The sequence below is a fragment of the Chrysemys picta genome, chromosome 7 (genome assembly GCF_011386835.1).
Source record: "Chrysemys picta bellii isolate R12L10 chromosome 7, ASM1138683v2, whole genome shotgun sequence".
Taxonomy (NCBI): Eukaryota; Metazoa; Chordata; order Testudines; family Emydidae; genus Chrysemys; species Chrysemys picta.
The window spans coordinates 108,624,005-108,768,183 of NC_088797.1; the positions used below are offsets into that span (position 1 = coordinate 108,624,005).

The following is a 144,179-nucleotide window of genomic DNA, read 5'->3' on the forward strand; positions in this document are numbered from 1 at the left end:
TTTTACCACAATAAAACGAAATGTTCCAACATTATTGAAATGAAATAAGAAAATGTTGTTGAAAATTGAGAAGTTCCCATGAAACGTTTCAATTTTGACAAAACTGCCATGTCCTGCCAGAAAACTGAGTTGAAAATTTTTCGACCTGCTCTATTATCGAGTATGGAGTGCGATTGCCATGGTACATATGGCCTTGAATGTGTCCGTTAGACTATTCTGATGACTATTTCAGCGAATGCTGTCGAACTAGCAGTCATGGGAAGTCCTTGGCTCACGATGTCCCATCTCAGCAGGGACAGTTTGATATGCTATCATGAAGTTGTCTGCTTGTGCTCCAACACTGTGTGATGTATGCAATATGAGCTACTTCATGCTGACTGACAACTCTGTGCTGCCTCATGGGAGCTTAGCAGATCCATCCCTTTAATCATCAGCATCTTCCGCCTGATTCGCACACACACACCAGTTCTGGGCATCTGGACTAAATCAGGGGTAGCAATCATGGGAAGTTTTAGGGAACAAAGTGTAGTATAGACATGGCCTTCATAGGTCCCTAGAAAGCACATTTTACTCTATCTTTCTAAAATGAAAAGCCTCACAAATTCATGATTTTTGACTGTTAGAAGTGTACGAAGTGCTCAGAAACAAGCTTAGGTGTAATGTTGTGTCTGTCAATATCGTGGCTGAGTTTAGATGTGATTGAGGGAAAATAATGTTTCCTTAGTAGCAGAAAATTACTTATTTTACAAGATGACATGGAGAGAGTTATCTATTTCAGATTTATGGGGCAGCAGTTTTAATAATACACTTCAGTGGCAAAGAGAGAGTTGTTTTACAGCACACTTCCTGGTGCTGGGCTTGTATTTACAGGTTGCACCTTGAAAATTAAAAATACAATATGGAAGGACCCATATATTTGCTACAGAAAGGTAACCAAAATAAGCTAGAAATACTTTCTTAAGAGCAACCCATCATGCTACCAGCTGGCCAGATTCAATCTACTGAAATGATATTGCTCTCAGTGGAGTTACATTAAGGATAAATTTGGCCCATGATCTGAAACTGTGGATAGAAGCACCTCTGTTTCCTGATGGGAATAAAATTATTACAAAAGTATACCTGAATATGCAAGAATACTTACACAAACCAATGTATAAAAGCAGCTTTCTCCTCCCCGCAAGTACTATGTGAGGTCAAAATCTGGTCTCAGTTTACATCTGTGTTAATCCATAGTTACTGCACTAGAGCCAATGGAGTTATTCTGGATTTACATGAATGTATCTCAGAACAACATCAGTCTCTTGATCTTTGAGACAATAACGATTTATTTCATGGACCAGCTTAGTTTGGGTTAGAAAACAAGAACACCCATAACTGTAGTTAAGTGCCACATTCTGATGCCCTTACTTACGTTGAATAGCACCTTGCTCCATCTGTAGTCCCATTAACTTCAGGGGTACTGTTTATACTGTAAGGTGCCATTCAACATGAATGAGGGGAAGGGATCTGAATCTGGACCCACTGATATATTTGGTAAAATCTGCAGCAAAGAGGTTTTATTTACAGTACATACTTCTAGAGTGAGGGATCGGCACATCCTTTAAAATCAAAATACATACACACAGGAAACATTCAGAGCTATGGAAAAATGATGCAAGTTCTTGGGCCAAATTCAGCCGTGACATAAATGGTGGTGTAGCTTATATGTTCAGTGGAAGATCATCAAAAAACAGGTGTAAATAATAAACTAATATAATTTACACCGATCCAGTATGCATTAGGTATGCAAGCTGAGTGGAACTTATATGCCATAGCAACTAATAGGCGGATAATATAAAGTAGGTAGAATGGTATCTGTTGCTTAAATTTGCCTAATGAAGAGCCACTTAGGGCTGAAAATTCACAGTCCTTCCATGGTTCAATTTTGTTTCAGTAAAGGATCAAGAAAATTGTCATCTAGATGCAGAGAAGTTTCAATGCACAGAGGAAGAAGCATCGACCTTGCAGACCTATGACATCAAAATACACTGGCAAAGAGAGAGCGAGAGAGTGAGAGAGCCAGATAAAGGTCAGTCAGGGCACAACATAGTGATGGTAATTAAATTACATCATGTCACTAATTAGACTCCTAAGTAGGGGCTGGGCACAGAAGAACATTTTTAGGGTGGAAAAAGACATAAAGAAAAAAAACCTGTCCACTGTCATAAAGGCACTTAAAATCTTCCTTCAGAACTTGGAATGCAGCACTCGGTGCAAACCTACAAGGGAAGCAGATTTTCTGGGATGATATCACAGCATCAGCCAGCCAGTGTTTCCCATTGTGCCGTATAATTCAGGAAGCACAATACTGCAAAACACACAGAATGGTCCCTAGAGAAATCTTTGTAAATGGATTCCAATCTATTGAGACCAACAGGTGTGTCAGTGCTGCCAAAGAGGCAGACAGTGCAGGGGCTGTTATTGAGTTAGGAGTCAGTGCAAACTGAGAGCCAACAAGGGTGGCAAGAATGGTGTTTTTGAGGAAATGGAAAAGAAAGGATACAGGCGGGTAAGTTGGATCGTCTTGTAAAGTGGCAGGGCAGGATAGGAAAAAAAGCCATCAGGAGCATTGTCAACAAAGAACAGAAGCTAAAAGCATTGACCTCATGGAATAATGAGCAATTAAAAGCAGCATAATAAAAAAGGGCACATATGTACCAGAATCATGGCTTGTGCACCCTTAATAGCGAACACAGACATTACCACCACACACTAAGGTTACATGATGGATGGGACATATATACCAGTCAGTGGTTGTACACTGAAGATGAAAAGAACTATATAAATGTCAAGTATTATTAGTATTATTAGTTCTTGTCTTTTAGAAGCTACTTTTGCATTTTTGAGAATGAGTTGGGGGTTCCACCTCAGGTTAGAAGATTTTTAGGAGAAAGACACTCAGCTCAGACACTATAGTAAAGGGGGCCATGTAAGTACCTAAGGTGATCATGATGAGATTAATAAATTCCAATCTTGCAGTCTCTTTTAATAATTATTTAAAGTGTGGTGACACCTATTGTTCTCAGATGGGGAGTAGGGTCCGTTGTGCTAGGCTCTGCACAAATAACAAAGACAGTCCCTGCCCCAGACAGCTCACTATCTAGGATTTAGACAATTTGCAACTAGTGAATAAACAGACAAATGAGGTGGAAGCCTGTGGCACAACAAATAACAGCAGGAACAGGAGCATTTCCATTAGTACATATTCTCAGAGGAGTGCATAGTGGCCACAGGTGGTAGCCATGACAAAGGGTCATCAGCCAAACTAAGTCCAGATGGTAGCAATTTCTAGGCATCGCAGCAAGTGTAGGTCTGAAAGGGAGATTTATGGCCCAGATCAGCAATCTATTTAAATGTGTGCCTAACTTTAAGTGTGTGAGAATGGTAATTGTGACTATTCCTTCTTTCATTTGGTACTACAGAAATAATGGGCCAGATCAAGGGAGCCCATAATTTACACCAGTTGAGGATCTGGCCCATAGAGTGTAATTATAATACATTCAGACCATGCATTTATAACCTGTTTGTGCATCAGCCAATGTCTTACTATATTAGGACAATGTAGTCATTGAGCCTATAAACCCTGATGCACCTTATCTGAAACTATCTCAACAAATCTTTGCAAGTAGAAGAGGAAAATTCAATTTTATGTGCAGATGGAAAGCCATATTTGTCATATCACAATATGTTTTGTAATATGTCTGTAGTTTCCAAAGGATCACACAAACATATTTAAGGAACTGGCTAGAGAATTTATAAGCCTGTTCAAGGAGCAAACATAATATGATGCAAAATGACTGATGCAGCTGTAAAGAAAATAGAATGACATGATTTTTCATCTCCCAGATATTTGAAGAAGGCTTCTGAAACTATGGTTTAGAAGTATCAAAATGCACAAGGGGAAAACTTGATAGCCTTGGCTTAGAGGAGTTATGCAGGCATAAAGATTGTGTCACTGAGTAGAGAATTGAGGCCAATATATCCATGGGCAGAACGTTTCATAGCAACTTGCTAGTATAAATGCATTGGTCTATTATTGCTACTGTTATGCTATTGGATTCTCTCTTGCTGGACTTCAGATATACATGCATGGAATATAGGTAATTTGTTATTCCCCAAAATCATAGAATCATAGAAATGTAGGGCCGGAAGGGACCTTGGGAGGTCATCAAACCCAGCCTGTCACAGACCAGGATGTGGGCGGTCATGCCTAGTGGTTGGGGCAGGAGTCAGCCGTCAGGAATCAGAACCAGGGTCAGATATGAAGTCTGAAGTGCGGAATTGGAGCCAAAGGTCAAAGCTGGGTTACCTGGAGTGAGACAAGGCAGGATCAGGGCTGGGAACAAGCAGGTTCAGAAGCTATTATAGCCATGGACAAATGCTATGAGCAGCCATCCAGAAGCTATTGCTTGTGGGCTTAGGAGCTGTTCTGCTGACTTTGCCCACCAGTCAGGAGCTGTATCCAATCAGGCAGTCTACTACACACCAGCTGTACTTATCTGGTGGCCCGGAGACTGGCTTTGCTGCAGGCCCTGATTCCTGACAGTACCCCCCAGTTGAGGGCATCTCCTAGGCCTCAGATCCCAGTTTCTCAGGATACTTCCAGTGGCACTCTTGCAATAGGTCTGGACTGTAGCCTTCCCAGTCCACAAAGTACTGGAGTCTTTCCTTAACTCATTAAGAGTTGAAGATTCTGTGGACCAAGTACCTCTCCTGTCCACAGATTGTTATGGGTAGTGCTTTGGGTATGTGTGCTCAGTGTAGTGATTTAAAAGAGAGATATGAAAGATGAGGTACATCAAGGATTCAGACAGCTGCAATCAGAAGGTCACCGGCTTTACACATTTTATAATCTTGAAGGGGCCCAGTATTGTTAGTCTAGCCTGGCAGTTGGGAGGCTTAATTTAAGGTTCTGGGCAGAGAGCCACACCTTATCCCCTATGGTCAAATTGTGGGCAGCCTGACAGTCTTGGTTCGCATGGTATTTATAGGTTTCTTTGATGGCCAGCAAGAGTTTCGTGAGCTCCCAGTGCATGTGGAAGGTTAAATTCTCAGCAGCTGGTGCTGCTGAATTTCCAGTAAATCTGAGTGGAGGCAGGGGTGAAAGCCATAGTTTGCAAAGAATGGACGATGGTGGGTTGAGGCGTGGATTGCATTGTTCTATGTTAATTTGGCATAGCACAGCAGGGAGAGGCAGTCATCCTGGCGGTAACTCAGAAAGCAGTGAAGATACTGCTCCAAGACTTGACTGCCTCTGTTTGCCTATTAGTCTGTGGGTGATAGGCAGACAAAGTGAGAGACTCAACACCAAGTAGTCTGAGAAATTCCCACCAGAATTGTGGTCCCCAGTCCAATACAATGCCTGTCAGTAAGCCATAGTAATGGAAGACATTTTTGTCAGGACCTTGCTATTGAACCCTGGCCTGCCAGGTCTCTAGGCAGTATCCTTTGCTGCTGCACCATGACTGTACGCTGACTCACTGTTCTTGACCAATAGCCTTAGGGCTAAAGGCCTACAGACACACAGCAGCCATGCCCAATGCAATGATGGGCAATGGGTGGTCAGGCCTAGTGGTCAGAGCAGAGGTCAAAACCAAAGCCAACATCAAGCACCACGCCGAAGGTGGGAGCTGGAGACAAAGTTGGTTGCCAGGTCAGGGGTCAGAGCTGGAGACAGCATCCAGGGTAAGGCAGAAGAGCAGGAGCCTGGAGGAAAGAAGGAACTGGGAGTAAATCACCTGCAGAAACTGGCAAACCCCAGTTTCTGAGGGGTGGGCATGCTCTTGGGTGTGGCCAAGTCAGATATTGCCACCGCCTTGTATGGATCAATGGGAAGTCCCTAAGGTGAGATGGTATATCCCAAGAATTGCACTTTGTCTTTATTGAGCTCACATTTCTCAAGTTTTGCATAGATGGTTTTGGCAGAGTGATGATTGTGGAGGGCCTGACTTTTGGAAAAAAATATGATATGATCCAGATAAAAGATGACAAATTAAGCCAGCATGTCCCTAAAGATGTAATTTATAAAATGTGTTGGAAGATCACCTGGGTGTTGCACAACCCAAATAGAATGACAAAATACATGACAAAATGTTTGCCTGAGCCACCATGGTGCCTCATGGAAATTGTAGTTCTGGGTACATTATAACCCATTCTGCCCTATGGGCTGTTCTCCTCAACAGGTCTCCATTTCCCATGAGGCACCATGATCTTCCCTGTTGCTGAGCTACTGTGGTGCATCATGAGTGTCCATGGAAATTCTGTTTTTCTATATGCTGTAGATGTGACCTGAGGAAGTAAGCAAATCATAGTGGCATGTAGCAGTTAGCTAAAGCCCTGTAGGTTGGGGGATAAGAGAAGGGACATTGTAGAAGTGAATCTCTGCAACATGAGATCTTGAAGGCAATGTACCTAATATAACCATAATACTTTCCAGTGTTGCATATGCTCTCCTCCACAGAGAGATGTGTGAGCAAATCTCCCTGCCTCCTACCTGCCTTCGTTGCAAAGATCTTGTGCTCACTGAGTGAAAAGGCTCCCATTTTGTCTTCTTCTGCACACATAGTGCAATATCCGGATGGTATCCTTGTACCCACATTTTACTTTACATATCTATACGGGGCTGGACATAGAACATCCCTGTGTAATAGTCACATGTACAACTGGTAGAAAATTTCCCAGTGAATCAGTTTGGTGTCAGAAAATGCTTATTCAACGAAGTTGAAATGTTTCACACTAATGTATCGATTTCACTGAGATTTTTGACAAGAAATGATTGAAACATTTTGTTTTAACTTGTTTATTTCAACTCTTATAATAGCTGAAACCAGCTTTTATATTATAACATAACAATAATATATACAAATGGTTATATTATATAATATAACATAAAAGACTAAAGATTTCAAACTTTTCAAAATGAAATGTGTTATAACCAAACATGCGGAAAAAAATGCAGAAATTGGGCTTGTTTTTGGCTTAATTGGCTTGTGAGTTGCTTGTTGGCTAGTTTTTGGTTCGTAGCTTGTTGCTTGTTATAGCTTGTTGCTTCTTTTGTTATTTTTTGATCGGCTCCTGGAAAGCAAAGGCAAGGGGGAAGCAGGGGAGTGAGTCAGGGGTGCACACCGGCCCACCACATGCTGGGGGGATCTAGTCACATAGTGTTGGGGTTTTTAGGGATTGGCTTGTTTTGAAATGGGATAAGCTTGATTTTTGGCTTATTGTGAAAGTCGGGGTGCTTATTTACCACGTGAAAGTTGGCAACTGTGGTTATAACATAATAGAATCTATAATATAAACTGTTATATAACATAAAAAGCCTAAACATTTCAACCTTATCCAAGCAAAATGTTTTCATAAGGTTGAAATGAAATATTTTGCAATATTTTGTTTTGTGAAAAATTCTGAGATTTCAATTTTTCATCCTGATTCAGGATGAACCAAATTTCAAAATCTAGGAATTTCTCACATGCCTCATTTATGGATCACTTTTGTTTAAGTAAAAACTGCAAAATACATACATAAGAGACCTGCCACTTGCAGTAAATGTGGACTGATTGTAAGATGAGGCATATCCAGTTTGTGACTGCATACTGGATAGATTATCCCATAAAATTAATTATTCAACTTTTTTCTGTTATTTGCAGGTAGTAATTGACAGTGTCATTTTTAATTAAACTAAACAGCTAGACAGTTTCTGGCTAAAAGGGCAGACAATTATCATCTCCTAGAAATGATTCCTCCAGGTCTCTCTCTGCATGCAGTATAAGCATTCAAAGCACTTGCAAATTCTGTTACATAAGTTCAACTCTTCATTGTTATCTTGCTTTTTCTTCTGTGAAGTTGTTGAAAAAAAGAACTAGAATTCTATATTATTTTTCTTAAGATGATCCATTGCATTGTATTTTTGCAATGCTGCATCATAGTACTGATTTTCACTGTACATGCTTTTAATAAACACTCATTGTTATATAGATAATAAGACTCTTATCACATTAATGACTTTTCAATAGTGTAAATGAAAATGAATACTGATAAAGTTAACAGTCACCTTGATATGATAGAAAGCTGGGAAGATTTTCATACTCTATTAGTACAGGAAACCCTTTTTCCCTGCCTATTTGCTGCCAGCATTGCAAGTGAAAATACAAGGGGAGAGGAATTTCTGCATTTGTGAAAAAGATACAGTGCATATTCACTGATAGATCACTTCAATCTTTTATTGGCCTTGGGCCAAATTCTTCCCTGGGGTAATTCCATTGCCTTTCAATATTGAATTTAATGGAGCTAACTGAGGATGAATTTATTCCAGTGTAGCTGTTTTAAAATGTAAATACTTGCCTTGTAATGGATCCATAACAATCTTGGTACATGGGTCATGCTAATATTTCTTTTTGATTCAGGAGTAAAAAGAATCTACATATGCTATCCATGCCTGAGCGACAATATGTACCGTTCTATGAAGTCCTGAGTTTTCTTATGTTAACAGCGTTTCTTCATGCAGAAATTTGCCTTGCAATTTATATGCTAACATACAGCTATAGGAGGTATAGTCCAAACATTGCAAGCCAGATTCACCACCGGCATAAGAAGGCACAAATCTGTTGACTTTACTGTTCCAGCTTACACTAGTAGTGAATTTGGTCCTAATTTTTATAAGAAAACAGAGTCAAAGATGATGAATCATGTACCTCTGCATGTATCTCACAGTATCACTGCATCTAACAGCAGCATTTCCCTTCTTGTATTGGGCCCTGTCACAGGCTGGTGGCCCTTTAAGGCTCAGCCTTGCCTGTGACCTAGAAGCTATCCCTCACCCTCACTGGTGAGGTGTTAATGGAATGATCATTAGTGATCCCCGCTGGGTGTGATGGAACTTAATTATAAGGAGAGATCCCAGCTGCCATGGATCAGAGTCAGGACTACTTAGATAGAGCTATGAACTTGATCTGGGTGAAAAAAATCAGGAGAAAGGAATAAGGAGAGCTCTCTATCTCTTGGGGAAAGACCTGGGGAAACCAGCCTCGAAGACCTGCAGGGATCTGTGTAGGTTTTTGTGGGGGATCCTTGAGCTAGGTCCTACAAGGAGCAGAGAAAGCCCTGAAGGGAAGCTGCTAGAGGCCTTGGGGAGGGGAGGCAGTGGGGAAAAACCTGCTGGGGTAAGTAGCATAGGGGAAGCTCTGCAGGGGCCAATAAGTGGAGAATTTCAGAGTAGCCCAAGAGGAGCTAAAACATTATTAATTGGATAATATTCCAATTTATGGTTGGATCTCTGTTACCATGGAAGGGGACTGAACTTTTATGTGACTTGGCCAAAGGACCAAGTCCTGGAGTACCCAGATAGATGGTTGGGAGAAGACAGAGAGAGACAGGCCATTGCAAAGCCAAAGTGGTGGCTGTGAGGGGGCACCAGCGATGAAGACCCCTTGCAATGCTGTGTCCAGGCATGGGGAAATGGGGCAGCCTTGTGGTAAGGGTGTGATATTAGAGACCCTGTGGTAGGGTGTTCACTCCACACTTGTCCTGAAGGAGTTAGGGGGGCTAATTAACTCAAAAGGTCACAGCTGAGAGGAATCAGGTGGCTAAGTAATCACCTGACTGAGGGGGCCCAGCTGAGGAGGAATGAGCTGGGCTGGACTTATAACGGCAGGAAATTAGCAGGTGAGGGGGCTATTGGGAAAGTACAGTCACATCCTGGGGGAGGGGAGGAGAGTTTAGAGGCTGCTGAGACAGGTACTCCCTAGGAGGAGGGAGAGTTAGAAAGCTGGCAAACCTGGAGGGGGGGAGTGACAGATGATAAGGAAAGGCGGTAAGGTCAAGGAGGGAACAGACCTTGACTACTGGCTAGAGGGTCCCTGGGCCAAAACCGGGAGTAGCGGGTGGACCTAGATTCCTCTGCTAGCCACTGGGGCAGTGAATGGGAAGACTGCTTAGGACTGCTGGAGGAAGACTTTAGTACCCCAGGAGGAGAAATGCATATAATGACCTGGCTGGAGGGCTGAGTTATGAAGAAGCAGTAGCAGCTTGTGGAGCGAGTGGGGCTGCAAACCAAGAGAGAAAGGCAGAGAGTCAGCATGCAACTTTGGGAGGGGGTGTTGACCTTACGATGCTAATCCCCATTGTAGCCAGCAGGAGGAGCCATCCTAGCGGTGAGTAGAAAGCCCTGTCACAGGCCCCTTCACACGTCTATTTTAAACAAAAGAGAATGTCACATCCAAATAAATACTTAAAATATTAAAGCATAAGGGAATTAAGCATATGTCCAAAATATTTACAGTATATTCATCTGAAGGCCAAATTCAGATTTATGAGTGTGTGAAATGGCATGCATGCTTTTTGCTTAGGTTTATTATAAACCCCATTGAGCTAAAATCTCTTACGTGAGCAATTACACTCAAGTAGTATGTTCCATAATCTATTATGACAGCATAATCCGTTATGAAAAAGAGCTATCAAAAATAGGCTACTCTATTAGCCTAATATGGAAGTTAAGCCATACTACTGAAAGTGCAATCAAAGGATATTTCCAGGTTTCTGTTGTCAAGCACAGATATTTTAAATGCAAAAACTTACAGTTAATCAAGGATAGGCACTGTTTCTTTTCAACATACAGAAGTCAGGTATTTTAAAGTTATTGTACCTACCACACTGAACTCTGTCACACTGCTCATATATTTTTTTATAGTTCAAAGACATTTTATATACTAATGCATAAATTTAACAGCATAAATGGTACTAGAAAATAATTTATACAGTATGTGCAAAAGCAGCCAAGCTACGGTTGTGGTGAGGATTTTTAAAATTTCCCCATTTAACACAGTGAGAAGCTCAGCCATGACATTGCATTACAGTATGTTTCTGCATTTCATTGTCCTAGGGCCATTGTGTTTGTAAAGAAAGAAGGAAGTGGGGGGGGGAAAGTGAGAAGCATTCAACATTTTAATATCTCCCAGCAACTTCCAGGGAAACACTGTGGGTCAAATTCCCTGAGATTCTATAGAAGATTATGCCACTGGATTATTCATACCTATTGAATGTGACAATAAGGGACTAAACAAATGATGAAATACATGAGCATGGTACTGTACTATCTAAGGGTAGCATGTTCAACACATTTGGGGTATGGATGTCACTAAAGGAAGCCAGATGGGTTTTACATTGGGAAAGGACAGTTTTCTTGAGGATGAAAGTTGAGAGCTCCTAAAGTTGGAAGAAGACTTGTCCATGGGGCTGGGAAGTTCTGACAGCTGCAAATAGTTATACATGTCTCTCTTTGGAGTGTTTATGTGGGAAGGATCAAGAGGATTTGAATGTGTTCTCACTAGATCGGTGACCTCAGTTGGATTGTCACATATGCCCTGAGGGCTTTTATGTAGCTCTCAGAATGGCCACTTGTCAACTTTGCTTTGCATCACTATTAGTATCTATTATTGCAATGATAAATAGATGCATTTTATATCCTATATGTATACATATGATGTGAGATAATAAATATTATTAAAGATATTTGTACTCTCAACTTTCTAGATGTGCTGTTGCAGCTTCATCAATCATTCTGATTTACACCAGTCCTTAAAATCAGATTATAGTGGGGTTTATGCTGGCAGCATTCTTTATTTTGTCCAGTTGCAACTTTTCCCAACAGACAGAAACAAGCAGCCAGTTTCTCAAGCACAAAAAGTGAGCTGAATAGATTAAAAACTTCCATGGGTTATCACAGCAACCAAAGTTGTGGAAAAAAAGGTAGTTAGGTTCCAAAACAGTGTGATCAAATATGGCACTGGGAAAACAACTGTGTCAAGCTACTAGAGTATTAAGTGTCCAGAACCAAAATCATAACTTTTGGTCTCCAGAAATATGCAATTAAAATAAATATATTATCTGATAATTGTCAGAAAACCTGAAATAGTAGCAAACACCTTGATGATGGAACCTGGAACTTATTGGGTCCATATATTTATGCATGCAGCACATTCATTTTCAGAGGGGGACACTAAAATCATCCTGAACATGGATTTATTCATATAATCATCACGAAGACTACCTGTAACATTGAATACCGTACATGAGATTTTTCTAGAACAGAGGCTCATTTTTATGAGTGGGGCAGGGATAGCTTAGTGTTTTGAGCATTGGCCTGCTAAACCCAGGGTTGTGAGTTCAATCCTTGAGGGGGCCATTTAGGGAACTGGGGTAAAAATCTGTCTGGGGATTAGTCCTGCTTTGAGCAGGGGGTTGGACTAGATAACCTCCTGAAGACCCTTCCAACCCTGATATTCTATGTCAACATTCTTTTGTAGTTAACATACAAATTCCACTTTTATTCTGCTTAAATACCCATTTGTGCAAACCAGTGTCCTGAAGTTCCTGCAGTGGCATAAAGAAGGTTTCCAAATGAAATGCAAAAGTGCATGGACCTTGACTCTCACTGTGAGAAATTCTGGCTCAGTATGTATCTCATTACTTAGTGGATGAAATTCACCCCTCTACAGAGGCCTAGTACAAAGCCCCACTATCAATGAAATGGTGCATAGGACTAGTGCTAACCCTTTGTACAGAAGTGAAATAACCTGTTTGTCTCTGTTGTATAATAATGTTTTGCATCTATATATCACCTTTCATACAAGGTTCTCAAAGCACTTTCCAAACATAATTAAACTTCTCATCACACAGAGGTAGGCACTTTAATAACAGGAAAAATGAGGCACAGAGAAATTAAATGACTTGTTCAGTATCAGTGTTGTAGTTTCGTTGGTCCCAGGATATTAGAGAGACAAGGTGGGTGGGGTAATATCTTTTATTGGACCAACTTCTGTTTCGTCAAAGAGAAAAGCTTTCAGGCTACACAGAGCTCTTATTCGTGGCTCAGAAGCAGGGATTCTGACTCATAGTTCCTTGATCTAACCACTAATAAATGACTAACAATATTAATAATTAATAACACTTGTATAGTGTTTTACACATTCAAAGCACTGTTCAAACACTAAATGACTAGTTCATCCTCACAAAAATCATTGGATGGGTGGTAAGGCCCTGATCCTGCAACCATTTACAGACCTGCTGAACTCTACACAAGTGAGTAGTCCCACTGGAATCAATGGGAGTATTTGAGTGTGAAGTCAGGGACTAAGTGCTTATTATGATGACTATTATTTATCACTCCCATTGTACAAATGGGTGAACTAGGAAGTTAAGAGAAGGTAAATGAGCTGCGTGAGGTTACTCACAGACACTACCTCTAAATTCCTTCCTGCCCTAAGACCACTAGTAGTGAGAATCAGAGAAGGAAAACATGTCTAAATTTTGGCCTCTGGATGACGCTGCTTGTCGGCGGCATTTCGGTGGATGCTCGTCCGCTGGCCAGTACACGGGTGCGCATAGATGCTCCGGTGGGCGCTATGGCTCCCGCGGGCACCGCGTTGGGGACCACTGTTATAAGTCACAGGCAAAGACCTATTCAACAATAGTAATTTCCAATGCAAAGCCACAGAAGTTGGAGAAATTGGCTCCACACCAAACCGTCTGAGTCAGCAAGAAATTAGCTTGTGTGAAGAAGCTCTTCTATTATACTCCTGTTTTTGAGGAACCAAGCTGCAGAAAGTTACTGGTAAGATGAGACTTCATGCAAATGCAAGTATGCCAATATTTTAACCATGTGAACAGAAACATACCAGGAAAAATATGTATTGATGATGGGGTAACAACAAAGATTTGTGCACTTAGCATGAAATTCACCCTTATACAGAATGCTGGCCCAAATGTTCTGCATTGATTAAGCTCTATTTTCCTGGCCTATTTCTCAATGGAGTGAATTTGGCCTAAAACTTTTATTGTGTCTACTTTCAATGTTTCTTTTAATATTCCTGAAGCCAGAATTTCATTGCAACTATGGTAGTAATTGAAAATAATAATGTTGATACATATTTTTAATCATTACCTTTAAAATGTATTTAAAACTGTTGTAAACTGAAGCAACTATGTGATGAAGGCTGAGTTAGCCATTCCCCTTGTCCCATCCCCCCCCCTTCAGTTTATTGGTTCAGGAAAGAGATGAGCTTGTATGTATCAGGGAGATTTTCATATATCTATATCTATCTATCTATATATAGATATCTATATCGATATAGATATCTATATATCTTTTTTTAATGAACAAGAGGTACTCCATAACCACATTTCCATATGGTGTCTGGTAAATCAAATGACTGTATTTTTATATCTTAAAAGTGAGCAACTCCCACCCCCCGGAATATAATACAGAGCTTGATCCGTTAAGTGCTCCAGAGAAAATTCACCCCATACAGAGGCACTGCGTAAGACTATTTAAGTCCCATTTTGAGCAGGCCTTAAGCTTGCTCTTTACATAGGGATGAATCTCACCCTTCATGTACAGAATTCCCAGTGAAGTCAATGTAAGTTCCATAAACTGTGCACTTATAGCAGCTGAATCAATATTAACCAAATGGTCTTGACAGTTGAAAATATCTTCAATTTATGGCTTAAGGAGACATAATTTTTTGTCCAGCAGCTTGAAAATATTTGTCCAGAATACAAATAATTCTTATGAGTCACTTGAAAAGATAGAGATTGTGTATGTGTATAAAGGGCCTGATCTGTGCTTCTTGAACATCCACAGCTCCCATTGAAGTAAATGGTGGCTTTGGGTGTGCAAGAAACACATGGTCAGGTTCTGAATGAGGAGTAACAGAGATAAGGGATAGAAAAGTACTGTATGAGGGGAATGCAGCTTGTAAAATAAACTTTATTCTGATTTCTCTTGAGATAATTAAGGTGAAAAGTGGGTTAAGGAAAGAGAAATAAGAAACCTGTATAATTCAAGGACGAGTTAGGATACATCACTGATCAAATTTTAAACACTGCATTTTGTAGTCAGGAGCTGGGGGAGGAATAATAAATGACATGAAAAGAAAAGCTATGCTGAGCACTGAAGTGCATACAAAATGGCCCAGTGACCTACAATTCCTTATCTGTGGCACAGCAATGAAATATATTAGCATATGTAATGTTTCTGGGAGGTGATATTCTTTGTGTGTATAACAGAGTGGAATTTGTAGTGTAGTTGTAGCCATGTCAGTCCCAGGATATTAGAGAGACAAGTGTGTGTGTGTGTATGAAGTAATATCTTTTATTGGACCAACTTCTGTTGATAGAAACAAGCTTTTGAGCCACACAGAACTCTTCTTCAGATCTGGGAAAGGTACTCCAAGGCTCACAGCTAAATGCAAAGTGGAACAGATTGCTTAGCGTAAGTATCAGAGGGGTAGCCATGTTCGTCTGTATCAGTAAAAACAATGAGGAGTCCTTGTGGCACCTTAGAGACTAACAAATTTATTTAGGCATAAGCTTTCATGGGCTAAAACCTACTTCATCAGATGCATGGAGTGGAAAATACAGTAAGCAGGTATAAATATAAAGCCCATGAAAATAAATGTGTTAGTCCCTAAGGTGCCACAAGGACTCTTCGTTGTTTTAGCATAAGTAGTTAGCACATATTCGAAGGGATCATTCAAGGTAGAGTGGAATAGATTATTCCATAACAGTTAACAAGAAACTATATGCCTCCAAGGAGGGGAAAAAAGCCCTTCCCTCCTTACTCATCTAAGTAGTAGAAGACAATGGGGCTACTCATGTGTGTAAGATGAAACCAGTAGTGCTATTACCATTTGACGTCAATGACAGCAGAAAGGGATTCTTGGTTCCTAATCAAGAATTAGACTCAAAATAATTGCAAAAGAATGCCAACCTAATATCCTATTATCAGAATATGAATGCAACATGGATAAGGGATCCACTCTATTCTTCAGCATCTAGCATGAGACCATAATTTCCTCCTTTAGACTATTTTCAAAGTGACTAGATCCAGCCATATTAAATACGTATGATATGTCATGCATTTAACAGGAGCTTTTCTGCAGACTTTTCTGCCATGTTAAAAAGTTCAATGCAAATAAGGGCTTGAGCCAATCAAATGTAACCCTTCTGGCTGCTGGCTCATAGAATATCTGCAAGCTTCTTGGTCTCACTGTTATGGGGGTTCCTCCTCATTAGGAAGATAAGTAGTTCTCTAATTCCCTTTAGCTCTCTTAGAATTCTGAGTTCCATGCTCACCCCTTACTTTGGCATCAGACTAACTGGGTACTGAGCAAACTGCACAGGGACTGCTCCCTCCGAGTGCTAGTCACCCCAAAAGGTTGGGCAGGAGATGAGGCAATGGCCTTGCTTGCCCCTACCCAGTTAGCCAGAGGTGCTTAGAGAGCGAGATCATGGGAGGCATGCTGTACCCTAGTATGGGCTGAGGCGTTGTGTGCACCCCTGCCTCCTGCACTCTTGGAAACTCTGCCATCCTGAGATACAGGTGCCCTTCTTCAGGTAGAGCAGCTCTGCACCAGTCCCAATGCAGGGCCTAGTTCCTAATAGACATAGTCTTGTCCTTCTACTCCAGCTGGTCTGTTATTCTGAGTCATCTTTGATTGTTCTGTCATATACCTGGGAATTATAGAATGTGCAGTAATGAAACCCTAAGGACATGTGCATGTGTGAGCTATTTGTAGTACTAATTTGAACCCTATTCATTTGTCTTCTAAATTGTGTCACTCTTTATTCATATTCCTTTAGAGAATCACATGGTTGTGCTTGAGTCAGGTTTTAATGCCTTAATTTCCCCAAGCATTTAAAATGTTGTACATTTGTGGTAGATTAGCATGCTAAACTTGGCTTGGCTTGATGTTTTTCTTGATGTAAGCAGTGCCACAAAAGCATTACAATATTTCTGAACCCTCTATCCATTTAAAGCTATTTGAATCAATTTCTTGCTCTCCATGATTCCAATAAGTTATTAAACTAGTGATAGCTAAAGGTAGCAGGGAGGTAATATCCCCTCTCTGTGCCGCTGTGGTGAGATCACATATACAATTCTGCATTCAGTTCTGGGCACCAGAGAACTATAGACAAATGGAAGAGAATTCATAGAACAGCAATAAAAATGATTAAGGGGCTGAAGAGATTGACTTATTAGGAAAGATTAAAGGAACGAAATATGTATAAGTTGCCTAAAACACGACTTAGACAAATGATACCCTAAATAATTCCTTTGCCTCATTGATGTTTATGTCCTTCAAGTATTTCTTGAAGGGTATTACAAGGATGTACCACTAGGAATAAAAAACTGAACCTGAACATTTAAAATCTGGGGGTGTATTTTCAGATAGGCCAAATGCCGACATGTTTACTCAATTTTCACTCCGTTTTTATTGAGGCAAAACTCCCATTATTTTCAATGAGAATTCAGACAAAGTAAAGGACTCCTGGTATGGTCCAGGAGTTTATGTGCCTATAAGCATCATTCCCAAGGGCAACTTTGTAAGGAAAACAGCAAAATATATTTTCAAGCTTTAAGAGATCATCTTCTTGTTCCCCAGAATTGAAGTGAGTGGTCTATCTGTCAGGAGTGTGCTTGTCACCATGGTACCATGGCAATAATAAAATCAACAGTTTATCCTCAGCAGCACACATCTCTCCCATTATTTTAAATGAGACTTATGCAATAGTACTAAGGGGAGAACAGACTATTAAGGAGACTATCCTTTCCCTTTCCACAGCACTAAATCCTGCCTCAGAGCCCAGCTTGATAACGCAGACTAAGGGCTGGAGTATCCTCTGTGGTTACTGGGCTGCTGGTGTTCCCAACCCCTGCTTGCCCACAAGAGATGCTATGTGCAGCAGCAGTGAGTGCCCCCATGAAGCTGAGCTTTGCTGGACACTGGGGGCATGCACACCTTCTGCTGGGGAGTATAGATCAGTGGTGTAGTGGGAATCTCAGGAGTGTAATTTAACTTACAGTACATTGCAGGTTTTGGATCCACCACATGAAAACTCCCATTCCCCATTCAGAGATCTCCACCTGTTGGAAGGAACTACTGTTTAGTGTTAACTTTATTTTGCCCCCAGTTATCTCTTTGCTTCCATGAGCTGTGACATGCTTGTTCAGGTAGATACTACTCAAGGACTCTCAGGAGGGAAAGTGCAGCCTCATTGACAATATACCCCTCCCCCAATTTTCCTCCATCCACAGAGGTGCTCCAAAGACAATGGGCTCTGTGTTGTGGGGAGGGGACAGGCCAGAGGACTCAGATGCTTTGGGGGCATTATGTCCCCTTCCTCTCTACACACACCATAAGGCTTCTTTGGTGTAAATAAGTGTTGCCTTTATCTGCGTTAACTTATGCTGGTCCTCCTATCCTACAGCAAAATCCCATGAGTAAGGTTTTGTGAGACAGTGGCCAGTACTACCATTGAGGCGGGTGAGATTGGGACGTGATGTATAAAGAAGCATAGGGTCACAGCATGGATGGGCCAGACCTTCAGTGGATCTCCTGAGTAGTGCACATTTGAGAGATTGAAATTGTCTCTCTGAAGCTCCATCTCCTGAAAAAAATGACAAGGCAGAAACTCCCAAATTTCTATCTGCATGTGTGGGAATAACAGGGAGACCCGAACAATATAATAGACACACAGAACAACAGACCTTCACTCCCACCCCCAAAATCAGAATCCCATTACAGTTGCGCACTAACACTGAGCTTAATTTTAAAATCGACAAATCAGTACTGCCGATTGCCTGGCCGAAGGGTCTATTTTCTTCTCCAGATGTGCACACTTAAGTCCAATTAATATAAATGGGAACTACACGTGTATAAAACCCCCTTTAGAACCCACACACTGATGCTGCCAGTTACATGCCTTCTTTTTACCAACATCACTAAAGATGTTGGTAAACATCACTTTTCTCAGCAGATAAACTTGCCCAGAGCCAAGCAATATGAACAAACTTGTTTGAAAAGTGACTTCATTCTTTGTGTGCTGGGGAAGGTGCACATGGGAACTACCGATGCATTATATTTACAGAGAGAGGAGCCAGGAGCTGATGTCTTATGAAAATCAATCTAGTTAGAGACCGTTTTACTGATACTCAGTATAAATCTCTTCTCTCTTCCTTCTTTTAATAACTAGATTCATTTGTGTGAAAACAGGATCTTGGTTTTAAAGAATTCATTTGCTCCTGGTGTTTATTTCCCTTCTGAAGCCCTAAGATTCTGTGACATCACAATTAGTTGCTACAGAGGTGATTTATTATGTCACAGAAGGTTTATATTTTTTCTCCTCTACCTGACTGGGGTATTGCAAACATAAATTCATTCACATTTGTGGAGTGATAAGACTACCATTATGGAGTACCTATTTGCTAGTACCATTAGAACCTAGGAACTTATCCAACTCCTATTGACTTCAGGGGGAACAGAATCAGGCCCCTACATAGATTACAGGACAGATCCTCAGTTAGTGTAAATTTGAAGTCAGTGGAGCTATGCTAATTTATACCAGGTGAGGATCTGCCCCTATGACTTTCGTGGGGAGTAAGCCATGTGAGCAGATGAATCCTGTTTTCATGGCAATGTCTTAGATATTAAAACACCAATAAAAAAGACAGAAAAAAGTCTGAAAATATAAGTATGCAAAATTCTTGCTAAGCAGAATGCTGTTCAGAGTCATTGAGACATAAGCAGGTCATATTTAACCCAGAATAGGAACATAGAATATGTAACTTTTTAAAATTACAGGCTTCATCATGTATCTACCCAGGTGTTTTACCCAGTTGTGGTAAAATCAGTTGTGGTAAACTGTGAATTGGAATCTGTTATTTAAACGTTTTTTTAATCCCAGGGTTAGGAGAAATTCACATCTGACATGGAATGAGCCTGTCTGATACAACCAGAGCCATATGTGCTGTGGCACAGGGATGGCCTTAAAGCTGAATTTGTAGGCAGCTATGGGTTTAAATCAGCCCTTTAGAGTTACTTAAATTTAGTCTTGTGGGTGAATAATCATTCTTTTGAAATACTTAAACTGCTTGGCTCCCAGTGATGATTCCATAATAATAAAATGCAAAGCAGAATGTTTCTCTTATTATACCAAAAATGATTTCACTTCAAAAGAAACCCCCACAAATTTAGATATCCCTAGGATGTATTATTCACCAGCTTTGCACTTAGCTAAAAGTAACATGTACATTGAAGCTAATCACTGAGCACATTCACTGTTGGGAAAGAAATGCAAAGGGCTACATGGTAACATGCAGCCTCTGCAAAGCACATGCAACTCACAGCAACACCACAACTTTTGGTGATCATCACTTTTTAAAGGTAACTCTACTGTCTACAACAGACAATGTGCCTGGTTACACTGCATGAATAATCCAGTAACAAGCCTCTCCTCCACTGTGATTTGTAAATCAAGGCAGGAGGCTTTGGACTGAGAGCTATTCTTGCCTTTATTGCTCAGCAGAATAAAAAAATGTTCTCAACATTTATTTTTCCCCTGGTGTATGTACCAGCAGTGCATATATATATATATTTTATATATATATATTACATACAATATAACCATCCCATCCTCATCCAGGCTGTCAATCTCTGGTCTACGTGCTATGAAATTTCTTTCCCTATAAAGCACAGCAGTATGGGCATAACTTCCTTTTCTTTTGCTGCTCAAATAAGACTGGCCCGGCATGTAGCCCACAGTAGAAGAGAAAAATGCACATGAACCGAAAGATGAGTGCCCCAATCTGAGTTTGAACATTCTAATCATGATGACTGAGAATAATTGGTTTTACTAAATTAGTGATGGCTGAGATTGTGCCGCACCTACAGAGCCCAAATCCTTCTATGTGGTGGGCCTTAATGGATAAATCTGGGATCTCCACAGAAGCTGGGAAGACATCTCCCTCTTCCTCACATCAGGCAGAATTTAAATTGGTTGCTAAACCTTTTTCTGGGGCCCCAATCCTAGGAGTGCAGGCAAATCTACCTGATTGGACTGGTGCTGCTGAAGGCATTCAGCTCTCATTCAGGCTGCTGTGAATCCTATCATGCAGTTCGTATTTTTCCTCTCCAACGTAAGCGTCATACTGCAGGTGCCTTAATGTTAGTTTTGCTCTTTCAGCTGGTCATGTTCCAAGAGAAAGTAAGTTTGGGGGTCTCAGAGTAGCAGCCATATTAGTCTGTATTCGCAAAAAGAACAGGAGTACTTGTGGCAGGATTTAGGAAAGGAGTAAAGTTGTCCATCCTCTGAACCTAAACATGTCTTAAAAGATGTTAATAAAGGTCATTCATCTATTCAAGAATGAGGGAAATGACCTTCTTCCCTCAAAAGGACATAACTGCAAAGAGTCTTTCTCTAAAATATTACAAATTATCTGATATAAGAACACGGGAATCTTCTTTTTAGGAAAGATTTGCCAGAAGGGATAGAATTATCTCTTGTTAGATGCACAAAGAGCCTTTTGTCATTTGAGTTGTCTCCATCTTCTGCTGCTGTGCTATATCTGTGTGTGGTTTGATGCCTTCAGGAATATGCAGGGAGATTAAGCTGCAGAAGTTTAGTTATTTTCTGTTTGCTGATGACACATAGCTTTGTCTCTTCACCTTGACTGATGAGCAAGAGCAACTGAGTTAGGGTTTGATGGAAACTGAAACATGGGTGAGAGCAAAATGATAAAAAAGAGGTGATGTTGGTGGGCTGGGAGAATAAAGTTGTGAAAGATTATATTGAATCCCATGATGGAAGGTGTGCCTGCCATTACTGACCAGTTCACAATCTAAGTGCCTGGCTGGATTAACAGCTAAATTTGGATGACTAAAGAGAAGCTATGGCCAAAATGGCTTCCCCCCACCCCATCTACACTTGACTGGAGGGATACAGCCTTTTAGTTTGGACACAGAGCTCGCTACCAGCATTTGTGCCTTTGTGACTTCAACATTAAACCATTGCAATGTTCCCTTTGGTGTGAGTCTGTTGTCAGTAGCTACCGGTGTGGTGCTCTGCTCTTGGTCGATGACGATAACAATCGGCTGCGTGCGTGTTCCCTCTGTGTGCTGCCCCAGCTCTGCGCAGATACCTGACACAGCAAACCCTGAGAGAACCCCCAAAGACCACAGACTCTAGTAAGGTACGAAGGAACCCGGGCCAGGTTTATTGTCAAATGAAGCACAGTAATAGTTTCCTATAGACTCTACAGGACATACTATGAATATGTGCCCTCTGGCAATGGACACAGCTCAGTCAGTGGCAGGACACTCCACTGCCCCCTAGACTGGACAAAGATGCGCACTCCAGGACCTACTTTTATACAGTTACAGGACAGATTACTCATCCCTACTGACTTATTGGGTGCTGTTTCCTCCTTTGATCATGTTGTTTCAAACAGATCTATCCATCAGGCTGTCCTTTTGACCCTGTCTTTAAGATGCACCTGCCTGTTCCTTGTTATGTCTGTGGAGTGTTCTGATGTCATCTTGGCACAAGTTCCTCTTATTAGCACTTATGTGTGGATGCACCTGCTTCAAACAACCCTCTTCTTGCCAACTTCTGTGAGTGGGGCCTGCCTCTGGCTCACAGTCCAGTTTCTGCTTGGCAATGCCTGGAAGTACTTTGGTTCAGGCTTCAGGCCTCAGACTGGGCCTCTGACACAAAAGGTCATCTTACTACTGAGTCTACATCCAACATCATTTGGAAGCAATTGCAAAAGGTGGTTCCTTGCTTGGGGAGTAGAGCCTCTTCTCAGGAGCATATCGCACCTGTGCTCCATAAATTACTCAGGCAGCTTTCTGCCCATTTTCTGGGAAAGGCCTATCTGTTTAAAAGGGCAATAGAGCCTTCCCCAGGGGCTGATGTTGCTGCTGGTTTGAAGGTCCTTCCTGGCCTATCCATCCCCTGGACTATGTGATTGGCCCGGTTCTGAGATACTGGCAACGAAAGCTGAGCTGACAATGAAAGCTGTGTTACCTCTCTGGTCTCTAGACCAGGCAGTGAGGTTGGGACCTTTCTAATCCTGGAGAGGAAGAGGACTGGTTGGATGAGCTACAGATACTGCCTTTTGCCTTCCCTGGACTTAAAGTGGGTGGCAGCAGCTAGGCTTCTGGTCCTCCCTAGCCCACCTGGGCCTGTGCAATGGAACTGGGGCCTTCCCAGCCCCACCTGAACAAGCACAGTGATGGGGATGGAAGCTGAGGGGGCAGCAGGGCTGAGGCTTTCCTCTCCCCAGAAAAAGATGGGCAAGGGGCCGGTTCTAGACCATTCTTCTCCTAACCTCACTCAGTCTGCCCCATGGAAGAGCACACAGTACAAACAGCTGGGCGGAGGGGCCCAGGTGGGAAAGCACATCCTGTTGGGTGTGGGTGCGTGTTGGGGGAGGGGAGAGGAGAGGAGAGGAGGTCCCCTGGAAGAGCCAGCAGCTGCAATGGGTGGGGCAGCCCCTCAGAGGCTGCTTTCCCACCTAGCTCTGTAGCAGACGCTTCTTGCAGGCGAGCTGCTACCTCTGGCTAGGCGCGGGGGTGCCTGCTCCTGAGCTCAGAGCTGGGAGTCCCATTGCGCCTGGCGCTGCACATGCAAGACGCCATGCCCAGGCCAAGGCGAGAGGTTCACGCGTGGGCTGCAACCCGCAGGCCGGGGCTTCGCAGCTCCTCTCCAAGCGCAAACTTCCGCCCCCTGCCCTAGCCCGGGCCGGGGGAAGGGGCACGGCGGGGGGAGCGCCCATTCCTCGTGGAACAGCGGCGGCAGCAGCACGCTTGGCAAGCCCCTGCCTGCCGCCGCCCGCAGCTGCACGTGGCCGCTCCTGCCTGGCTCCTCAGCGCCGGCTGGGCTCGCCGCCGCTGCTGGGGACTGACGGGCGGCGGCGGTGTCTGGCTGGCCGGAGCGGGCTGGCTCTGCAGACCAGTCGCTACGCCGAGCGGGGGCAGCTCGGACCCACCCCACTGCTCAGCGTGCAGCCTAGCGGCTGCGGGGCTGGAGGCAGAGCGGAGCCGGGCGGCGGAGCGGAGCGTCTTCGGCGCCGCCCTCTGGGGGGAAGTGTGGCGAGAGGCGGAGAAGCGGTGAGTGCCGCGTGCCGCGCTCTGCCCGCCGGAGCGGAGCGGAGCGGGGCGGGAGGCTGCAGCCCGGGGAGCTCGGAAAGGTGTAGCGGGCGGTAGGAGGGATGCGGCGGCAGCGGCTCAGGTCTCTGGCCGGCTCCGCTTGGAGAAGTTGCTGCCTCAGGGGTTGCGGGCAGGGCAGGGGGGAGGCAGGGACCCGACGTGCATTTCTCAGCGAACAGCAGAGGAGCGCCCCAAGTTTTGGCTAACGGGAGGCGCCGGGGAACTTCTGCAGAAGGGCTGCCGCTGTCCTCGCATCCGGCGTGCTAGAGCAGGCATCGCACTACCTGCACCACACACACACGGAGACGGAGTGCAGACCCAGCATCCTACCTGCACAACACACACACTGAGTGCAGACTCAGCATCCTACCCGCACAACACACACACTAACTGCAGAGCAGGTCTTTTACTTGCACAACACACAGAGTGCAGACCCAGCATCCTACCGGCACAACACACACACTGACTGCAGAGCAGGTATTGTGCCTGCATAACACACACACAGACACTGAGGAGCGCAGAGCAGGTATTTGTACCTGCACAACACACACTCAGAGGAGCGCAGAGCTGGCATTATACCTACACAACACACACACACTCTGAGGAGTGCAGAACAGGCATTGCAGCCTCACCACACACACACAGGACTCATGAGGGCTGAGCAGGAATTTTACTTATGGAACATACACAATAAGGTGTGTAAAGCAGGCATTTAACATAACCATCCACACGTTTCTGCACATCTGTTTCATTACTGCATTAGATCTGTGTTTCCTGTTTACTGCCCTAAGGACATGAAACCACACACAGCTGTGAGGTAGTAGGTTTTTTGCTTTGTTGCAGTAATGACTTGCTGATACTGTGATATTTCAACCTTTACATTAAGATCAGCTTGATAAGCTTAGCTATTACTTTATGTATTGTAATAAGATCTGCTGGGGGTGGGGTTAAAGGTGTGTATGCATAGGGGGGTTGAGAGAGTGTGCTCGTACAGGGGTGTGTATGTGAATGTGTGTTGCGATGTGTATATATACAGGAGTTAGGGAGGATCTCTATGGGCTATGTCTATAACAGAGAGGGCTATAGCGGTACTTGTAGGGGAGTTGGGTTTCTGTGTGCAGGTATGTAGATTTGTGTGATCAGATTTCTTGCTAGAAAGAGTTTGTGTGTTATTTGCTTTGAGAGACATCTGCAAATATCCATCCTTGTTGGTTTTGATGCCCTTTGTGTTGGTCACAGTCTCCATACAGAAGGAAAAAAAGAGATTTTGTCATGTGCTGGTGGTTCTTGCTGACAATTTTCAGTAGCAACTGCTGGTGATGGCAAGATGCTTTAACTTATCTCTCCCTCCCCCCCCATTGCAAAGTGAAGTATGACAGTAATTGCCCAGAATATCTTTCAATATCTATGTATCAAAGACAGGAGGACCAGCATCCTTGATTGAGCAGGTCTTAACAGTGAAGTGTTTAAACTCCCTCTGGACAAATACTAGGTAATGTGTTAAAGTGTGTTGTCTACTCTTCTTCATGTACATTCTTGGTTAGTCATTTCTTAATATGCATGCTCAGGGATTTAGCCTAGATGTTGAGCTATTCAGCATTTCCACCCTATAAACAGATCAGGGGTACTTGACTTTTTAAAAATGTGAAAATGTTAGCCAGCTGTAGCGAGGCCTTGGAAAAATGCATAATTACTACAATAATGCAATTTTTGCTGTCATTGTGCTGGGCTGCCTATTGGGTTGATGCCTGTCTGCCTGAGAACTGCCAATTGGCTAATTACAGTAGTTTTACAGTGATTTGTAAGAGAAGACATTTGTAAAACTGTTTTTATCTGGAGCATTTTCCTTCAGTTAACTCAGACAGTGTGCACGTACCTTGAATAAAATTGTGGATGGCTATTCTCATTCAGTGATGCATATTTTTAGATGATGAAAGATGTTTCTTAAGGGCAAGTGGTTGACAATTCAAAATAGCTTCATAGTATGCATTTATTGAGAATGTAATCAAGGTTTAGTGACTGCTTATTATGGTTGACTCTTTTATGCTATGAATCAGTCGGAACTTTGGAGACGTCACATGTGATCTTCCTTTTGTTGTACTCCTTGTTTTATCATAATACTACAGCCTTGCTCTGCAGGGATTCCAGTTTGAATATAACAGGACAGTATTTTAGGATGGTACCGTCTACATAGTTATGAAACCTTCAGATATAGATTTCATTCTGTAACCCTTGCTTTGGAGACAGTGCTTTAGTTTGCTTGTAAATGTGTAATTAAAATAGAATCAGTTGGAATGATTAGCCCTGGAAGATCTTTATCATCTGATGGCCGCTCAAACATACACCTTTTGTTTTGTGTCCAGAAAATGATCATCTACTTATAAAACCAGAGTAATCAAAAGAACAAGTTATAGGCTGAAATTCAAAGCCCTGTATTCATTGGAATTACTCATGAAGAGTAAATATTTTGAAGGAGTACCTGAAAAATGCCCTCGTTTAGACATTTGTTGACGCAAATGAGTAATTGAATAGTACTAGGTTAATGCTGACTATAGACTACTTTTGATTTTTGCCAAAAAGGGAACATCTCCTTGAACCACTAATCATAAAAATTGGTATTTTTCACCCTATACTATGGTATAACTGTCTTAACATGTTTTGTTCATGTTAGTGATGCAAATGGTATCACCTCTGATGCCATGATTGCTCCTTTTGTATTCTCTGCTGCTGGTGCCACTTCACACTCCTGGGCATTGAGTCAAAGTAGTCAATTAGCTCTTCACATGCCAAGAAAAAGAAAATTAATTTAAATGCTGAAAAGAAGGAACAACTTGTATGAAAGGTCAGTGAACTACCAGATTTTTGATGACACTGGAACCTGGGGGAGCCAGAACAACATACTTGTGTTTGTAAATCTAGTCAACATGGAGCCCAGTGCTATATTCTGAAGTCAACCACAAATTGATTTTATGGTTCAAGAATTGTGATAGAAAGTCCAGTTACAAATGCAAAATGTTTTACATGAGGGTTTATAATAGGAATGTGACTAACCAGTTGAAATTTGCATTACAAAATACTTATAATTGTGCTGTTATAACTGAAGATGCTATAATGGACTTAATTATCTTTACTAAGCTAAAACTACAATGGTTGGAAAGTGTACAAAGGAAAAGATAACTGAAATATGAACATTCTGCTTTTATTTCATGTACTTAGAATACAAGGATTGGTCTAGACAATCCATCACCAGTACTAACAAGACTCTTGTTATAGATGCATAGTCTAGTACTGTATATATGCATCATATATTATTGATACTTTTTTCAGTTCATTTAATCAATACAGGCAATTTGCTTAAACAGTTTAGTGCAGCCAAATTTTACTCTTGCTTTTCTTACCTGTTAATTTTTGACATGAGTTTTTCCTAAAATTACTGTCAAGATAGAAATTGGAAGCTGCTCAGATCTTAATTTCTTTGCTTGAGACAGGCTGGTAATTTTAAAATAAAACTACTGTTTCACATTTTCAGTTTTTATTTGTAAGAAAAAAAAATCTGGGATTTTTTCAGTGTTTACTTTCCAAACATTAAAACTGGGATGAAATCCAGTTAAAAATTAAAAAAATGGGAAAAATTAGGTGAAGGGAGGGGGCAAAGGAAAACAAAAACTTTTTAAATATACACATTTTACTACAGTATAATTGAAACTTTTTTTTAATGTACAAAGGTGTATTTTGTCTCTCTCAGAGCTGGTAGTTTTTCCAGAAATCCTAGTTTGCGTACGCTCACATAATTTTCTTCGAAGTATCCTTACTCGTGTTGAGCCTCTTGCTGCTTGAAGGTAGTCCAACTTCGAAAATAAGCACTCTGCATCCACAGATCCAGGGGGTACACTCAAAGCTTGCTGTGCTGCTTTGTTGAAGTTGAGAAGTGTGTCTTGATGATTGTTCCAGAAAACCAGCACATCCAGTTTTGTATTGTCAGGATTAGGCAAGTTCATGTATGTAGTAAATTCCCCTTTCAGATTTGAAATTTCTTTAGTGGCAATGGTTGAAACACTCTGGCATAAAGACCATAGTCTGCTGTAAATTTCACCTTGAGGAAGAGGTGGATGACATTCAAAAAAATATTTTGGATATTGGGGATTCAGATTATGGGCCATGGTTGTTTCCCATTTCTCACTGAGTTTTGTGTTTAAAGGTTTTGAACGCTTTTTTGGTTTTCACATGTTCCGGGGTGTGAAAGATTTCCAGAAACAGATGAGTTTGCTGTGTGTTTCTCCTTCAGCTTTTGTGCTTAGTTCAGCTGAGATTTTGGTTGTCAGGATCCGGTAAACATCTGTATTGGCAAACATGTGGGCAGTAGTGAGAGAAAACTCCAGTGTTTTCTGCATGTCATACAGTGATTCCAAGTTTTCAGCAATTAACATTACCTTGGTGCTTAGAATCTGGCAGTTATTTTGGATTTGCCAGTCCCTTTAGAGTTTCTGCTTTAGAACCAACAAACTCTGGATGATCTAGGAGACATATTTGCATAGTCCACACATTATTTACATGACAGGCAGTGAAGTACAAGCTCATCCACAGATGTGGCTCAACAGGGGTAGGTAATTGGCAGTTGGCTCTGCACTCATCTTGCACTGTGTTAAACAAAGCCTTCGACTTGTTCGCATGCTTGAAAATGGCCCCAAATCCAATGATAAAGATTTCATGTCTTTCATTTCTTCTTCAGTAGCAGTAGCTGCTGACAGTGCAGAGTTAGTTAAATGAGCAGGACAGGGAATACACAGCAGCACTGGTTTCTGATTGAGTTTAATCTCCTGGGAAAACTTAGCCTCGTAGGAAGCAGAATATGTGTTAGTTATGGCCACATTTTCCCAAGTTAGTTGGTACATCTCCAACATGTCAGTTATTGCTGTGTCGAGAAAATGTCTGTCAGCAGAGGGGATGACTGTCATATCAGCACAAAACAATGTGGGTTTATTCGCTTTGAAATAAAAAAAAATGAAAACAAAAGGCCAAGAATTGGATAGTCCAAAGCATCAGGAAACTCATAAAAAATCAGACTAGACACCACATTTCCATCAGTTCATTCCATCAGCTTAGATACTAAAGCATTGTCTTTTTCTTTCAGATACTTACGAGTGAGGTTGTCTGCATTAGGAAGGGTTTTTGCTGCTGGACATTATTGATGCACAAAGTCACCAATAGGTCCCTCTACTATTAACAGTGGTTGTCCGGTGAAACAAAGAGCATGCACAAATTCATTGATACAGTTGTGCTATGTCCTCTCTTTCATTAAAGCTCTGGTGAAAGCTCCTTATATTGACTGTTTATTCCGAAGCCCACTTTCTTCCTTAAGCTTCTTGTGTTGCTTGCTTTCAACATGCTCCTTTATTCGGTCAGTGCGAGCACTGACCTCCATGCTGCAGTATTTGCAGCACAATGCATCGCTCCTGTCTTTACTTTTCTTGAAAATTTCTAAACACTGATTTTCTTGATAGATTTGCGTTTTCGCCCCATGTTTATTGTTTTACCTTATCTATCTGTAACCCCAAGAAGCTTACCTGGGTTCCGGGGGCTCTGTGTGCTGGTAGTTCGTGAGAGGCACACAGTCCCAGGTAGGAATGGGGAGCCAAGGGCAGACTCAGTCTGCTAGGCAACCGAGAGGAAGAGAGGAGAGACACTGTGTAGAACAATGGGGCCTCTGTTGGTTTGGGGAAGGACTGCAGGTGTGCCAACTCAGACGAAGGGGCAGAGTCACATCTCTGACAAGGGAAAGCCCAGGAAGAAGAGCTAGCCTGATCAATAGGGAGTGAGAAGCCCTTCCCTGGGAGCCCTGGAGGTGGGAGAAGCCATTTTGGGAGAAATCTGGACCCAGCCAAAGAAAGGGCAGGACTAGCTGTGTGGGGATCCAGAAGAACCCATGCCCATTCATCCAAACCCGAAAGGAGATTGGCACCCATAAATACTGTAAAATATTGGGGATTTTTTTTTAATACTGATGCCACTGGGCAGCATATGGCAGAATCTGGGGGGAGCAGGGGGAGGAAGGGTAGGGTTACCATATTTAAAAAATAAAAAAAGAGAACACTCCACGGGCCCTGACCCCGCCCCTTTCCCGCCCCCGGCCCTGCCCCAACTCCGCCCTTTCCCTGCCCCTTCCCCAAAGTCCCCGCCCTAACTTCCCCTCCTCCCTTCCAGCCACGCGAAAAGGGCTGCCCGAGCGTTACCGGCTTTACAGTTTGCGGGCAGCTTCCAGACCCTGCGCCCCCGGCCGGCGCTTCCCCAGCGCAGCTGGAGCCCGGGAGGGGAAGCGCCCAGCCGGGGCCGCAGGGTCTGGAGGTTGCCCGGCACACCATGAAGCCGGTAGCACTCGGGCTTCGGGCAGCCCCTATGCCTCCAGACCCTGTGCCCCCGGCCGGGCACTTCTCCTCCCCGGCTCCAGCTGCTCTGCTCCGGCGGCGCAGGGTCCGGAGGCACGGGGGCTGCCCGAAGCCGGTAGCGCTGGCTTGGGCAGCTTAGCTCTTAAACAGAGCCGAAGTCTGAGTCAGGAGAGGAGCAGAGCAGCCGCGGGAGAGGAAGTGCCCGGCCGGTATTTTTCCTGGACATGTTCGGCTTTTTGGTAATTCCCCCCCGGACGGGGGTTTGATTGCCGAAAAGCCGGACATGTCCGGGAAAAACCGGACGTATGGTAACCCTAAGGAAGGGGGAGAAATGCACCTCTGTTTCTGAAAATGACATTTGCAGTATATATGCAAGTTTTTTTTTCCAATGATGATCGACGTTCCTAACAACACTCATACATTTCTGTAAGGATTGATTGATTGATTTGATTTATATCTAAGGCCTGTTTGTTAAGTGGATGGAGTGTTAGTCATTCCACATTGAAAAAATAATAATACACAAAAATTAAAAAATAACTGGAGATCTTACCAAAATTTCTCTGCTAAACAACAGGTGTAAACATAGCCCATTATGTCTTAAATAAACGATGCATTATTTAATGCTTCCTCACATTTGTGTATTAATCAAATAAAAAAACAAAGTTGTAGATCTTGTACTTAGCAATGGTTTCAGAGTAGCAGCCGTGTTAGTCTGTATCCACAAAAAGAAGAACAGGAGTACTTGTGGCACCTTAGAGACTAACAAATTTATTAGAGCATAAGCTTTCGTGGACTACAGCCCACTTCTTCGGATGCATATAGCTATATGCTATATGCATCCGAAGAAGTGGGCTGTAGTCCACGAAAGCTTATGCTCTAATAATATGCATCCGAAGAAGTGGGCTGTAGTCCACGAAAGCTTATGCTCTAATAAATTTGTTAGTCTCTAAGGTGCCACAAGTACTCCTGTTCTTCTTTGTACTTAGCAATGTATTTAGGTTTCCATTGCAATTACATTGTTAGCTTTAATAATGTCAGATGTGCTTTCTTTAGATTTAAACTAACACTAATGATCTGTACTTGTTTAATAATATATTGATTTAGGAAGTTAGAACATCCAAATGTTTTACTCCTTTTGTACAGATACTTCAACTCAGCAGAAAAGAACCAGACCTAAAATATGTGCCATTACATTCTCACACAAGAATTTCATTAACATTAAGGTTACTAGACTTTATAGCCTACAGATCAGAAACTGCAAGGAAATATGCAGTTAAGTGATTCAACACTCCCAGGGCAGATTCTTTGGTGTAATTTGTCATAAATACAACAATGTACACCAGCTGAGGGTTTGTCTCCCATTTATATGGCACTCATCGGTTCCCCTTCTCAGCCTTCAGTGCCTCCCTCCACCACCCACATAGTCCATCTATTTTCCTCTCATCCCGAACAGCTGACGAATGACTTTGAGTTCCATCATATTCCTTGATGGGGACTCTGGTTATTTAGCTAATGAAACCTAATGAAATATGGGGGGAAATGGGGAAATTTTCAAGAGGGAGCATTTAAAAATATATCTTGTCCAAATTTAGTTTATTTTACAAAAAATATACTAAATTTTATACTTTACTAAATAAAAACTAAAATTCCATTGTCGTCTGAAAGGTCATTGTGGCAAAACTGGAAATTAAATTCAACAATTAAAGTGTGAAACTGAGAGATTTTAATAGTGCTTTAAAGTGCAAATCTCCATGCAACCTGAAGTGTAGAGATTCCGCTGATGTGTCCATAAGATTGAACACTTATCAGTATTGCAGTTATGTACAGATTGTTAATTCAGTCTAGTGTATGTATGGCAGAATGTAATGTTTCTATTTAATTAAGGGTATGTTTTACAGTCACACTAGTTATTTGTCCTTCTGACCATTTCACTTGTGTGTTTTTGACCAAATAACTGAAAATATGATCATGATTCTGGACTGGTTGCTTGATCTGATTTTTACATAATGAGCAGGAGAGGCAGGCTATCTGGGAACTTGAGTGCAATGAGAGCACTGCAAGTCTTTGATTACACAGCCATTGTAGGCAATGAATAGCACTTTAGGGGCAAAGGGTTAATGTAGCTTTTGCATGGAATATTCATTTATATTATGCCTAGTTTCTAGCCACTGTTGAACACTGCTTATAAATGCTAGCTTTAAGGAACCCACCATCCTTCATGATAGTTTAGATAATGATCATAAAATGAAGAACTTCTAACACAGGGGTCGGCAACCTTTCAGAAGTGGTGTGCCGAGTCTTCATTTATTCACTGTAATTTAAGGTTTCGCATGCCGGTAATACATTTTAACGTTTTTTAGAAGGTCTCTCTCTATAAGTCTATATATAATATAATTAAACTACTGTTGTATGTAAAGTAAACAAGGGTTTCAAAATGTTTAAGAAGCTTCATTTAAAATTAAATTAAAATGCTGATCTTAAGCCGCTGGCCTGCTCAGCCCGCTGAGGGCCTGGGGTTCCATTCACCTAGGCCGGCAGCTGGAACCCGGCTGGCAAGGGGCTGGCAGCCAGAACCCCAGGTGGCAGCGGGATGAGCAGGGCCGGCGGCTGGGACCCCAGCTGGCAAGGGGCTGGCAGCCAGAATCCCAGACCGGCGGCGGGCTGAGCGGGGCCGGGACCCTAGACCGGCGGCGGGCTGAGCGGGTCAGCCCGCTGCCAGTCTGGGGTTCCATCCACTGGCTCCTGCCAGCCAGGTTCCCGGCTGCCAGCCCCGCTCAGCGCACTGCCGGTCTGGGGTTCTGGCTGCCGACCCCTTGCCAGCTGGGGTCCCAGCCGCCGGCCCTGCTCAGCTTGCTGCCAACCTGGTGCTCAGGGTTGGGGGTGGGGATGTGGGGGGTGCAAGAGTCAGGGCATGAGGGGGCTGGGTATGTGTGGGGAGTTGCAGGAGTCAGGGCAGGGAGTGTGGGGAGTGCAGGAGTCAGGGCAGAGGGGTGTGAGGGGGCTGGGTATGTGTGGAGGTGCAGGAGTCAGGGCAGAGGGCTGGGGGCATGTGAGGGGGTGCAGGAGTCAGGGCATGGGGTGTCGGGGGACTGGGTATATGTGGAGGGTGCAGGAGTCAGGAATGGGGTCATGGGGGGATGCAGGGAGCTGGGATGCAGGGGTCAGGGCAGAGGGCTAGGGGGGTGGGCTGGGTCAGAGGGATGCTCCTACCCCCCTTCCTCGCCTCCTTACCGGTCTGAGCAGCGAGGGCGCTGGGGCTGCTCTTCTCCCCTCCCTCGCAAGGGCCATCGGCGGCAGGGAGGGAGAGGAGGCGGGGCGCCACGCAGCACGCTGGGGGAAGAGGCGGGGGAGGGGGAAGCTTGGGTGCCGGCGGAGCCTGCCCTACAGCAGCAGCCGGCAGGAGCAAGCTTGCTTCTGGCCCCCGCCCCCGCCAGGGAGAGCGATAGGCAGGGGGCGGAGAAGAGCGGGCTGGGTCGGGCAGGATTTTTAATGGCACACTGCTGCCTGCTGGGGTCTGGCTCAGCCCACTGCCAGGGTTCGTGCCATAGGTTGCCGACCCCTGTTCTAACGCATGATTCTTAGTAAGAACAAACAGAATTAAGATGCCAAATCATAATGATTGCCGATGAGGAAAGAAACAGTGTAGTTGTGCTCATTCCACTGTAGCCAGAGGCCAGGGATCCAAGATATTATTGTGAATATTAATAAAAATGGTATTGTGAATGTTAATAAAAACGAACAATACATTATTGGGTCCCCCGCTCAGTGTTTCTCATACATAGTTGACGTATCCTCCTCTGAAGTTGTTGAGTGAAATTGATGTAAATTCCAAGTAGACTGTGTCTGTAAAACAACATAAGAACGGTCATATTGGGTCAGACCAATGGTCCATCTAGCCCAGTATCCTATTTTCCAACAATGGCCAGTGCCAGATGCTTAAGAGGGAATGAATAGAACATGGCAATTATTGAGTGAGCCATCCCCTGTCCTCCAGTCACAGCTTCTGGCAGTCATAGGTGTAAGGACATCCAGAGAATAGAGGTGTGTCCATGACTATCTTGGCTAAGAGCCTTTGATGGACCTATCCTCCACGAACTTATCTAATGCTTTTTTGAACCAAGTTATACTTTTGGCCTTCACAATATCCCCTGGCAATGAGTACTACAGGCTGACTGTGCATTGTGTGAAATAGTACTTCCTTTTGTTTGTTCTAAACCTGGTGCCTATTGATTTCATTGGGTGACCCTTGGTTCTTGTGTTATATGAAGGGGGAAATAACACTTCCATATTCACTTTCTCCATACCATTCATGATTTTATAGACCTCTATCATAGTCCCCTCCCCGTCATCTCTTTTCTAAGATGAACAGTCCCAGTCTTTTTAGTATCTCCTCCAAAGGAAGCTGTTCCATATACTTGCACACAATAATTTTTGGTTTCAGAGTAGCAGCCGTGTTAGTCTGTATCCGCAAAAAGAACAGGAGTGTTTGTGGCACCTTAGAGACTAACACATTTATTTGAGCATAAGTTTTCGTGGGCTACAGTCCACTTCTTCAGATGCATAGAATGGAACATATAATAATGAGATATATACGTACAGAACATGAAAAGGAGGAAGTAGCAATATCAACTCTAAGAGGCTAATTAATTAAGATGAGCAATTATCAGCAGGAGGAAAAAAAACTTCTGTAGTGATAATCAAGATGGCCCATTTCAGACCGTTGATGAGATGTGAGGATAGTTAACATGGGGAAATAGATTCAATCTGTGTAATGACTCAGCCATTTCCAGTCTCTATTCAAGCCTAAGTTAATGGCATCTAGTTTGCGTATTAATTCAAGTTCAGCAGTTTCTCCTTGGAGTCTGTTTTTGAACTGACTGAAGAAGTGGGCTGTACCCCATGAAAGCTTATGCTCAAATAAATTGGTTAGTTTCTAAGGTGCCACAAGTACTCCTGTTTTTTTAACAATGATTTTTGTTGCCCTTCTCTATACTTTTTTCATTTCTAATGTATATTTTTTGAGATGGGGTGACCAGAACTTCACAGAGTATGCAAAGTGTGGGCATATCATGGATTTATATAGTGGCATTATGCTATTGTAGCCTTATTACCTGTATCTTTCCTAATGGTTCCTAACATTGTTAGCTTTTTTGACTGCTGCTGCACATTGAGTAGATGTTGTAGAGAACGATCTATGATGACTTAAAGATCTTTTTCTTGTGTGGTAAGAACTAATTTAGAACCCATCATTTTGTATATATAGTTGGGATTATTTTTTCCAATGTGAATTACTTTGTACTTATCAACAGTGAATTTCATCTGCCATTTTGTTGCCTAGTCACCCAGTTTTGGGAGATCCCTTGGTAATTCTTTACAGTCAGTTTTGGACTTTACTATTTGCAAACTTTCCACCTCACTGTTTACCTCTTTTTTCCAGATAATTTATGAATATGTTGAACTGCACAGATCCCAGTGTAGATCCTTGGGGACCCCATTATTTACCTCTTTCCATTCTGAAAACTGACCGTTTATTCCTACCCTTTGTTTCCTATCTTTGAACCAGTTACTGATCAATGAGAGGATCTTCCCTCTTATTCCATGACTGCTTACTTTGCTTATGAGCCTTTTGTGTGGGACCTTGTCAAATGCTTTCTGAAAGTCCAGCTACACTATAGCAACTGGATTACCCTTGTCCTCATGCTTTTTGACACCCCGAAAGGATTCTAATAAACTGATGAGGCACTAAAAAACCATGTTGACAGTTCCCCAACATATTGTGTTCATCTATGTGTCTGATAATTCTGATAATTCAGGTTAGCTGTGACATTATCGGGGATACTGATAGGAACCTATCCTTGTAACAAAGCCCGATGCCAACTCTGTCCACATATCTATTCAAGTGACATCATCATAGGACCTAATCACATCAGCCATACCATCAGGGGCTCGTTCACCTGCACATCTACCAATGTGATATATGCCATCATGTGCCAGCAATGCCCCTCTGCCATGTACATTGGCCAAATCGGACAGTCTCTCTGCAAAAGAATTAATGGACACAAATCTGACATCAGGAATCATAATACTCAAAAACCAGTGGGAGAACACTTTAACCTGTCTGGTCATTCAATGACAGACCTGCGGGTGGCTATCTTACAACAGAAAAACTTCAAAAAGAGACTCCAACGAGAGACTGCTGAGCTGGAATTGATATGCAAACTAGATACAATCAACTCAGGATTGAATAAGGACTGGGAATGGCTGAGCCATTACAAACATTGAATCTATCTCCCCTTGTAAGTATTCTCACACTTCTTATCAAACTGTCCGTACTGGGCTATCTTGATTATCACTTCAAAAGTTTCTTTCTCTTACTTAATTGGCCTCTCAGAGTTGGTAAGACAACTCCCACCTGTTCATGCTCTCTGTATGTGTGTATACATATCTCCTCAATATATGTTTCACTCTATATGCATCCGAAGAAGTGGGCTGTAGTCCACGAAAGCTTATGCTCTAATAAATTTGTTAGTCTCTAAGGTGCCACAAGTACTCCTGTTCTTTTTGCGGATACAGACTAACACGGCTGCTACTCTGAAACCTGTCATCTGATCCTGGTGACATATTACTGTTTAATATATCAATTTGTTCCAAACCTACCTCAACTGACACCTTAGTCTGGGATGATTCCTCAGATCTGTCATCTAAAAAAGACTAGCTCAGATGTGGGAATCTCCCTCACATCCTCTGCAGTGAAGACTGATGCAAAGAATTAATTTAGCTTCTTTCCAATGGCCTTGTCTTCCTTGAGTGCTTCTTTAGCCCTTTGGTTGTGCAGTGACCCCAATGATTATTTGGCAGGCTTCCTGCTTCTGATGTACTTAAAAAAAATTGCTGTTAGTTTTTGTGGTAGTCAGTGATAATGAAGATGGTCAGCAATCAGGAGTTGATCAAGAATTCATTGACTGTAATTGCTCAGGGACCAGAATGTGCAAAATTAAACAGATGCAGGTGGGTCAAAAGCAAGCTGAAATACAAAAGCCTCAGTTACTGCATTATGGGCCCAATTCTGTAGCTTTAGTTAAGCAGAACTCCTATTCACTTCAAAATAACACCATTATGATGTTTCCAATTGGTGTTTTGGCTGACTAAGAATTGCAGAATGGGGCCCAATGATTTGAAACCACACAGCATTTGCAGTTACCGGATAATAGATGTTCTCCTATATTTGACACTGTGTAGTATATACAGAGTGTCTTTTATAAGCTAATTTACAAGCCTTTGGATTTATAATGCACATACTTAATTTTATAAATATTTGTATTTTGTTGTAGTGCCTGCATTTTAAGTATACTGTTTCTCTGTGACCTAGACAGTCTCCAACATATGTTTTTAACAGAAACTCATTAAAACTGACATTTTTACTCTGTACTAGTTTTCAGTATGAAGAAATATACATTTAACAAAGATTTCCATCTTCATCCTTTAGAAAATAATCATTTTAAATGTAACTTAAGCAGCAATCTTAGCACAAGGTAAACAAAGCTAATAAGATTGCAGAAGGCCTCATTAATATTGTTACTTATTACATGTATTTGATTAGCATCCCATTATGCTAGGTACTGTACAAATACATAGACGTGGTCCCTTACCAGAGGAGCATGCAGTCTAATTAAAGTCCTTTTGGTTAAATTTGGACAACTGTGATGACCCAATCTATCCCAAACTGGAAAGAGCTGTGAGACCAAAGAACTAATACATAGCGATACAGAGATAAGAAACATGAGCAGAAAATGCCAAAATAAGAGTTACCGTTGAAAAATGCAAGTTTCTATAAGACATCTGGGAGGAAAATAGCCAGAAACTTAAATAACAGGAGAATTATTTGAAACGCATACACCTAGGAGAAGGAAGTGATGGGGGAAACGGTAATACTGAAGGAGGTAGGAGAGATATTGGACAGCAAATTAAACATTAGGTATAATGGACAGCAAATTAAACATTAGGTATAATGTGATACGGCTTCAGAAAAAAAAAACTATTGCCATTTTATGCTGCATATTCCTTTCATGGAGCAAGCAGGAACAGTCTGTCTCAACATGATTGGACCAGGAATATTGTGTTTAATTTTTGCACTAAACTGGAACAGATTGTTTGGGTTATAGAAAATTTGAATGAGTGTATGAGGAAAGTTTGATTTTTATATTTAATATTAAACTCATCTGTGATTTAAGCAGGGCATGACAATGGTTTACAAATACCTGTATTTGAAGGTGTTAACACCAAGGAGTAGAGGAGTCTCTATTTTGTGTGGTACAGTATAGGTATTTCTAGAAATGGGATTACATTAAAAAAGGAACAATTTAGACTGAATATTAGGAAAATATGCCAGATGGTGAGATGTGCTTGGCTTTGGAGTAGCTGCCCAAAGGAACTGATGGAAGCTTCATTCCTTGGGAGTTCTTAAACTAGAAAATGTCCTATGAGGAATACTCTTTTGTATGAATATAAAAATGGATGATCTAATGATATTATCCATCTCTGACTTCTTTGATTCTAATATCTAATCAATTGTTACTTTTGTAAGCTTTATCATTCAACTGTTTTATACTTTAGATTGCATTACCCCAAGGAGTGTCAAATGTCTAAGGAGTTTGGTAGATATTCCTCACAGATTTTCCAGGAGAGCCCCTCAGCTCAAATCCCCTCATGCCAATAGTGACTTATGTTTGTAGGACTATAGATGACTGCACATCCCACAAGTAATCAAGCCTGGCTTGGTGGCTGAGGTATATGAGAGTTTTTTGGGGTCTTCTTTGGAACTACTAATCGTGCAGTTTCTTGGATGGATATCAATTTGTTAAACCAGAGGAGTAATAGGCCCTATTATTCTTCAAGAAGTGTCCCTGCGGGTGCTCCACTTTAGGTGAATCTGCGTCCCTGCACCTGCGATCAGAGAATTTCAGTAGGAGTGCCTGTTTGGGTCGCACCTGTGCTGTCCCCATCTCACACTGACTCTGGTGGTTATATAGCACGGTGTGACCACTCTCCCGCCCCACTTCCTTGTCTACCGCCCTTGGCTTGAGATGGAGCAATCAGCAGTGCCTCTGGGTTTGCCTTTATCTTAAAATGTAGTTTTAGAGTTAGTAATTTTAGAACCCAGTTAGTTAGCTTAGCTACTCTTCTCTTCCTCATTTATTTTTCTTTATTTAGAAGAATTTTTTAAATTAGATTAAGTATCATTTCTTATTATACTCTTTAGCAGAGTATAGATATCCTCCCTCATGGGAGAAACTTTATTCTAAGTGGCATGCCTGGATCCCTGGATTTTAAACATTGCTTAACTTGACAGGAGTCAATCCTGGTCTCTGACAGACAGTCGCAGTTTGTCCGCTGTCTCGGTGAGATACACATTCCGCAAAAGTGCTCTCATTGCCATAATCTTAAGACTTGCACCAGAAGAGCGAGGGAGCTTAAGATAAAACTTCTCTTGATGGAGAAGTCTCTGCACCCGGCTTCCAATCCAGGATCGCGGACCCCTCCTGGACACTGGTCTCCAGTGATGGCATCTGACAGACATTCCCCATCACCCTCACAGAGGAAAGATCACTCTTCCAAAAAGGTGGCAAAAAAATTGGCTACGACCTCTTCTTTCCGGGAATCAGCTAAAAAGAGATGACCCCCAACCTTCAGAGGCTCTTGGTACCGACCTCACTGAAGCCAACTACCTCTGAGGTGGCGGGACCCTCCAGTACCATAGGTACTGTGACAGCCAAAGACCCTAAGCGGGCAGGCTCAGAGAGAAGCAGCAAAGGGCAACTTATCCTCCATTCCTTGGCCCCTCCGGAGCTGCTCAAACATGTGACGCTGAGCAGTGCTACAGTCTGTGGCGCCACCTTCTGCCTTGATATTGCATAGCGCTCAATCATTGGCACCGACAATCGCTGTAATTCCATCGGCACCGCCAACAATGCCCTCCTAGATACCTATGCTCTTGGTACTGAAACACAAAGACCTTCTGGTCTCTTCAGCCCACCCTATCACTAAATGATTCTTCAAGGATATTCATAACCTATATCCTGAAATTTGAGTCTCTACTCCATCATCTCGTTTTTCCCAAAACCTCTTGTGAAGAAACGAGAAGCAATGTTCTATACCCTGGACATCAGAAGGGCACTAGCATTTTACATTGAAAGGACTAAACCCTTCAGAAAGCCGCTAAAGTATTTTTTTCTATTATGGAAAGATTTAAAAGAGCTGCCCTAACCAAGCAAAGGCTCTCAAAATGGATGTCTGGATGCACTGACCTTTATCATCACCAACAGCATCTACAGCCCTACCAGGTACCTACACACACTCCACCAGATCGTTTTCTACGCCGATAGCCTTCCTCAACAATGTACCCATCATGGACCTCTGTAAAGGAGCAACCTGGGCGTCAGCCCATACATTCACAGAGTACTATGCAATAGAGCAGCGCTTGACATCAGATGCTCTGCTGGGACTTATTGTCTTATCATCCTTCACAAATTCAATTCCCAAGTCCCTCCCATCCAATGAAGGGCACTGTTCTACAGTCACCTAAAGTGGAACACCCCCAGGCAGATCTCTTGAAGAAGAGAAGGTTACTCACCCTGTGCAGTAACTGAGGTTCTTTGGGATGGTTGTCTCTGTGGGTGTTCCACTACCCACCTTCCTCCCCTTTACTTCAGAAGTTTTTCTGCTAGGGACTCTGTGGTAGGAAAGGAATTGAGGGTTTTTTTTCGCACAGCGCTACGTAACCGACAGAGGTGGCACGAGATGGGGACAGCACATGTGTGACCAAAACAGGCACTGCTACTGAAATTCTCTGATTGCAGGCACGGGGATGCAGGTTCAACTAAAGTGGAGCACCCACAGGGACAACTGTCTTGAAGAACCTCAGTTACTGCATAGGGTAAGTAACCTTTTCTTTGTGCATTGGGATCAGCAGCTGGACCCTTGCATCGTTGATGTCAATTGGACTCTGCACAGGAGCATGGATCTATGCCAGCAGACCTTGCTTTGGCATTGGGGCTCTAGAAAGCCAATAAATCCTTGAGAGATTGTCTGAGATTACATGGTGATGTTTGTGTCGTGGCTTTCTATTTATTGCATATGTAATGATCGGTCACAATGACTCAACTTCACTGTGAAAGAACAGTAATACAAGGATCACTTCACAATTACTGTGTGATTTTTTTTTTATTATTATTATTATTTATTATTATTATTTTATTTTGCAACTCTCTTCCATATCAAAGCAGTTAGTCAAGGTTGAGTATTTCTGGTCCAGGTTGTGAGTGTCTCATTGGAGCCTTTCCTGAAGTTAAAAAAAATGAGAAATTTTATAAATAATAATGCTATAAAACAGTTCAGTATCTCAGATTGAGGATTGACCTGCCTAGGAGATATAGAAGAATAAATCAAGATGAAACCACAATCACTTTTGACATTTAGTGTTAGAATTACTTTGCAAGGCTATTTATACCAGCTTTAAAATAGTTTTAACAAGAAACTAGATGTGAGAAGGTGAACCTAGGTTAAATGAGTCCCATTATCAGAAAGGGAAAACATTCACTTGCACACTACCAGACTATTTTAAATACTTATGTTCTTTGCAGAATAGACTTTGTACTTTACTAAGTATAGCAGCAAAAACTGAGAATATTTAGTCTGAGAAATGGATATATATTGGCATCTTTTAAGTCAAGTTTGGATCTCTGTTGCACCTCGGTAAATCAGGTTTAGCTCAGCTGAAGTCACTAGAGTTACTCTGAATTTGCACTGGTGAAAATGAGACCGTATCCATCCTTTCTTTGGGTGGTATATAATTACTTTGCTCAGTATTGTTAGGCACCGAATGTCTGCGAGAGAGTAGTTTCCTGTTTTTTGGAGAAGAGCAGAAGACGTTGCTCTGCCAAGTAAAAAGCTAACCTAGCCTCTCCAAAAGTCACTTACACAGTAAGTGCCCTTCTGCATGAGGGTATGGCTAGTTGAGAACACACATCAAGGAGTTTGTCAGCAGGGCAGTTCTGAGGTTTTTATTTTGTACTTTCATTACAAGGCCAATTTCATCATATTCCTCCACACATCAATAAGTCCATCTCTTTGAGCATGACCTCACCCTACAGCTGGGGCAGCATCCCTGGCTGATTCCCCCCACTTTACAAAGGTTATCCTCTTACGCAGTCAGAGCTATATAACAGGAGGGCGATCAATTGTTCTTGTCCACCGAGGGAAGAAAATTTTCAAAATTTTCTTTGCTCTCATTGACTTTCATCGGAGTTGCCTGGCTAAACCTGTGTAGTGCTTTGAAAGTGTACCTGAAGCATATTTCCCCCCTGATGTGCATATTTCACTCCCATATCTATTGTATGCTTTAGATGGCACCATTCTCATAGATCATGGTACTTAATAATAAAATAAATATAAATATACAAATCTCTATTAAGAAGCAACAAATTAAAAATAACGAGAGAAAAAGATAGTTTCAAACCTAAACTTCAGACTATTTCGTTATTAGCAGTGTATTATTCATCCACTTGATGTTTCTGTGTGGTATATAGAACTCCATGCAGTGTGTGCCCTTGGTAAATAAAGGACTCAAAGTTGAAACTCAATTTGTGTGGCAACTTGTTAGTCTACAATTTGTAGTAGTTTTTGTTAAGATAAACTGTGATTACATATATTGATAGATTCTAGGGACAGAAGGGACCATTGTGATTATCTAATCTGACCTACTGTATAACACAGGCCATAGAACTTCCCCAAAATAATTCCTCAAGCATATCTTTTAGAAAATACATCCAATCTTGATTTGAAAATTGTCAGTGATGGTAAATTGTTCCAATGGTTAATTATGCTCACTGTTAAAAATGTATGTCTTATTTCCAGCCGCTGGCTCATGTTATACCTTTCTCTGCTAGACTGAAGAGCCTGTTATTAAATATTTGTTCCCCATGTAGACACTGATAGACTGTAATCAAGTCTCCCATAACCTTCTCTTTTGTTAAGCTAAATAGATTGAGCTCCTTGAATCTATCCCTATAAGGCATGTTTTCTAATTCTTTAATCATTCTTGTGGCTCTATTCTGAACCCTCTCCAATTTATCAACATCCTTCTTGAATTGTGGGCACCAGAAATAGACACAGTATTCCAGTATTGGTTCGCCAGTACCAAATACAGAGGTAAAATAACCTCTCTATTCCTACTGAAGATACCGTTGTTTATGCACATCAGGATTGTATTAGCTCTTTTGGCAACCGCTTCACAATGGGGACTCATGTTCTGCACATTATCAACCCTGACCCCCAAATATTTCTGAGTCATTGCTTTCCAGGATAGAGGTCACCATCCTGTAAGTATGACTTACCTTCTTTGTTCCCAGATGCATACATTTATGTTTAGCCATATTAAAACAGACATTGTTTGCTTGCACCCAGTTTACCAAGCAATCCAGATCAGGACACTGCTAATCTATTTTACTTTTTGAACATCTCTTTAATTTATCATGGGTCTTTCTAAGTAATCTGTTTCACAGTGTACTATAGAGTAGGGAAAATGGGGTTAATCTTGATAAATAAAATGACCAAATGGCCAAGATGGAGGCACTAGCAATATAGTAAATCAGAGTTTTGCATTCATACCAGAGTGTACACCACTTTTAATTCTCACAGATAAAAGAGATTGGGGGAGGGCTCCTTTGAGGGAGGGATAGCTCAGTGGTTTGAGCATTGGCCTGCTAAACCCAGGGTTATGAGCTCAATCCTTTGGGGCAAAAATCTGTTTGGGAATTGGTGTTGCTTTGTCCAATACAGATTTTCTTTGCTCTCTGTCTAGATCATAATTCGCATCACAGAGGGAATGATAGTAGTTTGCTATGGTGTTTGTGCAAACATATTTTAAAAAAAATATATTTATATCTATTATTTACAGAAAATAGAGGAAAAGAACTACCTCCTTGCCTCTGTAGGTAAAGGGAGCATGTTTGTGGAGACATCAACATCCCTGCAGCAATGGCTGCTATCCCTAAGAGCTTCAACAAGCTTGGTAAAAGAGACACTGTCAACTTCATTTGGCCTCAAAGTGAGCTACTTTACAAGTTGTTTGTTATCTTAAGCTCCTCATCTACCCAAATGCTTCTGTTTTTTTTTTTTTTTTAAGAAAATGTTCCTTACAGCCCTGAGAAATTTGTTTATGTAAAGTTGCAGGAAAAGTTTGTTTGTTTTAAAGTTTCTCAAGGGCTACAAGGATCAGTTTTATGAAGAAGCATGCCAGAGGCACTTGGGACTATAATTGGCTCAACAGCCATTAGCTTTGAAGGTATTCCATGTTGACCCCCTGTTGAAACTAACAGTTAAGTAAGGCTGCTATGAAAGTCATTGTGTTATGCAATAAAATACATAGTCAAAGGGACAAGAGCATTCCTGGGAAGGAAAGCAAAAAGTATAAAAAGAAGTTGAGCTTTTATCATGATGCGGGAAGAGATATTTCTGTGACTGTAAGGCTGCTCTTCATATCACATAAAAACATTGGCACATACATCATCGTGGTATTGCTTATGAAACAAATGAACATGGAATCCATTTTTCAAACCTGTCTACTCTTGTGAGGCACTTACCAAAATAACATATTTCTAACATCTCTATGTTAGGCCAAAAAAATATGGAGTACAGAACACTGTTTGGCCAGCTTAGCCAAAGTTAGGCTAACAGTAGTTGCTGGGCCATTCCTGTCTCTCTGTGAAACATGAGGACATGCTTGCTTGGGCTTCAAAGAATGAGATAAGGGGGGGTGTATTCTTGTACCAAATGTACTAGGAACGGTTTGTTTGGACATATGGAGACTTGCAGTCTCCACTCCCTGTTTCTGTTCTTAACTCCCTACTTTCTCTTAGTTTCTAGTGCATGACGAAAAAGCTGATAAGCTGCTGAGGCATCATGAACTGTTTGTACTGTCAAAGAACATAGATATGCATGAATATTAGAAGCTTTTAACTAGTAAAGGGGGGTGGATTGGGTTGCTTTAACTATGACGCGACAGAACTGTCTATATAATCTCACTAGTTATTGTAATCGTGGCTGGTTCTCTCTGGAGACGGGCCGCTCTCTATTGTTGTGTGCACTCTTCAATAAAGAGCTTGTATTGGACCTTGCTGGTGTTGCCTGTCTCTCACTCTGCGGTCAGACAACGAACCTTGCCGTCTGGGTTAAAAAGTCCCCGACAGATTTGGCGACTCCGCCGGGACTCGTCTGACTCTCCGGTGCGGGATCAGACTCCGAAGCAATGCAGCGCGCATCCTCTGGCTTCGAGGAGCCTTGCCCGGTAACCTGATCCCTGCATCGGCGATAAGGCGAGTTCTGTGAACCAGCTGAAGCCCGTAGAAACCCAGCAATGTCCACCTACCCGTTGAGTAGGATCCAGGTCTTCGGGGTTCGAGTCCCTGGGGAGGTCAGGTCTTCGGGGTTCGAGTCCCTGAATAAGGTAAGCGATCGCCGGCGAGGGGTTAGAGTCCCCGGGAAAGGGGTTAGAGTCCCCAGAGAGGGGTTAAAGTCCCCGGAGAGGGGTTAGAGTCCCCAGTGAGGGGTTAGAGTCCCCGGAGTAGGGTTAGAGTCCCTACAGGCTAAATGGGACAAGTCGGCAGTAAATGCCCGGGGGACGCCCCGTTGTCTCTGGTACTTAGAAATTGGAAGGAAATCTCTGGAACAACCGGTTTGACTAAATCTAAATGAGAAACTTATGCCAAATTCAATGGCCTTCCTTTACTACTCATTTGTCCCCGACTAAAGACTGGCCAAGGTGCGGAACCTTTTCTGTTGACAGGATGGATTCCCTCAGGAATATCCTGGTTGATCTTAGACCGGGACAAATGGATTATTTATTTGTATGGTATAACTATAAACCAAAAGAAAAACTGCTTTCGGCCCCAGCTGGCTGTGAAAAAAAATATAGACAGAGGCAAACCAAAGGCAGTACAAGTTACAGTGCTGAGATTACATTTGTAAAGCTTAACTATCCAGTGAGATCCAACAGTCTGCCTTTGAGACCCTGGAGCTGGCGTAGTTTGGGGACGCTGAAGAAGCCCCAGGCAGCCGGCCTGGACTAGAATCTCTGAAAGAGACGCCGCAGGAGACCCCAGGGTGTAAAAGAACAGCCCTCCCAAAAGTGAGAAGTTAACTCTATAGTTGCTAGAGAGAATTAAGCAGTGAAACTTAGTAAGAATTTCTGTAAGTAATCCAGGCAAGAAGTTATTTAAGTAGAATTATTCAACTATGAATACGTTAGTCTAATTTGCTGAAGAACACTCCTGCTGTGTATAATCTGTATTTTATAAGTTTAAGATGAATTGGTATTGTTTAAAGTTGCAAAACCGAGAATACTTTTGCCAGGCACAGGAAACTAGTGTTGTTTAAGGTATTTAGCATTTAATCCTTAAAGTGACTTAATGCTACAAGATTTAAAATGTTTTAAATAAAGACCAAAGGTTGTGGCTGCAGCAGGGTAGTCAAAGCCAGAAGAATAAAAGATTTAAATTTTGTTTTTGAGTAACAAAATAGCAGATAAAAGATCTGGTAAAGAGAGAGAAGGACAGTGCCCCTGGCTCTGTGTGGTCGAGCTGACACTTTGCTGTGGGGGCATGGAGATTTTGTAAGCATAAAAGAAACAGTTACACCTTGTGTAGAAATTGATGTGGCTAGTGTTGTGGAAATTGAATTGTGGAGAGGATGTGCATTTTCCCCAGAACATGTGCAGTGTATATTGTAGTAAAGGTAAAAGAAATGCAAACCTACCAATATAGGTTGTGTTGTCTTTTTCAGAACACTGTGCGTTTGAAAGCAGGAGTTAGAAGTAAAAGGCAATCAAAAGTCTGGGAAAGTTAATTGTGTCCTTTTTTAAAGTAAGAATCTTTAAGCTGTGGATAGCTTTGGATCTGGAAGCAAGCCAGAAAGTATTTGTATTAATGCAAATTATCTTACTAATAAGGTAGAAGCCACTGAAACCTGGGCTGCCTATGAAACAAATACAAGGAAATATGGGGTAATTCCTCTGTTTTGTCTAAAATCAACAAGAGTATGTGTATATAAAGGAAATATTTTAAGTAAATAATGTCTTTCAAGTCATCAGAGAAAACGGATGCCAGCTGAACAGCATTCAACGTACCATGCATTTACTGGTACAATAGGAATTATTTTTGTGTTCTATGTCCTGTCTTGTGGGGTTTGTCTTGTGGCCAGAATTGTTGTGTTTAATATTTTCATAAGACAGTCGAGTTCAAAATTAAATAAAAGGGTTAAATAAAAAAGCAGATACTTGTTTTATTCAACTTGGAATACAAAGTGTTTGAATAAATCAGGAAAAATGTAATATACTAAAGTCTAATACATTTGCTTAAGTAAAAAAAAAAAAAAGCTTAATTGGTCAGATCTTTTAATTGAAAAAAATGTTGTTAAAATTTGCATATCAACAGTCTTTGGAAGCAAGGACATGGAAGGTTAACCCACTCCCCATATTGCACATGGGATCCTTCTGGCTACCTCAGATTTCTAGCCAGAGGGCTGGGGAGGGAGGAAAGCTATTGGACACCAGAGGTTGCACTGAGTGGACTCCTCAAAGGTGGGTGTGCTTGTCCTGGTTTGTTGCTCCAAAGCTCTGTATAAAAGTTATTTTACTGGAAGGGTGTATATGGCATACATTGAATAATAAGACTAATGTACTGTATAATGGCAATGTGTATGTGTTCATTGTTGAGAAAAGGTGTATGAGTGAAAAGTGGAAGTTTCCTTTGTAGGTTAAAAGAAGCCAAAAAGGAAAGAAGGAAAAAGAACAGAACGAGTTAACTAGAAAAAAAAATAGCTAGCAAGCTCAGTCCAAAGATAAGATGCTGGCCCATCCAAGGGCACCGCCCACAGCTAAGACTTGGCTGACAGCCAAGAAAAGGGGGGCCTGAATGTGCCCAAGCAGCTGTAAAATCTGCAAAACACTGCCAGGCATTAATGAAATGTGTTAGGTTTTTCTCACAGGTAAAGAAGTGCTACCTAAAGACCCTAGCAGCCCTGCCATTTATTGAAACCAGGAGACTGAGTCTACATAAAGTCCATCAACGAAAAACTGCTTTGACCATGCTGGAAAGGCCCTTTCCAAGTCCTGTTAACCACCAACTCTGCTGTGAAGTGCCAAGGACTACCTGCCTAGACCCATGCTTCTCACTGTAAAAAGACCCCTCCACCTCGGGAGGACTCTCCGACTGATGATAAGCCTATTTCTCCTTCTAGCTCTGCTGTGTCTTCTGGACAGCAGGAAAAAGAAAGAAAAAAAAAAAAGAGACAAGGTGAAGTGCTAGTAACCTCTCCCTTGTCCACTGACAGACCTACTGTGCCTTTGGATTTTTTTCTAAAAAAAAGCAAAACCCATTACAGGGTGATGTGCTAGTAACCTCTCCCCTGTATGATGCTGAACCACACTGTTTCAGAAAAAGAGAAGAAGGAACACTTGCTCCATTGAAACCACCAAAGTCCAGGAATTCCTGACTACAAAAAAAAAAAAACCATTAAGAACTGACCCTGGTGAAGAAACAAAGAATTATACACTGGCAGGAAGAAACTTGTGGGACCCATGCTTGGGAATGTGGTTTGGATTGGATTTTGGGGTTTATTCTACAGGCTGCGCCCTGTGTTTTGAATGAGTCCTTCAGCATGTATTGCCCTCCCTAATTGGATTTTAAATGCAAAAGGGGCTGCTATTAGATTAGCACAACAGAGGGCTTGAGTTATTTCCTCTAGAAAGAAGAGAGACTTGACCAGATCCCTATGGGATAGGGCCAATAGTACAGCAGCAGTTTAAAATATTTTTAAAAACCAAAAACATAATAAGAAATTAGGGCAACTAAAGAAGGCCACAAGCCTTATTTGTGGAGCACAGCTAACCCAGGTACAGGCTGGAATTGGTGAGTTACATGTTATCTCCGCCCTTAGTACTATGACCCAAAAGTTGCTGATAGAGATGGTATTGAATATCACTGAGGCTGGGAAGGCATTGCAGTGGGATCTAGCATGTTCAGGCTTGGCCCACTGCCCTTACAGACACATCAGGAGTACCATCTGATCTGTGGCCATAAAGAAATACTTGGAGACTTTCCTGGTGGAAGTGCGGACATTCTCAATGCTCCTTCCAAGCATATGGACCGGTTAGGGAGGTGTGGGCTCCCACATACCGAATCCTGCCGGGTCCATGGGGAGGATGCATGTGGGATTGGGTAATTCACCGAGACATGTGGGAAATTAGACTAACGCCGATGCCCTGGTGGACTTGGTAACAGCACAGAGAAAACTAAGGCAGATGGTTCTCCAGAACCACTTGGCTCTAGATATTTTACTGGCCTCTCAGAGAGGAACATGTGCATTAATTGGACAAGAATGCTGTGTGTATGTCCCAGATGTTTATAATGCCACTTGGAAAAGAGCAAACCACCTTATAAAGGTAGCAGAGGACCACGGAGGGAAGCGAATTGAATCCTGGTGGAGTAACCTGTTCAATTGGATTCCAGATATAGGTGGTTCGCTCCATAATGTACTCCAAAGTGCCGTTGTAATTATATGTGGCCTGCTAGCTTTGTATGTTATGATAAAGGTTGGATGGGCACCAAGGTGTGTTCTGCCAAAAAGTAATCAACTCCCAAGCTTACCACTCATAGCTGTCTCATAGTAGTAGTTGTCCCAGGAGTCCCTCCAAGGTACTCCAGGGACAAAAGGGGGGACTGTTAGGCCAAAAAAATATGGAGTACAGAACACTGTTTGGCCAGCTTAGCCAAAGTTAGGCTAACAGTAGTTGCTGGGCCATTCCTGTCTCTCTGTGAAACATGAGGACATGCTTGCTTGGGCTTCAAAGAATGAGATAAGGGGGGGTGTATTCTTGTACCAAATGTACTAGGAACGGTTTGTTTGGACATATGGAGACTTGCAGTCTCCACTCCCTGTTTCTGTTCTTAACTCCCTACTTTCTCTTAGTTTCTAGTGCATGACGAAAAAGCTGATAAGCTGCTGAGGCATCATGAACTGTTTGTACTGTCAAAGAACATAGATATGCATGAATATTAGAAGCTTTTAACTAGTAAAGGGGGGTGGATTGGGTTGCTTTAACTATGACGCGACAGAACTGTCTATATAATCTCACTAGTTATTGTAATCGTGGCTGGTTCTCTCTGGAGACGGGCCGCTCTCTATTGTTGTGTGCACTCTTCAATAAAGAGCTTGTATTGGACCTTGCTGGTGTTGCCTGTCTCTCACTCTGCGGTCAGACAACGAACCTTGCCGTCTGGGTTAAAAAGTCCCCGACATCTAGAACTGCAATGTGACTAATTATCTGGACTCTTATTAGTACTGGTCAATATATCATGTTCATTTTTATAGCATTGTCTGCATGAAAAAACAGATATTTTATTCATAGCTGTTTTTGTCATCTTTATCTGGCTGTCATATACATTTTTTAAAAGAGAGGAATAAGCTTGCAATTAAGACGTTGAACTGAAATACAGGAGACCTGGCTTCAGTTTCTTGCTCTGCCGCAGGCTTTTTGTGACCTTTGACAAGACACTTAATCTCTCTGTATCTTAGTTCCCCATCTGTAAAATAGGATTAATAATACTTCCTTTCCCTCACCCTTTGTGTCATCAATTTAGAATATAAGCTCTTCGGGGCGGGGAGAGTCTCTTACTATGTATATGTGCAACGGTAGGGATTCTTCGGATAAATTATTTGGTGGCCTCAGAGTGCAACCACCCACTCATGCTGGTGGCTGCTCTCACACTTTTTCCTAAAGCTAATTAAGTGTTTTAGGAAAAACAAATAAAGATGCACATATACACGTCCAAATCATTGTAATTTATTTATTGCTAGCTAATAAGTCTGTTTTGAAAAGTGATATTAACAAACATACAAGTATCATGGGGGGAGGGATAGCTCAGTGGTTTGAGCAGTGGCCTGCTAAACCCAGGGTTGTGAGTTCAATCCTTGAGAGGGCCACTTAGGGATCTGGGGCAAAATCAGTACTTGGTCCTGCTAGTGAAGGCAGGGGGCTGGACTCAATGACCTTTCAGGGTCCCTTCCGTTTCTATGAGATAGGTATAGCTCCATATATTTATATCACTTTTCACTTATCCATCCTCTGGAGTGGAGTGGCTGGGTGCCTGGAGGCCCCCCAAACTGCGTTCTTGGGTGAGGAGGCTATGGAACTTGGAGGAGGGTAGGCGGTTATACAGTGGATGCAGCGGGGGTCTGTGCTCTTGTTGGCTTTCCTGCAGCTGCAACAGATACTTCGTCATGTCCGTTTGCTCTCCCAACAGACACTTCATCGTGTCCGTTTGCTCCTCCATTAGCCTCAGCATCCTGTCCTGTCTCTGCTCTTCGCACTCACTTAATTCTTTCCTGGCCTCTGCCACTGACTGCCTCCATGCATTAAGCTGTGCCCTATCAGTGCGGGAGAACTGCATGAGCTTGGAAATCATGTCATCACGAGTGTGGGTTTTTTCGCCTTCTAATCTGCGATAACCTCAGGGACGGAGATGATACGATTCTGGGGGGACTGCATGGTCACCTGTGCTGCTGAGTTCGCCACGCTGACCAAACAGGAAATGAAATTCAAAAGTTCCTGGGGCTTTTCCTGTGTATCTGGCTAGTGCATCGGAGTCAAAATGCTGTCCAGAGCGGTCACAATGGAGCACTCTGGGATAGCTCCCGGAGGCCAGTACCATTGATTTGTGTCCGCACTACCCCAAATTTGACCCAGCAAAGTCGATATTCGTGTTACTCCCCTTCCCGGGTACAGAAGTCGATTTTAAGAGCCCTTTAGGTCGATGGAACGGGGTTGGTTGTGTGGACGCATTCATTTTTAAATTGACCTAACGCAGCTAAATTCGACCTAACCCTGTAGTGTAGACCAGGCCTCAGAGACTTCTGATAAGGTTTTATTTTGGTGTCTTTCCTGTTACATGTGTAAATTAACGAATTCATAAAAAGTCTTCAAACTGCAACTTATTTTTCGCATTTTATTTCAAGAGTGATTCTCTCTGAATACTTTTGTATGCTCGTGGTGCATTCTACTCTCATGTGCTTCTAAGTGCCTAGAATGTGTTTGCAGCCAAAGCCAAGTTATTAAATTAAATTTAATGCAATTGAAGATTTAGGTCTTTGATTTGGGACATAATGAATAATATTGGCACATTGAAAAAGATGAGCTAGAGTCGGTAAATGTATTGCAATACTTAGGAATTCCTTTAAACAAAGATGGTTCTTGTATTAAACACTTTCACAAAACTAAAGTTTGGGTTTACAGAACCTTGAGTGGTTTTTGGAAGTTTGCTGGAGATTTTTATTTAGTTCTCTATAGAGCCTTTTAAGTCAAATGCTCTAACTCAATTACTCTGGCATCAGGGACTGAAGTTTTGGGGTTGTTTTGTTGGTTTCTCCTCTATTAAATATTTCATGAAAGGGTCCCATGTCTCCTTCAGTGAATGCTGAGGGAGTTGATTAGAAGTGAAACTATATTCTCCGAGGGGAAGTGCCTTGCATCTTTGAGAGTCCCTGATGATTTTCATAGAACTGTGATGACAGTGGGCCTTGATTGCTCATGCTGATTCCATAGGGTGAAGACTGAAATCATGGGTGGCTACAACAAACTAAACCCATTCCATATATTTTGGTGTTTTGCTGTTGAAGCAAAATCTCAGAAGAAAATGTAACAACTAAATTTAGGGATGTCTGGAAACAAGCTGCCCTTAACCGGGTAAATTGTTGTAGAATTGATCCTATATTTGTTTGTAATTGGAATCCTTTTCAACAGAACAACCCTAGCTTACTCAGTTCCTGAATGCTCACCAACAGACAGGTTTATGCCTGTGTTTGTGAGAGAGGCTAGCTGCCTACAGTAATTGATAGAATTTGGGTCATTTCATTAAATGTAAATGTTTAACTGCTCACAATATGATCATCTTTTTTTCTTTCCATTTTCCTTAAAACACATTTCCCCGTGAGAAACATTTCAGCAAATGATCTCTCTGTTAGTCGAACAAAAACACTCCGTATTATATGTGTCTGTCTGATTTCAATTGTGACCTCTGGGGGTAAGAGTCTATGTCTTCAAATGTTTGTACAGAGCTGAATGTCTACAGCTGATGATCAGTTAACTATTATATAAGAATAAGCACCTATGGCTGAGATCATTCCATTTCCTCTGCTCACTTTGGGCCATAGTGTGTACTGCTGCTCTGCAGGGCAGGTGGGGTTTGTAGAAGGCAGAAGGATTTGTGTCCTGTGCTTCTACGGGATACTGGGGGAAAATTGCAGTCCCCATTCCCACTGTGACTTCTTCCACCATGCATCCCCTGAGACACAAGACACACCCCAAAGGGAACAGGAAGCCGGCAGGGACACAGCCCCATTCCCTACTGCTCACCAGTTAGCATGTTGGAGGAGTAGACAAAACGCCCTGAAGAAGAGTAGTATCAGGCATGCTCCTTTGCACCCTATGGTGCTTCAGAAAGCATTCTGCTTCTTGGGGGGGGGAGATTCTCCGCCCCCTCAATACATGACTGGGCCTTAAAAGCACACCTGAGCCCTTTATAATTTAGATTGGATTTAGTTTGAGCCAGTCTCTATTTCTAATACAATAAGAATTAAGTAGTTAACACCTATGTTGAAAAATAACAATAATAAAAATCGACTGAAGCGCTTGCTTTGGCTTGGCTCTTGACTACAAATTAACACTGTCTGCTGTGCTTTGGCAAATGTTGCCTTTTCAGCAGAGAGAGTGAGAGAGAGTGCATGCCAAATTCTTCTTGGCTCATTAATCATTATGCAAAATTGGTGTTTTTTCCTGATTTCTTTCCATGTGAATTTTTGGTGGGGAAAGGTGTGAGGTTTTGATCTTATTTGTTTGATGTGCAGTCCACGTTATGTACATCATATTTTATGTTCAGATATCTTTGGTTGTATTCTTTCCACATGCAAAGTTAGGAGTTTGATACTAAGCACACACACAGTTATATTGAGGAGAGGACATGTCTGTACTAAACATACAGTTAAAGTCAAGGGTCTTAGTTTATCACACAGTTGTGGTATGGACTATCCTGTGCTTCTGAGTTTTACCCTATTTACTGGGGCCTGGTTAGGGCCCATGTATGCTAGAACATTTTGCTGTGTTATAAATGGGTCCCCTGACCAAGTTATAGGTATGATAGACCAGGTCTCATAGGGTATGTCTACATTGCAGCTGGGAGCAGTCCGGGTAGACACACTCATGCTAGCAAGGTTTGATATTACACTAAAAATAGCAGTGTGGATGCTGCGGCTTGGGCTTCTGCTTGGGCTCTTAAGTCTTGGGGGTTGAGTGCAGGGCCGGCTCCAGGCACCAGCAGAGCAAGCACGTGCCTGGGACGGCACATGCTAAGGGGCGGCAAAAATGGTAGAGCCGGCTGTGGTTGAGTGGGCTTGAGAACCTGAGCTGCAACCTGAGCCACAAAGGTCATACTGCTATTTTTAGCACGCTGCTTGAGCCCTGCTAATGCTAGTCTGTCTACCTGGCCTGGGAGGCTTGCTCCCAGCTACAGTGTAGACATATCCATAGTGATTTAAGTCCTATGTTGGAGAATCCCGAATGCTGACAGGCTAGTGAAAGGGTGAGTTGTATATTGTAGTGCATGTGTGTGTTGGTGGAAGTGGATGATGTAGGTAGTGATTAGTTTTTAAACTGTGATTTTGTTTTTATGAATGTGTCGTAGGTACTATATCAAGTGTGAGTGACACTTTGTTCTTGCATAAGCTGCATAGAAAACTACTAATTGTGACACGAATTAAGCATATCCATATGGAGACAGAGTAGTAGTATTTTATAAAGTTGTCAATAAAGTCATTACACTTGTTAAGGGATGGGTGAAAGAATAAGAGAAAAGTGGTAGAGTTCAAGCCTTAGATTCATTGGTGTGTAGTTGTTGAATGAGGAAGGAGACTTTGGAAATAAATGTCATATGACTGCTGGAATAGAAACACTTTGTCTGGACTTTGCAAGCCACATATTCCATAGGAAAGGTTTGCTTCTGGTTGTAGCCAGAAGTTATTTGCAGGCTGTTTGGGTTTCATCCAGTGATGCCACATTACTTTTACATTCCAAAATAGGAGCTTCCCTATTGTGATTTCTTATGAATATTTAGATCTTGCTTTAGTCCAATCCTTGGACTGTAATTTACTAATCAACTATCTATCTATGGAATGAGTGTGTTATCCTTTACTGTTTTAATTAGATGGATTTTTGTACCTTGTGTTAATATTTTAAAAACGTAAGTTGTTGAAAATTTGTAAAAGTTGTTGCTGAGCGTGGAACACTTTTTTAAATTATTAAAGCAAAAAATATAAAGTTGTCATTTGTTATCAATGATTAGTTTTGGTAGACTAATTTTTGTTTGAATTTACAAAAAACTTTAATGATAGACTCTAATAGTTTGTCTTTTCAGGATGCAGCTGTGTATGTTTCCTTTCACCCACTCAGCAGTAGATGAAAGATGAAGTGCCCTATTCATGAAAAAAATACTTACACAGTAGTCGTGTATAGTCTAGAGACATTTTTTCCACCCATTTTTAACGCATGTCTTTTGGAGAAGATACCATACTTGATTCATAAAGATAAATCTAATTTAGATGTGTGGTTTAGGCAAACAGAGATTTATTAAGAGAAATCAATTCAGGATGTGGAGAAAACCCCTTTTCTTGAGGTGTAATGATCAGGTAGGCAGCTGTTAAAATACATGTGGATTTAGAATTGTCACACACACATGCTACTGTGACTCATGACCAGAAAGTGTTAAGCATCCTGCAGGATAAATGACTCAAATTCAACCCTTAAAAACATATGGGGAGATAATGTTTGTGTTTTTGTGTATTTACATATATATTGGTAGAGGTCAACAATGTAATCAAACAGTCCCTGTCTATGCTGTATTCTGTTAATTCAGAGATCAACAGAACATCTTAACATTTAAATGAACTGTAAACATAGGATATTGCTGTATTCATCTTTCTTTGAAATGTATAGCAAATCACCTGCGAATGGTGGAAAAACAGGCAATTGCCTTATGTTGATCTGTGTGAATAATTACCGGTGATGCTTAGGAAATGTGTCTATTGTTTGCCAAGGGACTCCAACCTGTCAAAGAGAGCCTGAAACTATGTAAAAAATGGCTTGGGTCCTCCTCCTGTGTATCTCAGATCTGCTTGAGGCTTCATGCAGGGGAAGCCTAAACCACAAGGACTGAGGTCCCAGTTCTGACTGGACCACCCTGAATACAAACATTGGATTACAACCTATGAACTATTTCTGAAAGAACTCTTTGCATCTACAAAGCTCTCCATCTCTGCTATGAATCTGAATCTCAAGATTGACTCATGTCTGTATATACACTGATCTTTTAATCAATTCTCTCTCTCTCTCTTTTCTTTTGAAATAAATTTTAGTTTTCTTAATAAGAATTGGCTGTAAGTGTGTATTTGGGAAAGGTCTGGAATATTCATTAACCTGGGAGGTGATGTGTCCGATCCTTTGGGATTGGTAGAACCTTTTTAATATGACGAATAAGATTTTCAGTAAACCTCATCATTTTGACTGGGGTGTCTAGGTGGAGGCCTGATCTTGTGTTACTTTAAGGGAATTGTGTTGTTGACTTCTGAGTAACCAGTGAGGTATAACAGAAGCTGCTTTGTGCTGGCTTGGTAAATGTAAGTATTGGAATATCCACCAGCTTTGGGGATTGCCTGCCCCATTCTTTGCAGTGCACCCTAATTGAGTGACCTCAACTGGCTCCCCTGGAATTCCGGTCACAACTACATTATACCAATATTAAGAATCTACCTTAAAACAGCCCTCTACACCAAGAACACTGATTTATTGCAGAGTGGAAAGTATTATCAAATAAATTCTAGTAGATGGCATTTTGTTGCATTATTTCAGTGGAACGTGTGGCTGTATGAAAAAAACATGTTTTACCAAAGCACAGAATAAACAGGCAATGGCAATGTTATGTTGTTCACATTCCATTTATTCCTTTTACTCATAACTGTATTCATCCATCTAAAGAATCCTTAAGTTAGCAGCTGATGACTCAAAAACCTCTACAGTTAGCGATTAATGCTTTATGCCATTTAAAAGATGGCATAAAGCATTAGTTTTCAGATGGTGTAAAGAATTAGTTTCCAGCTCTAAATTTTCTTGAGATAGCAGCTGGTAAAATCATGTAAGACATGAAGTGGAAAAAGAGCAACATGGTAATCAAAATAATGTGATTTTTTTTAATGTCCATCATTTTGCAATAAGCCAAAGCTAGAAACGCTTGGCAAGGGCTGTGCAAATACCTTTAGGACAAAATTTTTCCAAGCACTGGCCCTATATTGATAGTCAATAGAAAGAAATAAATCCCTTTTTAAAGTGACTGAAGGATTGATTCATTTAGTGTTAACATTTTCTATAATCTCAGCTATGTTATGCTGCATTTTTATATCTCTGTAGAACAGAAGTGAATTAATATCTAAGATGAGTTGATGTCTCTTGTAATGAAGAGTAATGGAATGATTTTTGTCTTGCACAAACTAGGAACATTTACTGACTACTCAATTTTTAAGATTAAAGACACCTTCACCTTCTCATTGCTGAAATAGCAGGGCTGAATGGCAATCTGGCACTCAAAATAGTGCTAGACTGGGGGACCTGCCACTGTTCTTTGCCCTTACATATTGCAGCCAAAGGGAGTGAAATGTGACAGTCTGACCTTGAGTTCAGGCTGCGCATTGCTGAGAATAGGCTGAAGTTGGCAGTGTGCAATAAAGTGTGTGGGGGGGACAGAGGGAGGATACTACTCTTTCTTGGTACAATATCAAGGTGTGACTCATTGCTAGTTAGCTGCCGTAAGCCATGCTCTCCTGTCCCAGAAGACTGATTCCTGTACCTTTCTGAGGTCAGCATACTCCAATCCTCATTACTGTTATACACCTTCGGTAAACAGTAATTCAGCCTACATCTTTAATCCTGCAGACAGGATATCAGTCAGTGAGAGTTTTATTCTGTTTTACTAGCATGCTCATTAAACCTTACTATCACTGTATAATTGGCTTAACTTCCGTCTTGTGTCTATTGCAGATGTAACTGAAGTAGTCTTGGGGTCACATGTGGTTTAGAGCCATGTTTAACCTGGCATCTTCATGGATGTATTCCTGTACTCTTTTCATTACCCAGTTAATGAAGCACTGACAACAAGGTACAGGGTGTTCTCTCTTTCCTGTAAATGTATATTATTAAAGAAGCTACCTCTCCTGACATTTAACTGTTGCCAGTTTCTAAACAAGGTGCTGCCCCAGTAGTGCTAGTGCAATATTCTTACAATAATTTGGGTGAGAAATAGACAAGCAAAGATTATTCATGCCATGAAATTACAGCACTTTGATTCTAAACTATGGTGCTAAAGATAAACCTTTTATAAAACTCTTTAACATTTTCCCTTTACATTGCTTATTAATATAGTGGGCCAAACACTGCTGTGTTACACCTATGACAGCTTCTTATGACTTCAGTGGTTTTGCATGGATGTAACTGAGGCAGTATATATATATATATATATCAAAGGCAGTTTTTAATGGAAATTAAGTAGGTAAATCCAGTTATTCATGTCTGAATATCGGTGACATTGCAGCAGACTTTTCAGAAGCCCTCATGATCCATCGCTAACTTTGAGCACTCAGCAGCTGATCTACCAGTGATTGCCACACACCATCCATCCATCTCCTTGCTAGCCACACCTACAACAATGACGCACCACCATTCCTTCCATTATGACTATCTCTAGGTTATTTCCATCTCTACTCCTAATGTGACTAAAGTACATAAGCTTGTGTCGATTTCCAGCATCAGGGTCTGCTTCTGTCCAATAATATTTCTTACATAGACTCATAGACTTTAAGGTCAGAAGGGACCATTATGATCATCTGGTCTGACCCCCTGCATGCTGCAGGCCATAAAACCGTCCCTACCCCTTCCCTGGACTCTGCTGTTGAAGTCCCCAATCCTGTTTTTAGTGACTTCCATCGGCAGAGACCCTCCTGCTAGAGATCCCTGCCCCATGCTGTGGAGGAAGGTGAAAAACCTCCAGAGGCTCAGCCAATCTGCCCTGGAGGAAAATTCCTTCCCGACCCCAAATGTGGCGATCAGTAAGACCCCGAGCATATAGGCAAGAGTCTCCAGCCTGACCCCGTTAGCCATTATACTATTTACCCACCATTGCTAAGCATTCACCTTTTTGTCCATCCAGGAGATATGCAAAAGTCTTCACCAGCACCACATTTCAAAAACTTCAGTTTTTTTTTGTCAGCAGCGTTAACTTTCCAGAATTCACATCCATGAATGGAAAAAATTAGGCTTTTCACCAGTTGCACCTTTGTACATTTCCAGATACTACTTTTTTCACACTTTCTTAGGGGAGGCCATAGCTGAATGAGCCATTCCTAGTCGTCTTCTGATTTCTTTGGAACAGCCTCCTTGTTTGGATATATATGATTGCAGATAATTTAAATTAACCCACTGCCTCTAAGTTTGTCTATTTATCGTGATGTCTTCTTGCATTCTGTTTTGGTAGTCATGTCGACATACATGCATTTTGTTTTCTTCATGGTCAGGAATAGTCCGTGTTCCTCACTAACTGTTTTTACAGATTCCAATATATGTTGTATTGTATTGGTGGTTGTAATAAAGAATGTCATGTTATCAGCATGTCTGAGGTCGGTTAAGAGGTGTCCACCATAGAAATCCCAACTCCTTCCACTTTGTCAAAACCTTTCAAGGCTTGTCTCTCTCTTTAACACGTATGCGGAATTTACTGACTTGGTGACAAAGTATGCTCTTGTCTCACACCCTGACCAGTGGAAAACCACTTGCTGTCTCCAACTGCTGTTCTTACTGTGGTCTGTTGGTGGCGGCAGAGACTTGTCATGAGTTCACTGAGATGCTTTGGAAACTTCATGTCTGCCAGTATCCTCCCAAAATAGTCATATTGGACAATTATCAAATGTTTTTGAGTAGTCAATAAAGCACATGATCAGTGGGTGATTGTTCTCTCTGCGTTCTTCAGTCATGTGATGGGTATTCATGATTTGGTCATGCATGCCTTAGCGTCTTTGAAACCAGTTTGTTGCAGTGATAGTTCTGTTTGTATTTGACGTTTCTTGGGATCCTGAATTATGTAGAGCAGAACTTTGCTGACGTGATTACAAACCGTGGAATAAAATAAAAACTGTTGTTGTTGAAACCACCAAAGCACACTTTCTGAAAGGTCAGCATCAGACTGCATCATGGTTAACTGAGAAGCTGTTTGAACTGGCAAAAAAGTGACAGAGTGAAAGAGAATGCCTTGGAGATGGAAGAATGTAAGAAAGTGAACACACAGAGTCAGAGGCACTCTAGGTGAGATGAGCAAATATGAAGCGAAAATGTATGGAATTTGAGAATTTTAAAGTAGAATAATAATCCAAAAGGTATGTTCACAGTGGTAAGATTTCTTACCGTAAGGTTTTCCCTGTGATCAGATATAATAAGAGATCATGATGGCAGAATGCACGCTGATGATATTAAACTCAAGTGGAGTAATTATTGTGCCAATCTCTATGCCTTACCAGAGCCACTCATAATGCAGGATGACAGAAAAGAGCGCATGGGAGCCGGAGCCATCAATCCTCTGAGAGGAAGTGGTGTATGCTATTATGAAAATGAAGCCTGAGAAAGCATCAGGGATAGATAATGTGCCTGCAGAATTGTTAAAAAGTTCAGTAGTGATCTTATTTGGACAATTTGTAATTGTGTGTGGATAACTGGGAATTGGCTGGAGGACTGGATGAAGGGAATTTTTTTTGCCGTTAACAAAGAAGGGAGACAGAGTGTAGTGGAAATTATAGCTGTATTAGTGAATTAACTACAAGCACTTGAGGCCCACTGAAGTCAAGGGGGAGTCTTTCCATTAATTTCAACATTCACTGGTTCAGGTCCTTATTTTCTTTAAAGGCCAGATGCAGAAGCCCTTAATCCAACATAGCACCCGGGATGTAAATTCTTCAGTATTTTCCTGTTTCTCCCTTGTTTTTCACACTGAGATTTTAAAAGCTTTACTGGCATTGAATTCATGTGATTTTTTTGCTTGCAAAACAAGTTCCTGGAATGTGAGTTTTAATACCCTTATATCCAGTCAAAATATTACAAATATGTTGGATTGGATGTCAATCTAGTTTAGTTGAACAGATCCAAGAAATCTGAACACGTCTGGTTGAATAACTCTAGATTGATGCAGGCAGATACAAGAATATCAATTGAAAATTAGGCTACAGAAGCAACGTGCCACTTAAGAAGAATTGTAATTACTCTCCTGTTTGCAATTCAAAAAGTTAATTTGATAGAGATGCGGTTTCTATTACCCTTGCTACATTAATCATATTCTTGAGTTTAAGTGCAGTTTTAGTAGATCGTAGAAGATTACATTGCATCATGATCTGTGCTCGTGTACCTCTGTAGTTAAGGAGCCTTTGTTTTCTATAACATTTCGGCATTGAAAAGTTAAGGGTCGAATAGTTATGTTTTCACATCTGCTGTGAATTGAGAGGAAGGATGGATCTTCTAGTAAATTCATAAAAAGAAGTAGGAAAATATGTTCATTCATCTCAGGAGTGGTAATGACAGGGAAAATGGCATCTTTTCTTTTGTTTCGAGACTGTTTTTTTTTTTTTTTTTTTTTTAATCTCTACACATTGTAGGGACAGATTGTGTTTAGCCTCTGCAACATTCACTCAAGGGATGAACAAGAAGCCTGTCTAGGCTATTGCAACATGCTCATCAGCAGAGAATTAGGGGATCTGGACACAGTTTTAATTTGCACTCTCTTGATTTAAAAACAAAAAAAGATTCAAGGCCAAATTCTCCCTTGAGAACTCTTTCCATCTAACTTTGAGTGTTCTATCATGCTTATTATTGTAGTAACAAAGACCAGGTTGTGAGCCTGTTATTGGTCACTAGAACTATTCGTATGAGTAATTGCTTGCCACTGTAGGTAAGGGGCTCACAATCTGGCCCCAACCAGTTAAATATGTTCCCAGTACTACATCTGTCTCAAATGAGAATTGCATGTATACATTTGAAAGCAAAGTTAAATTCTCAGTTCCTTTTGCAGAGGAAGAGGTGCCAAACTTTTTGAAACTAAGGGGCTGGTATTGAGAGATATTGAGCACCTGGTGTTCCCATTGACTTCAGTTGTAGTTTTGGGTGCTCAGAACTTCTGAAAATTAGGCTCTAATTATTCAAGAAGACTTCATGTGTCTTAAAGAGAACATTTAGGAACATGAGTAGAACTTCCCAGCAGCAAACCAGTGTGGCACAAGGGGAGGGGAACACAGTTGCTATATCCTTTCCAGATTCCCATAGCAGGTATTGAATGCTGCAGTCAACTGCAAATATCAAGGACATTAATGTTGATTGGCATGTTGTTTTTCTGCAGACCTAAGCAATCCAGCCATGCAGAACAAATAAGGAAGGTGTATTTCCCTATATTCAGATAAAGGAATGGGAACAAATACATCATCTCTCCTACCAAACTAAGTTTTACATGGGGGGGTGGGGGTGGGAGGGAAGCTGCTCCTCTTTTGAAATAGGTGCTGCAGAAGAGCTACTTTAGATGATTACAAGCAATATCTGTCCAGAAACTCAGATGAGGAAGGAGACTTGGAAGCTTGAAAATAAAGTGGGACATTCAGCTGTCAGAAAGAAACGTATGATGAAAAACAGTCTGTATTTGATAAGGGAACTTCTGTTAATACTAGACCAATTCTTTGCCTTTGGAGTTTTCTCAGGATAAGTACTCATTATTCATTTTTGACTATAGCATGCCTGCAGGACATAGGGGAGCTGTATTTAGATACAATAGTCTTTCCTGCCTGCCAACCCCAAAACCCCATAGACTGTGATGGTAAAAATACCCTGAGTGGAAGAGCTCCATAACAGAATCAGTTTTCATGTTTACTGAGACTTTAAATCACCCCTTTATTGTATTCCTTTTAACATGGGATGATAGTGTGATTTATTCTTTAGAAAAGCATATTGATTATTAGACCCTTTTAAAAATAATTAAAATAAATTGCAGAGGGGTTGGACTTGTCACACTATTTCTCTTAGCCCCAACTGGACTTGCATTTTGGAGACTCCTTTTGTCCTTATCATGGGAAAAGCTGATTCTTTTCCTTTAGTAATATAACCAAAGAAAAATAAATATGGTAAACTTAACTTGAAAATTCCTTAATAGTAGTAATATGTCAGTGAATGTGCAAATTAAATTGATGTGAGTATAGTTTCTTTTTAGGTGGTCCCTTTACTCTAACTGGGAAATCTGGCTGTCATTCTGGATCATCAAGAGAATACTATATCCTTTCTGTTGATTAGGGATGAAACTTAATTACTATAAACAGTGGCATTTTGTAGCATTTGTGACATTTCTTGATTGGCCCTAATCCTCACTGCTAATGAGGAATTGTGGATGCATCATATACACTGCTTTGATTTCTAGTTTTATTCTGAATACCTGAGGTTTTAAATATGTTTCCAAGTTGCTTTTTTGAGAAAAGAATGACTGACTGGGATCCAAATGGAACGCATCCTTTAAACCATCTCTAGTTTTGTGGTATGACCTCAAGGACCATATAGGAAGGTTTGCTAAGAGTAGCTGTGAGAACGGAAAAGCTATATTAAGTTTTGACCACACATAACAATTTTGGCAACTTTGTACTAAGTGTGGCCATTTTTGTGCACCTCCTTCTGTGGAACCTTGTACTGGAGTAATTTATGTAAAGATGAAGTTTTACTACAGTGCAATTTGTTTCTTATTCAGTATAAATGTGAGTCAGTGTTTCTGGAGTGAAAATCTATGAGATGCATAGAAACTAAATTATATTAAAATATGAATGTCTGGAGATGTTACACATCGGGGGCCACAATGTTTTTTAAAAGTGTTTGAAAAGATGAGGGGTTACAGGCCAAATTCTGCTCTGTTACACCTCAGGTGTGAGTGGGAACAGAATTTCACCGTGTGTTTTTGAGGTAAAGGACTCAGGTATACTAGCTTGGCAATGGGCTCTGAATTGACGTATGTCAAAGCATTCTCGTCATCTGAGATATATTCATGGGCCAGGTAACTGTCAATGCCTTTTTTTTTTTCCCTTCCTCCCTTTCTTTGGAAATAGTCTATGGTCCAATTCACTTCAGGGCAGAGCCCTTGCCCAAGGCTCTGTTGCCCGACTTAAACCCTACTAAAATCTTTAATGTGAATATTAAATGGGATTCAGTTTTGGGAAAGGCTCTTGCGTGGGTCTTTTTTGTTGTTAGCCAAACACACAATCTATCTACCCCAAATACAGATCAATAACAATGTAGTCTAAATGCTAATGGTAGTTTAAGGAGCCGGTTCTACTGTAGCGTGGTGATGCTCTGATGTAGCACGGTGTTTACCTGTGTGGATAATCAATCAATTATCAATCATTTGTAAATCAAGAATTGATAGGCATTTTAACTGTGATTATACATTTAGTGAGAATGTTCTCTCCAGTTCAGCTTAGTTTAATAATAACAGAACACCGATAAGTTGATTGGATTTATTAATCAAACAGTTAGCAAAGACAGCACATAGAGAAGCATACAATTGCCAACAGCTATGGAAGACCTTCCCTGTAGTTTCTGACAGCTTGCATCCAAAGTCTGCTGATAATTTTAGTTCCCCTATAATTTAGGGGCTGTTGTGATCTTGTTACCCTTGTTATGTATCATTCTGATCCTTATCTATTTCCTCTTTCTGATGAATACTTAATTTATTTCCAAGGTTCCCTGTTCCATTGCAACTTTCCAATTGTCTTAGCACCTGATGGTTAGTCAGTGTTTGTCCTTTTTTGGATAATTTCATTGGTTATACATCTTGTGGTTAGCACATTATAAAAATATATGTCTTAAAACAGCTGTCAAAATAGGTTAAGGATTACTGTTCAGTAAAATTTCATTCTTTGTTAGACTTCTTTATCTAATTGCAAAGCATCAAGGGAGTCTTGCTCCCAGGCAAGCCTTAAAATCTTTCTTGGCCTATCTTCAGTGTCAATACCATAGAAGCCATTGGCCTGATTCCCATCAGTTCACAAGATTTCTACTGTATTTTCTGACTAGAAATAATTTTATTCTGAAAATAAAATATAGAAATGGACAGTCTACTTCTACATGGGAGTAAATTGGAGCAGCACAGGTGTAAAAAAACCTCTAGAGCTGGGCAACGTTTTTTGACCAGAAATATTTCCCACTTAAAAATGGAGGTTTTTTTTATTTTATTTTTTATTTATTTATTTTCATGTGAATGTCCTCTGTAACCATAATTTTCGATGGGAAATTTCAGAATAAAATATAATTGTGGGGATCCTTCCCCCACAGATTTTGACCAGCTCTAAAATCCAGTGTAAGTGAAAAGAGAACCAGGCTCAAAAATTGTCAAGGTTCTTTCAAGAAATAAATACAAAAAGTCTGGGTTCAATCCTCTGGTTTAAGTTGCTGTAGATCCATTACTTTACTTTATTTACACAAAATAAGGATGTGGCTCAGTGTGTGCACTTTTTATATAAGTATGCTGATGAGTAGGAATTAGAACATGTTTGGATTCAATCTGGTAGGGCAAATTTTAAGTGTTCGAGAACAATCCTAAGGTGACCAGACAGCAAATGTGAAAAATCCGGACAGGGGGTGGGGGGTAATAGGGTAATATATAAGAAAAAGACCCAAAAATCGGGACTGTCCCTATAAAATCAGGACATCTGGTCACCCTAAACAATCCTGAAGTCATTATTACTGTCAAAACTACTGACTTCAGTAGGAGTTTTCTGGCTTTATTAAAGACTTCAAGATTGGGGCCTAAAACAGTTATGGCAAGTTTAGATTTGAACAACTGTTATGCAAGCTGTGTATATAATCTTTTGACTGTTACCAAATGTTCTAGCTTTTGACAAAAGGAATATGTTAGTGCTTCCCTTAAGGAAATCATTTGACAAGCATTTTTTTACAGTATTTTTTTTCCTGTGGATTGAGTTTCGAGACTTTTTTAAGCAGGTGAGGAAATAAGCTTTCTGCAGAAGGTTGCTGACCTTCATAATGAGTTATGTTGGCTCTCAAAACCATTACAAGAAGTTTTTGTGGTGAAATTACAGATATCAACAATTTCTCATATCATTTAATTTTTTGCACCTGGGAGAGGAGCAGATAGTAGATTACTCAGAAGTAAATAGTTGTGAGTTCAGGCAAAGTTTTATTATCTAGGCTTACCATATTTGAACTTTCAAAAAAGAGGACACTCCATGGGGGGAGGGTAGCCATGCCCCCTATCCACTCCCTCCCACTTCCCGCCCCCTGACAGGCCCCCCCAGAACATCCAACCCCCCCCTGCTCCCTGTCCCCTGACTGCTTCATCCCCTCTCCACACACCCGCCCCCTGACAGCCCCCTCCAGGAACCCCTGACCCATCCAACCCTCCCTGCTCCCTGTCCCCTAACTGCCCCCCAGGACCCCTGCCCCCTTCTCCAACCCCCTTACCGTGACGCTCAGACCAACGTGACTGGCTCCACGCGGAGCCAGACACACTGCCACAGACACGCTTCCCCGCGTGGCGCGCTGAGGCTGCGGGGGACGGGGGAGCAGGGGAGGGGCTCTGGCTGCTGGAGGCTCCGATGAGAGTGGCACAATCTGGCCCGGCCGCTCTGTCAGTCACGCCACGCTCTGCATTGGGAGGGTAATCCCGGACCTTTTTAGATTTTTACAAAGTCCTCCCGGACAGCTATTTAAAACCCCAAAATCCGGACATGTCTGTGATAATCCAGACGTATGGTAACCCTATTATTATCAGAATGTTAACATGAGAAGCCAAAAATGTTCATCATCCAGCAGAAGGAGAATTAGTTCTCCTCTGTTCCCTCCCTTCCCCCATTTTTTCTCTTTAAAGTGATTTTTAATTGCTTATATGTTTATTCACTCAGCAAGTACAGCATGTGCAGCAGTAGCGTAAATTTCCCCACACTGCCCTGCCAAAATGACTTAACCTGTTCTAGAAAAAACATAATTCAGTGTCCACTCCCATTCAATCCTTTCCCTTTCTGCTGAAATCATTAACTAATAAGGGCCAGTGATGATGGTGTTCTGGATTTTCTTATTAACACTTGTCTTACTACACTTGTTAGCAGAACTGAGTCCATCAACTCATTTTAAAAATGCCACTGAATTATGACCAGACAACGACAAGGCAAGTTGCTACTAACCTGGACCTGGTTGCATGTAGTAAATTGGAAATGCAGTGCAGTGGGTGGAAGGTGGAATTATATTATTGTTATTGATGTTCTGCACGGATACTGAAATTCTTTATAACATTTTCAATTGTTTAAAAGATCTCAATTAAAAAAAACCAACTTACTTCCTTTTTTGCCTTCACACTAATAGAGAGTTTATCCTGATATAGCTGTAGATAGCTTTTTCACTTAGGGCTACCCACAGCTTTTTTATAAACTGCTTACAACATTGAATTCACAGTAGCTTGAGGGTAAAATATTAATAAAAAAGAGGTACATTTTTGAGTTGCTGTAGTGGAATATGTTAAGTCTGCTTTACTTTTAAGACTTTGACAAAACAAACGTTAACACTAGCCCAAGTTGAGAATTGCATAAATCTTCCTGATTTGTCATGGAAAGCAAGCAGGTATTGAAAACATTTGTCCAGATCGCTTAAAACAATTATGAAACTATTGATAAAACAACATATTTTAGGCCTGAAGAAGGGCATTAGGTTTATTATATTAGAGGCCATTTGTTCCCATAGAAACTACTGAGCAGACTGAAATAGGAATGTTACATCTCACACAGGATATACTAATGGCTAAGTATGGCTAAGGAGTAAGGGACCTAATCTAATTCCCACTGATGTCAGTCAGAATCTTTCTCTTGTCTTCAGTGACAGTTGGATCAGGCCTATCATGCCTAGAAAATGCAGCTGTGGAATAAAATGTAAACACTGGTTCTCGTAAAAAATTGTCCATCAAAAGTATTTTTTGATTCAAGGAAATTTTTCATGGAACTATCAGCTTTCTGTTGAAATGTTTTATTTTTTTTTTTCATCAGAAAACCAAAAGCCTGAAGATCTAAATATTTCTATTCATATACATGGCATGGTGCCACATGGAGGTGTAGTTTGGTTTCCCCATGTCCCCATTCTCTTCTATTGGCAGTACTCCCCAGCTGGACTACATCTTCTGCAATGTACCATGGCCAGGGACATCTCACCTTACCTTGAGCAGAGACCATGGAGCATCATGGGAGAAGTCTGGTGAGAGAGCCTGTCCCGTAGAGGAGAATGGGAGCATGAGGCACTGTGGCAGTATTTCCATATGGAAATATTTCAGTTTTCATTTTTTTCCCTGAAAAAAAATCAAAATTTTCCTTGGAAAAGAGCCCATTTTCCAAACAGCTTTAGTAACAATATCAAATGCCAAATCCTCAACCTCTAATGCACAAGCCCAGGATCCAGGGAGAAAGGACAAGGCATCATTTCCCCAAGTCCACAGAGCCCTTCCTCAACCATTCTTAAGCTCTGTGGCTGGAGTAGTCCTGTGAAGCCCCTAACTCTGTAGCAGGAGTCCACTGCAGTTGGGTTGCCCATTCTCTGTATATCCTCAATCCAAATCCAGGCCACTCCCTTACACAGCAGCACCACATTGTTTCCACTGCTGATGGGATCTCTGGCCACAGAGTTGAGGCTGGATTTTAAACCAGATCTGCTACATGGTGTTTGTAAGTGGAGTGCATCTACAATTCTGTCTTTCCTATTTAGATTTTAGCTTATTTTAAATTTGTGTGTTCTCTTCTCCATGACAGGTGAGTTTTTGGCCCTAAAATGCACAAAAAGAGATCCTTCTTATTAAAAGGTCTTGGGGCCAGATCATCATTTAGACTGACACTGAGGTGTCAAGTGAGGTAGCTCCAATGACATCAAAAGAGCTATCCTAATTTATGCCAGTTGATGATTGGCCAACTATATATTTGGTATATTTTAAATATGTTTAAAATAGGTTAAAAGCATGCTGCTCTTTCATGCGGTACTAATGTAGCGCCCCTCTCCACCTGGTTACCTCCTTTAATGGCAATCCGCTTACAGGTTTTGATGGACAGGTCTGGGTTCTTTTGGATCCCGCCACCCACTCAGCAGGGTGAATCTTTTTTCTTTTTTTTTTTCTATGAAATTATTTGGCGGTGCCTCCACCCTCCTCGCGCCTTCCTGGCAGGGTCACCAGGGAAGCTTGGGCGGAAAATTCTAACTACAGAGTAATCCCCACTTACTTGCCAGATAGTTGGAGACTTCCAAGAAATAACACAACACATAAAAATATATTCAACACAATAATTATATTAAACAGGCAACAAATACAACATAACAGGGTGAAACACTATTTTTAGGGTCATCGGTGCCCACACTGAAAATACCCGTGACTTGATGTAACAAGTGTAAAATGAGTGTCCTGTTGGTACGCGTACTTTGCTGGGGCCCTTGATGACCTATAAAATTCTCTGCAGTGGTTTGGCAGTGTGGCTGACTGGGTTCAGTACAACCCAAAGGATCCACAAGTGGGAGAAGGTGGTGAATCCCTCCACAGGTATAATAAGCAGCAGGTTATAAAATCCTCAAACCCTTACTCCCTGGCTTGAGGACACAGTTCAGGGAGTAGGGGGTCCCCAAAACAAATTCCCTGACTGACTAACTAAAAGACGTTGCACTCACGAACTCCATGAATGATCTTCAGGTTTGAAGATGACGCTGGACTCTTCAGTCACTGCAGAGGGGCTGCTGTCTGCTGTCAGGGATCCTCCTCAAGCAGGAATCTGGCTGCGTTGGTCCCAGGATTTCCCCTCACCACAAAGGGGTGCAAGGTGGAAGGTGTAAATTATACAACTACCCTAACATTCAGGTATTTAAAAGGGTGTCATAAGGAGGAGGGAGAAAACTTGTTCACCTTAGCCTCTAAGGATAGAACAAGAAGCAATGGGCTTAAACTGCAGCAAGGGAGGTCTAGGTTGGACATTAGGAAAAAGTTCCTAACTGCCAGGGTGGTTAAACACTGGAATAAATTGCCGAGGGAGGTTGTGGAATCTCCATCTCTGGAGATATTTAAGAGTAGGTTAGATAAATGTCTATCAGGAATAGTCTAGACAGTATTTGGTCCTGCCATGTGGGCAGAGGACTGGACTCGATGACCTCTTGAGGTCCCTTCCAGTCCTAAAATCTATGAATCCAAACTGTAGTCTCCTAGCCCAGCCTCCAGTCACACACTCAGCAGGCAGCTTCCCTGGACTAGCAGAGCTGACCATGTGGTGACTAGTCTCACCTAGGGGGCTGGAGGTGAACCCAGCCTGGCTGGGAAATTTCTCAGCAAACGCTGCCAATTGGGACTCATCTGTGGGGAAAGAAAACCCAGGTGAGGGATCGACTAGAGGCCAGTTCTCAGGGGGAACCCTGTTTGCAGGCCTGGGACTCACCAGCTCCCCACACAACCAGTCCTGCCCTTGCTCTGGCTGGCTCCAGCCTCTCCAAAATGGCTTCTCCCCTCTCCTGAACTCCCTGGGAGGGGCATCTCACCTCCTATTGGTGTATTTTACAGAGTTATATGAAAGAGATAAAACCAAATATTAAGACTAGAGAACTGAAAAATAAAAGAAATATATTATCATGTTTTGAAAAATGGGAACTACTCCATCTGTTTTTTATCTCCTGCCATTCTATAGATGAGGAGTGATTTAGTTATTAGCATATGGAAGCAATTTTTAGTAGCCATATATTTATTGTATTCTGCTTCCTTTACATTGATGGAAGAAGGGAAAAAAATGGGGGGGGGGGGGATTATTTGAGCTATTCTGATTTTTAATTAAAAAAAATAGAAACTTGTAATATCTTCCTTCTAAATATCAGAATACAAAAATATAGGAATTATAGAAGATCTCACTTGTTTTATATTAAATAGCTTTGGAGCAGAAGCTGGTGGATATTCCAGGATTATTACTATGTTTCTCTCAAAGTTCTTAGACACAGCAGATCTGCCATACATTGTTAGCTTCTTGCCTCAGATAAGTATTACCTGTCACATTTGTCTCTCTGGTATCTGCTACCTGTTCTGCCCAATTCATCCCTGGATGACAGGCCAGCGAAAGCAGTGTAAAAAGGGAAATTTGAGAAAGCTCTCCCATTACCAACAGATGTGTTCATGAGCATGATCCTTCTACTGAAATCAGTGGAGCAATTCCCATAGACTTCTGTGAGATTGGGTTGGGAGTCTTTAAAATACCTAGTTCTTTTTCCCCCCTTTCTGCTCCTCCGTATCATTCCTTATACCCAATCCATGCAGTGGTTCCCAAACTTGTTTCGCCGCTTGTGCAGGGAAAGCCCCTGGTGGGCCGGGCCGCATCCGCAGGTTCGGCCAATCGTGGCTCCCAGTGGCCGCGGTTCGCTGCTCCAGGCCAATGGGAGCTGCTGGAAGCGGCGTGGGCCGAGGGACGTACTGACCGCCGCTTCCAGCAGCTCCCATTGACCTGGAGCAGTGAACCGCGGCCATTGGGAGCAGCGAACCGTAGCCACTGGGAGCCATGATCGGCTGAACCTGCGGACGCGGCAGGTAAACGAACCGGTCCAGCCCGTCAGGGGCTTTCTCTGCACAAGTGACGGTACAAGTTTGGGAACCACTGCTCTAGAGTCTCAGCTCCTCCTTCATTTTATGAAGAGGACCATTTGCTGGCCAAGGGGACTGCAAAAGTTTGATGCTGAATCCCAAAGACTGGTGGACTAGGTTAAGACTGGTATACGTTTATGTACAGTTGTCAAACACTGTATGGGGGTGGCCATAAATAATGTACCATTAATTTCAACAGCAGGAAATTACATGCTATTATTCAAGAATATCCAAATAAACTGCTCCTTACATTAAAAAACAAAACAAAAAACCCCCACAAGATAGTTTTTTTTCTATGTCCCCAGTTCTAAAACTTCAGCCAGAATATTATTTGATTTAACTCCAGTGTTTCATGGTCTTTCTTCTGGTTAAAATTCACATCCTTCTTTGAGTCATATCCTACTTTCATTCCTGAAATATAGCAAACGTAAAAGATGAAAGTATATCTGTGATCAAGGCTGTGTACTGGAAGTGCTAAATGTTAGATCGCAGAATATAAGATACATATTGTGAAGGAAGGCATCCATATGTAGCAGGAAAACATAATGAAGTCACATAAGGAAAATAGTCCGAGGCTTATTGTATAACATGGAGCTGCTCGATTAGTTGTAACATTTGTTCTGACTTTTTTTTTTTTTTTCCTGTATTGGGTAGTGAAAGATTGTGGTATGAACTTAATTAAATTTGAGATCCTTGTTTGGCAAGGAAAGAGGAGACAATTATATTTAGGAATTACCTCCACCCTTTTATGTGTGCACTACAGATGGGTATTTCATTACATGAACATGACAAATGTGTAATAATATAAAATGCATCTAACAGTTACAAAAAAAAATCAGTTTATTTTTATTGTGTTTGCTGAGTAGTCTTTCCTGTTGCCCAGGGGTGGGTCTTCAAATTGATCATGTAATAAAAGGCTCTATTGTAATGCATATGCACAAATTGGCAATTATGGTTGATGATGGAACCTTCAACTCTCAATTTCATTACTTGTTTGATTAAATCTCAACCTTATAGTGGCATTAGCTTAGTTTTTTTGCATATCTCAACTTCCTATTAAAGCATTTTCCTCAGCCATCAAAGAAGCAGTATAGTTAGATGAGATCAAGTCTATTCAAGCCACTAAGACTATCTTTTTTCAAGTACACCACTGCTATCCCTTCAGTCACAATTTAGTAGTATTTTGATTCTTTATTCATCCCAAGGTACACTTTTTCATCTGTAACATCATTTTGAGTTTGGGGTTTTAAAGCTCCTGTTAATTATTGTTTTCATATGTTGCTCCTACACCTGAAACACCACCTCCTAACCCTACATAACATGCAGCATCAGAGTGTATGTCTACACTGCAATAAAAAACAGGTGGAAGTGAGTCTTATAGTCCAGATCAATTGATTCGGGCGCGCGGCTGCAGAGCTAAAACCAGCAGTCTAGATGTTCAGTCCCAGATGGATGCTGGGCTCTGAGACCCACTTCCCTCCCTGGGTTTCAGTGCCTGTGCTTCAGCCTGAGCCCAAACATCTTCACTGCTGTTTTTAGCCCCACAAGTCCAAGTTAGTTGACCCAGTCTCTGAGACTCGCTGCCATGGGTCTTTCATTGCAGTGTAGACATAACCCTCTTCAGAACTTACTTTCGTCACTGATCTTCACCTTAGACTTCATTTTGGACACGGCTTTGAGTTTCAATATGTATTGTTTAGGATAAATATATACAGTTTTTTAAAATCAGAAAAAAATAATTTTTTCAAGAACATACTTGAAAGCAAGTATATCTCAGCTCTTTCATCCTTGTCCTCTCTTATCCTTTTCTCCAACCTTTGTATATTGTCATTCCTTGCTGTTGAATATTTTTAGTTAAATTTCAAATTCCTCAAGGTAGGGACCTGTTATTTTTAAGTGCCAGGACTCGTAGATTATGACACTTCAGTAATAATAAATAAGACACTAGATCAGTGGTTCTCAAACTAGGGCCACTGCTTATTCAGGGAAAGCCCCTGGCGGGCCGGGCCAGTTTGTTTACCTGCCGCATATCCAGGTTCGGCCTGGAAGTGGCGCAGGCCGAGGGACATGCTGGCCACCCTTCCTGAAGCCCCCATTGGCCTGGAGTGGTGAACCATGGCCAGTGGGAGCCACGATCGGCCAAACCTGCAGACCCGGCAGGTAACAAACCAGCCCGGCCTGCCAGGGGCTTTCCCTGAGCAAGCAGCGGCCCTAGTTTGAGAACCACTACACTAGACTAGATGATCAGAAGGTAGGTTTATCTTAAAATAGTGCAAAATGTGCACTTTATAAATGCATGTGTACATATATATTTATGTAGATTTAAAATATAGCAATATTTTTTTTCTGTGACCTTTCTTTCCTTGCTGGATTAACCGTAATAAACTTTGTGGGAAAAGTGTATTATGCTGGGATTTGAAAGACATGGTGGTTCCTTGATGTGTCAGCAGAGGGAGTGATTCCTGGTCATAATGGTTAGCATGGAGGAAGGCAATAGTGAGAGAAGGAAACAAAAGAATTAGGCTGGAATCTTGGATGGAATGAAGGAAGCCAGAGGTATTAGGAGGAAGAAGAGAGAACAAAGATGTTTGGAAGTCAGGCAGAAAAAGTTGTACAGGGCCTTTAAAGTGAGGATGAGATCTTGGTAGTAAAAGAAACTAGAGAAGGGTAGTGATAGCAGCAGCAGGCAAGGAAGATGATCGTAGCAACAGCTTTTTGGATAGATGGATCATGGCAAGTCGGGAAGCAGGGAGGCCAGAGAGACCATCACAGTAGTTGAAGTCAGAGCTCACCAAGGCATGTCTGTATTGGGGACATTGTTTATAAATTGGACCTATTTGCAGATGACATGTTGCTCTTTATTGTAGCGATTCCTTAGTACATTTTCTGTGCCACACTGATATTATGGAATCATTTTTTCTTAAATATGAATAGCCAAACATGTATTTTATTTCATATTTTGATTAAGGCTCCTTGAAAAATGTATTTCCATATAAATAGTCAGAAGATGGTATTGAGCCTTTAGGGATACCATAAAAGCTGGCAGAAGGTTCTCTCTCTTAGTCAAGGCCTTAGATTAATTTCATTAAAACAATAATTTAATTACCTAGTGTTTCTCTCTCTCTCTGCTGGATTAAAGTTAATGTTCTCTTGAATTCTTCAGGCGCTCTCTTCTCTGCCATCTCAGCTTTTATCTGCAATAATTTGATATGATTCTTATGGGGAAACTGGATGCCCTTTATCGATCTTGCACGGAAGGGACATTCAATTATCTAACCTGCAGGGTTTCTCAATTACAATTTTTTTATAAATGGTTTGCTAATGATCCTTCTGTTGCTCCGGTTAATACTGAGGCTGCCCACACAGGGACTAGAAAATAGAATGCTCTTTTATTTCTGGGGAAGTTATCTCCTCTCCAACACAACCCACCATTGTGATTCAGCCTCCAGTTTCCATTTTCTCCTTGCAACTCCTATTTTGGAACGTAACTCCCTGATTTTGAAATAAAAACTATATATGACGGTTGCATGATGCTTGGCAATGCAGTGTGGCTTAGTGCTAGAGCAATGCAGAGTAAATGCCATCTTCTTTCATATGTGCAAAGAAGAAGGAAATAGAAAACAGGGACCAAGATAAGGATGTTTTGGCTTGTATTTCAGAACCATAAGGCATTCAGTACTTCCCATCTCATATGCCCCTTCCTCCTCATTTTACTTGCTTAGCTGAAGTTATTTTCATTGTGAGCATGTGTGTGTGTGTGTGTGTGTGTATTGAGAACTATAGTTTCCCAAGTCACATGGGGGGGGGGGGGGGCGTAGGTTGCACCCTCCTAAATAAGGACAACCCCTTGCCTCCCAAGCTCGCTATGGGACAGGATGGACCTCATTGCTCATTGTTTAGACCATTTGGCTCTTGATGTGTAATTCTTTTTGAGAATTCTGTATAGGAAATATGCTTTTTAAGCACTGTCACAGATTCAGTCAAATAGACTATTTCTTCTTCATCGATCACATTTTACCTACTTAAGCGTCCAACTTTTGATTTATGTGAGTCACGTTATTCCCCTGTCTGACAATGGAGACAGTGGCTCAAGGGAGAAATACTTCAGTAGCAGAGATTTGTAGAGAGGTATTAGGTCTTCAATTGTTACTTTGTATTCACCTTCATAGAGCACTTAGGTCAGACCAAGCATATTCATCCCCTGGAAGTAGGCATCTTTGTTCTTGCCCAGCATCGGATTACTTTGGAGTACTGTATCCAGGTTGTGCACATCCTTGTCATGGTATCACTTTGCAGGGAGACTGAGTATTTAAGTAGCCTTTAATCTTCAGCTCTTTAAGAAGTGGTGAAGCCATAATTGGCTTCATGCTGTATGTCAAAATATATTTAATCAAAGCAGTAATTTTGGTATTGTTTCATACTACAGAGTGATAACTCTTTCAGTGTCCACATCTCCACTGCATGGTGTCCTGATCCAAAGCCCATTGAAATCAACGGGGGTCTTGCCAATGTCTTCAGTAGGCTTTGCACTGAGCTCTAAATAAGAATCAAATACCAATAAGTATCTTTTTTCTGAAGTCTGTGGGAAAGGGATGGACTTCAGTAAGATCCCCTTCACTTTGTAAAGAGATGTTTACACAGTTTACTGGTATATTAAAAAACAAAATTAAACATTATCCATTGATAACGATGTATCCCAGCTGTTTTCCATCTTGGCTTCCTTCATCATTTTGCTATCCCTCTCACCTTACATTCACTGTTATGTTCGATTTTTTTCCAAATTATTTTAAAAGCTTTTCTGGCTTACTTTGCCCAAACCCAAAGGATTATTAGATGTTCAAGATACTGGAGGCTGGTATATTTTGTTTGTTACCCCAAAAGCTCTATGTTGGACACCTCTGCCCTCTGAACTTTGTCAAAAACAAAACAAATCAAATTAATTTTTTCCCCTGATTATGTGGAAGCTTAAAATAGGGTGACCAGATGTCCTGATTTTATAGGGACAGTCCCGATATTTGGGGCTTTTTCTTATATAGGCTCCTATTACCCACCCATCCCCTGTCCAGAGTTTTCATACTTGCTGTCTGGTCAGCCTAGCTTAAAAGAAGATATTAACTAAATGAATAAATAAAATAAAAACTTTGAAGCAAATCAGCATATCTGATTTTGAGTTAAGACACTAAAAATTTAAGTTTCTGACCTTAGTTCAAAGAATCTAACTCTTTTTGGGAAGCTAATGTTTGGATTTATCACTTCTGATTTCTCTGCTCTGAATTCTTCCTGTAATAGGGTAATTTCAAACAAAACTGGTTTTAAATAAAGAAGTTTATTAATGACTTTGCCTCATGGTTCTACATGAGCACCTGTGTGGTGAAGTATTTAATTGAGAATGATTTAGGCCCCAGTCTAGATAAACACTTAAGCACCTGTGTAAACTTAAGCTTGTGAGTAGTGTCATTGAAGTCTTCTCAGTGCTTGGAAGTCTTTGCATGAGATACTGTATCCAGCCTTTAACCCTGATCAAAGGAACTCAGTCTACCATGACTTCAGTGGGACTACTCCCATACTTAAAGATATGTACATGCTTAAGTGCTTTTGCTGGGGCCTTAGCTCTAAAATGACACTGCTAATATATATTTTTATTAAAGAAACACAACATTCCTAACCATTTCATTGCAAAAGTGCCCTTCCAAAATGTAAAATGACTGCTAATGGTAAGTTTCTCAGTGATTTTTCTGTATATCATGGGCCATCTGTAGCCCCCCACAACATCCCAGAGCTACCCAGTCCAACCATCAGAGCTCCTATCTTGAGTTCTTGCTCTCGACTGCCAGCACATCCACAACCTTCACTCAACTGGACACTTCACTCTGTCTTTAGAAGGCCCTGCAGCATTGAAAGAAACTGTCAGAAACACCCCTACCCAACCTTTTGAACCACTGCTTCTATTACCCCTCCCTCCCCAGTTAAATGGATGTGTAGCACTGGTAAGGGAATATCAGGGTTAGATTTACCTCTGCTCTGTTCCTTTAAGGATTGACAGTCTGCTGAGGAGGTCAAAGGGGACAGCTCTGGTCAGGGCCGGCTCTGGCTTTTTTGCCGCCCCAGGCAAAAAAGCCTCCCGCCGCCCCCTGGCCCCTGGTGGGGAGCGCGGCAGGGGAGGGCGGCGAGCCCGGCCGTGACCCCACTCTCCCCAGCCAGCCGGAGCGCCGGGGGAGGGCAGCGAGCCCGGCCGGGGCCCCGCTCTCCCGGGTGAGCGCCGCCCCCCTCCAGATTCCGCCCCAAGCACATGCTTGGAGGGCTGGTGCCTGGAGCCGGCCCTGGCTCTGGTTGCAGTGGGTGCCCTGTGAAAGGACTGAGCCGTACAAGGGCTTGTGCAAGTTGTGTGTGTTTGCTTTTTGTTTTATGCTGTCTCTGGTCTGGGAATATAACAGAGGCAGTTTCCATGAGCAGGAAGAGGGTTGGGTGTTCACATATTAGACTCTTGAGGACGGAACAGAATGGGTGGAATCCAGGATGCCACTTAGTGCCTAAACCCAGATTTAGGCAAATAAGTTCTGTTTTTTGGGTGCCTAAGTCCCGCATTATGATCCTGTTGAAGCTGTACCACTGTGAATAAATAAAGAGTGATTGGAACAGGGGGATTTGACCCAGGGTTTCCTGCCCCCCAGGTGGATGCCCTAACCTGTGTGTGTGTGTGTGTGTGTGTGTCCGTCCATCCATCCATCCCAGTGACTGTTTAAGTATTATTCTGCAGTGAAACAGATTCAACAGGACAGGTTGAGGGAACCCGCATGAGAATATCCCATAGTCTCAGATGTTAGAGCCTTCTCCTGAGAGGTGGGAGACCCATGTTCAAATCTTTTCTCCCCTCCGCCAGGCAAGGGGGAATTGAACCTGGGTTTCCCACTTCCCAGGTGAGTACTCTAACCCCTTGGCTAAAAGTTATTAGGTCATCATCACTGACATGATGGCACTGGTGTAAACCCTGCTGGAATACTGTTCCAGTTCTGGTGCTTACAATTCAAAAAGGATGTTGATAAATTGGAGAGGGCTCAGAGGAGAACCACAGAAAGATAAAAGGATTAGAAAATGTGCCTTATACTGATAAACTCAAGGAACTCTATCTGTGTATTTTAACAAAGAAAAGGTTAAGGTGTAACTGGATTAAGCCTATAGGTTCATACCTGGGAAACAAATATTTAATAAGGGGCTGTTCATTCTAGCAGAGAAAGGTATAGCATGATCCAATGGCAGAAAGTTGAAGCTAGCCAAATTCAGACTGGAGATAAGGCATACATTTTTACCAGAGAATAACCACTGGAACAATTTACCAAGGGTCATGGCGGATTCTCCATCACTGACATCCTGGAAATCAAGATTGAACGATTTTCAAAATGATATACTGTAGGAATTATTTTGGGGGAAGTTCTATGACCTGTGTTATATAAGAGGTCAATCTAGATGACCACAGTGGTCCCTTTTGTCCTTGGAATTTATGAAAAACCACTATCTGTGGCTCTGGCTGTTTCATATGGAGTGAGTCAGGCACCTAATTCGTTCCTACAAGAAATGATGTAGGCACCTAAGCCAGGAGAGGAGTTCCCATTCATGGATAGCTATTAGAGGTAGTCACCTCCCTGCAGCCTGGACTTAGGCACTTATCTCTGAGAAAGTGGTGGGCCCTAGCACATCAGCATCTCCTATTGGCTATTTTAGGTAGGGAGCCCTGTACCATGCTGTCTTTTGTGAATCATATTCTAAGGCACTTATCTCTTCCCATTCATCGTACAGGGAGCCTAGGTTTGTGGATCAGTGTTGTTCCTATGATTTTCTAGGTACCTTATGTGATTAATGTGCATAAGCCTTGTCAAGTAGTGTCAGACTAAGCAGTGGGCTGTAGTCCACGAAAGCTTATGCTCTAATAAATTTGTTAGTCTCTAAGGTGCCACAAGTACTCCTGTTCTTCTTTTTGCGGATACAGACTAACACGGCTGTTACTCTGAGACTAAGCAGTGTTAGGCCTAAAACTTCTGGAAGTTGTAAGAAGCGAGTACAGTTGAATCCTGCAAGCATAAGCATAATCTAGCTAGGAAGCTTTATAAACTAAAAAGGAAACTCTGTAAAGATAAATACAGACCTGTGGTTACTATGCTCTGCAACCAAATATCTCTTTAAGCTAACTCAAGCATTTTTGAGTCTAGCAAATTGACCACCATTAGCCGCATAGAGAAGAGATGAGCTGAGCACAGGTGCACAGTTCATAAGATCAAAACAACTGCAAATTCCACCCTAGAACATTTGGCCACCTTGATTGGTTGACCTGTTTTGAAACACGGCCAGCAAATACCGTATAAAATAGGTGTAAAGACGCAAGTGTGTGTGTGTGTGTGTGTGTGTGTGTGTGTGTGTGTGTGTGTTAGTTAACCTAAAGGAGATCGCTCTTTGTCAGGCTCACATACACCCCCTGAACCAAAGGGACTTGCGCCTCACTGACTATCTGTGCCTGGCCAGTGCAGAAAATGGTCAACTGAAGGTAATGTATCTTTGGAAGAATGCAGGGTAAGGTTTTGGAGTGAAGAGGTCTGGTTGTGCTCGAGCTAGTTAATCTTAAGTCTGTATTAATACTATAGTTTAATTATATTAGTAAATTGTTTAAGTTGTTTAGAGATAGTAGTAGTCAATAGTTAATCAATATATAATAACTGTATATGTTTTTGTGCCTTGCTGGAAACGGGTACAGCGCTGGTGAAGCTAGTAGTTTGTAAACAATAATAGCTTTGCATGTCGCTGTGCCCGTCTTCAGTATAAGTTACCATCAAGTTTATCATAAAAGTCTTTAAAAGTTTATAAATTGTTAAATAAGTTAATAGGTAGGTTAAAATTAGTAAACTATAGTTGATTAATGTATCAGTATTGCATATGAATTTGTGTTAGTTGGAAATGGTTACAGTACACGTGAAGTCGCTAGGCACATTCTGTCTGTGTTGCCTTTATAGTCATAAGTCATTAAAAACATTTCTTGAGAAATAATTCGTTGTTTAGTTTCTCTTTTGCGGACACTACTCAACCTCATTACATCTGTGGTGGGAAGTAGCGATCACCCAGAGCCTCATTAGGGTCCTGACGTGTGCCTCCTTCTTCCATTAATCTCCACACCTTAGATGCCCGAACACTTTGCTTTGCAATGCCTAAGGGCCTTCATGTATTCAGTCGAAGAAGTCACCGAAGAAAGGGCCAGTTTGCTCACCAATGTAAATAAACAGTTTGTAATTACTGAAGACAATTGTGCAACTTGTGCGCGAGTAACAGGTCAAGAGTGTGAGCAAAGGGCTCTCAATCTGAGTCTAATTATGGGTTAGAGAGCTTTTAGCTGAGTTTCCAAATTTTCAGTGTGTTTAAATTTTGTAACTATAATTTTTTTGTTTTTAAGTAGAAGATACCTTTCAATTAAGGTTGCTAAATTAACTAAGAATTTGTTTGCGAGTGATAGATCGTACTTGTATTGCAGCTGATTAATGTAATGGCTTATCCATTGGCATATACCCATAAATATTTTTTGTTTTTTATTTTTTTTAGGTTATGCACCACAGATCTTTGAAGCTACCTTTATGTAGATGAAACTTTCAGAAGCAGCACTCCATTTTGGAACCTACCTTTTTTTGAGAGCATATTGGACTTTCCAAGGCACCTTCTGTCTGGGCTACATATATTGCTTACTCCTAAATACATCAGAGGACAATGAGGTCTTTTTATTTTTTGTGTATTTTCACACTATATAGTGAAGTTTCTTCCATCGCATTTTGTTCAATGGGAAAAACTTGAGCAAGACTTGTGGTTGCTTTTTATTTTACTAGATTTCCCTTAAGGAGCCAAATCTTTATGAAACATGTCCACCATAGCTTTATTTGTATTTTTTTTCATTTGTGACTGACAGTATATTAATTTCAGCATATTTTAGCTGTTTTGGTGTGAACCTGGCTTTCTGAATTACAGCATATATCATAATACAAGGAATTAAATTATTTCAAGTTTTCAGAAAATAATTTGTATGTATCAGAAATATTTTATGGCTATTCATGGCTCATTAATATAGCAGTTTAACGGTACTAATATGAGGCATTGCATTAATTGTTGCATACAGTTATTACCAAATGACTTGCACAAACAGTGTTTCAGATGCCGTGGGTCTAATCATATTAACCAGAAGTGTCCTGTGTGCAAACAAGGAAATATAATTCCTTTGTATGTGGATAGTAAGCAGATGAACTTGCTAGCAGTTTTGGAAGTAAGGACTGATCATAATGAAAGCTGGAATGGATTTTTTTGCTTGAGGAAAGGGAAGCTATGCAGCTTGATATTTGGGTTGATAATAATGACTTTAGTGATGGCATCATACATACTGACTGGAGCCAAACATGGCCTATTACTAATACCTTCGCCATTCCATTATGGAGCTTTTACTGGCAACCCAAACTTAATGGACAATGAAAGCCTTAGTGAGACGAAAGACCATTACCAGTCTTCTAAAATTAATATTTCATATGTAAGGGATTATCCAAGCATTAAATTAATTATTGACACTATTACTTCAAAGATTGAGTTTATAAACAGACAACGTCCAGATTTAGAAGATCTGAAGAAACAAGAACTGCATGTAAGTATAAACTAAACTCCCCCTGAAACTGATGTATGCATGTATGTTTGTTTATTTCAAGTATTCTGGGCCGGATCCTCAGATGAGGTAAAACAGTATAGCTAATTGAAGTCGATATGGATCTGGAACACCAACTGCTGCAGTCTTTTCCCTACAGATAAATATATTTATCTGTATATGTATAATATGCAACTGTCGATCCACTGGACCATGGTGTATGCATAAGAGGTCTAATCAAGTGCCTGATGAATCCACTTATGGCTGACAAGCCCAAAACGAGAGTGACACAGCTTGTTACAAATTTCACAGTTCCATGTGTTGTCTGAGTTGTAGTCTAAGATTACTGCACGCTGCTTTCTTCTTTCTTGTTTTGCTTCCATCCACTAAATCAGGGGTTGGCAACCTTTGGCACACGGCTCACCAGGGTAAGCACCCTGGCGGTCTGGGCCGGTTTGATTACCTGCCGCGTCCGCAGGTTCGGCCGATCGCGGCTCCCACTGGCCGCAGTTCACAGTCCCAGGCCAATGGGGGCTGTGGGAAGTGGCGCAAGCCGACGGATGTGCTGGCCACTGCTTCCCGCCGCCCCCATTGGCCTGGGCCGGTGAACTGTGGCCAGTGGGAGTGGCAATCAGGCGAACCTGCGGACGCGGCAGGTAAACAAACCGGCCCGGTCTGTCAGGGTGCTTACCCTGGCGAGCCACGTGCCAAAGGTTGCCGATCCCTGCTCTAGATCAAAGCTGCTTCATGTTGAGCTGCACCCAGTGCCAGATGTTCTGCACTGGGATTCTGCGCACTCCTCCCAGCTTTCTACATTGATGCTGAACAACTTCATGTCATTTTTGCACATATCGTGGTACCACATAAAGGGTGACCCCGCTTTCTAGAGCCGTCTCGAAACTTGATGTACAAAATATTCTTGGGGATACAGTCTTCTCCCATTCTCTTGACATGAGCAATCCATTGCAACCTCTTCTTCTGGATAGTGGATTCTAAGTGTGTCAGTCTGCACGCTCCAGCACCTCTGTGTTTGGTATTTTGTCTTCCCACTTTATTTTCAGGATCTTGTGCAGGCATCTCATGTGGAAACTATTCAGTTTCCTGATGTGCCTAGCATATATAGTCCTCGTTTCTGAACCATAAAGCAGGGATGACCGCTCACAAGTCTCGTAAATTCGCATCTTCACCTTAGTCAATAATTTGTTGTTATTCCATGCACGTTTCTCTGTGTGTGGGTGTGATTTGTATTTGAGCCATAGGCAAAACAGATGAATTATATAAATGATCTGAACATCTGAGAAAAGAAGTCTGACAATCTTGCATGAGTAGTACAATTATATTGATCTTATTCCTTGTCGTTTTATTCAAAATAATTCAGAGGAGTTAGTCAGATGTGCCAAAACATGTAACTGATAAATAAAAAACAGCCTCCCTTAATAACTGATTGCTAGTGTGCCTTCCCAGAAATCTAGTAATTGGTATTCCAAACACTCATGCAAATCTTGAATTTCAAAATTAAAAACTGGAAGTTAATTTCATCTGATTATTTTATCTTTGGCTTTTTTTTTTCAGTGCTACTAATTATTATTCTTTGCAAGCTTATTTTAAGGATTCCTTAAATTAAGTAGTACTACAAATTCCAGCAGGCTTCATAGAGTTTAGCGATGCTTGCAGCATAAAGATAAGGCCTGATTCTGAGAAGGCTGAACATCTCCGCTCCCATTGAAGTCAATGGGCTAAATTGGGAAGTCTTTCACTAAAGTCAGAAATGGGATTTATCCCTGAGTGAAGATTGAGTAAAACTTGAGACAGGATTTCAGGATTTGGCTAAATGGAGGCTAGAGGCTCTCAATTTGTAGTTGAAGTACAGCACTTAAGCAAGAGTCATACAGTGCTTCTGGATAGCCCTAATAGAGCTAACAGCAGAAGGTGTTTTTTTACTATGTTGATTTTGTCCTCAATCTTTTCCTTCATTAACCCCCCCCCCCCAGCACCCTCCCCAAAAATACTTCTGGTATTAAGTGATACAATGGAAAATATGTTCAGTTTTATTCTTAAATATTTCTTGGCTCAGTTGTTTCTTTAGGTCCTAAGCCAATCCCCATTGATGTCACTGGAAGCCTTTCCATTGTCTTTGACAGGAATTGGGCTGGACTCTAAAAGTGCCAGCAGCCATTGGGTTGTTACAGAGGTGCATATTCCAGGGGGGAGCTGAGAGGCATTGTATGACTCTTGCTTAAGTGTAGTACTTTGACCATAAATTGCTGGGATTTATCACATTCGCTTATGGATTCAGGAGGAAGTATTCCTCCACTGTAGGAATTACTGAGTGAAATGCTATGGCTTGTGTTATGTAGGAAATCAGACTAGATGATTATAGTTGTCCCTTCTGGCCTTAAAATTGATGAGTGTATGAATATTCTCCCTTCTCCATCTGGCTCTGCACCCTCTCTCCACCTCATGCAGCTGTGCAGGGTCTGGCTCCAGTTTGGTCAACAGCAGAGTTGTGCAATTGGCAAAAAAAAAAAAAAATGTAGAAAAATTATGATGGTTGCGTTGTGTTCACGAATTGTGTTAAATAAGAAAGTGTCATTATAAACTTTGCTTGACTGAAATTATTGTTCTTTATGTTGCAGATGTTTTCTATAATTCCTAATAAATTCCTTCCGAATAGCAAGAATCCTTGTTGGTATGAAGAATATAGAGGAAATACTACAACAGATCCTTACACAACAAACTCATATGCACTGTATTCAAAGCGTTTTCGGACCATATTTGATTACCTCAGAAAAGTATTTTGGAACCACTTGTATCATTATAAGGATAAGCACTATCGGCTGCGCTGTCTTCCTCATTTCTACATAATAGGCCAGCCAAAATGTGGAACGACCGATCTTTATGACAGGCTCAGGTTACACCCAGATGTTAGATTCTCAGCAATTAAAGAACCACACTGGTGGACAAGGAAGCGATTTGGTGAGTAAACATAGATTCTAACATTTCAAAAGAACCGCAGTTACTGAAATGGAAGCATAACTCTTCAGAGAGTAGTGCCTTCTTCAAGTTATAAGTAAGTCCCCCATTAACTTTTGATAAAATGATAGAGGAGTATATCCGTGGAGGAGGGGAGAGATACCAAAGGACTGGAAAAGGGCAAATATAGTACCCATCTAAAAAAGGGGGAATAAGGACAACTCAGGAAATTATAGACTAGTCAGTTTAATTTCAGTACCCAGAAAGATCATTGAGCAAATAATCAAAACAATCAATTTGCAAGCACCTAGAAGAAAATAAGGTAATGAGCAACAGTTAATATGGATTTGTCAAGAACAAATCATGTCAAACCAACCTAATATACTTTGACAGAATAACAAGACTTGTGTATGCTCGGAGGCAGAGGGGGGGAGAAGCAGTAGATGTGTTATATCTTGACTTTAGTAAGGCTTTTGGTACTGTCTCACATAATCTTCTCATAAACAAACTAGAGAAATATAGCCTAGATGAACCTACTACAAAGTGGGTGCACAACTAACTGGAAAACTATAGTCAGAGAGTAGTTATCAATTGTTCACAATCCCGCTGGAAGCGCATATCGAGTGGTATCCCACAGAGATCTGTCCTGGGTCTGGTTCTATTCATTATCTTCATCAGTGATTTGGATAATGGCATAGAGAGTACGCTCATAAAGTTTGTGTATGATATTAAGCTAGGAGGGGTTGTAAGTGCTTCAGAGGACAGGATTAGAATGCAATATGATTTTGACAAACTGGAGACATGGTCTGAATTTAATGGGATGAAATTCAATAAGTACAAATTTGAAATACTCCACTTAGGAAGGAATATCAACTGTACAAATACCACATGGGAAATGACTGCCTAGGAAGAAGTACTGCAGAAACAGGTCTGGGGGTTATAGTGGATCACAAACTAAATATGGATCAACAACTTAATACTATTGCAAGAAAAGCAAACATCATTCAGGGATGTATTAGCAGGAGTGTTGCATGCAAGACACGAGGAGTAATTTTCCCACCTCTACTCAGCACTGACAAGGCATCAGCTGGTGTATTGTGTCCAGTTTTGGGCACCACACTTCAGGAAAGATAGAGCTAAATTGAAGAAAATCTAGAAGAGATCAACAAAAATGATTAAACGCCTAGAAAACATGACCTACGAGGGAAAAACTGTTTTTGTTTAGTCTACAGAAGAGAAGACTGAGGGGGGGGGGGCATAAATCTTCAAGTATGTAAAAATTGTTATAAAGAGTAGGGTGATTAATTGTTCTTTGTAACCACTGAGGACAGGGCAAGAAGCAATGGGCTTAAATTGCTGACAAGGAGATTTAGGTTAGAAATTAGAAAACCTTCCTAAATGTAAGGGTAGTTAAGCACGGGAATAAATTACTTAGGAAGGTTGTGGAGTCTCTGTCATTGGAGGTTTTTAAGAACAAGTTAGACAAACAGCTGCCAGGGATGGTCTACATAGTACTATGTCCTGCCTCAATGCAGGGGAAGGACCAAATGACCTATGAAGGTCCTTTCCAGTCCTACATTTCTATGATTCTATGATTGTATTCCTTAGTTTGGTTTAAAAGCATATCCTTTTTCTGCTAATGTATTTATCTTTTTATTTTGCTGGGGTTCTATATCCTGCACAGGGAAATGGTTATGTGCCCTTTTTAGATTTTACTTGTTTTCTTCTTTAAACTCCTTGGAAAAGTAGCCCTTAGTGAACACATAACAGTGTTTCATTTGTGGAGCAGCAGCTCAGTAGAAAGTTGGCTCAGACTTAGGCCATACCTACACTACAAAATTAAGTTGCCTTAACATATATTGGCGTACAGTCACCACAGTAATTACATCGCTTGCGCATGTCTGCAGTTTGCTCCTTGTGTCAGCAGTGCACGTCCTCACCAGGAGCACTTGTATCAATTGTACTGTCAGTGTGGGGCATTGTGGGACAGCTCCTGAAAGCTAGTAACAATCAACATAAGCAACACAGTGTCTACACTGACAGTGCGTTGCCCTAACTACATTGACCTTGACTCTACGCCACTTATGGAAGTGGAGCTATTAAGACGGCATAACAGGGCAGTTCCGTCAGCAGGAGTGAGATTAAGTGTAGAAACTTCCATAGTTAGGTCGATGTAAGCTGTCTTGCGTGGCCCTGACTCTGTAGTGTAGACTAGACCTTAGAAAAGCCCAACTTTCCTGATTCACTTCTAATAACATCTGTGATATTTTGTTTAATGTTCATATATATACCACAGATGGTTTATTTATATAAATATCCTTGAGTGACGACTGAGTAAAACCTGAGTTAGGATTTCAGTATTTGGCTGAATGGAGATTGGAGACGCTCTGCATTTCTCTGGCTAGACATATAAATATTGACCCCACCCATACGTGGAAAAGGAGGTATCTATATCTGTTTACACACACATTTTATATTTGTGTGTATTCACACACACACACACACACACACACACACACACACACACACACAAAACAAATGAAGAAAAGGATAGGTAGATATCTCCTTTTCCACATTAGTTTTTCTTGTCTGTTACCATAAATAATGTATTTAATTTATTATTATATTTAGATTTCTAAAATGTGCTCATCAGATATTTTGAGTGAACAGTCATAATTTAGGAATCACACAGTATAGTACAAGTACAATGTCACCCTCAAATAGATTTCCCCACCAAATTAGACATAATAGGAAAGAAACAATTCCTTCTACTTCAGGAATCACTGGGTGAAATTCTATGGGCTGTACAAAGCAGAAAGTCAGAGTAGATGATCATAATGCATTCTTTCCTAGTCTTAAAAATCTATTAAAATCAAATTCATCCTTCACAGTCAGCCCCTCAGGTAAAAGCCTGGAAATAAATGATAAGCCTTATATCATGACCTGATGGTTAATAGGCTCAAGTTCTGTCAGATCAATGGAGGGAGTGAATTTCAGTTCCTAGAACCTTCCACAGAGAATACCCTGCTTCTAATCTCCAGATGTTTAAATGTAGGGCTTGTCAGCCAAAGCATCTTGGCTGATTGTGTCTGCCAGGATGGTGCATATGGGAGAGACAGGGCCAAATTCAGAGGTGAAGTGTAACGTTAGATTTCCTTACATTAACAGACTCCCTTGCACTCAGACTCCCATAGATCTAAATTGGCGTAATTTGCAATTGAAGAGCCAGGATGTATAAATCAAAGTAAGGCAAGGGCAGCTTCTCAGAGCTGGGCCTTACTAATCTCTAGAGTAAGAACAGGAATGCAGAGAATGGGGGGAACACACAAGATGGAATAGGGAAATGGGAAGAGGATCAGGAGCAAGTGGAGAGAGCAGGCACAAAAAAGAAAAAGGAGCAGAGGATACCTATGAGCGGCTGGTGATGCTGGAGATGAAGAATGAGGGCCGGTGATACTGCAAGGTGCATGTAGAGGAAAATGTAGCATAGGGATTACAGTGTTTTGCTATTGGCTTTCACAGAAATTGGATCCACCCCAAAAGAATAAAATAGGAATTATACCTTGATATCATTTTGTTACCAGTTCAATTTACTATTACTGTAAATTAGATTGGTAGGTGAAAAACATTAATAAACAAAACATCTCCTCCAAATTTTTTAATTCCCCCTTCCCATCTTGTTTGAAAGTGTCTGTGAAATCCATTCACCCTCAGGCACAATTGTTGTCAAAGCCAAGAATTGCAGAAAGGTGCTGTTTTCTTCAAATTTGGAAGACAGTGTTGTTAATCTGCTGATTTTCTGATTTGTTAAGTGTGGGTGTAATTGACAGATTCAGGACCAGTGTAAATCCAAAGTGAAGTCACTCCAGTTTACACTGGTGTAAATGAGCAGAATCTGGCCCTCTATGTTCATTTTAAAAGCTAAACTTAGAGGAAAGTTCAAGCTATTCATTCAGGTTCTATAAAATATGGCACTTTAAAATATTTCCTCTCGACATGAATTTATATTTTAGTATTCTAGTATCTTGAATCACAACTACTTCATAATTGCCATTTTATCTTAACGTTGTGCTCCTTGACTTAATTCTCTGCTGGTGTAAAATGCTGTAGATTTATTGATGTCAATGGAGTTTTGCTGATTAACTCCAACTGTGGATCTGGCTCTTGAGTTTAATTTTCTAGCTTCTTTTTTACTCATTAGGGTTTTGTTTTTAGGAATAATTCGTCTGAGGGATGGATTTCATGATCGCTACCCAGTGGAAGATTACCTTGATCTGTTTGACTTGGCTGCATATCAGATTCAGGGTGTGTTACAGAGTGATGTAACAAAAGGGCGCAGCAAGATGAACCACATCATCGTTGGTACTGCAAATACTACTTATGAAAATATGGTCCTAAATTAGTTGTAACATTTATAGCGATGGTAAAATAAGCTTAATCAAAGTGTTTTATGTCTGCGGTAAGTTAATCATAGCAGAGGGCCATTTGATGTCAGGTAAGGCCCCTGTCTACAGATAGGTGCATTATTTGTTTTCCTCTGGAGGCAGGTTGCTTTCCTTTACCTAAATGGATGTTCTGTGCCTGGCAAGATTGCAGTACTGGGTCCTGTGAAGTTCTGCCATCAGAGACATCTGCAGATATTCCTGCTATTTATATTACAGTACTACAGTATATTACAGTATTACAATACTTTCACAGGTGAAATGCTTAGATAAACCCAGTTCACTTATTTAAATTAGCAGAGTACATTTTTAAGTACTTTTACCTCTTGTTATAGCTTTTTCTAGAGTTCATGTTTTTTCTGTAGTCTCAGTTCCCTTATCACCAAGGTTACTTTGGCCCTTATTAAGTTTGCAGGAAAATTTCTGAATTATTATGCTCATTAAATCAGTTTTTTATGACCTCAGTAAAAAACAATCTAGTCTAGAGACAGTCTACATTATGTATGAAAATCAGGTTTCCTTAGAATGCTGCATTGTTAAACTTCAGATTATTAAAAAGGGAAATTTAATTAAAACTATAAACATTCCTTTAACTTTGTCATGTAACAGTATTTTCAAATTCTAACAATCTTTGAGTCATATCTTTATTAGGTAATATATTTTCGCAAATAAAACAGTAGATCTTTAGAAGACCTGTAGAGTACACTGCTGTTCTAGCTTCAGGCATTCTAAGCAGGACTTTTTTATTTACGATCATTAATCTGATAAATTCACAAGAATGTTTTATGAAAACGTGACATGATTTTATTCCATTAATCTCAGGGTAAGGACATTGTAAATTTATTCTTTTAATGAAAGTAGGCAGTTTAATCATGAAGTATGTGCTTTAAGTCCATATGAAAAATTAGTACATATTTGATTGTGCTATGATAATTTGATATATAAATGCAGTGGATATAACAGTGATTAATTCAACATGTGTTGAATAGGGTACCCTCTTTACAGATATTAAATCTATATTATGTGTAAAGAGACACTGTCAAATGGGTAGGAATTAATTTCTTTTTCCTTTTAGTTCCTCACAGTCATCCTGTTTTGGTTCCAAACACAAGCTATACTAAATTAACTGCACAAAACCAGCATCTTTAGCTTAAAGTTCACTATCCTGAATGAGGAAACTGAGAGCATGTATACAAAAGTAAACATGTGGATCCAAATCCACAGCCAAAGTAAGGACTAGACTCCACTATTCTTATTCTTGTAGGTAAGGATGGCAGAATCTGGTCCTATATGGGTTGTTGTTCAGAGGAGTTCCAAAGGAGCAAAGGCGAGAAGGAATATCTTAATTGTTCAGACACCATGCTTATGTCTGCGGGATAGCTGGCTGCCTAGATAGATGAAAGGCTGCAGATTATTTTCAGAGGCTTTCTGTCGCAGTTACTATAGCTTCTGTAGCTGCTGTCAACTGCTTCCTTGGTGGGTAGATTCATGAATATAGGACTCATGCCTGTGCCTGCACCCATGCCCTAGACAGCTGCTTGGCCCCCCAAGCACCTCTGTGCAATAGGATGGATGGAGCTCACTGTCTGTCTGGGTTCCTCATTTCCTGCCCTCTTCCCACACAGCAGGACAACACTGGTTCCGATGCATCTGGGGCCTAACACGGCTCTTAAATTGGATGCAGGCTGTGGGGCAGATTCTCTGGTGTAAATTGGTGTAATTCCATAGACTTCAGTGGAGCTGTGCCAATCTGGACTGTCAGAGTACTCATATATCTAAATGCATTGCTCTTATTCAGTCCATGCAAGATTTATATTCCACACATGCCTTCACACATATTTACAGCACTGGATCTTGTTCATTACACGGGGTAATACAAATACAGACTCTCACTCCTGTTTTGGTGTGGGGATTTTGCTCCAATGCTGCATTTAGTCTTTTGCGGTTCCACTTTACCCAGCTTTTGAGCTGAACTGACCTGTACTGAACTAACATGTCAAATGCTCTGCTCAAGGTCATGTAATGGTGTTTATAATTGATTTGGAAAGAGAAACCACAGATCTTCTGGACTTCCAGTCTTAGACTGTAGAGCGCCAATTTCTCCTTTCAAGACAGTGACAATGAGAATATCAGTAAATAATTCTGGTCTCTAATGGCTTCCAGGTTCTTTTAGTGAAGTACAGTAGGTAAAAGTGGAGCCTAAAGGAATTGATAAATGCTTATTTAGTATGAAGGCTTTGGCAATTTTTATTTTAAATTTAAAAACTTGATTGGATTTTTCCAAAATGAGGATTCAAATACAAAGAAGAGGAGGAGGCAAAGAAAAAGAAAATTCCCTACAATAAGAATATATTTGCATATATGTACTTGTACATGATTAAATCACAGAACTATCAATTACAAGGGTTTTTTTTTCTCCTCCCTTTTGGTTCAAAAACTCATTAACAGAAATTAGTGCCTCCCACATTGGCAAAAAGAGAGAGCTTGAAAGAGGCTAAAGCATACATTTTGTTGAAGCAAATTTTGTCTCATTAATTTTAGTGTTACTCAGCAGAAGGAGACAGTACAGTTTAAAAGATAGATGCAGTATGTGATACTATTGGCTAGATTCTGATATCCTTTACTCAGTTGAGTAGTTACTGAGTAGCAACTTACTCCAGGAGTAGTCCTATTAAAATAAATGACACTACTTTCAGAGTAAGGTTTTTCTTAACCTAAAGACATCAGAATCTGGTCTTTAACTGTATTTTATTACTCATTCTGAAATCAGTTGATTTTGTCTTTCTTTTAAGTGCATATCTGTACTTGAGACTATGGGACATGATGCTATTGTACAGTATCTCTGATGGTGTATAATAAAGCTCCAATAATAACTGAAGAGAAGGAAAGATTCAATACACTGTGACACAGACAAGCTGACTGATGCTTTTATTCCCACATTGCCTCTGTATCTCTCAAATCCTCAGTTCATGGTCTAAGCCAGTGGTTCTCAAACTTGGGCCGCCGCTTGTTCAGGGAAAGCCCCTGGCGGGCCGGGCCGGTTTGTTTACCTGCCGCATCAGCAGGTTCGGCTGATCACAGCTCCCACTGGCCGCGGTTCGCCGCTCCAGGCCAATGGGGGCTGCAGGAAGTGTCGCGAGCCAAGGGACGTGCTGGCCGCCCTTCCTGCAGCCCCCCTGGGCCTGGAACGGCAAACCGCGGCCAGTGGGAGCCGCGATCGGCGGAACCTGCTGATGCGGCAGGTAAACAAACCGGCCCGGCCTGCCAGGGGCTTTCCCTGAACAAGCGGCGGCTCAAGTTTGAGAACCACTGGTCTAAGCAATACTGATTGTCTGGAGTGGTTCTTTACATTTTTTATCAGGCTGGCCGTTACAAATGATGTCATTCACTTAGGGCTTACTTCCCTGCAATTAGGGAAGTGTTAAAAGTAACTCTCAGAAAGTACCTTAAAGATAAGGTGGAATTGAAAATCTCTATGGGATGGATATAAGTTCTTCCTGTCTGGACGGTAGGAAATAGCTCTACTACCACTAGAGTACAAATTCTGTCCATTACATAATTGGTCACACCCTTTTAAAGTTAAATATATTTGCATATTCATCAACCATTTTCAGAAGTACAGCATAATGACAGTGATAATTTGTGTAATTATATAAACGTGTCTTTAACTAAGAGCTTCCTGATTCTGCAGAAACATGGGCCAGATTTTCAGGCAGTGTAAATCAGCATAAGGCCATGAAAGTCAATGGAGCCAGACTGATTTACACCATCTGAGGATCAGGATCTACATCTTTTGTGCCAATGTAAAGAAAAAACAATTACTCACAGATACTCATTGTAAATACTTGTCATTTCTAGGAGAGGCCAGTGCTTCTACAATGTGGGATAACAATGCCTGGGTTTTCTTCTATGACAACAGTACTGATGGAGAACCTCCATTTTTAATCCAGGATTTCATCCATGCTTTCCAGCCCCATGCCAAACTTATCGTCATGCTGAGGGATCCTGTTGAAAGGTTAGCAATAAAGCAATGCATGGAATTCTTTCTCACTAGAAACAAGGGTGTGTTTTTTTTTTTTTTAAGATGTAATAAATGTACTTGTACTGTTTATATGCCTGATGTCTAGTTCTTTTCTGGTATAAGTGTTAATACTTGTAATACCCTTGTAGCTTTATTGATTTATAATTAACTTTAGATTTTGTAAATATTTATGGCTTCATTCCAAGTGTTTTGGAATTTTCAATTTTAATAACATTTGAAAAAAATATTACTGGCATTGTGTAGTGCTTCACTTCAAATAAGGAACAATGGATAGTAGGGTTTACATCTCCAAAGGGGCAGAATATTTAAAAGGAAGATTGGGAATGGCCCACAACTAAGCAAATTATATACGTTTCTTTGTTTCTTTTGTTTTTTAAAATCTTGGAAAGACTTGGTACAGTACTAAGCTAAAATGTCTGGGGCATATTTAAGTTCCATAGCTAACACTTACTTAACAGGTCATCCTCGGTCTTGCTGATTTTGGCAGTGGTATGGGGTTGAACTTTTACGAAGATAAACTGTTCTTGAACTATTTTTCCTGTGTATTAGATACAAACAGTCTTTTTTTCCATTTATGTTTTAGCTCTTCCCTGGGCAGCTATGCCCTAGCAGACTGTCAGTAGAGGGGGATGTCTATGAATTGTGCTCCCGTTTTCTGTGTGGTGCAGAGGGTAGCAAAAGCAAAGAACAGAGGCCCTGGGTATCAGATCTGAAGCTGTGCCGCATGATCCTCTTGCTCACAGTCCCTTCATGGCAACAACACGTTTTGTCAAATATACATTTTCAGGGCAGTTCAACCATCTGCAGGCTAGGGCTTCACCATCCTTCAAGGACAAGGCCCCTAAGTTGCCCAGGAAAGCGGTGAGGGGACCTGAGAGGTTAGTGAAAGAGTAGACAGTCTTCACTGGTGCTATAAGAACCACACAGTTTGGGCCAGAGTTTCCCATGTATGCTGTAGCTTGTGGTTGTGGGCCATGCCTCTCTGGGCAGCCTCTAATGCCACACACAAGTGGCGAGAATCTACAGTGGTGTACTTTCTCCATTTTCTATAGCACTGGAGAACTTTTGACGTTAGTTCTCCTTTACTACTGATTTAGACACATCTGGCCAGATACGTAGCACTAAAGATAAAGGCAATATATTGAGGGCTGTAAAAATAGGGGTTAGGGGAAGCACATACTTCTAAAGAGGCTATCCAAAACAGGGCTGCACCAAGTCATTTCAGCCCTTGACGCTTGCTTCATGGGTTACAGTGTGTCCTGCCACACTGCCATGGCTCACCCACATAAAAGGCATGTACTATGCTGGTGGGGTCCCACAAACATGTTTGTTTGGGCAGGCTATCACCCCAGAAAAAACATTATAGGGTGATGGCAGCAAGGGCTACCCACGCATACTGTCCCTCTGGATGAGTGTTGGCAGAGCCCCCCCGAACAGCAGAATACTGAATTAATAACCCATTAAAATGCATGGGGCAGTTCTCCCATTTAAGAGGAGAACTATAGTTAAAGGCTGTCTACAGATTCAGGCACTGATATCACTTGGGTCACGTTTTGAGGCTCATCGGCTGATGTCATCACATAACTTTTGAGCTGAGACACTAGGCTTGTGCCTCTGAGGTCTGATCCAACACCCATTGAACCAGTGGGAAGACTGCCATTGACTTCAGTTGGCATTGGATTGGCCCCATAGGATATGTCTACACTGCAATTAAAAACCTATGGCTGGCCTGTGCAAGCTGAAAGGCTTGTGTGGCTTGGACTAAGGAGCTGTTTAATTAGGGGCCTGAGCCTGAATGTCTACACCACAATTAAACACGAGCCTGAGTCGGTGATATGAGCCAGCCGTGCCTGTTTAATTGCAGTGTAGACATAGGCACTATGGGTATGTCTTAATCAGTTCCTGTATCTACATGAACTAGCTAAATGTTATTAGGTGATTACTGGGCGAGATCCTATTATTACCCTTGCAGAGTTTTCTTCCATTTTAACTAAGTCAGAGATAAACCTCAACAGTGAAATTCCAGTTAATCAACAGAGGGAAGAGCAAACCTCAACTTCTCTCCTGTCCTGTAAATTTTGATAATTATTTTATCAACATTGTGCTAGGAACCATGCACTAAACTAGATCTGGAGGAAGGAGGTGATAGGTGAAGACTAGCCCTTCAGGGCAGGAATGTCTCTTGTATGTTTGTGTAGCACCCAGCACAATGGGTCCCCATTGGGATATTTGGGTGCTAACATAATACAATTCAATTAAAATGCAACTGGAAATTGACAACCTATGCTAAGGCCTAAACTTATTATAATCTATTAAAGTCATTTAAATACAAAAAATATTAAGCAACACACATGTGCTGCCAATTTTTAAAGGGCTAGTCTTCACCCATCACCTCCTTCCTCCAGATCTAGTTTAGTGCATGGTTCCTAGCACAATGTTGATAAAATAATTATCAAACTACTGAACTGGTGGAAGCCACTAGATAAGCACTTGGAACCAAAGTTAGTTGAAATGCAAAACCGGCTTTTCACAACAGTAGCCTCTTTTGCAGCTGCAGAGAGAATATTTTCTTTATTTCAGTTTATTCAACAAGCTGAGTTCAATGACTAGTTCATTAAAAGTTAAGAGACCAATTGGGAGTTGAAAAAGCAGGAATGCTTGCTTCCTTTTCCCAGCATATGAATAAAAACTAGTTGTGAGAGGATGAGATCTACTAGTTCTAACATCTTGAAGGACATGTTAATCAGAACAATCCGTTCAGTTCACTAACTACTGATAATACTTCCTTTTGTGTAATAAATCAGTTAGTTTTAAATGCAAAACATGTTTTGATAAGCTTCTAGATAATTCCCCCCCCCTTATTTATCCAGCTCTTTTACAGGATTTTTATTTAATAAAAAAACCTTAAATACTGCTGTTGTGCATATTTAATTGAATTTCCATCTAAATATAACTTGACAGAAATCCCAAAATTAATTAAAAATTAATCACCTTCTAGTAACTAAAGAATGCATCATTCACCATTTTATAACAAATTAAATATTTAGGAATTTGAATAAATAAGTGAGATAACTACTTAAATAATTGTGTGTGGGGGTATATGTATGTCTCTGTGTGTATCCTCCTTGTTAGCTAAATGAAGCACCAAAATTAGTGTGAAGCCTATATTTAATTGCAAAACAATATGGTTTATTGGTATCAACCAATAAGAATCAAACTCTCTTTAGAAAAATAACTAAAGTACAAATGCAAAGCATGACTTAAATTAAGGTTTCCTGCTTGCTGATTTGAAATCATGGTTAAAATCAGTTATTTAAATTGCTTTGATTTACATCAATTGACATATAAATATTTAATAAGAAGTAGTCCCAGGCTGGCATTCTGAACATGTTTCATAATAAAGCAGGGCACATCCCTTCCACTTTCTCTGGTGGAGGAGAGTGGGAGTTGGCACTGAAATGTTTAACCCAGAAGCACCACATGAGCTCCACCCCTGAGGCTGGCATATCCAGTCAGGTTGCATGGGTATTAGGTGGCAGGTCATCTGCTGTGGTTTCTTCTTGATTAGATTTCCTGACATCGGGGCTTTGCAGAACAGGAACCGCCAGAGTGGCCCCTCCCTGTTTGTCAGCGGTAAAGAGCCATGCCAGCTCTTCCTATCCTCTGTGTTGGGAAATGCATTTCCCAACTGTTAAATGTGCCTCCTGACCTTAAGGTTTAAGACATGGTAATTTTATGCAAGACAGCTCGTTGAAGTACCTCCCTCAGGTAAATTATCCACAATTCTCTCATTACTTTAATCACCCTCTGTAATATGGGTGTTTCACTTTCCCAGTTGTAATATGGGTGAGACAAAAAGTGAGTTCCATTTCACTAACTCTGTATTTACAGGGAACTAGATTCTGTATATTTAGGATTTCATTTGCCCTTTTTGCTTGTGCCTCATCTGAAATCATAGGAGCAAGTTTAGCCCTTGTCATAAATGGCTGCAACTCTCATTGGTCCAGATTCTGCTGTCAATTACATTAAGAGACTGCGGATACAGAGGGCATTCTGGAATATGTTGGTGCAGTCAGGGTCACGGGAAGGGGTTTGGCCAGGCTTGTCTTCAGCTGCTGCAAGGCTCATATGGGCCTTGGACAACCAGTACAATTTAGGGCTACTCCAGCACACGAGCCCCTTATTCTGTCCTTTGGCTGGGGGGGAGGGGAGGGAGTTTGGCTCAATTCAGTCATTCTGCATTTAGGGCCTGATTCTGCTTCCAATGAAGTCAATGGGAAAACTCCCAGTGACATCAGTTGTGTAAATTCCCAGTGTAATTGAGATCAGAAACTGTCCCACTAACTTCAATAGGAGTCGCACCTGCTTATATCAGGGTTGACTTGTTTCATAATCCTTTGTGGGTGACATAATGGTCATCGCCACATTATTTAATTGTGTTAGATTATGATTGAGGATAATGACTTCAAGTGAGCAATAAGTACCAGGAGCAGCTGAAATCCTAATCAACAAAGATTTTATTTTCATGCAGATGTCCCTAGAATTGAAAAACAGATGGAAAACAAATACAGAAGATGGAGGCAGCCGAGTAGAGAGAGAGATGCTTTCCATAAGGTGTCAGCAGCTCTTTAAAATAATGTTTTTTAAATTGGTTGATTAGAACAAATTATCAGAAAAATTAATCATTTTAAACAAACTGCAGTTATGGTTCATCTTCAAAATGATTCTTGCTGGCTCAGTTCCTCCTGCGAGCGCCTGTCCTCCATACCCTGGATGGCAAGAGCTGTCAGCTCGATCCTATTCTCCTGGAGAGAAATACTTCCAGCCTGATTCTCATTTAGGGTTTTTGTTAACGTGCCATTAGCAAACAGCGGTCTTTACACGCACATGTTGTATTTCTGCAAGGAGAAGATACTGCTGTGTGCTTAATGCCTACCACATTTAACTAAACTCTGCTGTTTCTGTCCCTCAGCTTCTCCCCCATCTTTTTCTCATATCCTCCAGTCTGCAGCCAGATCTTCCATAGACACCAGAACAGACAGATGCCTGAGGCAGCAAAATATTAGGGGCAGCCAAATACTTTGTGGCTGTTTCTTGTCAGTGAATAGGGGCTTACAGGGGCATACATTTCCCTGCCTGCTTTCATCAGCCAAACACTAAGAGCTGGTGCCTTCTACTCTGACAATTACCGCACTTCTTTTTTTAAGAAAATAAGATTACACTAATCAGTTTATTTAGGAGCAGGTTGTGGCCTGACCCTACATGACTGAATGGAGGCCAGTGAGAGAGTAAGATCCCCCACCCCGCTACATCCTCATGGCTTTCCTACAACCCATCTCTAACATTTGGCTGCTCAACTGGTATTTCCCTCCTCACCTGTGCAGATGGATGGGAAATATGTAGAGCCTTGGTTCTCTCTCTCTCAGGTGCTAGGCGGGGGAATTGAGCCATTTCAGGATGGATAGTAGGATTTTTCCTGCCAGAAGCCTGTTCCCTTCACTTCTCATTATGGAATCTTGTCAACACATTCCTTAGAAGAGACCTGGTGTTTCCACAACTGGATTGGAATAATGTGCTTGAGAATCATACAGTTACAATTATTGCTTACTTTTAACTCTATGGCCTTCTCCTTAAAGAGAAGAATGATTTTGAAGTAGAGAGGCTGAGGAGCTTGATACTTTAAAAAGTGTCAGTATTTCCTATAATCAAAAATAGCAGGACTAAATCCATTGGTGGCCATGAGAAATGTTATAAGCAGTCCTTAAACAGAGCATTGAAATGTGTCTGACTGTGTACAATCAGAAATGTAAGGCAAGAAGAGACTTAACGAGGCCATCTAGTCTGTCCCTCTATGTCAAGGCAGAGTTAAATATACCTAGATCATTCCTGACAGATGTGTATCTAACCTGTTCTTAAAAAGCTCCAAGAAGGATTACACAACTTCCCTAGGTAAGCTGGTCCAGTGGTTAACTATCCTTATGGTTTGAAAGTTTTTCCTAATACACCTCTACCTCGATATAACGCTGTCCTCGGGAGCCAAAAAATCTTACCATGTTATAGGTGAAACCGTGTTATATCTAACTTGCTTTGATCCACTGGAGTGCGCAGCCCCGCCCCCCCAGAGCAGTGCTTTACCACGTTATATCTGAATTCGTGTTATATTGGGTCACGTTATATTGGGGTAGAGGTGTATCTAATTTAAATCTCCCTTGCTGCAAACTAAACTGATGACTTCGTTTCCTACCCCCTTTGGACATGAACAGTGATGAATCTCTGTCCTCTTTATAACAACCTTTTACATATTTGAAGATGTTACATCCGTTGTCAGTCTTCTCTTCTCTAGACTAAACAAGCCCAATTTTTTCAAATTTTCCTTATAGGTCATGTTTTCTTACTATTTTTATTGCTCTCCTTTGGACTGTCTCCAGTTTGTCCACATCTTTCTGAAAGTATAGTGCCCAAATCTGGACATTCCAGCTAAGGCCTCACTAGTGCCAAGTAGAGTAGAACAGTTACTTCCCATGGCTTACATACAGCACTCCTGTTATACAACCCAGAGTGACATTTGCTCTTTTTACAGCAGCATCACACTGTTGACTCTCATTTAATTTGTAATCCACCAAAAGCCCCTTTTCCGCAGTACCGCTGCCTAACTTGTCATACTCCATGTTGTATTTGTGTATTTGATTTTTCCTTCCTAAGTGCAGATCTTTACACATGTCATTATTGAATTTCATATGATTGTTTTCAGATTAATTCTCCAATTTATTAAGATCATTTTGAATTCTAATCATCCCTCCTGTTGTAGTAGAATATTGCTAAACACTGTTAATTTCAACAACACACATGAACCAATTTTATTTCAGTACGTAAACAGAAAGATGCAAGTAATGTAGGCCCGCTCCCAGACCACTTCTGCAGATAAATCTAGAGGAATTGATGCACACTTGAAATTTTGCCAAGGAGCAGAAATGTAATAGCAGAAAGCTCTGACTGCCTACTAGTTAAATTTTCCAAACAAGATCTATATTTCTCTATGGAAATGCTCTGCGATCTGCTAACAGAATTGCTGGGCTGGGAAGTGGCCAAAAATCAGAAACCATACAGGACAGGGCTCTTAATTGGGTCTCTGTGACAGACAGTTACAGGTTATCTTTTGCTTGGCTATTATTTTGAAGTAAATACAATCATGTCCTTCCTCCTGATATTGCTAGCTAAGGATCTGATTGTGCAAGCCTTATTCATGTTGGTGAACTCTTATTTAGGCGAGTACTGGGTATGTAGGTCTACAATGCAGCTAGGAGAGAGCCTCCCAGTCCGGATAGACAGACCTGCACTAGCTCTGCTCCAGCTAGCACACTAAAAATAGCAATGTGGACATTGTGGGATGGGCAGTGGCTTGGGCTAGCCACCTGAGCTCAGATCCAGGGTGTCGGGTGGGCTTGGACTCGGGTGGTTAACCTGAGCCGCCGCCAATGCAAAGTCCACACTGCTATTTTTTGCACTCTAGCTCAAGCAGACTGAGCGCAAGTCTGTCTAATTGGGCTGGGAGGCACGCTTCCAGCTGCAGTGTAGACATACTCTTTGAAGTCAAGAGGCTACTTGCATGAGTCCATATTCACTCGTTTGAGTAAAGGTTGCACAGAGCTCTTAGTGTCTCATCATCAGTTTCTCAACAGTTTTCAGTAATATTTTCGGAATATGTAAAAATGAAATTAAAAACAAACATAAAAGTTCAGTAATTAAGGTTCTGTCTATATGAAACACTAACCTTTTATTCCTCCAACTTCTCTCTCCTCTACGCAGTCTCACCCTTTTATTCGTCTTTTCTGTCTTTCCATTTTTTAGATGAGGCAGGAGTTCATAAACTCGTATTGTAATAAATGCCCTGGTCCACATGCTTGACTCCAGTGGAACTGCTCACGTGTGGAGTGCTTTGCTGAAGCAGAGCCTAACCTCTCTAAATAAATAGTAGTATTTTAAAGCTTCTGTGGAAATCTATGGCTAGCCTGATATTTTTGGTATAATAAAAATGGGAAGGGCATTGAAGATGGAAGTGGATTCAGTGTTCCTACGGCATTATAGCTGTGAAATAAAGCCCACTTTTACATTTAGATAATGATTTACATAAACATATGCACTTACAGAGAATGAAGTGTATTCAGGGTCTCTGGAATGGTGTGTCCAAAAATGGATTCTTTGGGCTCATAATACTTCTGCACTTTCACCCTTGCTGCAGAAATTGGCTCTGAAGTGCTGTAGAATTTTCAGGACTCTGGATATATCTCATGAGCCCCAAACAAGTGAAAATTACTTGTGTATCTCATTCAAGGGATGACACACGATCTTCTGTTTATGTCACATCCTGGCGTTTCCCTTATGTTCTGTTTTAAAGTGATGTCGACATCTAGAGATTCTAATCAGAGTCCCAGGGATTAAAAATAAATAAAATAAATATTTCATTTTACACTTTTATTTCCATCCAAATGAACCAGAATTTAAGTCATCTTTGTCTTGTAATATTTAAGCAACTATAAATGTTTGAAATGATTTGCACAAATATTTCATATTTGAAATGAGAGCGTGCCCTGCCATTTGCACTGTATTTCAGATTTGTATGGCTGAGATGGCTAGGAAATAGCTGCAGAGAAAGATAGTGCAGCATGGTTGCTTATAATATTGGTATTGCATATATATGTGGACCGTAGGTCCTGTAGTTCTTACTCAGGCAAAACTCCTGTTGAACTAAATGGAAACTTAGCCTGAATAGAGACAGCAGGAGTGAGACCACAGATTGTGCCATGATACAGCTCCTCACCACACCATACAAAGAGGCAGTGTGGACTAGGACTCAGGAAACCTGGTTTCTATTTTCAGCTCTCCTACGGGCTGTCTTGGAAAAGTCCACTCCACTTTTCTGTGCCTCAGTTTCTTCTCCCACTCCTTGTCCATCTTGTCTGTTTAGATGGTAAGTTGTTTAAGGAAGGGTCTGTCTCTTACTATGGGTACACTCAGGGCCTAGCACAATGGGGGTCTTTTTGGTTGGGGCTTCTAGGCATTACTACAATACAGAATAATAATAATTAATTCAGAATGAACAAAAAAAACAAATATTTCAAGAATTTCTCTTCAGAAAAGGATTGGCTCCTAACTACTTGGGGCCTAATCCTGTTAGATGCTGACCTTAATAAGAGTGGAGAATGCTTAGCAATTCACAGGATTGGACCTAGGGTGACCAGATGAGAGATCTGAAATTTTGGGATGCGGGGGGTGCCGGCAGAGAAAAAAAAAAAAAAACTCAAAAGCCGGCGGCGGAGGGGGAAAAAAGAAAAGAAAGAAAAGACGGAGCATAGGAAAAATTGGTGGGGGCTGAGCACCCACTGGCAGCTCCACGCCCCCACACCAGCTCACCTCCGCTCCGCCTCCACCTCCCCTGAGTTGGCTGCCGCATCCTGCTTCTCCCTCCTCCTCAAGCACTTGCGCTGCCATACAGCTGATTAGCGCAAGCCTGGGTGGGAGGGGTGAGGAGGAGGAATGCGGCGTGCTTGGGGAAGAGGCGGGGCCAGGGTGGGAATTTGGGGAGGGATCCAATGGGGGAGGAAGGGGGCGGAGATGGGGCGGGGGGGTGCGAGCCCCCTCTGCCTGTGCGCCGGAGCGCAAAGTATCGGGACAATTCATGTCCCGACCGAACATCGGTCAGGACGCGGGACAAACAAGTAAATATCGGGACAGTCCCGATAAAATCGGGACGTCTGGTCACCCTAATTGGACCCGTAAAGTCTGAGCCAAAGCCCGCTGAAATCAACTTCAGCAGGTATTGGATCAGCTGCTAATGGATAAAGGTTATATTCACACCCTGTTTTCTCAAGTAATGTTGCTATCTCATTTTCATTATCATTTAAGTTGATTTTCTTTAATTTTATTTATCATTTACATGTGTATTTCGTTCACAGATTGTATTCGGATTATCTGTACTTTGCAAGTGCGAATAAATCCGCCGAAGACTTTCATGAAAAAGTGGCAGAATCCCTGCAGCTGTTTGAAAATTGCATGCTGGATTACTCACTGAGAGCCTGTGTCTACAACAACACCCTTAACAATGCCATGCCTGTATGTATTTCCAATAACATTTGATTCCTTGCTTAAAAAACAGACTATTTTGTCTGGATTATTAAAATACCAGGCTCCTTAGCAAACTATTAATAATAATTATAATCAAGACATGGTTTAGTTTGTGACTCCCAATAAGCTTTCTTCCTTTTTTTTTTTAAGTTGGTGATATAAAAATATATTCATGCATGTAAAAACTGATGTGCTGGCTCAGCTGTCTCTTCAGTCTGTTCCCTGATGAATGCCAACAGTAATAATACATTCTTTCTAGTGTTCAGGAGCATGAAGAGCACATTTAGCAAAGATTACAGTTTAATCTTTACTTGCAAACCTATCCAAAAAATAGCTCTGGCAAAGATAAGGCAATTTCCGAACTGCACGTAAGAATACATCATTTATGCTGGGTTTTTTCCCCCCAAGAAAAGGCTATTGATAGGTAGATTAAATGCTCTCACACTTTTTTAAGCCGTACACAGCAGAAAAGGGAGAATTCTATTACATAAGATATTGGGCAAAGAACACAGAGCTAAATCTCAGTGTGATTGTTCCAAAATTCACATTTTTAGTGCTGATTTGTTTTTATATTTTGTTTGAGGGTGATAAAAGGGTTTTTGAAATTATTATATGTTCAGGAGATATGTAGCAGTATCTAATGTTTACTGTTGGTTGCACTTGTAAAGTACCAGGTCTCTGTGATCTAGCCCTTTACCTCCCATTTTCTTGATTTGGGTGGAAGGACACTTTCCTCCTCCTCTCTCTCCAGATTGAAGTAAATTTCATCTCATCATAATTTCCTCCAGTTACTAAAGTAATCTCAGAGGAAATCATGCATCATAGGCCCAAGTCAAAGCCATTTGAAGTCAGTGGGAGTCTTTCCCGTACTGGGAATGGGATTCAAGCCCCGTGTTCCTGAGCGTTGCTATACTGATCATCCAGAAATGGAAGTTGAAAAAGAGACAGTGTCTCCTTTTATTTGATTTAAAATGAATTTTGTAATGTGGTATTATGCCAGCAGGGGTTCGGCTCTAGTGGCGACAGTTTCAAGCTCAACAGAGTGAAAGTCACCTCTGCTACTTGTTTCAGATTTAGAGTCTCTAGGACCACAAAGACCAAGGATCTGGACCACTCCCACATTTACAAGTACAAGGTCTAGTCTGTTTTACAAGTTTTCTTAAGCCTATGGCCTAGTATGGCTAAAATGACATCTTACAGGTCTCAGCCTGTAGGCCTTGTGTTTCAGCCCTACTTACTTAGATACCTAATACATAATTATCACTTCTAACTACTGATCCATCTTATACTTCTATAATCCTACAACTTAACTCTGTTTAGCATACAATGATTATATATGACCTAACATATTAATCATAACATCACACAATAAATGAACAAAAAACTAAAATCATTGGCTACAACAGTCTCCTCCCTCCTCAGAGACCCGACTATCATGCTCTGAGCATCTCCAGTCATGCCCACTCTGGGAATTGCACACTGTAATGCAGTGCTTGCCAACTGTCTCCCTTGCACAAACGCAGTTGCATTATGGCATGAATACACTTGCTCAGACCCTTGTATTCCCCCAGGTTCCTAGACTGTCGTCATTTGTCCCACAGTTTATTCCTCTTCTTAGACAGCATCTTGAAGAAGGTACTTCTGAAAATTAACTCATTGTTCTTTCTTTTGAGATCACTTATATTTCCAGAAAGCTACCAATGGGTATCCTTAATAAAGCATGGAGCTCTAGCCAGGCTCCTGAATGGACTTTTCAGCTTCCTCTCAAGCATAGCTGACAAAGTCTATATATGTGTAATTTGTTATATATTGAAAGAGTAGATTTTTTCTGTGACCTTGGACGTTAGGTTAGTGTGACTACAGCAGAAAAAAGTACTCCTAAGAGACAAGAAAAACAAATAGCATAGAGATTGCCACTGCTGATAGGTAACCCTCTGTACAGAGAAGGGGCGTTCATCCATTTATCTTCCCTTTCTTTGGTTAATACACTTTCTATTGATGGTAAGTGAAGGAGAGCCAGGGGTGTCAAACTAACATTGGAGAGACTGCAGTCAAGGAGGATTCTTTGGGAAATGCTCAGTTGCATTGCATACTTTATAGGGGGGAAGCAAATGACTTTCCTGAAAAGGGGATTTTGTTTTGAAACAACAGTGGCAAAACACAGGCCTGTATATCGTGCCATTTTTCAGACGTCCCAAGAGAAGTGAAGGTGACTATCCTGGGCAGCAAAGGGTTTTTACATTTGAAGTTCTTGCTGGATGAAGTGAGTGTTGATTCTATCCCAGAATTCTCTGTTTGGGTAGAAGCTCACTAATGCTATAAAATACTGTATCCCAACCTACATTATACAACTGATACTGGTTTCTTACTTGCCCCAGTACCATCCTGGTGGGAGAAAGAGGAATAAAGATGAGGAATAGATGATTTGCTGTAAGATTGTACAGTGCATGGCATAATGTGGCTCTGATCCTGTAATACCAGGGCTGCCCAGAGGCGGGGGCAAGTGGGGCAATTTGCCCCGGGCCCCTCAGTGGCCCCCACAAGAATATAGTATTCTATAGTATCGCAACTTTTTTTTATGGAAGGGGCCCCCGAAATTGCTTTGCCCCAAGTCCCCTGAATCCTCTGGGTGGCCCTGTGTAATACTATCATATGTGAGGGTAATAATTAAAAGAAAGTATTTAGAGCTTATAGCCTTATATTCAATATGTACATAAGGAATTTTGCTACATAGGTTACCCTGTAACTGACAAGCAGCCCAAGACCAATGTCAGGTCACAGTTTCTAAGATAACCATAATTTGATTGTAAGATTTTTGGGAAAGGAACTGTCTTTTATTGTATGTTTGTTCAGTACCTGGCATAATGGGTCATAATGATCATGATTGTGCCTCTGGGCTCTACTATGGTACAAAGAAATAATAATAATAATACAAGGAGTTAATAAAACTGTGGGAACTGTTTACTCAGAAAGGAAATATTCCACGTAACATCTGAGCCAAGAGTAAGGACTGAATTTGTTGAGAGAACTTTTGAATCACGGTTTTTAAATCTGTGCGCCCAAAAGTTGTTTGGCATGCAAAAACTCAGGCATTAAAACTTAAGTGCCCAAAAATTTAGATGTGCACTTTTGAAAGTGCATATGCAGAGGTTGCTTTGGAAAATTGGCTCTTTAAGTTTGAATAGATTTTGAGTCAGATTGCATAGATTAGTTTCTCTACTTGTCATCTCATAAAAGTAGAAACCAAAATATTCCATTTGTGTTCTTGATTTGGAATTTTAATTTAATAACAATGATCTGACAATAGTTGGAGGATAGGATTAATGTTCTGTGCTTTACTGGCAATTCAGAAAGCAGAGTGTTTCTTTTCAAATGACTTCATGTTGTTTATTGATGTGAAGATTGTTTTATAGTTTATTAAAATTAATCTGTCCATTGCTGTAGTAATGATTCAAAACATGACTTCTTTCAGAAGTATTTAGGCCATTACTGCAATTACTCAAGTCAACTAAAAGAGCACAAGACATCGTTGTCTGCTTTTATCAATTCTATACTGAATGTGACTCCAAGATGTACCAAGCTTCTCTTATCAAAGGCAGTCTTCCTTTCTGTTTCTATTTCTGAATGGTTAAAAAAGAAACAAACACAGGCACAAACAGGAACTTGGAGTTTTAAGAAGCCTAAACTGCACCCTTAAATGTTTGTTGCCTGTTGTTGTGCAAAATTGAGCAAAAATGGAGACCAGGTTAACGCCAGACTGAAAATTTGTCCCTTCACATAAAAGAGAACGATCATATTTTCCTCTACGGTATACTACAGTGTAAGTCTTCTGTTGAACAGTTAGACGGTGTACTCCTAAATCTGTCTAGGTATTTATGCCATGCTCCTAACTTTAGCATCTGAGCATCTGTTTGGTTCTCTAGGAATTACTAATATTGACTAACAGGAGTATAGTTTAATAGTACACAAGTCCTCCACCATCTTCATTTTAAGATAACGTTGGTGTCCTTTTCCTTCTGGACATTTGTGAAGTTGAATCTGCCTGGCCGAACTATCCAATGATCATTCTTCATAAAGCAAAAGCTAACAGATTATCTCCTCACATTCTAATTGGCTTGAAAAAATGAGCTGTGTGCCATAGCAGTTCATGCCATTCTACGCAATAGTCCAACAGCTGAAGGATGGTGCCGATATTTTGTTTATAAGAGGTTTTATTGAAGTATTTTCTCTTTGGTAATGCTGTGAGTATGGAGTGTCCTTACAGAATGCATGTTTGATAAGATAGAGGAATAAATTCTAACCCCAATACATCATAAGGTTTGTAAGACATTTCTGAAAGGTGCTGAGTGCCTTCAGCAACCATTGTGCTCAGCCTTGTGCCTTTTGGCCCTGATGAAGGTGAATGTACTTACACATATGTTTAGCTTTAAATATCTCCGTGAATATCTATTCAGTTCAATGGTTGAGGGTCAGAGTGCTCAGCACTTAGCAGGACAGGGCCCTAAGCACATGGGCTCAGGCCCTTACTAAATTGAGACGTAATTTACAAATATAGGGGTCCAACGCTGAAGGATTTAACTATGTAAGTAGCCCCACTGAAGTCAATAGCGCTACTCCATGCATAAGAGCTACATGATCAAGGTTTAAACTTTTTCTAGGCATCATATTTTAAAAACCTTATTCTAGATCAAATCCAAAATAGATTTTCCTTCCCATGGAGGACAGTGGGATGAATATTCATTATTTTTGATACAAGATAGAATAAATGAATTAACTCCACTTTTTTGTTTGTTTTTTGTAGGTGAGGCTACAGGTTGGCCTTTATGTTGTGTATCTCTTGGACTGGCTGACTGTTTTCGACAAGAGTCAGTTACTAGTTCTCCGCTTAGAGGATCATGCATCCAATGTTAAATACACCATGCATATGGTGTTCCAGTTTCTGGATTTAGGTAGGCATCATCTAGCTGGTTTGAGTGAAGTGCAAAAGTCATGCTTACATTCTGGATTATTAATACTTATGGAGAGACAACATCTAAGATGTGAATCTGTGTTGATAGAGGGGCAAATTGTGCTGGCCTAACTCAAACAAAATTACCATTGGCTCCAAAGCTCCCATTGTTTTCAATGGGAGTTTTGTCTGAGTAAGGACAGTGCAAGAGAGTGAACAAAGAATTAATAACTATGTTATAAAATCAGAAACATGGCACTTCATGCACATGTTTGAGCATGTAAGGCCTGATCCTACTTCTGTTGATGTCAGTGGGAGTTTGTGTGATGGACTGCAGCAGGAGCAAGAGCTGGCCCACGCGCTCTAAACAGCCAGGTGAAATACTTCAATGGTATGATGTGTTTCATTGCCAAATCGGCAAATCCAGAATCTGAGTATTATAAAAGGCAGCATTTCTAGTGTCTTGGGGAATATGTTTTGACTGTCATTGACTGAGACATCTGTTGCTAATCGTCAGAACAACATTGACAGACAGAACAATGCCTGATATTGGTTAGACAGGAGGAGGAGGAGGATGGAGATGTGGCTGCACATTAACCTGGTTGAATCCAAACATTGGCCTAGGTAATTAGATTTAGCAGATTGAACAGATAAGGAGCCTGGCCCCTGCTCCTCCCGTCTAAGTTGCACTGAAAGAGGTCAGTGCACAAGTACAATTCAGGAGGGGTAAAGTTTGCTCCTATACTGAGAGTCATCGTAACACTACTTATATCCCACTGAAGTCCTTAAAGAGGATTGAAGTCAGATATAAGTGCTGCACTGTTTGACTGGGTGAACTTCACCCTAACAGGTATCAGGTGGCTCCTTCATAACAACAAAAATTAGGAAATAAAATGAAATAATTGTTACCGAAGAATGCACATTAATGGTTATTTTTACTGTCATATTTGTTTTCTGAAAACATGTATCTACCTCTAGAAATGATTTATGTTGCTTATTGCACAGATGATTAATTGATATGAAAGGAAAACTAAGTATTTCCATGTAGTCTAACTGAAATTTATTTTTACTAAACTAAACCCGTAACCAATATTCTGGAACATAACCACTGCTAGCAAAATTCCATTAATCTTTTCTTGACAAACCTATTTACTTGGCCATTTACATTCTTTAACATTAACATTTTGGGAAGGAATACATTAAAACAATTTTCTTTGACTGCAGGGCCTATAAGTGAGAAACAAGAAGCTCTAATTACAAAGAGTCCTGCATCAAACACTAGACGTCCTGAAGACCGAAATCTGGGACCCATGTTACCAACGACAAAGGCAATTCTAAGAGACTTCTATAGGCCTTTTAATACAAAACTGGCGCAAGTTCTTTTTGATGATGCTTTTTTATGGAAAAAGACATAATATGTAAATTCACTTCCACAAATACACTGCTTTAAGGAGTTTTTATTTTTTAAAGTCTATTTTTGCGTGCACACATTTACATTTTATCCATTCCAAGGAGAAGCAAATCTAATGAGATGAGAGTTCTCTTCCCTTAGCATACGATATTTCACTGAAGCTAGCTCACATTTTCCTTGTCAGAATGTAAAACATCCTGCTTATCAATCTCTTGCCATTTCTTTCCTCCCCCAGCAACAGAGCAGTACGGAAATAGCATTGGAATGAAGGAGTTCTTTTACACTGTCTGGCTGTGGTTTTGAAGTTTAATCTTCTCTAAAACAGTACAATACATAATTAGCATTGATCTCTTAAAACCACACTTATGTCACCACTTTCAAGGTATGTTCTCCCCTCATTCATTCCAAAGTAATAAAAAAATATCCATTAGCCATTAAAATCTTTATTTGAATTTAATCCAAAATTCTTTTTTTATTACTACAGCGCATCAACACATAGTGCAGAATCTGTTCACCCAGATTAATGCTATTACTTTAGTTAATTAACTAATCTGATATATAAAAACATAACCAAGTGACTTTTCAATGTATTACTGCATTTAAGTAATTCCCAAACCTAATTAACTCCTCCAAATATGCTACAGTTTGTAGTAAAAGAAGAATTGCATATTCAGTGCAAGAATGAGTAATTTGAAAGTATTAAGTTAAAGAAAAAGCTATACATTTTGGGGCATAATATAGAATAACAGAAATACACAAGTTTCTATTTGATTTTTTTTTAATTTTACTTATTTAAATGCACATATGTAGAGTCCACTCATCTATATATTTTCCCAAGAAACCAATAATGGGTCTGACGTTAAGTCCAGTGATATCAGTGGAAGTCTTTTATTTCAGTGGGATTTGGATCAGGCCCTACATTAATTATTGTGTCATTTTCCATTATAAAGAAACATGTTGAATTTCTGAAACCATTTAAAACCTAATCACTACATTCATATACTAGTACCATACAGTATCATGCATGACAGTATAATTCCTTACATTCTAGTAGGATCGGTACAGATAAACTGATGAAGTTGCACACATTCTTTGTTTCCCTGTTTGGACAATTTGTATGCCTCTAGTCCAAAGTAAGTTCAGCTGTACAATATTTCATGCTTTTTATTTACAATACAGCAAGCTACATTCACCTTTCAGTTACACCCACACAACCTCATGGAAGGCAGAATTTGGCCCAGTATGTTCTAACTGTAAAGTTGACTTATTTTTTAAATTAGAGTGGATTATAGCCAAATAAAGACACTTATTTCAGTATAGTTTCTTCTCAAGGGCTAGGTGATACCTTCACTGAAATGCATCCAAACTGGATCAACTACAGCTGATGCACCAACGTCCAAAGAACCAGTTCTAACTAGTATATTGTGCTCTTAGTTTTGGATACTATCATTTTGCTCTTGTGCCTGTGTCCATAGTAGAGCTGGCTGAATAATAATAATAATAAACAGATGCGCAAACATATTTGCAAATAATCGTACTGACTTCACTGCGTTGCTGTCTGTGGGGTCATATTATTTATTATTTACCAGTATTCCCTTGACTGACATATAGTGTGGAAATTGTTCACAAATTCTGAACATTTCACAAATAATTATTCATGTGAAAATTCATGTGAGAAGTTCATCATTGGGTATTCACTATTTGCAAATCTCCTGTTTAAAAAGATTCAGTCATCCAATCTGGGAGCAGAAACAATACCACGGGATTCAGGTGACCCATTCTCACACCGCAAATGTTAATAGTTTACAGAGACAAGTTGGGAGAGGTAATATCTTCTATTGGACCAACTTCTATTGGTGAAAGAGACAAGTTTACACAGAGCTCCTCTTTAGGTCAGGGAAAAATAGTTTCCAAACATATATTCAAAATTGTTCATGAGAACTATTCAGTGAATACTTATGAATATTTGACATATTTGCTGAAATCAGAATTGATTCGAACACTCTGTGAACAGAAATAAGGTCTAAATTTTCAACAAATATTATTTACACTGTGGTCAGCCCTATTGTATACCAGAATTAGTAGTCAGGAAAGGTGGATGAAAACTACCAAAAGCGCTAGCTCCCATGACTAGTCTCATTGAATTCAGTGGTTGCAAAGGGGATTGTGGGTGGGAGGCAGTTAGGGCCCCAGGTGGCTGTTACACCCAATGTTTCATCTCTGGTGACAACCTCGCCTAGTGGTGCAGTCCACAAACAGCAGCTTTGCCTAATGGATACAGTTGTTGGTGGCAACTCTACCTAGTGGGTTCAGTTTCCAGGCAGCAGCTCCACCGAATGGATACAGTTCTTGGTGAGGGAAGAGGAACCCGGGCCCTCCCGCTCCACCGGGTTCCACCTTCACTCACCCTGCGGTATCTTGTGTCAGCCTCAAGTCAGCTTCCCTGGGTCACTTCCTACCTCCTTCTGTATTCCAGCTGGCCGTCGTCCGTCCTTGGGGAATGCTGCGTTCCAGGCTTAGTCCCAATCTGTGGGGCATAGCCCAAATCACAGAGTAACCTTTAGTGATCAAAACCTTTGTATTAAGTCTTATTTGCCCCCAGCACTATGCTGGGGCATTACTCAATTCTAACTCATAGTACAGAAGAACACATGCTACCTGTTCACCAACATTATTTCCCACTGCACCCTTACTTTGTGTCGGAGGATTCCTACTCAAGTTTGGACAATAATGGGACCACAGCCAGAGACCTATTGGGTCGCAACCAGATCATGTACAGCAACGTATCGGAAGGATGCCAGCTGATAATTGGTACAAAGGTTATTGATTCAAAAATGGAAAAGGAAAAAAAAAAAAGTATATTCCGAAAAATGATTGATAAAGTTTTGGAAAGATCAGATTTCCCTTGTGCTCAAAAGAAGTGCTGCTAAATGTACACAAGCTAGATCTCTGTCTAAGTTTGCCTTTTTTGAATGTAAAAACAAAGAAAAATATCTGAGAAGAGCTAGGATGTTTTAAGGTATCATCATGCATTTGTTCACGATTTTGTGTCCTAAGGCTGCATTTAAGAGGTATTGCTGCACTCCAACAAACTGTGTACTTTATCAAATGCCAATTATTACTGATTTGTCAGGTTACTGTAGTCATTAGGAAAATGGAAGTGACCTTCTTTCTAACGAGGCTGATTTTATTGCGCCATCTCTTCAGGTGCCACCTAAAAGTGACATCACAATTTGACAAATTGTGGCATCATAATACAGGATTATGACATCACTGGGTAAAACAGCAGGAGCAGATTGGTAAAGCGGGACTTTTCCATTTATGTGCAGATATCACTGTTTATTCCCAGGATTGGAAAAAAATATCAAACTAGTGTCTCTCACAGTAGACTAGCATTTGGTAAATTAGTGCTCTTCAAAGATACCACACTGACCGTTCTCGAGATCCAAACCTTCTCTTTTTAGCCAGAGAACAGGTACAGTATGGGCGGCATTATGCAAGCTTCCCAGCACTGCCTATCCAGGGACATGAAGCCTGACTTGGCAAGAAGCCCTCTATGGGTCAGAAGATGGATAGTTCAGTTCCCAAGACCCTTTGTTCCTCTGCTGGACAATAATTCAATGATGGTAACTGTTGGACACTCTGGATGTGGGTTGGATTCTAAGAGGTAAACTAGATGGGGAAGCCATAAGTAGTAATGCTATTTGCTCTAGTACAGAGCCATCCAGCATCCCCATAATGATACTTTTGTTTAAAATGTGTATATATTTTAAGTATAGTGTGTTTTACAGCTTGCCAAAATGTGTCAGTGGCTCTTTACAACCTGAAGAACATGGAATACATATGTCTCACCCACTGTTTTCACTTATTCCTTTTGAATAACTAATCAGGAAAGCTATAGATATTCTGGTCCCAGAGTCACTAAGGGAGGGTCCATTTCCAAATGTTGTCTCCACTGTAGTTCAGCAACATGGTGGAAGAATGCAAAATGTGTTTTCTGTAAGATCCTTGGCATTAAATCCAAGAATTTTTGATAGGTGGAAAAAATGAAGTAAAAACACAACAATAACAAAAGCCTCTTACCAAGCTAAACAGACTTTCTTATTTACATAGAAAATGATACATTGTTGTCTATTGATTCCACTATATAGGCTTGTATGCTTCAGCTTAATAAACTGGAGATAAACAATGACGTTGTTACAGCTTGAAAATGTCTCCCTGCCAAGAATTAATATAGTTTCCAACTAAGCCAAGGGTCTTCTATAACAGACAAGACAAAACTGTGTGGCAGAAAGTGATTCATGTAGATATAACATGTAAATCTAATACAGGCATGTTTAATATTAACATGCTGTACTGTGTGAGTGACTGTGTTTCGTCATGTTTTTGAAATATTATGGTTCCTAGTTTGGAAAAAAATGCTTATGTTGCAGTGCCACCTTATGGTCAATGTGGGGAAATATTATTTTGTCCAATGAACTAACTTGGAGAAAATATAAGGAGTATAATAAGAATAGTTCAGTTACACAAATATTTGTCCTACTGTATAAAACAGGAATTTATTTCTCAACCCTATGTCTGCAGGGGATGGAAAAGGAAGTGCTAAACCTTTTTTAATTACTGTCATGAGGTCTTATGCAAATTTGCTAACGTCCACTCCATGGATACATTTTCAGTCTTTGATACGATAATGATGCTTAACATTTCAAGGATTTAATTCAGCCCTGCTGGTGCAGAAAGATTCAAATTTCACATCCCTCCAATAATGCACTGGTGAATGACATGCAGCATTTGCACAGCTGCTCTTCCCCAGGGGCTCCTCCGCGGGGAAGATAGCTTTACATTCTAGTTCAGGCTGCTTCTTAACCCTGCCAGGCGATACTATCTGGGAGATGAGCTGAGTCCGTTTTTGTCCATGGGTGGTTCCCTTCAAAGAAGTCACTGCAGGCACATCACGCTGCAACAAATGCCTTCCAAGTGGGCTTTCCCCCACCAGAGGCCCTTGTCCCCAAGAGTCCATTGGTACAATCCACTGTGAGCCCAAGCCGAACCATCTATGGAGCACTGTTCACACATAGGACCTGATCCCGTAAGCATACCATGACTTTGTTCCAGCGCCAGTTAAGTCAGTGGGAGCTTTGACATTGGCAGCAACTGGCACTCACCGAGCTCCCCTGTCCAGTCAGTGGGAGTTCCGTGTATGTGTGGCTTTTGGGGTTATGTCCACTGGCGAATTATTCTTCACAATGCTTCTTAGAGGAAAAGTATTGCTATCCCCATTTTAGAAGTGGGGAAACTGAGGTTGTAGACCATGTTGCCTCATTCTAAAAGATCCTTTTTTACCGTAGTTCAAATAATAGACCGTGATAAAATGTCGAAAGGGTTCATTAGCACAGATCTAATTAAAGGTAGAGCCAACTTCTGGCAACTGCCAAACCTGTGCCAGGGACCCAAAAGTTTTAATTCAACATAGGACTGTGAAGTCTGCTGCTAGGTAATAGTAAGCGATACTTGGAGATGCACTTAGAATCATAGAATATCAGGGTTGGAAGGGACCGCAGGAGATCATCTAGTCCAACCCCCTGCTCAAAGCAGGACCAACCCCCAACTTACTCTCAGGCAGAGGAGAATGAATGGGGCAGAGCAGTTGCCAAAAATATTCTTGTGCCTCTGAGAGTGGTGGTGCAAAATCCTAAAGCCACCTCTGGTAAGAAGCCTGTCAGCACTTCCACTGGCAAACTATGTTGTTCTTTATCGCCCTGATTCAATACCCATTGAAGCCCATGGAAAGATTCCATTTGTTTAAAGATTGAGCTTGATAAGTTTACAAAGGGGATGCTGTGATGACATTGCCTGCAATATCATATGGCCTATCTGCAACTGCTATTAGCAAATATCTCCAGCAGCCGGAGATGGGACCCTAGATGGGGCAGGCTCTGAGATACTATAGAGAATTTTTTCCAGGTGTCTGGCTGGTGAGTCTTGCCCATATGCTCAGGGGCTAACAATGCCATCTTGTGGGGTCAGAAGGAAATTTCCCCAATCAGAGACTCGGGGGGGGGGGGGGGGGGTTTCACCTTTCTCTGTAGAGTGCAGCACAGGTCACTTGCTGGTTTGAACTTGAGTAAATGGTGGATTCTCTGTAACTTGAAGTCTTTAAATCAAGATTTGAAGACTTGGTTATGAGCTTCTTGCAGGAGTGGGTGGTGAGGTTCTATGGCCTGTGATGGGCAGGAGGTCAGCCTAGATCAGAGGTGGGCAAACTACGGCCTGCGGGGCCGTCCTGCCCGGCCCCTGAGCTCCCGGCTGGCCCTGGCCCCTCCCTTGCTGTTCCCCCTCCCCTGCAGCCGCAGCTCACTGTGCCAGCAGGTCAGCAGCGTGGCTGGCTCCATTGGGCAGCGCAGGTCAGGGGCAGATTTACAAGTGAACACATGGTGCCCTGGCACGGGGCCCCCCAACAACAGAGGCCCCCAGGACTGGGCACTTGGGCAGCTCAGCACCGGCGCACCCCTCACAGGGCGGGAGGGGCTGCACTGCGTGGGCAGGGGAGCGAGCAGGCGGTGCGGGTGGCGGAAACGCGGCTGGAGGACTCCAGAGGAGCACCAGGCAGCCAGCCGGAGAGAAGCGGCGCTTTCAAGGGGAAACCGCCGCTTCTCTCCGGCTGCAGGGCTGCCCCTGCTCTTCCTGAGTCCTCTGCCCATAATCACAGGGCCACATTCTGAAATGGGCTTGGGGGGAGGGGTGAATAGGGGGTGGGGTCCCAGGGAGGTAGTTAGGGCCAGCGGGGTCCTGGGAGGGGGAGGTTGGCTAAGGGGTGGGGTCCCGGGGGGCGGTCAGGGGACAAGGAGCAGGGGGGTTGGATGGGTCGGAGGTTCTGAGGGGGGCAGTCAGGGGGCTGGAAGTGGGAGAAGGCGGGGGCAGGCTGTTTGGGGAGGCACAGCCTTACCTGCCTGGCCCTCCATACCGTTTCGCAACCCCGATGTGGAACCTCGGGCCAAAAAGTTTGCCCACCATTGTCCTAGATGATCAGGATGGTCCCTTCTGGCCTTACAGACTATGAGTCTATGAGCTTTGAATCAGGCTCCACGTTTTCAGTCCCTTGACAGATACTAGCCTCAGTTGATTTCAGCATTGGTAAGCTTCTGCAGGGAAACTCTATTCTTAAATATCAACTTTTGTAAAAACTCTGCTTGCTCCCTGCACTGCATCAATCAATACAAAGGCATTTAAAATGGTTATTGGTCAAGTCTTCATGACAGGGGTCTAATGGATTGCCAGGCTCAAATCTGCCCTACAGCATTAGGATCCTGCAGTGTATATATTAAGCTGTATTTAGCAGAACTAATTTTTTTAAAAGATCCAAGTGGTAATCACCGTATTACATTTCACAGGCAGGAGATATTTTTTTGCCATTTTAGTATCCATACGCTCAATAAAAACAATTGCCTGTGCACAGTACATATAATTTTCTTAATGCCTCAATCAGTTAAATGCACGGCAAAAACATTTCATAAGAGCAAGTGCTGCTCTCACTAGTACACCCTTGGCAAGGAGTTGTAGTGAGATACATGTATTTCAGCAGCGCTGGAGGCACTTAGTTCTCAACCTCTTGCTTTCAGGGCAAACATATATTTCACTGTAACGGCTTGCTCTTGTGGGCTAGGCTTTTTTTGATATGGCAAAGCAAAACAAAATAAAAACAGTTGAGATACTGAGGTACAAAGCACAGGCTAATCCCCCGGAGCAAGGATTTTTGTGATCCATGTACTTTGCGGTGCTGGAGGATACTTCTGGGTAAAAGGGCTGGAGTAGCATAAAGGGGCTCTCAACGTTCTGGAATTGGCAAGGCAGGATTGTTCCTGCATAGGCACTGCAGAAGGCAGCCATAAGGCTAACCTCAGAGGACCCTCTCGGAAGCCCCTGTGTAGGGGGAGCAGGTTAGGGCAGGTGATGGGACACAGGAGCATGCCTGGAGCAGAGCCACAACACAGTGCTGGAGAGATTCCAAGCTGTGCTGCGGTCCATAAGGCAGCCCAATGAGGTTACTGTAACTTAGCCAGGCTCCTTGGGCTAAACTATGCAGAGGCAGCAGCCCAGCGTGGGGTGCAAAGCAGCAGTGTTTAAACCTGAGTTTGTACAGATTGGTCCAACGCTCATTGAAGTCAATGGGAATCTCCATTGACTCCAGGTGGTTTTGAAACAGTCCCATGGTATTGTAAGTACTCTCAAATGCCACAACTCACTGGTTAGTACCTTTTGTGAGAAATGGTGAGCAGCTCCCATTTCAAGTGACATTGGAAAAGCTCATTTTACAAAACAACAAAAACCCTTCTCCTTTGTAATGCATTTCCAACGGTTGCACAAGAGCTATTTTCCAGCTTACTAGACTGTCACTCAGATTTGAAATGCTTCTTTTGCTGTAACTGACAACTCAGCTTCACGGGGTTGTCTTAAAGTTGCTCCAGGAAGCCAGGCGGTGGTTGGGGGGTGGGGGTGGAGAAGGAGTTCAGGCCACAGAAAATAAGCAGAACCATACGGAAGGAGAAATAAGAAATGTATGGCATTTTTGCTCCTTTAATCTTTGCATTGAAGTCTGGGTGGGAGGTAGCCATCTCCTCTGGCCAGGGCCGGATTAAGGCAGGGGCATTAGGGGCTGCAATCCAGGGCCCCGGCTCATGGGGGGCTCCGCAAAAATAAATCACAGGCAGCGATCTCTGGGCCACTAAAAGGGGCGCTCAGGCAGGCTGCCTGCCGTAGCCCCACACTGCTTTTGCCGGAATTGGCTGGCTGCTGGCATGGCTCTGTAGCTGTCATAACTATAAAGGGAAGGATAACAGTTCTCCTGTGTACAGTACTATAAAATCCCTCCTGGCCAGAGACTCCAAAATCCTTTTACCTGTAAAGGGTTAAGAAGCTCAGGTAACCTGGCTGACACCTGAACCAAAGGACCAATAAGGGGACAAGATACTTTCAAATCTTGGGGCGGGGGGAAGGCTTTTGTTTGTGCTCTTTGTTTGGGAAGTTGTTCGCTCTTGGGACTAAGAGGGACCAGACATCAATCCAGGCTCTCCACATTTTTCTGAACAAGTCTCTCATATTTCAAACTTGTAAGTAAACAGCCAGGCAAGGTGTGTTAGTTTACCTTTGTTTTCTCAACTTGTAAATGTACCTTTTACTAGGGTGTTTACCTCTGTTTGCTGTAACTTTGAACCTAAGGCTAGAGGGGGGTCCTCTGAGCTCTTTAAGTTTGATTATCCTGTAAAGTTATTTTCCATCCTGATTTTACAGAGATGATTTTTACCTTTTTCTTTAATTAAAAGCCTTCTTTTTAAGAACCTGATTGATTTTTCCTTGTTTTTAGATCCAAGGGGGTTGGATCCAGGGCCGGCTCCAGGCACCCAAGCACATGCTTGGGGCGGCACCTGGTAAAGGGCAGCGGGGGGAGCGCGGCGCGGCATTCCGCGGGGGGGGGCGCTCCAGCGGCGTGGCACTGGGGGGGTGGGCTCCGGTTGCGCGGGGGGCGGCGCTCTGGGGGGGGGTTCCGGCGGCGCTCGGCTGGGGGGGGCGGCGTGGCGCTCGGCGGGGGGGCTGGGGGGACGGCGCTTTTTTTTGCTGCTTGGGGCAGCAAAAAAGCTAGAGCCGGCCCTGGCTGGATCTTGATCCACCAGGAGTTGGTGGGAGGAAGGAGGGGGGATGGTTAATTTCTCCTTGTTTTAAGATCCAAGGGGTTTGGATCTGTATTCACCAGGGAATTGGTGAAGAGCCTCTCAAGGCTACCCAGGGAAGGGAATTAGCATCGAGAGTGGTGGCAGTGGACCAGATCTAAGCTGGTAGTTAAGCTTAGAAGTTTCATGCAGGCCCCCACATTTGTACCCTAAAGTTCAAAGTGGGGAAGCAGCCTTGACAGTAGCCCCTGGCGAGGGGGATGCGGGGAGGTGGCTCCGCGTGCTCCACCCGCCCCCAGCACTGTCCCCACAGCTTGTGGGTGCGGGCAGCATACGGAGACCTGCTGCCTTCCTCCCCACCAGAGGCGTGCAGAGACGTGCTAGCAGCCAGCCGCTTCCAGGAGTGGCGTGGCTGAGCCCTGCTGCACTGCCGGCCAGCAGCCACTTGTGGTAAGCGCCTCCCAGCTGGAGCCTGCACTTCGCACCCTCTCCTCCACCCTAACCCCCCGCCCCAGATCAGAATTCCCTCCTGCACCCAAACCCCTCCCAGACCTCACACCCCCTCTTACACCCCAATGTCCTACCCCAGCCCCCTCCTGCACCCAAACTCCTCCCAGACCTCACACCCCCTCTTACACCCCAATGTCCTACCCCAGCCCCCTCCTGCACCCAAACTCCTCCCAGACCTCACACCCCCTCTTACACCCCAATGTCCTACCCCAGCCCCCTCCTGCACCCAAACTCCTCCCAGACCTCACACCCCCTCTTACACTCCAATGTCCTACCCCAGCCCCCTCCTGCACCCAAACCCCTCCCAGACCTCACACCCCCTCTTACACTCCAATGTCCTACCCCAGCCCCCTCCTGCACCCAAACCCCTCCCAGACCTCACACCCCCTCTTACACTCCAATGTCCTACCCCAGCCCCCTCCTGCACCCAAACCCCTCCCAGACCTCACACCCCCTCTTACACCCCAATGTCCTACCCCAGCCCCCTCCTGCACCCAAACCCCTCCCAGACCTCACACCCCCAATGTCCTACCCCAGCCCCCTCCTGCACCCAAACCCCTCCCAGACCTCACACCCCCTCTTACACCCCAATGTCCTACCCCAGCCCCCTCCTGCACCCAAACTCCCTCCCAGACCTCACACCCCCTCTTACACCCCAATGTCCTACCCCAGCCCCCTCCTGCACCCAAACCCCTCCCAGACCTCACACCCCCTCTTACACCCCAATGTCCTACCCCAGCCCCCTCCTGCACCCAAACCCCTCCCAGACCTCACACCCCCTCTTACACCCCAATGTCCTGCCCCAGCCCCCTCCTGCACCCAAACCCCTCCCAGACCTCACACCCCCTCTTACACCCCAATGTCCTGCCCCAGCCCCCTCCTGCACCCAAACCCCTCCCAGACCTCACACCCCCTCTTACACCCCAATGTCCTGCCCCAGCCCCCTCCTGCACCCAAACCCCTCCCAGACCTCACACCCCCAATGTCCTACCCCAGCCCCCTCCTGCACCCAAACCCCTCCCAGACCTCACACCCCCAATGTCCTACCCCAGCCCCCTCCTGCACCCAAACCCCTCCCAGACCTCACACCCCCTCTTACACCCCAATGTCCTACCCCAGCCCCCTCCTGCACCCAAACTCCCTCCCAGACCTCACACCCCCTCTTACACCCCAATGTCCTACCCCAGCCCCCTCCTGCACCCAAACTCCCTCCCAGACCTCACACCCCCTCTTACACCCCAATGTCCTACCCCAGTCCCCTCCTGCACCCAAACTCCCTCCCAGACCTCACACCCCCTCTTACACCCCAATGTCCTACCCCAGCCCCCTCCTGCACCCAAACCCCTCCCAGACCTCACACCCCCTCTTACAGCCCAATGTCCTACCCCAGCCCCCTCCTGCACCCAAACTCCCTCCCAGACCTCACACCCCCTCTTACACCCCAATGTCCTACCCCAGCCCCCTCCTGCACCCAAACCCCTCCCAGACCTCACACCCCCTCTTACACCCCAATGTCCTACCCCAGCCCCCTCCTGCACCCAAACTCCTCCCAGACCTCACACCCCCTCTTACACCCCAATGTCCTGCCCCAGCCCCCTCCTGCACCCAAACCCCTCCCAGACCTCACACCCCCTCTTACACCCCAATGTCCTGCCCCAGCCCCCTCCTGCACCCAAACCCCTCCCAGACCTCACACCCCCTCTTACACCCCAATGTCCTGCCCCAGCCCCCTCCTGCACCCAAACCCCTCCCAGACCTCACACCCCCAATGTCCTACCCCAGCCCCCTCCTGCACCCAAACCCCTCCCAGACCTCACACCCCCAATGTCCTACCCCAGCCCCCTCCTGCACCCAAACCCCTCCCAGACCTCACACCCCCTCTTACACCCCAATGTCCTACCCCAGCCCCCTCCTGCACCCAAACTCCCTCCGAGACCTCACACCCCCTCTTACACCCCAATGTCCTACCCCAGCCCCCTCCTGCACCCAAACTCCCTCCCAGACCTCACACCCCCTCTTACACCCCAATGTCCTACCCCAGTCCCCTCCTGCACCCAAACTCCCTCCCAGACCTCACACCCCCTCTTACACCCCAATGTCCTACCCCAGCCCCCTCCTGCACCCAAACCCCTCCCAGACCTCACACCCCCTCTTACAGCCCAATGTCCTACCCCAGCCCCCTCCTGCACCCAAACTCCCTCCCAGACCTCACACCCCCTCTTACACTCCAATGTCCTGCCCCAGCCCCCTCCTGCACCCAAACTCCCTCCCAGACCTCACACCCCCTCTTACACTCCAATGTCCTGCCCAGCCCCCTCCTGCACCCAAACTCCCTCCCAGACCTCACACCCCCTCTTACACCCCAATGTCCTACCCCAGCCCCCTCCTGCACCCAAATTCCCTCCCAGGAAAAGGACCTGTGTACAGGGGCCCCACAAAATCTAATAGCGCCGCGCCCACAGGAGAGTTAATCCAGCCCTGCCCCCTGCAAACGATGCCCCTGATTATAACTGGTATCTAGCTATGGATAAACATCTTAATAGTAGCATTCCATCTGAGTTTGAACCTTTGAAGTCAGATTAAAAAAACAACAATTCTCCCAAGCCTGTATTTATGCATAGATCATTTTATTATTTTCCGTGTAGATTGCAGAAATGGAGGGGGGAAGTTTAGAGAGCACAGAACCCGTGCGGTAAGCACAATTTACTATTTCCTAAAGCCTACCGATCCCTTCTCCCCCACCCCCTCATATGGTACAGTATGTGGCCACCTTTTGGTTATGCATAACAGGCATGGAAAATCTAGGGAGAAAATGAGGAAAGAGCCTGTACAAACGACAAGAGCTTTCAGCCTGCTATTTGTTACCAAAGTAGCAGTTGCTGTGGTAACTCATCACATGGCACTTGTGGCATCTGAGAGCTATGGTACATGACACCTTTTTAAAGAAAAATACAGATGAGCTATTAGTGAACACTGCTTCTTTGTGTCACAAAATAATATGGTTTAAGTCACATGCTCTCTTTAAATGAAATATATTTGGGGTGCTGCACACTTTAAAAAATTTCCCCCTCTATGTTAAGAAAAGGGAAGCATTGCATTTGAAGTAGGATGGGAAGGGGTTGGCGTCAGAGAGTCAGTGCTGTGATGTGACAATAGCTCCTATGGCATTTGTTTAGGCTATCAGCCCCTGATCAAGGCCCATTTAAAATCAACTGGGATCTTTCCATTGACTTCAGTGGCTTTGGATCAGGCCTTAATAACACACAGAAATGGTGACTCATGCGAATACTACCTGTGTGAATTTCAGGTGTTGCCCACATATTTGTGTATGATTCTTCTCTGCCAAACCATGCTCTCCCCCACCCTCACTTATCTTATACTGCAGTATCATCTAGTGATTAGAGCAAGAGACTAGTTCTCAAGATTTTCAAATTTTCTATTTCCAGCTGTGTCATGGATTCCCTCTCTTTGACTTTGGGTAAATTACCTAATCTCTCTATCCCCTGAAAAAGGGTTTAATAATACAATACCAACGTGGTGAACCAGAGCGTGATTATGCGTCTTGGTGGTTGTTTTACTTCCCAAGTCAATATATCCTGTCTCCTCTGTGCTCCTAGGGTGACCAGACAGCAAATGTGAAAAATCGGGACAGGGGCTGGGGGGTAATAGGAGCCTATACAAGAAAAAGACCCAAAAATCATGACTGTCCCTATAAAATCAGGACATCTGGTCACCCTATGTGCTCCACACCTTCCACAGCACAGCTCCAGTCTCCTCCAGCAGAGACAACCAGCATTGCTAGATGGCTGCAGAGGATCCTCTTCACTGAACTCCAAGCTAGGGGGGCTCTCACACCCTCGCTACTTGTGGCCTTGAAGAAGTTGTCTCACAATATATATTATCAAGGGAGGCAGCAAACAGGATTTGAAGGGTGAGCTCCAGGGGAAATGCAACTTTGAGGGGTCAGACTTAAAACTTGTTGGTCAGTTCCTGTCATTGCCCAAAATGTTTGGATTTCCCCAGAGACCATCAGATAGTTGGGGTTACCTATATCATGGGGTATTGTGAGTCCCAACTGATTAGTGTTTGCAAAGAGTTGAGCTGGTCAAAAGTTCTCAGATTTTTGAAATTTCAAACAAATTATTTGTGGGGAAAAAATTCAAAATATTTTATAACATTTCCCCCCTTTTTTGTTTTTGTTTTTTTCCAGTTTGTACAGTAGTCCAAATTTGCAATAATGGTAACAATTATTTTTTTAAAATTCTCTCTAGTTTTCAACCTAACCTTTGAAATTCTGATATGGAAGGAGCCATACAAGGGGTCAGTGTTATTTATATACTTATTTCTCTTCATAATTTTATTGTTATCTCAATCCTATCCTCAGGGTGACACCCACTTGTAGCTACTCCTTACTTCAGCCATGAATCAAATCTAGCCAACTGGCTATTGGCCCTTCAGATCCTCCTCCTCATGCAGAAACCAAAAGCTGGCTAAACTGAACATCCTACAAGTTTCTGGAATTCAATTTGGTCATTCTGTCAAACGAGATCATAGATGGGGCTCAAGAAACCACCTTTAATGGGACATTGAGTTACAAATGCAAAAAGAATGGTTAGATTAAAAAAAATCATACTACCATTAAATATGCATGAAGATAAACTAGTATAAAATAAATAAGGAGGAGAATAAGAAAACAGCAATGCTTTTGCAAAAAATGCAAATGCAATTTTGGCTTGCATTAACAGAGGTATAGCATGCAAGTCATGGGAGGTGATAGTACCACTTTACTTGATGCTGGTTAGTGCTCAGCTGGAGTACTGTGTCCAATTTTGGACACCAGTGTATAGAAAGGATGTAGAAAAACTGGAAAGATCATGGAGCAGGTCCTCAAGGAATCAGTTTGGGGTGGGAGGTGAGGGATGCTCAGTGGTTTGAGCATTGGCCTGCTAAACCCAGGTTGTGAGTTCAATCCTTGAGGGGGCCACTTAGGGATCTGGGGCAAAATCAGTACTTGGTTCTGCTAGTGAAGGCAGGGGGCTGGACTCAATGACCTTTCAAGGTCCCTTCCAGTTCTAGAAGATAGGATATCTCCATTAATTTATAATTTATTTTATTTAATTTTGAAGCACTTAGAGGAGAGGAAAGTGATCAGGAACAGTCATCATGGATTCACCAAGGGTCAGTCATGCCTGACTAACCTAATTGCCTTCTATGATGAGATAACTGGCTCTGTGGATGAGGGGAAAGCAGTGGACATGTTATTCTTTGACTTTAACAAAGCTTTTGCTATGGTCTCCCACAGTATTTTTGCCAGCAAGTTAAAGAAGTATGGGCTGGATGAATGGACTATAAGGTGGATAGAAAGCTGGCTAGATCATCGTGCTCAACGGATAGTGATCAATGGCTCCATGTCTAGTTGACAGCCGGTATCAAGCAGAGTGCCCCAAGGGTCGGTCCTGGGGCTGGTTTTGTTCAATATCTTCATTAATGATCTGGAGGATGGCATGGATTGCACCCTCAGTAAATTTGCAGATGACACTAAACTGGGAGGAGTGATAGATACACTGGAGGGTAGGGATCGGATACAGAGGGACTTAGACAAATTAGAGGATTTGGCCAAAAGAAGTGTGATGAGATTCAACAAGGACAAGTGCAGAGTCCTGCACTTAGGATGGAAGAATCCCATGCATTGCTACAGACTAGGGACCGAGTGGCTAGGTAGCAGTTCTGCAGAAAAGGACCTAGGGGTTACAGTGGATGAGAAGCTGGATATGAGTCAACAGTGTGCCCTTGTTGCCAAGAAGGCTAACGGCATTTTGGGCTGTATAAGAAGGAGTATTGCCAGCAGATGGAGAGACGTGATCATTCCCCTCTATTCGACATTGGAGAGGCCTCATCTGGAATACTGTGTCCAGTTTTGGGACCCACAGTACAAGAAGGATGTGGAAAAATTGCAAAGAGTCCAGCGGAGCCAACAAAAATTATTATGGGGCTGGAGCACATGACTTATGAGGAGAGGCTGAGGGAACTGGGATTATTTAGTCTGAAGAAGAGAAGAATGAGGTGGGATTTGATAGCTGCTTTCAACTACCTGAAAGGGGGTTCCAAAGAGGATGGATCTAGACTGTTCTCAGTGGTACTAGATGACAGAACAAGGAGCAATGGTTTCAAGTTGCAGTGGGGGAGGTTTAGGTTGGATATTAGGAAAAACTTTTTCACTAGGACGGTGGTGAAGCACTGGAGTGGGTTACCTAGAGAGGTGGTGGAATCTCCTTCCTTAGAGGTTTTTAAGGCCCAGCTTGACAAAACCCTGGCTGGGATGATTTAGTTGGGGATTGGTCCTGCTATGAGCAGGGGGTTGGACTAGATGACCTCCTGAGGTCCCTTCCAACCTTGATATTCTGTGATTCTATGAAAGGATCCAGAGGTGAGAGACAAAGATGATCAAAGGGATGGAATGCAAGCCATATGAGCAAAGGCTGAAGGAACTGGATTTGATTAGTTTGGAAAAGAGGAGATTAAGGGCAGACATGATAGTGGTCTTCAAACACTTGAAAGGCTGCCATTAAAAAGATGGAGAAAAGTTGTTCTCTCTTGCCACATAGGGCAGGACAAAAGGCAGTGGGTTCAAACTATAGCATAGCAGATTTAGATTAAATCTCAGGAAAAACTTCTTAACTGTAAGAACAGTAGTATGATGGAACAAACTGCCTAGGCAAGTCGTGGAAGCTTCTTCACTGGAGGTTTTCAAAAAGAGGCTGGATAGCCATCTGTCTTGGCTGGTTTAGACCAGTGATACTCAAACTGAGGCTCGGGAGCCACAAATGGTTCTTTATTTGTCTCCTGCGGTTCTTTGCAGCACATGATATTAAAACACTGTGACTTAATTATTAACCAATCTAAGTGATTAACCAATCAGGATGCTTTTACTATGTTACTAATCAATTGTAGTTGATAAAATAATAATACTTGGTCAGTCATTTTGCTGTGAGAATTACGTATAACTAAATATTTCCCGTCATACTGTATAAAATTGAATATATCGTACTATAGTAAATGAAACAATGAATTCACATGACTGTGGCTCTTTTGATTAATGTTGATTGTTAATTTGGCTCCTGAACCACTGAGGTCTGAGTATCACTGGTTTAGATGCAACAAATCCTGCATCTTGGCAGGAGGTTAGACAAGATGAGCCTTGTGGTCCCTTCTAACCCTATGGTTCTACGATTCTATACCAAAATAAAGGATAAAGAGACTGAAATAATGAAGTACACATTGAAATACTTGACACGAGAGTGAGAAATAATTATGGGCCTCTATAAAATCAAACCCCAAGCACTACCCAACCTTATATCAGCTATGCATAAAGAGGACACAGTGCAGAATAACTCTCCTGAAGTATATGGAATAACAGTGTAATTCTAAATAAAAGAGCAATAAGAAGATGCAATATATAACATTTACAAAACAGTATAAAGGAGTGAAAATGAAGAAAGAAAGCGCATAAAAAATGCACTTGAGCCAAATAAAAACCTAGAGTTGTAAGAGAAATCGATAGGTCAAAATTGTACTGAGGAAAATAAAACCAGGAGATAGCCAAAAATAAAAGAAATCAGACTGAGAAATAAGAAAAAGAGTAAAGACATATTTCTTGTAGGGGAATAAAAAGAAAAAATGGAATTTTTGATAAGCTGAAATGACTGCAAGAAAGAAGAAAAAACAAACTAACAAACCCCTATAAACACCAAACTTGCCATATTTCTGGGTGCTGTAAACGGATGTAGCTGGAATGCCTTTAATGGCGCTGATCCTATGTTTATAACATTTTAGTGAGGTGTATTCTGATTTATTATTTCAAGTGATTATTTGGGATTCTAACCTTGTATTTATCAAAATTTTCCTTTAGCTTGGGACAGTTGGAATAGGAGCAGTTCATAATAGGAAAAAAACTAATATTGACATTATTTATTGTACATGGTCATGGTTCTCAGGGTTTATGTGACATCAGTTAAGGAGAAAGGGTAATGGAACAAGATTATTAAATAAAGAATAATTATTGCCAACTAGACTTAGTTATCTTGGCTCAAATCAGTCATCCATCCTTATTCCGCAAAGCACTTAAGCACATAATTAACCTTCAGCAAGTGCTTAAATCCCAGACTTTAGCAGGACTTAAGAACGTACTTAAAGCTAAACATATCTTACAGGTTTTTCTGAATAGGGATGAACTTGATCACTATGGCCAGGCCAACACCACTATCTGTCTGTCACCCAGATCAGTAACCTGGGCATCATCTTTGACTTGGACTTCCCTCTAGATCCTCATTATGTCTACATCTTGCATATTATTTCTGCATAAAATATCTGAGAGACAGCCTTTCTGTCTATCCATACAGTTAAAACTCTTATCCAAGCTCTCATCCTCTTGCATCTCTGTCATTGTAAATATCCTTCTCTCTGGCCTTGACAAATGCAATTTTGCCCCATTCAGATCCATTGAGAAAGCTATTGCAAAGATCACTTTCCTAACTCATCACTTTGATCATGCTACCATGCTCTTTGAAACCCTCCATGGGCTCCCCGCTCTCTATTGAATAAAACATTAGCTGCTTGCATTCATTTTCAAGACCCTTGATGGTTAATCCCCTCCCCACCGTACCTATCATCTCTCATTCGTTATTGAGCTGTCAGTGCTCACCTCTGATCATATGTTAAATTTCATACAAGTACCTTTGTGCTTTCTCCCATGCTGCTCCACAGCTTGAGAGATGCTCACCGTTGACATCTGCAAAACTGCCTCATTATTCATCTTCAAATCCCTCCTCAAAACTCTCCCTTGCCATGATGCCTAAACAAACTTGGCAGCGGTTAGGCTGTTGGTATACGGATACCACGGTCTATCATACTCACCAGTATGTTCTCATCGTTCACATGTGCTCCCCTGTCTGTCAGTCTGTTGTCTCCTGTCTTATACTTAGATTGTAAATTCCTTGGGGCAGGGACTGTCCGTTTGTTCAGTCTCTAGCACAATGGAGTCGTGGGCCATGACTAGGGCTCCTAGTTCCTTTGGTAATACAAATAATAAATAATAATAATAACTTAAGGATGAATTGGGTCCTCAGTCTGATTGTGAACATGACCTTGGAGGTTTCATTTTAGACAGCCAGAGAATATGAAAACCGTTCTGTAGTTCATTGCACAGAACCACTGTCATTCTCTACTGCAGAAATGCCCCAGAAATAACTACCAAACAGTATTGCCAACTCCAAATATTCAAAAACCATGAGTCTGGCTCACCAAAAAATCATGGCATTGGCTTTAAAATCATGAGATTATGTAAAAATAATAGATTTGGTGTTCTTTTTATTTGCCTTCTGCTTTTTGAGCTTTTATGGTGCACTGGGGTCACATTATGAAGCTTTCTCTAAAGCCACGAGGGCTAGAAACTTACTTTTTCTTTAAGAATGAAGACTGAAATCATTACATATCCACTTTACTCCAGGAGCTGGGGCTTTAAGGAAAACAATAATTATAATGAGATTTATGACAAAATCATAAGAATTGGCAACATTATACAAAAGGAGGTGCAGGTCTGGAATGAGGCATGATAGAAAGGGTCCCTAGAGTTTCTTGCACACTGTCAAACTGCATTACAGCTGCTTCCAGCAAATGCTTTCATTTCCTTACTTTAATAAGCACTGTATGCATTCAAGTTCGGGAAAGAACAAATTATGAAGAGTTTGAAAGTTCTGATCTGTATTCTCTGTGGGAAAATAAGATTAAGGGATATTCTGCAGTATTAAGAATTCTTGAGAAATGCTAAATTTACATATTTCAGAGTAGCAGCCGTGTTAGTCTGTATCTGCAAAAAGAACAGGAGTACTTGTGGCACCTTAGAGACTAACAAATTTATTTGAGCATAAGCTTTCGTGGGCTATAGCCCACTTCATCGGATGCATAGAATGGAACATATAGTAAGAAGATATATATACATACAGAGAACATGAAAAGGTGGAAGTTGCCGTACCAACTCTAAGAGGCTAATTAATTAAGATGAGCTATTATCAGCAGGGGAAAAAAAACGTTTGTAGTGATAATCAAGATGGTCCATTCCAGACAGTTGACAAAAAGGTGTGAGGATGTATATATATCTTCTTACTATATGTTCCATTCTATGCATCTGATGAAGTGGGCTGTAGCCCACAAAAGTTTCTGCTCAAATAAATTTGTTAGTCTCTAAAGTGCCACAAGTACTCCTGTACTTTTTGTAAATCTACATATGAATTTAAGAAGAGGAAAGAGTGGGTGTTAGAGATATTCTGTGTGAATTTTACACAGGTTATTTAATATATAGTTTAAAACTATCAAGGGCAGTGTCAGCCAGACAAGTCACTATTATAAATCATTGTAAAGAGCCTGACAAATATTTGGGCGACAAATATTGCAGGGGTAAAGCTATTAACTCAAAGAATAGGCCATGGCCTCTCTCTCTTATTTCTATAATACCATTTATGATGGAGAGAAAAGGTGGGTGAGATAATATCTTGTATTGGACCAACTTCTGATGATGGAAGGGACAAGACTTTGGGCTGCATAGAGCTCTTCTTCGGGTCTGGGGAAGGAAATCAGAGTGTCTGAGCTATATACAAGTTGGGACAAATTGTTAAGCATAAGTCACGTATGTTGAAGTGGGCAACTGAGGATTATAATTTAGATTATTATGCATAAGGAGTTGAAACATTGCAGGAAACCATTTAAAATGAAGTCAGGCAGAGGAGTGAGTTACAAATTGTTATAATGAGCAATGAGGCCAGTGTTCCTGTTAAGTCCATGGTTTTTGGTGTCTAGAAGAGTTATGAATTTAAGTTCCTGGCTTGCATTTTGAAGGTGTTGTGCAGGTTTCCTTTGAGGATGAGTATTGAACAATCAGATATGAAGTGATCACTTTGTGAAAAATGTTCACCCACAGATGATATGGTGTCTTTTACCATTTTTCTGAATGAGTTCATTCGAGGATGCAGTGGTTGTTTGGTTTCACCCACATAGTTGTTATTGGGGCATTTGATGCACTGCGTGAGGTATACTACATGGTCTGATAGGCATGTGTAAGACCCATGAATCTTGAAAGGTGTGTTGTGGGGGGGTGTTGATCATTGTAGCAGTGGAGATATGTCTACAGGTTTTGCATCTGCTGTTCTGGCGGGGTCTATTGCTGCTTTGAGTTGGTGTGTCCTGGTCTGTGGGGAGCTTGCTTTGGATGATGGGCTTGGTGAGATTCGGGGTTTGTTTGAAGGCCAAAAGAGGGAGGTTGGGAAAAATTATTTCTGGATGTTCATATCCTGGGACCAACACAGCTGCAACAACATTGGAGGAGATATTTACTGAATGACAGTGTTTGGCACTGGTGGTGGTGGTGGACAGTTCATTGAGATTACATGAGAGATCCCCATGGAGGAGCATAATGTGGCAGATCTTATGGTGAGTGAAAGTGCTAGTCACAGTGTTCTTGCCAGAGTAGACAGGGTACAGAGTTCCATGACATGATGATAAAAACACCTGGTCCCTCTCTTCACTAGTACTCATGCTGTTCTTAGCACCCTGCAGCTGCACAGCTACTGGAAAACCAGATGTGAAATGTTGCCGTGTAGATGGACCCCTTGAGAAGTCAGGAGCCATTATAGGAGTGTAGTTGTCCAGCTCAGGGAGCATAGCCAGTTAGCCAACTAGCATGCTTCCATCAAGCTAGTCGGAGAACAGGGCACACTGTTACAGAAGACCAATAGTTACTGCTGGTAGCAAGTTTCTCAACAAACCATTTTTTCGTTGGAAAATGCCAATTTATCAAAGCCAAAACTTTTTGCGGGAATGTGCCAGTTTCGACGAAACTTTCATCAGGAAAGAGTTCTCAGGCACAGGATGGAATGTCTGGTCAAAACCAGAGAGAGACCAGAATAGCCAATAACCTGCTGGTAAATAAGCGCCTAGTGTGAACCATACAATATAGTGGAACCTCAGAGTTATGAACACCAGAATTATGAACTGACTGGTCAACCACACACCTCATTTGGAACTGGAAGTATTCAGTCAGGAAGCAGCAGGGACCCCCCCCCAAAAAAAGCAAATACAGTACAGTACTGTGTTAAACGTAAACTACTAAAAAAAGGGAAAGTTTATAAAAAAAGATTTGACAAGGAAAGGAAACTGCTTCTGTGACTGTTTCATTTAAATTAATAAGGTTAAAAGCAGCATTTTTCTTCTGCATAGTAAAGTTTCGAAGCTGTAGTAAGTCAATGTTTGGTTGTAAACTTTTGAAAGAACAACCATAATGTTTTGTTCAGCGTTACAAACATTTCAGAATAAGGAACAACCTCCATTCCCGAAGTGTTTGTAACTCTGGATTCTACTGTACTTCATTTGCCCAGGAACAGCCAGAGCGAGATAAGCATCCCTCTGCCTGACAGGAGTATGTGGATCACCTTTTGGTGACTTGCCTTAGCTCACAGACCTAGAGAACATAATTTTTTGTATATATTCATAACTCCTCACACATGTTTATGTGTACATTTCACAATGATTATGAGGACCAGTGTGACACAGGCTTTCAGTACAAACCTTACATGACATCCTTTGGTGAACTAGTATGTAGATGCAAGACCCAGGGGATTCCTGTAACCCTTTCACCGCCCTGCTGTGCCCTCTGGGGCCAAGAGGTCTTTGGGTCACAGTGACCTAACCACCAGACTATTGGCTATTCTGGGGTGGGTGCTTTCTCAGTCTTCCCGGGTAGAGTTATTCCACTTTGTATAAATAAATGTTCTTTGGAGCAGGAACTTGACCCTAGGTTTCCTACATCATAAACGAGTGCCCTAATCACTGTGCTATAGAGTCAGTCATCCTAGCTCTTTGGCCCAATGAATATTTAATTATCCTAGTGGAGTGTATGACCAATGGGTTGTTGGCTATTCTGGAGTGTGTGTGTGTTGGTGGAAAACTTGGGAAGGTGTTGGCTTTTCCTGACATGCAGTGGGAAAATTTTTGAAATCTTGAAAAGTTTTGTGGGATGGGAAAACCATTTCTCTCCCAGCTCTACCAGCAGCAGCGAGTACTCACTGTTCATCTTGAGCCATTCTGCCCAGCACCAGTAGGATGGTTTTGTCCTGTGACTGTTGTAGGGTTGGTACCACTCCATTCCACATGGAAGGGCTAGATTGTATGACCTTATTCAGATTGGCATTGTTTTGTGGTCCATGCCAGTAGTTTTTTCAGGTGACTCTCTGTCCTGACTCATAGATAGAGACATACAGTAGCTTTTCAAGAGAAGCAGGTTCTGATTGGCTGGAAGTTAGAACACAGCGGATTTTGAGATGCTAAAAAGAAGGTTTTAATTTTTATTTTAAAGGCCATCCTCATAATTTTGGATTTCCCTGTTTGAAGCTGTTGATGGAAATGATGAGATGTTGGGCTTGGAGGCGGGAATTACAAAAATGTGATTTCTAACAGTCTGCTACCTCTTACAAGGCCTTTCAAAGCATGTTCTCAAAGGACAGCGGGAATGGTCAATGATCCATCTCCCCTACACACACAAATAAAGCTTAGAGTTGGTTCAACATGCATTTTTTAAAACTTCTGCTGCCTTTACAGTATCATCGAGGACTTGTGCAGGATTAACGAAACAAAGTACCACAAGAGGGCAGGATACATCTGGAAATTTAGCAGAATCAAAAATGACTCATTCATGTAAGAACTAGAGAAAGTTCAGCACAGGCTAATACCAGAGTGCTGCTGCTGGTGGATTTCATTGGGTCCCTTTCTGATGGAAGGAATGTGAGGAAAAGGAATGGGTTTGGAAAGTTACTATGAGTTCGTGGCTATTCAAACTGAACCAGTCACACCCTGCCATGGAAGTATGCATGGGAGAAGAAATATCTGGGAAGATTCTATCATAGAATTTGCCTTGAGTCATTTTCCGGAGAGGGATGAGGATGGGTTCTGCCCCTCCCTCTTGAAAAATGGGCAGTGATTCTGTCATATATCACAGGGGCTTTCCCCACTGTCTCCAAGACTCCATTGGCTTTCCTTGGCACCCTAAGAGCATAGTTCCAATGGCACTGGATTTCTAGTCCTTCCCCCAGCTGCCACTCTGCAGGACACACACCTCTGTAAAGGTTTCCCCAGTGCAGAGGGCTGTGGTGGAACTGTTAATGAACCCATAAGCAGCACTGAGTCTCTGCTGACTTTTCTGAGGACCTTGGAAATGCATGTTCCATTAACCCACCCCAGCCTTCCACTTTATGCCCCACCTAGGGTGACCAGATCACCCAAGTCAAATATCAGGACGCAGGGGGAGGAGGGGGGGAGGGAGGGGCGTGGCGGGAGGGGACAGGGGAAAAAAAACAAGAACACCCCCCCCATTCCTCCACAAGCTCTGGAGGGAGGCCCGGGAGATGCAGGGGGAGCACGAGGCCGGAGTAAGTGAGAGTCCGGCCTGGCCCCGAGCAGGCAGGACTCAGTCGGGCGGTAGGGAGAGTAGGGGGGCGGCCCTCGGGGCCAGGCGGTGGCTGTTCTCCCCCTCTGGGCAGCGGGACTCGGGAGCAGCCGCTGCTGCAGCTCCCACTGCCGCGGGGGAGGAAGCGACCGATGGCCAAGCTCGGCAGCTGCGGCTCTGGCGCCCCCGAACTCCCCGAGCCCGGGCCTGTTGCGGGGACCCAGCAGCGCGCACGCTGCGCCCAGCCCCTGGCCAGTCGCGTCTGGGCTGCTGCCCAGCTGGTGCTATCCCACGGCGGCCCTGGAGTGGGGGCAGCAGGCCCCAACCCCCCCGTCCCGCTTGGGTCCCGCAGGGGAATGAACAGGGCTGGGCTGCCGATGCCTCTGCCCCGGGGCTGCCGCGGGATAGCACCAGCTGGGCAGCAGCCCAGACGCGACTGGCCAGGGGCTGGGCGCAGCGTGCGCGCTGCTGGGTCCCCGCAACAGGCCCGGGCTCGGGGGGTTCGGGCCCGGGCGCCACAGCCACAGCCGCCGAGCTTGGCCATCGGCCGCTTCCTCCCCCCGCGGCAGTGGGAGCTGCAGCAGCAGCTGCTCCCGAGTCCCGCTGCCGGGGTGGGGGGGAGAATAGCCACCGCCTGGCCCCCCGGGCCACCCCACTACTCTCCCTACCACCCAACTGAGTCCTGCCTGCACTCGGGGCCAGGCCGGACTCTCACTCACCCTGGCCCCGCGCTTCCCCTGCGTCTCCGGGCCTCCCTCCAGCGCTTGTGGAGGGAGGAGGAATGGTGAGCCTGGGGAAGAGGCGGGGATTCGGGGAGGGAGCCAATGGGGGAATGAGGGGGCGGAGTCGGGGGGGTGAGCTCTTCCGGGATCCGGAGTATTTGCTTGTTTGTCCAGTGTCCCAACCTAACATCGGTCAGGACGCGGGACAAACAAGGAAATATCGGGACAGTCCCGATAAAATTGGGACGTCTGGTCACCCTAGCCCCACCTATTCCTCTGTCACACTGGAGGTAACTCTGTGACATCCAGGCCGAGGGAATGGTGCTATAGGGGACTCTCTTCCCCACCAAATATATTCTGTGTGTGAAGATGGGATCCTTGGGTAGAGGGGGGAGTGGGAAGGCGGGGGAGAATTCTCCATGAGGGTAATGTTGGTGAGACAACCTGGGCCATTAAAATGAGACAAGAGTGTTGTGAATATACAGTCTTTTGGTTTTGTATGAAAGCCCCAAGGGAAAGCATGAGGGGCAACTTCAGTTACATTTATTACTTTCCTTTCCTCCACTTGAAGATTCAGTTTCACCAGCACAAAATGTCCCTGGGCGAGTTGTGGAAAAGGACAAAAACAAGAGAACTGGAACAGCATTAATCTCTGTGTTTTTAATATAAGGCTTGAGAGATTTGACCTAGCATTGACTGTATCCAAACATAGATATTTACATTAGCTATGATTTTTCCCCTGTTTCTCTCATACATTCTCTCTCTCTCTCTCTCACACACACGTGCGCATCGATCACTTGAACATCAGATTGATATACAGAGCAAAAGCCACATTCCGGCTAATTAGCTACACCAGTATAAATTAAAAATAACTCCAATCCACTACACTGAAGAATCTGGCCCCAAATCTGTACACAATAAATTACAGTATTTAGATGGCACTAAGTGACAACTCCATTTTCCTATGATGCCTGGCAATATTGGAGGCAAACCTAAATCTGACAGCCTTACTTCTGTCAGTTTATTATTCAGATGCATTATTTATATATCCCACAGCATCATATAACAGAAAAAAGACACAGTAATAACTCATCATCCCTACTGACACATCTGTTATATATATCTACTTCACAGATGCATTTATTTCTGTAACACATTTGTGTTTATATAAAGCTACCAGCTTATGAATTTACTGCATTATTTAAAGATATTTAAAATTTTTATTTTCCAGCAAAGTCATATACCCAATGTACCTGGTATTAAGGCCCCAAACATATTTTGCCTTTATATTTGTACATTGAAATAAGAAATGATTGTTTAACTCTATCTTTTGCAGGTTTCAGTTTTACCATGCTGCAGAAGTAAATACACTTTAAAAAGCAACATCAATAACTCTTCAAAAGACAGGTTTCAGAGTAGCAGCCGTGTTAGTCTGTATCCGCAAAAAGAAGAACAGGAGTACTTGTGGCACCTTAGAGACTAACAAATTTATTAGAGCTTTCGTGGACTACAGCCCACTTCTTCGGATGCATATAGAATGGAACATATATTGAGGAGATATATATACACACATACAGAGAGCATAAACAGGTGGGAGTTGTCTTACCAACTCTGGGAGGCCAATTAATTAAGAGAAAAAAAACTTTTGAAGTGATAATCAAGCTAGCCCAGTACAGACAGTTTGATAAGAAGTGTGAGAATACTTACAAGGGGAGGCCACTATGGACGTAGAAGCCCTCTACACCAATATTCCACACAAAGATGGACTACAAGCTATCAGGAACAGTATCCCTGATAATGTCACAGCTAACCTGGTGGCTGAACTTTGTGATTTTGTCCTCACCCACAACTATTTCACATTTGGGGACAATATATACCTTCAAGTCAGCGGCACTGCTATGGGTACCCGCATGGCCCCACAATATGCCAACATTTTTATGGCTGACTTAGAACAACGCTTCCTTAGCTCTCGTCCCCTAACGCCCCTACTCTACTTGCGCTACATTGATGACATCTTCATCATCTGGACCCATGGAAAAGAAGCCCTTGAGGAATTTCACCATGATTTCAATAATTTCCATCCCACCATCAACCTCAGCCTAGATCAATCCACACAAGCGGTCCATTTCCTGGACACTACTGTGCTAATAAGCCATGATCACATAAATACCACCCTATACCGGAAACCTACTGACCGCCACACTTACCTACATGCCTCCAGCTTCCATCCAGGACACACCACACGATCCATTGTCTACAGCCAAGCTCTAAGATATAACCGCATTTGCTCCAATCCCTCGGATAGAGACAAGCACCTACAAGATCTCTATCAAGCATTCTTAAAACTACAATACCCACCTGCTGAAGTGAAAAAACAGATTGACAGAGCCAGACGAGTACCCAGAAGTCACCTCCTACAAGACAGGCCCAACAAAGAAAATAACAGAACACCACTAGCTGTCACCTTCAGCCCCCAACTAAAACCTCTCCAGCGCATCATCAAAGATCTACAACCTATCCTGAAAGATGATCCTTTACTCTCACAGATCTTGGGAGACAGACCTGTCCTCGCTTACAGACAACCCCCCAACCTAAAGCAAATACTCACCAGCAACCACACATCACTGAACAAAACCACGAACCCAGGAACCTATCCTTGTAACAAACCCCGATGCCAACTCTGTCCACATATCTATTCAAGTGACATCATCATAGGACCTAATCACATCAGCCATACCATCAGGGGCTCGTTCACCTGCACATCTACCAATGTGATATATGCCATCATGTGCCAGCAATGCCCCTCTGCCATGTACATTGGCCAAACCGGACAGTCTCTACGCAAAAGAATTAATGGACACAAATCTGACATCAGGAATCAAAATACTCAAAAACCAGTGGGAGAACACTTTAACCTGTCTGGTCATTCAGTGACAGACCTGCGGGTGGCTATATTACAACAGAAAAACTTCAAAAACAGACTCCAACGAGAGACTGCTGAGCTAGAATTGATATGCAAACTAGACACAATCAACTCCGGTTTGAATAAGGACTGGGAATGGCTGAGCCATTACAAACATTGAATCTATCTCCCCTTGTAAGTATTCTCACACTTCTTATCAAACTGTCTGTACTGGGCTAGCTTGATTATCACTTCAAAAGTTTTTTTTCTCTTAATTAATTGGCCTCTCAGAGTTGGTAAGACAACTCCCACCTGTTTATGCTCTCTGTATGTGTGTATATATATCTCCTCAATATATGTTCCATTCTATATGCATCCGAAGAAGTGGGCTGTAGTCCACGAAAGCTTATGCTCTAATAAATTTGTTAGTCTCTAAGGTGCCACAAGTACTCCTGTTCTTCTTTCTTCAAAAGACAATTAAGGCTCCATTCTTGCACAGGCATGTACCATGAAAGATTTGGTTAGTGCTGTGTGCCACAGAACAGGATCATTCCCCAAACATTTATTCCAAACACAAAGCTAAGTATGCATGCTATCTATAAGGATAGTTGTAACAGTTATTGTGGCAGCTCTGGAAGTTTGATTGTCAAATGCACCCCTTAGTGTCACTAGATGGCAGTCCTGAGCAGTTTAACTTTGGTTTAAGAAAAACTGCTTTTATAATGCTTTATGATTATTGTATTTGCGATATAATGTTTTCATATACTTACTTTCATCTGGAATGTTTTTAAAAGGACTTTATTCCTTATGAGAATAAAAGTCTGTATTACTTAAGCAGAAATTAACATACCTGTAAGGGAGCATTTTTATGTAATTTGAGGTGGGGGCTGAAAGAAACACACCATGAACTAAGAAGGGTGTTTGAAAGAGAACCATTCAGCAATCAATCAAAATCGGAAGCTTATGCATCAGAAGATTCAGAGCGTTCAGAATTTGGGTGTGATAAGAACTGTAGGAGGCAGGAAGTTAATGGTTTTAGTAGTGAGGTTCAGGAATTTGAAGTACTAGAAGTTTCAAGATCCAGAACCACGAAAGGGCCAGATACAGCTCTAGTATGCAGCAGAGGCAACTTTGCTTCAGTGAGATTTGACCAGCACACCAGAATAGTTTGGCTGTAATGTAAAGGGAACCGAAGAACTCTTCAATTGAACAATACGGGCTGCTGCTTGTCCTCACTTGGCTTCAGGGAATTAAGAAATGATTCTGGGTTGAGACTCAGAGACTAGAATGGTTGAAACTGTAAGTGTGTCAACCAGGGGAGTTTATGATATCCCCTTAAGACCTGCTATATTCCAAGGTAAATTAGCTTCGATCTAAAGCGATGTCATTTTAACTGATTATTTTTAAGTTAAACTATTTTATAATATATAATAGTGAAGCTAAAGGTGTCCCCAGTGATGAATGCCGAGTGCTTGAAAATGTGGCCCTGAGCGCTATTGAAAATGTGGTGCTATGTGCACACATTTTTGTTTAAACGTTGGATCAGAGAATTGCTCCAGCAAATCAAATATCTAGGTAGTAACCGGTAACTAACGCAGAGGAAGGAGGGTCTTGAGTTAAGGCACTACACTAGAACTCAGGAGACGGCAGTTAAATTCCTGGCTCTATCACACACTTCCTATGTGATCTTGGGCATGCCAGGAATTCTCTTTGTGCCCTGGTTCCCCATCTGCAGAGATAATAAAAGTTCCCTACCTCACATGGGGTGTTGAGTGGCAAAATTCATAACCACTTTTCAGGTGTTGGGATTCTACTCTAATAGGGGGCTGTACAAGCACGAAGACAGATGCCTCAGAGAAAGCAAAGCCTGCTTTCAGAGAGCCCAACCAGCTTTGTAAGGCCTGTGATAGGGATAATATAGGGAGAAATTTCACTGCTGCAAATGACCAACTTGTTTCCTGCTGGATCAGTGGACTTAAAAACAACAACATCAAAGTGTAATATGACGAACAGAAAAATCCTTTAAACTATGCAACTTGGAAAATATATTCAGTCTGGGCTTCAAATACTTCACCATGTCCTTTGAAAATTAGACTTTTTCACACAGTATGGGTACAACAGTATAACAATCTGAAAGCAGCCAGCTACTGTGTGTCTTTGAAGCTAAGTGTAATGAAACCATTTTGGCTGTTTTATCAAATTTCTGTCCAGAGAAGATAAACATACTTTTCTTTTCTTAACTGTCATTTTACACAAAGTTTTTTCCCTCTCCCAAAGGAGTCCTGTGGTTGATAGACATGCAGTTGAGCCAAGATTCTTACTGAATATTTTTTATTATATATCCATTATCTTGTATGGAACAATTGCAAACAGAAGATATGAGTCTTCTGTACTAATGCTTCAAAAGGTCATAAAGCAGTAACAGAACTCAAAGCGATGGAGCAATTTCCATAGCAAATATCAACTTCCCTGCTTTCAGGGCATAGAATGTTTCAATTAACAGCACAGGTTACCAGTGCAGTGCCTCACATTTTTCCCTAGAGCATGCCAACAATATTAACAAAGGCCTACGAACTTTCTTTTGTGCGCTATTACTCTTTTAGGAGGCCTTGTTTAACTTCTGTTTGGTACTATGTCTATGAACTGTCTAATGAGCAAAATTCCTAATTTATTTAGGCTAGATTCAATTTATTGTCAGTCTAAGGTATTTCCACTACAGAGAAAGTGCTGTATTTTATTTATTTGCATGTAGTCCCATTTTGCCACGATACATTTGTCCTAGTTTTCGTCAAAGCCTGGACAAGTTCTGCAGATTTTCATTTCTGCAGCCCACACGAGTTCTCATGATAAGCAGACTCTTGTTCCTTGTTATCTTCAAAGCATCTTTCACACTGGCCTTGTTTTAATGAGCAGAACTGATACAAATAAAGCATCAGGTTTGCAGGTTAGACTGATGTAGGTGCATGTGGAAGCTACATCTGAAATGAATAAATCATCATGAATAAGCTTCGGAGTTGGGCTCAGAGTTTTCTTTGTTTTCCTTATATTTAGTCATTTATAGAGTCAATGACCACAGTAAGTCCTCATGCATTGTGCACAAGATGGTCATTGTAATTTTTTGCTCACTTTCACCCTAATATGACATCTCAGCCTACATTTTCAAAAGGTTAACCTCCAGAGCTAGCTGTGAGATTTTGGCAAAAAAAAAAAAAAAAAAAAAAGTCCCTTTATTTGTTAAAGAATTTTTAAATTCAGAATTTTTCTACTAGTTTTAATGGCCTTTCTTTTGTAACCAAAATTTGAACCCATGCTTTTTGCCACCCACAAAATGTACAGATGCAAGTATTAGCTAAATAATGTACTGTACTTAGCTATTCAATGCGTAGTGTTTGTGCTTGGAATTCACTTGCACACGCGCACACACACACACACACACACACACACACACACACACACACACACAGGTAGCACCAAAATTAGGGGGTTGCAAAAAGTTTACTTGAAATGGAGCCTGCAAATTGTGACTTTAGTGAAACCCATCTGAAAATGTAGCTTTTCATGACTCTTAATGTCTGATTTAACTGCGTGATTTCCTGTGGCTGCAATCAATATTTACCCCTCTGTTCATCATGTGTATCTGTCACTACATCTATATTTTTTATTTATAAGATATATAAGAATAATTATTATTGTAGTGTCTAGAGGTCATAAACAAGATTGGATCCCCAGTATACCAGGCATTGTACATATGCATAGCAAGACAATCCCTCTCCCAAAGAAGTTACAGTCTGAATAGACAAGACAGGATAGGGATATTAATATATCCCCATGATATATAGGGAAAATTAGTCACCAAGGAATTAAATGACTTGCCCAAGTTCGTACAGGAACTCCATAGCGGAGTCAGGCCTTGAACACACCTCTCCTAAGTCCAAGCTGAGTGCCTCCACCATAAGAACATTATTCCTCTATATAATGAGTCACTTCCATGAAGCTCCGTGTAAATCATACAATCATAGAAATGTAGGGATGGAAGGTGTTCTCTCTGGACCCAGTAGAGAAGGTGATACAGACACAGAGGAGCTCATTTAAGCACAGCTACCGGCTGTGGAAATGTTAACTGTTCACACAGCAAAACTGAAACCAGCAGGAAACTGATGCATTTCACTGAGGAGGGGAAGAATGCTCAAACATTTAAAGGCACAGGACATCACAAAGGGACCTCAAGAAGTAATCAAGTCCAGCCCCCTGCACTGAGGCAGAAGCACATAAACCTGAACCATCCCTGTCAGGTGTTTGTCCAACCCAGTTTCCAGTGATGGGGATTCCACAACCTCCCTTGGAAACCTAGTCCAATACTTAACTATCCTTATAGTTAGAAAGTTTTGCCCAATATCTTACCTAAATCTCCCTTGATGCAGATTAAGCCCATTACTTCTTGTTCTACCTTCAGTGGACATCCAGAACAATTGATCACCCTCTTCTTTCTAACAGCCCTATTTGAAGACTGGCATCAGGTCCCACGTCAGTCTTTTTTTTTTTTTTCTCAAGACTAAATATATCCAGGGTTTTTTTAACATTTCCTCATAGGTCAGGTTTTTCTAAACTTTTTTTCAATTCTGTTGCTCACTTCTAGACTCTTTCCAATTTGTCCACATCTTTGCTAAAGGGTGGAACCCAGAATTCGACACAGTACTCCAACTGAGGCCTTACCGGTGCCAAGTAGAGCAGGAAAATTAGTTCCCATGTCGTACATGCAACATTCCTGTTAATATACCCCCGAATGATATTAGCCTTTTCCACAACTGCCTGACATTGACTCATATTCAATTTGTGATCCACTATAACCACAGATGCTCTTCAGAAGTAAAACCACTTAGCTAGTTATTCCCCATCCTGTAGTTGCGCATTTGTTTTTTTCCTTCCTAAGTGAAATACTTTGCACTTATCTTTATTGAATTTCATTATGTTGCATTCAGACTGATTCTCCAACTTGTCAAGATTATTTTGAATTTTAATCCTGTCCTCCAAAGTGCTGTTCTCCA

At 42.0% G+C, this 144,179-nt stretch overlaps 1 protein-coding gene across 9 annotated transcripts; it reads left to right on the top strand.

The window, feature by feature from the left end:
• The first annotated feature begins 23,701 nt into the window (after window positions 1-23,701).
• On the top strand, window positions 23,702-110,891 carry CHST15 (carbohydrate sulfotransferase 15). 9 transcript variants are annotated; one of them, XM_005305877.5, is made up of 8 exons: window positions 23,702-23,984; window positions 81,835-82,912; window positions 85,546-85,885; window positions 90,098-90,244; window positions 94,183-94,339; window positions 104,320-104,476; window positions 109,290-109,437; window positions 110,661-110,891. In XM_005305877.5, the coding sequence occupies exons 2-8, from the start codon at window positions 82,370-82,372 to the stop codon at window positions 110,849-110,851; spliced, it is 1,683 nt and encodes a 560-aa protein (XP_005305934.2). In that variant the 5' UTR covers window positions 23,702-23,984; window positions 81,835-82,369; the 3' UTR covers window positions 110,852-110,891. The 9 variants fall into 9 exon arrangements, with proteins under 9 accessions (XP_005305934.2, XP_008164512.2, XP_005305932.2 ...); XM_008166290.4 differs by having other exon boundaries at window positions 23,976-24,718; XM_005305875.4 differs by lacking the exon at window positions 23,702-23,984 and adding an exon at window positions 23,987-24,840.
• Window positions 110,892-144,179: the final 33,288 nt, after the last annotated feature.

Bases quoted from the DNA above. Each gene is read 5' to 3' on its own strand.
- CHST15 (XM_005305877.5), top strand. From the start codon at position 82,370: ATGAGGCATTGCATTAATTGTTGCATACAGTTATTACCAAATGACTTG. The intron at 82,913-85,545 runs GTAAGTATAAAC...TTTATGTTGCAG, and splicing joins TGAAGAAACAAGAACTGCAT to ATGTTTTCTATAATTCCTAA. The intron at 90,245-94,182 runs GTACTGCAAATA...TGTCATTTCTAG, and splicing joins GATGAACCACATCATCGTTG to GAGAGGCCAGTGCTTCTACA.